The sequence below is a fragment of the Rhopalosiphum padi genome, chromosome 1 (assembly GCF_020882245.1).
Source record: "Rhopalosiphum padi isolate XX-2018 chromosome 1, ASM2088224v1, whole genome shotgun sequence".
NCBI lineage: Eukaryota > Metazoa > Arthropoda > Insecta > Hemiptera > Aphididae > Rhopalosiphum > Rhopalosiphum padi.
The window spans coordinates 87,202,230-87,346,408 of NC_083597.1; the positions used below are offsets into that span (position 1 = coordinate 87,202,230).

Consider the following 144,179-nt stretch of genomic DNA (forward strand, 5'->3'; position numbering starts at 1 on the left):
GTTTTATTACTTTTTGGTATAATAAACTAATAAAAGAAATAATAATTGAGAAGCCAGTAAAAAAGAAATAAGTAATCAAATTAAGAGATTACCATTTTTATCTAAAAACACCTACCATAATTATTTCAATTTGGTTTTTATTTTATTAGATAACAAGGTTAAGCTTATTGAAGTTTCCTATCGCTAAATAAATCAATATTGTTATTATATATTTACCTAAACTACATCGTTAGTATCGTAATCTATTCTTAGAAGTTAGCTTGGAAAATAAACTGGGACTTATCGATTCCGTCGGTGTAGTATCAATTCTGCCAGTATGGACTCCACCAGTACAGGTAGTCTAAAAACAACTTATCGATTCCGCCACCTACCCAATTTTTATCTCAACCTGGCACCGGCTGAAGTCAGCAGTCAGCAGTTACTGATCATTTAAAAATAAAAATAAAATTAATATAATCAATATAATAAAATACAATACAATATATCTAAAAAATAATACAAACATGTGTATTAGACTATAGGTATTATTAAGATGTAAATAAGAACCACCCTAATATATATCACACACAAATAAATAATAATATTGTTCAACTTTTTAAATTTTACGATATCCTATATGTATATTATATTATTATGTATACATAATAAAAATGTTTATAAAATTTAATTTTTGATATATTATATATTATTGTATTCATTATATACATTTTTATCATATGATTATATGCATATACGAATACGATATCGTTAGATGCACGCCATAAGTTGTACAATATTATTATTTATTTGTATGCAATACACATTAGGGTGGTTCTTATTTACACCTTAATAACTCCTATTTCAAAATACAGTATACATAGTTGCACAATACTATTTTTTTTTATAATGAGAAGATGTTAAACTAATGAAATGTTAATGATTATTTTTTTCAGTTTCATAATATTTTAATAAATCTTCGATGTTATAAGGAAGATTATTTTTTCCTTGGTGAAATTGATATACCTTATCCCCTAGTATAAAAAGGTCTGGTAAAATAGACAAAACCCCAATAAACGAAAAAAATAACGAATAGTTTTAAAAATATAAATCTGTTATTGAACCAATAATTAATATCATACTATTCGATATTAAATCTTATAAAAATATAACATATTTATGATTTTTTGCACTTTAATTGTATACATATTCTTTACATAATAAATTTATTTCACCCGTTATTTCATTTTATTTTAATAGAGATTGTTAGTGGAATCGATGAAATTAAAATATTTTAACAAGTGTGTATACTGTATATACACTATAAACATTAAAGAATATTAATCTGCCTGTTATTGTATTTTATTTTTTTTTTAAATATTGGTGCTGACTATTGAACATCATTTGACTATCTATCTTGAGCCGGTACATAGGCGTGAAATGTCGCTATAATTCTTTGAAATCCACTAGAAAAACAAAACATGACACTAAAATATACATATAAATGTAAACCAGTATATACTATATAATATGAAATTATGAAAAGCACCCAAAAGCCATTTAAAATAACGACCATAATAAATATGAAAAACAATTATTTACTTTATTCGGTGTGCGTTATTCTGAAACAGGAAATTTTTGTCGACACCTTTCCGAACGTTCGCGGCGGGTGGTAGCTGCAACGTATATATAAACTACGACAAAACTCGACGATTTTTAATAATTAAAACTCATTTTTTTTCTTCTGATAATATACTTACGTGTCTTTGTGCTGTTTGTTTTTTTATTTTATACTTTACCATCGCTTCAGAAACTCGGATTGGGTCACTGGTCGGTGTTAAAGAAACCCCACTAGCGTAGCTCACCGTCGTCGTAGTTTATTGACGAGTCAGACTGAGAAACGGACGTACTAAAATTATACAACACATAATGTCGTCCCAGGGCGTCCGCGCTTCAGTCAGCATCACACGAATAATAATAATAATATTATAATGACATGCGGTCTGTAAGCTTATTATTACAATTTTGTTTATGATTTTATACATAACCACTGCTGTGATAAATACGAAACTAACACGACTTAATTTTGCCAAATTCATAATATATTACACTCGGCTGGCCATCTCGAATTAAATAATTTAATTGATGTAGACAGAGGTGCTTGTACACCATACTTGTCAGTTTGGTATTCTTATTTTTTGGTAGCAATCCAAAATACACAAAGGAACATTCAACTATATGGGTACTGCAAAAATACAACATATACCTATTCTATTATAATATATTAATATATATTATGGTACGATTGATTACGTATATTTAGTATTTATAATTTTATATAATATATTACTATTCATTTTAATTTAATGTATTAAGAGAAAAAAATCTATGATTGATTGCAAATTTATTTAGTTTTGATTTGACTTACCATATTTTTTGTTTTCGCTTCAACTAAAACTCGCTAGACCTCTAAATATATTAAACATACGTTATAAACGTGAAATTCGAAGCAGAAATTCGAGAAAATATGAATTTTAAGTTTTTTATCAATAAATTATTTGTAAATATATTAATATCTATGTAATAATAAAATCATTATGAAGTACTTAACAAAGACACCAAAATTATCACATTTATTTAAATTTTAAAATGAATAGTAGGTATATTTTTTTTTTTTATATAAATAATAGTATTAATTTAAATTTAAAATAAACTAACTGTTCATGTACACCAGGGGTGTTATTTATTATTTGTCTGCGGGCCGGATAAAATGTGTTTGTGGGCCGCTATTTGGTGACCCATGATATACAGTATACACTATAGTGTAAGCTAACAACTTCAAATATTAAAGCCTTAAAAAAATTAATATTGCTTGGAGTTTTATAGTATCACAAGTTGATGAAAAATGAATTTACATTGCAGTTAAATCAGATCTGTAAATAATTAAAATCAAAGTTAAATAGTAAAGTTTGAGACACATCGATTTAAACATTAAAAAGTCAAAGTTTAAACTTTAATGATAAAAATGTAAAGCTTTTGGTATTTTTTTTAAATTAAAATCAAAAATCATAATATCGATTAAATATTTAAATCTATTGCATTAAGTTACAATGATATATAATTTATTGTAAATCCAACAACATATTTTATATTAATTAAAAGAAAATCTAATCGCTAAAAATAAGAAACCCGTTATTCTGATTACGATCCAATTACTATTTTTAACGATTAAAGAGTCTATTATTTCATATCATTTGGGCAGTGTTTTTATTACTAAAGGCGAAATAGCGTGTAATTAAAAATTAAATTCTCGTCAGGGCTGATAGAAACGTACTAAAATATAATAATGATGATAATATGACCACGGACCTTTTCCGCTAAAAAACCGGTTTCCACAATTAGGTAGCCATAGCTCGTTCCGCCAAACATAAAAAATTCCGTTTCCGTTTTCGTCAAAATGAATTTTTTTTTAAAGGCGTTTCCGCTAAATATTGTTTGCGGGAAATATGATATAGGTAGCTAAAAAATGTACCAATATGTTATGTATACATAATAATAAAAAATAATTGTTTGTCATAAACTCATAACATTCATAACTATAAGAAATATATTTTATTCCCATTGAATTTATTAAAAAATATATTTATCACGCCATTATTAGGATAGATATTAGTTGTCACTCATCAGTACAAATATTAATTGTTAAAGAAGGCATATGGCTGTATTTCATTAAAATAAAAGATATTATACGAAAGTAATTATTGTTTTTAAAGATATTGAAATATTTTTAAATGCTATAGTAAAAATATACATAAATCAAATAAATTTTGATTCTAAAAAAAAATTTCTAACTAAAATAAACTGTTTTAACAATAAAAGATAACTTACCAATTGCATTACTCATCATAAATCATAATATTTTTTAATTAATTGTTTTTTTATTCGATTTTTTTACTTGGAATTACTTAAGAATTTAAATTGTTTGTTTCCAAACTGTTTTAGCATAAATTGGAATCGAACATTTTTAATTTTCGGTGGAACGGACTGCGACATAAACAGTCAATATTATTTTAGAGGAAACGGGAATCATGATAATACGTGTTTATGGAGGGTATAATATTAGACTGCAGCAGGTAAACGACTGTACCATATAATAATTCAGAGACGGAACACCGTATAGTGAAAAAAATAACCTAAACAAAACTCATCGTCGTGCGGAATGATGTCATACGCTTCATAAAGTATATAATATATAACCAAGTAAATGCATATATTATATCGTTTTTACGCACCACGCGCGTATAACCGTAGGTACCTACTATATTATATATATCGCAGTAGCCGCCGCGTATCTGCAGCAGTGCGCCTAAAACACGAGTAATAGGTACACACCCATCTCGTAAACACGGCTAATTAAAATAACCGCAGTACTGCCGCAGACCTATGCACATATAATACGTCTGTATATAACATATACCTATACATATAATGACGTATATGCACGCATCGGTCGACGACATACCTAAAATGTATTTGGTCGTCTGGCGCGGCGGTGTATACGGTATACGCGACTGCAGCAGTGCAACTGTACGGGCACTACCGTGCAAGAAAATCGAGTTCGTTATAATAATAATATAAATGCGTGCACAATAATATATATTTAGAGACCGGTAGGCAGCGGCTACTTCTCTCGGGTACGTGACATGAAAAAAAAAACCAAGCGTAGTTATACGAACTCTCTTTCTCTTTATATATATATAAGTATGTATGTATGTATAAACACACACGTACACGTCATATACGCACGCACACTCGGGCGCGCGGCTTACCCACAGCACGGTATATACGGCTAAACTACCCGAAAAGAATGATGAAAAAAAAAAAAAAACAAACGGCCGGGCTACAAATTATTGTCGTCGAGTCCCGTGTGCAGTAAACCCGGTGGCGGCGTCGGGGTCTCGGCGGAGACGGAAAGGAGATGAAGAAAAAAAAAATAAAATGACTACATACATGTTCTACACGATTATTTAAGCGCAGCCCGGCGTACCACTATTCGTGAGAGAGGAGCTGTTTAATTCAGAGCCCGTTATCTGCTTTTATCTCCCGAGCAGCATCGCGGACCGCCGCCGCCACCGCCGGTCGTTGAGCGTACACACACACACACACACATATCTGTGTAGACTATGATACGACTTTAATAATAATATAGACGACCGTAATACGACGACGACGACGACGATATTCCTTGGGTACCGGCCAATAACACATCGAAGGCACACACAAACGTATAAGGCACCTACATAATAATACGTCAGTATACACGCGCAAAGACATATCATATATATATATACGTACCGTATAGTAATAATAATAATAATATGCGACGTCTCGTGTGTGTGTGTGTGTGTGTGTGTGTAACGCGCGCGGTCTCCTGTATAAACAATAATAATATTATATGTATGTATACCGTAAATGCGTTTACGAGCGCCGCGCCGCGCGAGGAATCCGTAAAAAAAATAAAAATAAAAAAACAAACGAAATACTTATACTTAAAGTTATAAAATGCGATTTTATTTGAGTGGAAACCAGTTTTGTTTTCGTCTCCCTCTGTCCTCGCCGTACACACACACACACACACGCACTATTATGTATGACGTGTTATATAGCGCTGCTTACACCGCATATATATATATATACGCAACGAAAACGACCGTGGTTAATCTTATTGTGTATAATATGATATCATGTATTTGTGGGTGCTCGTCGTGGTCCGGCGATCAAAAGATCGGCAGACGAAAAGCGTGTACCTACCCATTTATTTATATATAGATAATATATAGATATACGTTTTGAGGTCCGGACATGATATTCGACGATTAATAGTTTCAATAACGCGAGAATGTTTACCGACGTCGATTTTATTTATTTATTTATTTTTTTTAATCCTTTCTCTGACGACGATAACACGAAATGTCACTAGTGCCTTATACCATAAATCATAATATATTATATAGGTGTCTATATATATTATTTTAACGATAAAATCGCAAACGTCAATCGATACGTCTTATTGTTCAACTGCTACCAAGACATCTGCAGCGCGTCGCTCAGACTCGATACAACAATAAAATAATTATATATATATATATATTTCAATATCCGATAATACTCGTACATAGTTCTTATATTCTTATATAATAGGCATGTTCTATACATACATACCTAAACATTGTATTATGTAATAATAAACATTTTACTGTTTCGTTTTTATGGACCGAAATTCCACTACACGGGTGCTTCTGTAATATTAATTATACTATATGTACATTTTTTTTGTCATTATAATATATATATATTTATACCTTTTTACAACTCGAATTTTTAATAAAACTATGATTGTTAATATTATAATTTATAATTAACATTTAGCGTTCGAGTTGTATTCGTAGTGCATTAGTATTACACACTTGACTACAAGTGTATACAATAATATAAATTATATGATAATTAATACATATAACAATATGCGCAAAATATATTTAATTATGTTTTAACCCAGACAATACAAGCAATAGCCGATACACGATGACAATCAAATTGTATAAAATAGATATAATAAATAATTTACAAAATTAACACATTATTGACATTACATTCAGTTATATTATATTGTACAGTAAATAAATACTACACTTAGGTACTATATTATATCATTGAAGAATACTTTTACCGAATTGTAATCATATTCATAATACTAGTGTATATAGTATATACGTATAATATAAAGATACGAAATATTTTTTAAGTATAATGTATACCGGCTACCGTTTAAAAACCAACGGATGATAAACAACTACTGATCAGTTGTTAGGTATTGTTTTTTTTATTGTCCTACACAAATTATTATTTTTATTCTTAATTGTTTATTATATATATATTTCGCCTAAAGTAAAAAATATGCATTTAATTTTAGTCCGTCTGAATCATTAAAATACAAAAGAGCGCTATTGGTATTTTTTTAAGCTTTAAATATACACCTAATTATAAATTTAGCATAATACGGGTAAAATAGAAAAATACTAATTATTTGCAGTAAACTTAAAAATATATATTTTATGCATAACGCAATTGGACTAGGAACACTTGAGGCGTTCTTACTGATCCCTCCCTCGCGGTCACGTCACTGTACCAGGGAAGGTACGTTTACATAATACCGTATATATAGGTAGTAACCATCAGTAATCCAGTAGGTTGTAACTTTACGCGACGGGCGCCGAAAAAGCGAATATCGTGTGCGTTTATAATAATAATAATAATTGACGCCCTGCACGTGCGTCACCGCCGTCGAAGAGTGTAAGTTTTCCGAGACGCTGTAAGCTATATATACCTATATAATATTATTATGTATACGCGCGGCTATATTAAATATTATGTATAATATCATCGTCGTGTAAGTCGTTTTCTTTACAGCACGGGGTTGTAATAATAATATAATATATACCATATATACGATTATATACGAACAATGTGCTATGTGTATACAAACGCATTTTCGTGAAGAAGCTCAGTTAACCGTTTTGCCGCTTTTCTTTCTTTTTTTTCTTTTTTTTTGTTCTTTCCTCGTATTAATTTTTTTTTTATGCCGACATCGTTCCACGCGCTTGTCGTGTTGTACGAATAATACTACTATATCATATATAATATTATATATATGTGCGTGTGTGTGTGTGTGTGTGTGTATAATATGATGTAATATACGCACAAACGACATATTATTATGCACGCGATCCCCGAAAACCGTTTATTAAATATTTCAATTTTATGGTGCCTGATTTTCGTATCCTTTCCGTGTGCACGTATAATATTATATAAGCGTCTGTGTGTGTGTGAGTACCCACGTTTATTTTTGGTTATTTTCGCCTGAACCGTATATATACGTTTTTTTCAGTCGTCCTTATAACTACGGTTATTAAAGTCGTAAAAACTTATATAATTAATACCGTATCGTTTCCGTTCCGAGCGTATAACTACGTTATACGACCGCGTATTAGGTACTGTATCGTTTTCGTCCGCCCTCTTTTAATTCCGGTTCGCACGCGATCCATCGAGCGAGCGCGTGGTGACATCTTCTGCGATCTCCTCGGAATATTGTCGCCTGTTCCCCTTGGGTGCACGGTCCGCGCACACGCGATCGTTAATGTAGACGTTGGCGTACGTATATTATGCAACGCAAAAAAAAAAATGACTGCGAAGTAGTAAAAACAGAAAAAATTAAAACCATCGAGGTAAATGTAACAAAAAAAAAAAAAATGCATTGCGAAGGGGCTCGTACAACGCCACTTTATAAAATACATTATAATATTAGTTATTACGATAGTGCATACTGCATAGTATTATAGCGTGAGTGTACGATACTGCAGATTGTTATAACTATTATAACATAAATAATAATATTATATATTTGTTGCAGCAAAACAAGTGATTCGCGCGGAGACACGGAAATTTTACGAATCGCCCTTCAGTGTTTTCGGGCAATTTGCTCTGACGGCGGCGACTTAAATATTTTATTGCTTCCGATCGATACGCGCATCCCTTCTATTTCCGCGCGCGCGTTAAAAATAACGACGAAAAAGAATAGTCGCTAATCGGATATACGCGTTTTGTGCGCGGGCCGGACCCCGAAAATAACAGAAATTCTCAATCTGCCACACTTCCGATGACAATTTATAGAAATTAAACGTCACCCCCATCTCACATATTATACACATATACGGCGCGCACGCATAGCATACGCCGAGCACCGGATCTGATAAGTTTTTACAGCCAACAACCCCTGATAAGCAATAGCGAGATACGAAACCATCCCATTGTTGTCGTTTATACCAAGTACGAGCGTATGTGTGTGTTTTGTGCACACATTCGCATATTATTCGATATATAATCATATATCGACGGTCATCTTGTGGTTTGGCTTCCTTATTTTTACGTTCTAATGTGTATCTTTCTCTCTGCAGCAGTCTGTCCATCTCTCCCTTTTTGACTTGCAAACCATCACTAAACCTACCCCCATTACTTACTTCCCCTCAGGGCTTGACCCGATAATGTACACTTCATAATATTATATACTATATATATACATGTAGTTTTGACCTATGAAAACTCGTATAATATATACATAATATTACTATCGTCTGCTTATGCGAATATATATATATGTACGTATAATATCGCAAAACGATTGCCGCCGTCGCTGTTGACCCTGGCCCGAGGGTAAATGTTTTTTAGGACCACGACTATGACAACTCTTACGATATAAAATGCGATGGTGATACGATCGGGGCGACCGCTGGTGACCTTTTTCCGGAATACGTAGCTAAAAAATGACAAATCGAAAATTCAAAAACGATCGTCCGTGTATACAGATGTAGATATACATAAACATAACATAAAGCACCATCCTCCGGCAAAAACAAATATGATTTGATGTACACAAAATATTCATAGAATATTTTAAATATACATATACAATGTATATAGGAGGTATATATGTATGTATATATTATTAAAGTTATTTTTTTATTTTTCTATATGGAATACATTTTTTTGGGGATTTTGTATTGAATACATGTAGCATTATATATATATTATATACATGTTTTCGATGTATATAATATATAGACGAATAAAGATATATACGTTAAACGCGGGGCTTTGGGATATTTCGAAGCAATATTGTACTCTTGTTACATAAATAAAATACAATATATTAATATTCTGCGATCGCAAACTAATGCATTTCAAGTTTAAAATAAAATTTACATATTTCGTTGAAATTAAAGTTAAAAAATTGTCTTCGCGAACGTAACTCATTAAAAGTTTTTAATTTAAAATCAACAGCAAACTTTCTATTATTTTTTTATTTATAAAATGTTTATTTTAAATTACGAAGTATTTTCAGAAAACTTATATAGATTGTTATATTATAATTGTATATGATAATTGATAATGATGTAGTCGTATAGGTGACTACTTTGTTACTCATATATTTTAATAGCGATATTAAGGGGCAGTTTAAGACTCTTTGGAATGTAAATAAGTAAATAATAAGCGGTACGGCTTATTATGGAAAAATAAAGGACAAGCGAGCAAATTATTATTATACAGCAGCTCACTTAATCTATATACTGCATGGTCTAGTCACAGTCTACAGAGGTAATTTAAAAATTATACAATAAATTAATATAATAATACTCGAGTTAGTGGTTTAATAATAATACATACTTACATAGCGTGAATGTCGACTAGGTCGTAACTCTACTCTGAACAGAGTTTTACGCGCTTCGCCAAATGGATGATTTTAACAACCTCACTCGACACAATTAGACGAGTGTGTACAGAGATTATTATAATTATTATTATGACGCGTGTGTACCTAAACTTCTCTTTGAAGTTTTGAGTGTTTGAAGAAGCTAACACAATACGTTATAATACACGCATGCATGTAGTAAATACATTATATATAATATCGTTAGTCGTTACACATTACCGTATACCCAGAGTAATGGTATATGTCATATATTATGAAGTGTACACAATATATAATATATTCGTATACATTCGTCGGAGAGCAAATTCTCAAACATATAGATATAGAAGTAAAACGAAAATCCAAATTTAATATACGAATATTAATTAACGCCGACAAGGTTTTTGATTAGGATTTTGGGTGCGAAAATGAGCGGAATGATTCCTCGCCGAAGGACCGAAACACATCGTTGTTGTTCCTTAAATTTATTTGTCTATTAATTTATTTTTGTATCTATCCTTAATACAAAGCTATGGCTGTGGTATGCAAGTATACCTTTCACGAAAGTTCTATAGTGTATAATTTATTATACAAGAATAAATACAAACTTTTTAATCAATTAATGTTTTTTACATTTATTTTTGCCTTTTTTATTTTTATTTATTATTTAACTAAACTGGGAACTTGATCTGTATATTTTAAATTAAAATCCAATGATAAATTATTCTTACCTGTAGGAAACCACGATTTTGAGAAAAGAGACAGATAGACCAATATTTATTTGTATAGATATAAGTATATAACTTATATTATATATTATCATATTCATATTACCATTAGTATTTTCTTAATTTGGTAAGTTGGACTTAATCTTTCCAAAATGTTCGCATATAATTTATAAGACACTACCAACGTACCGAAAAATAGTTTAAAATGTTTAAGTATAAGTTGTACCCAATACTTTTTAGATGATTCACTAAGACCTAAGCCTGAAAACAACCTAAACATATTTTAATTCTTAAGGCAAACCAAATTAAACAATGTAATCAATAAAAAAAAAGTTATAAGTACAATACATTAATTAATGCTTTTTTCTATATGTAAACTGTAAAGTATAACTTAATAATTAGCATATTATACTGTATCATGTTATTTTTGACTCAGTATTTATAAAGATATTCTTGATTTAATAAAATATAAGAGCTGAATAAATAAGTTATATGCGTGTCAAACTATAATGAATGTATTATTGAAATACCATGAATCGTGGTGGATCTAAAACAGCTAAAACGTTTCAAACAGTAAAATAAAAATATTATGTTGAACTTTGCTCCCTCACCAAATCCAATGAAGTATTTATGGAGGTGTGTAAAGGATTTCAACCCACAAAAAACGTATTATTTTCCTATATAATATTATCTTAAACTTTTATTATAAGAAAAAAACAAAATATTGATGATACATTTTTTTTTTAATGAAAAGAATATTTGTAACTTATCGTGACACCAACGATATAGATTAAGTGTGATACAAAAAATATATGGTAAATGTATTATAAAAAAACAAAAAAAAAATAGTCTAAAATCTGTCGTTTTCGATATTATTTTCAATTTATCTTAAATACGAGTGATTTTATATGAACGTTATGTATTAAAATATTAAATGTGTATTCATATTCGCAGTAATCATCAAATTATTTTTTAGAATTTTAAAGAGATTTAAACAAAGTTATATTCACTATAAATTAAACCTTAAATGCCCTTCCTTTATTTAAAAATAATAATAATAATAACTGTCTTTATATTATATAAATTATATAATTCCGAACCATCGCCGTGACCTACTTCGAGTGAATATAAATAATTAAAGTTCATCGTATTCAGATTAGACATAATCGATCGAAACTATTATGAGAATATTGAATAATTATTAATTATGTATTATAGTTTATATTATATTTGATCGTAAAAAATTACTTAAAAGCATAATAAATAGTGCTGCAGTTTTTCAACCAATTTTGAACCGAACAATTATTTTTATTTTTACTATTATAATATTATCTGCACGTCTTATTCTATACCAGTGTACTATATTAAACATTTATAACATATTCGAATATTCAAATATTTATAATGACACTGGACACTAGCTGGTACAATACAGATATAGTTATTTTTTTATATGAAATATTTACTGTTTGAAATGTGTAAGTAGTGGTTAAGTTCATACTTATAGATGTTAGACTTAAATTATACGCATTACGTTCTAGGTCGCATGTTCATCATGTCGAAAACGGTTTTAAAACGCGTTTTGCGTCATACGCTCGTCGTAGTATTACGCCATCATCATCATATACATCTGATGGATCTGTAAGTCAATGTATAATATTATAATATACACGTCTAAATGATATTTTTTGTTTTTGTTTTTCGTTGATATAATCGTGTATATATATCCTGTTTCAAAACGTTTATTATAGCGGTTTTTCCCCACACAAAAAACTCCATCGCATGGTCTTTGGGGTTTTTTTCGTACGTGATGTGCTGCAGTTTGTACTACGACGACCTTATTATTTGGACAAAAGGCGATTTTTCACTCGACCGCGCACGACAGTGACCGTTACACCGTTATATTATTGTCCAACATTTTGCGGCGACCGCGGCGATTTGTCGCCGGCAAGGGAGTTAAATGAGGTACGGCGGCGGCGGCGGCCTGTAAACGAAAATGACCGATGCCCCGGAAAAACCGCCACCGCCACCGCACAAAGGGTCAATTTGTTTCCAGATTTATTATATATTATTATACTGCATACACACGCATTCATATGACTGAGCGTATGTACATATAATATATTATATAATGTGTATATACGAAATTGGTCCGCGGGCATTAGTATTCGGACCGCATCCATCACCCGAGGCGGCCCTTGGCCGTCAGCTGTATATACACGGCAACGGCGCGGTGTCTCGGACACGAACCGTGCGAATGGGGGGTAAAAAAAAAAAAAAAAAAAAGGCCGAAGGAAAAAAAAATATCCAGAAAGTTACTAGTAGTAGTAGTAGTGTAGGAAAAAAAATGCCGGGAGAGAAATAATATCGATTACGACGGATTACAAGAACTTATGCGTCTGTACGTATGTACACGCGTGGGGGAGAAAAATCGGTATATATACGCGTGCGTATATATATATATTTCTGCGGGTCGCGCGTATAGGGTGTGTGCAGAATACGTGTGTGTGTGTGCGACGCGGCGGTGGACATGGCACGCGAACAACTACGCGTCCTGTATAGTATATAGCCAGCACCGGGTCGGGAGTGCGCCGCGGCGGTGGTAATTGCGATGAGAAAAATCCGCACCCTAATTGGAGGCCCTCGTTTTCGCCGTGACGATCATGGCAATTCATTATATTATTATATATATATAAAAACTCGTGTCCGTGTCCGCCGCCGCCGCCGCCACGTTTGCGCGTGTGCGTTTGAATGCGAATGAGTGTGTGTGTGTGTATATGTGTGTGTGTTAGTGTGATTGTGAATATTGTGTTTTTTTATACGCATTTATATATGTCGGAGGGTCGTGTGTATAGAATCGTTGTCGTATGTTTAGAAATCAATTCGACATGGTTTCCCATCATCTGATCGCTATAATACGCGTATACATATATATATATATATGATATGATATATCCACCAAACAGCCAAAAACCATAATATTATGTTATATGTACATCTATACGCATTAGGTACGCGTATTATTATACGTACAGTCAGACGTCGGGAAAACGAAGGAATAAAACCGGAATAATCTTCGTCCTGAACGAAAAAATACTTTTGCACCCTCGATTTTTGCAACCCTAACGTTTTCAATATGTTTTCATATATACATTGCTATTTCAGTCATATAGCTTTTATTTGGATAATTTCCATCAGTCTCTCTCTCTCTCTCTCTCTTTCTCACACACACACACACACACACACACACACGCACTCACTTTATCACCGCCTATAGATACTATAAAATACACATTATTTAATCGGCTATAAAATATGAACTTTTCGTTGGCTTTTCAATTTTTATTTGAACTATACTAATTAAACACATATAATATGCCTGATATATACTCTATACTAGTAGATATAAACATACTACATATAGTAATGTACATAATAATTAAAACTACACACTAATATACACCTACTTGCATTATTAAAACTTTCAATAATACAAAAAGTTCGATCGCTTATAGATATTATGTGATAACATAACATAATATTATAAGATTACGTATATTATATCATTAAGCTGCAGAGTTATACAAACTGTAAGTATATGTAATAACTTTCAGCCAAGTTCGTGTCAATTATAAATTCTAATACACGAACAGATGTATTTAAATTTACAAACATATATGTAATATCCAATAAACACTGCAATGTGGCTGAAGTACTAAATGATTGATTAATAATAAATCAAATTATCAAGGATTTAAAAAAATATACAGTATCGTAACAATATCATATATAATATATTATGTATATATATTATTACAAAAATGATATTTATAATAAATATTAAGACAGACGACTATAATAATACGTTCCATTATTCATTAGCTATATAAACATACAGTGCGTCCCGGCGTTCGTATATGCATTATTCTGTTTATACGTATAATGATATGTGAAGTGCTGTCCGGAGATCCGTGACGTTAAGCCATTTTAAAATGATTAAAAAAAAAAAAAAAAAATTGCTGTTCTTTCCTCCCAAGTGTCTAACTGCTATACCGTGAAAATTATGTCCGAAGCCAAGTCGATCTGACAACACTATATAGGATTCGCAATTGCTTATATTAACGATTTATATAAGTGTATATAGCGTTGTTTGTTATATTGTTTTAAAGACGTCTTATTATTTTTTTTTCTCTAAACACCGCCAGGCGTATATAATATTATATATATGGCACAAAAACGTTTGTTTACCGAAAATAAATTGGACGTGACAAGCATTACACGGCGCAAGTACGCAATGTATACACGAACACATGTACAACTATATAGGTATAAACACAGTACACACTTTATATTAATATATTATACTTATATTTATGCGTATACGTATATAGTTACTTGTATATTAAACTTTCTCTTCGCGCGTTTAATCGTTTTAATCGGTCAATAGACTGTTGTGTATATATATATATATATAACATAAGAGTTACTTAACTCGCACGATTTATGTACATCGAGTTTATTACCGTCCAAACGTTTAAGTGCAGGACCCGTCAGTAGAGGATTTTTATGAAATTCGTCGGAGGTACATGTGCGATTCATACCCAGCTGGGTTGCAGGTCACACGTGTACGATGCGCGCACACAATATACGTTTCAATTTCGTGTGTACCTATCCTCTATACACTATCACTATATAATAGTGTCTGTATATATATAGATATATGTGTGTGTGCGTGCGTGTGTGTGTGTTGGTCACTTGATGTATGTGAAACACGCAGGGATATAACAAGCGTTGCAGAATTTCATTATACCCGATAAGGTCGTTGCTTGCACGTCGACTGCAAAAACGTTAAAACTATTTATAAGCCATATAGTCAACATCGTCCGTCCAAAGATCCAACCATACATAATATATATACACTATACAGTATACAGTATATAATATATATATCGTACCTATACGGAATTTAATTTCGAGAAAAATTTCTCAAGTGAATCACTTCCCTTTCGCCGGACCAGACTTATGTGATGTCTATCGATTCGTGCCAAAGTATTTACTTATAAATAATAAATAATAATGTAAATCTATTATTACACAGGCAATAATAATATTATCAATACAACAGAATAATAAAAATGGTGAACAGATCTCCGATTATAAATAAAATGTAATGTTTTATAATATTATAATAGCTTGCAGACTTCAGTTATAGGTTATATTAATATGAATAGCTTCTTTATCCGTGTAATTCGTAGATGTAATTAAATATGTAAAACAAATTATCAAATGAAATTTTGATTTTTAGGATGATTCACCTATAACACGCTCACCCTTACTTACTTTAATAATGCATTTAAACAAAAGGTTTAATTACTCAATTCTACTATAAAAGAACATATTTTAAAATACGTACTTAGATTTTTCATATTTTTTTAAGGAGTGTCTTGAGCGATACAAACTTTTTTTCGAATTAAAATCACCCTTTTTTTCTATAAATTATTAACCATATGATTTTTTTTAAAACTGTTATGTACCTAAATCAAAATTTGACTGAAAGTACTCGTAGTTTTTGAATTATGAAAAGTATACATAGTATTAAAAATAATAGTCCTTAAAATTGGTTTTAGAAAATATATGTAAAATTAGACTTAGCATTTATAATCCCCTAAGAATTCCTAATTAGTTTTTTGTGTAATCCTAAATTTAACAACACTATTATTATACTATACACAATATACATAATATATAGGACATAGGTGTACGATAATATATTAATATTATTACAATATATACTTGAACCGTTATAATCCACATTATTCAACTACGTAAAACAAATAAAACAATTATGATACAAATCGAGTTTTGGATTTTATATTCCATACATATACCTAAACAAAATATATCGAATATTGTATTATATCAAAGTTATTTATACTTTCGTGTTTAACAGATAGGGTATATTACTATAAATCATATGGATACACCTATATATTTGAAAAGCGCCGTACAGTGAATTAATGTCAAATGATGCCCGAACACATAATATTTTGGACATGCGATGTAGCAATGTAAATAACAATAATAACAATAAAATATAGGTAACAATAGTATAATATAAGGACGAAGAGTGAAAACTGATCGATTTTGCGATAGGTATAGGCACGTTAAGTAACACATTATACAACCCACGATATATTATTATAACGTATACTGCAGGCAACCGGAAATATATTATTATATTATTATAGCATTATCAACACACAACGCAAAAAAGTTATAATCTATAACAACGTTATTACAATATAGTGTTACCGAATGTTATGTGAATACTGCGCGATAATGTTAATACTATAATATTTATTTTACAAAATTTCAGACGTACCTATATTATACATATATGCGAGATATTCGATTAAAACAACTCGCGAGCGTATAACAATAATAATATTGTACTAATAATAATACCGTAGCGGAATGTGCGCTGACCCGCCGCAAAAAGGAGGATACACCTCCCCTCATCTACAGTTGTGTATAGGTTTTACCACCGGAATTATACACAATATATATATATATATAAATGGTATATCTACACAATAATATATGCACACGTTTGCCCTTTATCCCGCGCGACTACGCAATCTTACCCTCGTAATATATATTATTATATTGGGTATATATATATACGCACGCGACAGCAGCCACCCTCGAGCGTACACAGACATTTTAAGAATCGCAGAAATGTTATTATTCATATTAAAACATCACGTCAGAGGTCAAATTCTGCACGACCTGTTATTATAATGTATAGGTATATGTATAATACTTCCCATATACGTATGAGAAGTATATTTTTTTTATATTTCCGTTTTCGGGTCGTTTTCGTCGTGCTACGATATATACGCGTTCGGCTGCAGTAAAAAATAATTCCTTCTTTTCTCTTTCTATACACTTACTTTATTAACTTAATAATATGATACTAGCCACGGTTTGTACGCACATTGCATAAAATGTATTCGTGAAATATAATTTAATTAATACTTATATTATATGCGCTGCACCGTAGGCAAAGGTACCTATAGGTACGCCGCATTAAAGTAACTCTACCGCGATCGCAATTATTATGATATAGGTACGGTATTACAGGAGATAATGTGCAGTACATTCGAATACGACTTGTTGTGATGCTGTTCCAGTGACAGTTAATAATAATTATCGCACGAGCGATTTATATATGCCTCGAGATAACCGTATTATCGATACATATACATATTTTCAAGACCATAATATTATAATATTATATATAAGCTCGAGCTTGAACGCCCGACTGTCCGAGTAATAAAATAATTTAATACTGGTGTCATTATATATATATACCTACTACAGGTACCCGTCGTAAGATTATACATAAACTTGCAGATGCGATTATTGAACATTACTGCAGTAATTGCCATGACGCAGTGCTTATAATATGGTGTAATAAACAGGTACCATTATAAATTATATTGAATTAAAAATAAGCGCTGCAGGCATGTGAATTAATATGTCACAGTCTTAAGTGAAAGCCATTATAAAATATAGGTATAGGTAAATCTGCGGCAAATGCAGATTGCACATTTTCATATCATCCGTGCATTTCAGTTTTCTTGCTGTCTTCTCGGTGTTTCGTTTGGTTTATGAAAAACGCACTAGAATACTGGATTATAGCCGTTTGTAATAAATTAATTTAATTAAATAGAACAGTATGATTTAAAAATAATACAGTTTTAAATGTTTCCAATGTTTATGCAATTTTTAATATTTATGTTATTTCAAACGATTTGCCAAGCTGTTCACTATATTATTATGTTTTGATTTTAAAATTCCGGCCATAAATACAATTCAAATATTTTTCCAGATACCTTGTAGCAACTAAATTTTTATTTCTAATTTTAAAATGTTCATACTATATTGTTACTCCTATTTTCAACCGAACACTTATTTTAATTTATCTACAATTATTTACTTTATATAATATATTATATTCTATGTTTCTTGAAGCTATTATTGTGATTATACAACCACGTGTACCTACAATCGTTAGCACTTAGCATTTTTTTTCTTTGAGCCATGGAGCAATCGTCTGATCTAATAAAAAACTTTTTGCCCCGACTTAAAAGTTTTAAATACTTCAAAGTACCAATTTTTAAGTATCATAAGTTATAACTTCAAAGTATTTTGGTATTCAACATTTTATCAATAAAATTGTTGATTTTTCATATGACCATTTTCGAGCAATTGATTTTTAAGGGTAGTATACAATAAACAAATGTATTTACACTCGACCAGACGCCTAATAATAAAAAACCAAAATTTATTAAACAACATTCATAAAAGTTTTATAAAATTAATTGTTTTAGTTTATGTGATAGTCGATATAAATATTGACTATTATATAACAAACGACTAATTAATAAAAAATATCTATAGTAGTAATATTGTGATATATTATTTATTATTCAATTATTCCTATAAAGATAAACGATAATATACAAGCTAAAAAACGAAATAAAGTAATTTTACGAAAGTAAAAATTTTACAAAATGTCATTAGTTACTTTGGTAAGATTAATTGAAACTTAAATCAAAAAACAATGTCAAATTTTAATAAAATAATAAATTTTTTACTTCAGAAAAATGATTCAAATGCTGATATAGTCAAATCTCGAATAGAACGTTTTATATTCCAGTAGCGATGTAGTCAATTTATTCAGTGAATTTTAGCAAAGTTTTAAATTTGTATTCAATCTATACGTACTTAAAAAGAAAATATTCTGGATCCATTCGATAACAGAGAAGACTGTTTCAAAAAAAAAATTTCAATTTTCAATTTTAATTACAACATCGAAATATTTCAACATTTGACTCGCTCAATTGGTTTGTGATTTCAAAATTTTACGCAATTATGCGAAGTTCATTTCATAGATGATAATTATATATATACATTCTATAGAAACAACAATTAAACAATACAATACGCGTAGTAAACGCGAATCATTTTAAAACAATACCCGTCTACACCACGATAAAATAAAAAATAAAAGCTATGTACGCAGAGTACGCAATAAAATAAAAACCATAATGATCGGTTATTAAATCCAGTGAAATTTTAATCGATTAGAATGATTAGATGCACGGTAGGTATATAGTCCGATATTGTACGATATAATAACATAGTTTATTCATAATTGATTTTACGGATTCGAATGCGTGACTCAGATGTCCCGAACCGATATAGTATATATAATAACACATGCTAAACATATATTATTATCATCGGCGGCGGCGGCGGCGCATAACTACTTAACCGTAACATTATGTTATGTATATATTATTATATTCCGGAGAAAGACAGAACAGTACATGCACACAGTCAGACAGACGCACACAGTATTATAATAAACAGAAAGGGTTAAAACACGTGTAACGCCTCATTAGCATAAATACCATTTAAACAATGAAGAGTATATTATATTTTCACGATAAAAATACCTTAAACAAACAAATCACCGATATAACGCATATTACTATATATTTGTATGTACACGGCTCGGCTGTGTACGCGTATTTCGATGATTTGTATAATAATAACAATATTATGCGTTTAGTATATTATATACTCACATTATATATGATTGTTTTACAAAAGGTATAATATCTGGCGCGGGACGGGCGATCTACACGATGATGATGACGACGATGATGGCACATTATCATCATCTGTGCGTGTGTATAATATGTATGGCCGAGAAAGAGGGTAATAACTATTAATAACAACCGCTACACCCTGCGCCTTGACACATTCCACGGGCTGTATACCTTCGCTCCTAAAACAACGACAGGACAAGATGGATAGTCGTACTCCGGAGAACCGGGAGAGAGAAGAAAAAAAAACGAAAAAATTCAACAAACGGTCGACTTAAAACCATTCGCGGATTTATTCTTTTTGTTCCATGTCAGTATTGGCGTTCAATTTTTTTTTTTTTTCGTAACAAGTATTTTTTTTTTGAAAAAAATATATATTCCGTAGGTATACCGTATACATAATATGTAAGAGACACGTGTATCGTATTATAATCGATCACTCGGCGTGGCGCACCGACACGACTATTTTAATGACGAACAGTAACATTATAATATTGACTGTCGTTTAAATAACGCAGAGTAATAACCGGACAATTAACCTTGGCCGTTTAAACTATTACTATTATTATTTGTCCACCCATAATGATATTGTACGGACTAATGAATATTTACACCAAAAACGATTAAGGTACACCTGTAGTGTCAGAAAAATTACAAACCAAAAAAAAAATCTCAAGAGGACAGACACCGTTTTTATAAGTAGAAAACGAAAAGTATTTCATAGTTTTTAGTTTCTGAACACATATGAACGTACTCGTTTTATTTGTTTTAAAATGTTTTTTGTCTGTATACCTGTAGACACTATAATAAAAAAATCTCCTATATTCAATTTTGAGACATCGCGGTTAGGATGGTTAGACATCATTTTCAAAATATTTTGTCTCTAGTCTTCTGTGCTATCAAGCGACTATTTTACTATAATCTGGATTAGACCTCTGCGGCACACATTTTAAACAAAAACGATAAACTTAGTGATTAAAATAAAAATAAATAATCTAGGCATAAGAGTTATTTAAAAAAATACATAATATTCTGGGTTAGAATATTTTTTATGTTTTAAATAACTCACCCAACTCACTCACAAATCCATTTATAATAAACTGACAAAGTGATAGATGTTGATTTACGATTGTTATAACGAGCGCCATTAATCCTCGACTTAGTCTTTATAGAAAAGAGACGGAAACATATTATAATTCAATAATTATCGAGGGTTGAGTAGATATGTTTTCGGTCAAAATTATTTTTATTATTAATCGCTGATGGCCTATTTTTTTTAAATGATATTATCACTTAGTTGTTTTTTTACAGCCTACATAATATAGCGTCTCACTTAGTAGACGGGAGTCTATATTTTAACAGAATATTATTAATATTCTTAGTGCGTTTGGAATTTTACAATAGATTTTGTGTTATTTTATTTTAATTAAACTATCAGTTTTAATCATCAACGATCTATAATATTAAATAGTATACCAATACCGTATAATACTGTAAAATATCCAGCTGGCAATCAAACCATGGGTTTGGGTGCACCTAAAACATCATCAATAAAATTATTATTTACACGGCAGACGTAAATAGTCAACAGGAAGCAAACGAGTTAATCGAACACATACACGAGTACCTATATAGACGACAATTTAAAAAAGACAAAAAATCACTGGTAGAATCTAAGTTTTTATTATTTATATTATACATTATCAAAATTACTTCTCGAGTTTTTAAGATTATTTAACTCTTAAAAAGACTTGTAATATTTCATACACACAAACAATTATTATTAATAAATTATACACTTCCAATAATAATGATAACTATATTATTCTACGACACTCTTCTGACTATATTTTAATATTATATAATTATGTATATGTGTGAGTGTATCGGAGACTAAATAAAACATTGTATGCAGGCTTACTAAATGCTAATATAATTTAAAAATTGTTCCATTAACGATTAATGACCCAAACTAATTTAGATCAAAAACACATATTTTCAATAAATAATAATTATACTAAATTATAGTATGTTTCGATATATTTTCTAAAGGTTTCGTTGAGAGTTAATGGCTTTCATTATCGACAACTATATTACTCTGTTAATTACAATGGATGTGTTAGTTGGGCGAATTATTAAAAACGTAAAATATATCTTAATCGGGAATATTATGTGTCATTCAAATAATTTTTATGACTACCTATACTATTTTTATATTATTATATACGTGTGCAGCTGTAGTGTATTAGGAGAGCCTGCGATTCTAGAATCGGTATCTTTTTACTACGGTTATTATAGATTAAAATTGAACACATTTATTACAGTGATTTGTACAGCTCCTCTCCATACCGAGATTTCTTATTCTATTACAGATTTAGTTATAAAAAATATGTATTTTTTAACCAGTAAACATTTAAAAATGGTTCTGCTATACAAAGAGCATATAATTCATGTAATTTTAAATTTAATCCTGAGATATAAATATTCCACGATGTATGTGTTGATCGAATGTATATAACGCCTAAATATTTTGTATTATTAATTTTGTGTACGGCTGAGTATTATTAGTTTGGATTTTAATAGTCATGGTCTTTCAAAATAGAAATATTCGAAGATATTCTTATTGGAATTGAAAATGTAAAAGACAATTAACAGTAGCATTATTAATTATTATACAATGTTAAGTTATTGATTTGAACTACTTTTTAAGGTTTCTGGTATTTGTGTTACTGAATCCCATGTATCACCAGTCGCAATCAAATTCTTTATCGTCTAAGTAGAAATATAGACCATCACTTTAAAGATTGATGAATACTGTTTAATTAAATGGATTAGGTTAAATGTACTCTCGAAATCAGAACAATATGACTATAATTAACATATTACTGTATTATTTAAGTAATGACATATTATCACACGAAGTTTAACAATAAAAAAAAAATAATTAACTTTAAAAAAATTTCGTACCTTGTTGCACCAGTTGTAATATAATTTACGTTGTTTAATTTATATAATTAATAAAAATAAAACAATTGAGTATGTACACATAGTTTGTATAACAAAGTATACAGGCTAATATAGTTTTTGATAGAGATTTTTATTAAAAATTATTATGCGCGATATCTCTTTTTAATAAAATTTATTGATACAACTCAATTTATCCAATTTACATTGTTTATTCAACTGTGTAATATAATAAACATATTTTATGATTTTGTGTAAGCTTAGTAGTTATATAATGCTGTATCAAAAATTAAAATTAAAATTTATTAAATTAAAATAAGTTTGAAACTTTTTATAACGTTTTCAAGATTTAAAATAATTATGTTAAATATTTATAATGAAGTCAGCCTCGTTTACAAACAATCAAAAAGTGTTTATAATGTTTACGTTAAGCACAAATAACATTTCAAGATTATAGATTAAAACAATATTTTTGTTTAATTTTAAACGCTTTTAAAGGAAATTATAAATACTCATGCCATCGGATGCTTAGAAATAAAAATTTTATGTTTGGATAAATACAAATTGTTATAGACAGATATATTATAATATGATTATTTGACTTATATTTACTATAAATCAACTTATATATTACATAAGACATAGATGATGGGTAGGTTTCTTATTGAGTTTTTGGATTAGTTTATAAATCATCTTTCATTTCTTTTATTATAAAACCGTTCTAAAGGGTAACAATTACGTATTATTTTTAAACAATTTTAAAATTTTAAACTAACCAATTATTAACAAAAACTCTACCCCGGTTACTAAACATTAAATATAATTTTCAGTAACTTAATGCACATTTATATACTTAAATTAAGAGTTAAGATTATAATATCCTATTATAACTCTATGTATATGAATCTTGCAGATATATTTTTTTTAAATGCGTATTTTCTGCACTACAAAAAAAAAAATCATTTCACACGTCGTAAAATTTAATCTTTCGAAAATGTAAAAATGTATTACCGACAGTCGGACAAGTTTTAAAATCAAATGGTATGCTTATCGCATGTATGTTTGCTCAAGTGCAATGTAGTATGTCTTATACACTGTAAATACATGACACATCATAAAATATAGTATGACTTTACTGGCCACGTGATGCAAGGCCTGAGCGATTAATTAACACTGTTGTCCAAACGTTACTTACGAGCGGATCCATTCGCAGATCACTTATACTCAAAACCCGTAGCGGTAAATTGTTTTCTCTATTTTGTTTGTTCACAAAAATGTCTTTAAATACCGATATACCATAATTCGGTTGGTTTTTCAACTGATTTAATATGATCTTATGGACAACTTTCAAAAGATGTTTTATATGGACCAAACATATATTTTTAGATTTGGAATTTAAAGAATAAATCGGAATTCGGAATATAAGACAAGACGTGTCTTAAATATTTTGGAGTTTTCCTTCCTTAAACATAAAGTTGAATTAGATCCAAACCATCACTTTTGCCCCCTTTCACCACAACTTTTTTGTACAAACTCAACGTATAGCGACGGGACCAATGCCAAACGACCTGTAAAATCGTTTTATTTTCCATAATTTTATTCTTGGGGTTTAGAATATTTTGGAATATTAGTCTTTTGATCTTATTAAGAGTTTCAGCCTACCCCTCCCCCCGTTTTGTGTTTTAAAGCTGGATATGATTTATGTTTCGGTGAATTATGCACTTTATACTTTATGTATGTATATTATATTAATCGAAAATTATGGTTTTTTAAGTGTCAAATTTTATAATATTACATAATTTAAATATTTAATAATACCTATTGGTTATTATGATAACATCCATCTCTATAAATTTGATTGATTAACATTACCGATTTTCCAGAATTTTACAATTTCTAAAACCCATGAAATGTGAATAAATGTACGAGTTAATATGGTAATAGTGCGATTATACACAATATGATAATTTCATACAATTTACCATTGAGTTACGGACACGCATAACATAAGTATAATATAATTTATTTAAATTTTAAATTACCTTACTGCATATTATTTCGGTGAGATAGATGTTTTCGAAACTTAGGTATTTGTAATGAGCTGGTACCTAAACGTCTATATATCCGGCCCAAAAAATATAGGTAGGTATAGGTACACCGTGATATACATATTATAGACTATTCATAGTATATATTTATGTAAAAACAAAAATCGCGGATATGGGTACCAGTACACGGGAGTAGGTAAGTATAATAAATATATATATACATATATATATATAAGTGCGTATAAAAACTCGTATGCGTATGCTTTAATATACATAGAACGAATGCGGCGTGCGTGTGCGTAAAAAAAGGGTCGAAGGAAAATATATCCCGAAAAGAAAAAAAAAATAAAGAGAAAAAAGTGAAAGAATGAAACGAACGAAAAGCCCGAACGATTTGTCCGGGAGAGCGAGGTGAAATGGACCGTGAACCTTATACTGGCGGCGGCGGGCTGATTCCGGCGGGACCCTCGACAATCAAAAGCTGCATGATTTATCTGCAGCCCCTTTTCAATTGCAACGGCGGCCGGTAAGAACACACGCACACACACACACGCGCACACGTATATACTAAATATATATATACGATGTGTGTAGTCTCGGTCTTTCCCTCTCCGATCCCGACGCACCACCAAAGAATCGCCGAGGAGAACTGTCCGTTCCAACGGGTCTTTCTGCATGTCTTCATCTCGGCCACTTTTGTTTATCTTCCACCCTCCACCCACACCTCGTCACTTACAGCTAGTTCTTACCACCCTCTTTCCGCGAGCCGTCTCTGTCACACTCGCGCGACCCGTCTTCGTCTTCGCCAAACCAACCCCCTCCCCCGCAAATACCCCCCCAACCGTTTTCGCCGAACCCACCGCTGCCACGCGATGGGCAATCAATTGCACGCGCAGCGCGGCCGTCGGACGGATTACGACAAACCCCCTCCCCTAACCGCCACGCGATCCCCGCGAAAGGTCAACCATATACTGATTAACTACCGTGCAGTGTCGGGGGTGGGAGGTGAACTCGTAGCCGCGGCGTAAGCAGTGGTGCGGGCACGATGATCGGACGACGGTTCTTCCCCTATATATGCATGTGTGTGTGTGTGTGTACATGTTGTTTGACTAGTATCAGTATCTGAGCGGTGGCAGTGTTATCCGCTATTAAATCTTCCGCGAAAACGTGTGATAGGAAAAACGACGGAGGGTAAAAAAAAAAATTAATCTAACGGTTGTTATTAGATTATTGTCCGTTCGCGATATGCTCTCTCTATTTATATATATACTATACGTCTATACGGTATACCGCACTTTTCCTGAAGCGTAATCCGTACGACTTAGGCTCACCAACATTTATTATATATATATATACACACACACACACACACACACACACACACACACACACGCGCGCACGCGCACATATATCTATATATATACGCCAACTGTTTACGATTTAGTGTTATACGTGTGGCATTAAACTAGGGCACCTACCTATACGGTTATTTTTTTATTAAATTTTTGGGATTACGTTTCGGGATTCCTCGGCGCAACGACGCAGGATGATGTAGCCTAGGTGGCTAAATTATGGTTATTTTGGTTCTTACTTCCACCGTAAGTACGATAATCCTCTCAAAGTTATATTTTCTGTTTGAAACCCAACTAGAGAAAAGAAAATAGTATATATCAATAAGATACCTAATAGATATGATAAATAATGTCCGATGGAAACTTGGATTTATTTGGATGGTAAAATCAAAATAAAATAAAATGTTAAGAGTGTGTATGACTTTTTATTGTCATTTAATATTTGTTAAATAACATGTAGTGTATGCCTACAAAAAAGCTTCCCATATAATGGACATTTTTATTTTTTTTCAAATTCACATTTTCATAGTTGTATTGTAACATCAGTGTTTGAAAAAAAAAAAACGATGTCAATTTCGGTTTTTAAGCTCATGGATTATGTAATTATGTACAAATAATTTGGTCAAATGTCAAGTATCGTTTTGATGATCGCTTTAATACAGTATATACCTATTTGATTTGTGCGCAGTAAGCGTAGTCATATATTTATTAAATGTGAGTATGTGATATTATATAATATTATTACTATTATGACGTGAGCGTATAAAATGACTTGCTGCATGTTAGTGGTTTTCTCGTTATACACGTCAGCGCCAGCAAGTATGTACTTATAAAATATTAATACAGTTGTCGGATTATTGATACGCCGAGAAAACATTTATTATGACTAATAAAAATCGCATATAAATATAATATCTACTTACGATTTAATATAATAATTTATATTAAATTCTCACCGACTCCGGTGCATAATATATTGTTATATTATCATTACTGCAGCGGCACAAGTATAATACCAGCTATAACCCACTGGCTACTTGTGCAGCTTAGCGACTATACGACGGCGATGATAATAATAATAATAATAATATGACGTACAACATCTCATAATACGACCGCTGCAGCACACTCACAATTCATCAAGATGTATAGAGCTTGTATGATACAGGTAGGTACATAATGATCTTATAATATTATTATTATTAACGAGTATAGACTACTGCTATATAACATCATTGCACATAAAATATAAATAATACATATTTTCACATTCACATTGAGTTAGTTTTATGATGTATACGCGCGCGCGCACGTTATACAACATCGCCTATATAATATATATAATATATTAATATACACGATAATAGTGATTAAAAGCGATATAAATCTATATTATACATATAATTATCAACCGTAGTTTTACTTGTGTCTTATTAACACTTGACGTATATATTATAACGATTAACGGGAGACAGCTGCAGCGCGCCAGCACCGGTTGGATGCATATAGGAAACTGCAAAACATAATATTTCAGTACATTATTGCATAGCACAGACCGTAAAACGCATTTTCTATTTTTAATTCCGTTAATACGGCGAAATCGATTCATTTTTTTAAATGTCTATGTAATAATTGAAAATCAGATTTAATTGAACCGAAAAAATTCAGACATTGCAGTGCCAAAACTAGCAGCGGGATAATGCAAACAATCGAGGCCTCCACATTTTTAGAAGTCTAAAGAATAAATTTGAGACAACTATAATTAGGAAATTTCCACTTTTTTTAAATTATCTAAATGAAATTGTACTATTGCCCTGAAAAATACTCGCAAATTAATCAAATTTGCATGCAATATACAAACAAATTATTATCATGACCGTGTAGATATAAGATATTTAAAACATGTACTTGAAAATAGATTCCAAAACACTTATGGAAAAAACAACAAGAATACAGAGATTTATTTTTAGATTATTGTATAGATGTGTGGGAGATGGGGTGAAATTGTTCATTTCGTAATCCATGATCTTGTGATTAACTGGAAAAGGGAGAATTCAGCACATCCAGTGTTTTTATAGAAATTCGTCCGGAGACCTATTTCAATTTCGTAGCATTCAAGACTCAATTTGTAAAAAATCATGGAAAATGTATCTCTGATGAGAGTTTTCCAACAATTTATAATACAGTATTTTTTATCATTCTACTTAAATTTACTTATTGTAGTAGGGTACAGTAGTAAGCTATATAGATAGATGGTAAATATTCAATGAATGCTTTTTTTTTTTTTAAATAAAAAACCATTTAATTTTTCTTCTATTATTTGAATAAAAAATTACGGTTTCAAAACCTGGAATACCAGACACATGGTAAACACTTTGAGGTGCAATATATTATTTTCCAAAAACAAATAAAACGTTAGCCTAAATTATTTTCTATCTTCAACTTAAGGTCATTATTTTTTTGCATTCATCGAGGATTTATATAATACTTCATTTTAATAATGAAACTCTCTATAGTCACTGTAAATAATAAAACTTTTAACCGTGTGAGCGTAATATTATTTTTGTACACATAATACATTTAGTAAATAATATGCGACAACATATTAAGAGAGACGTTTTAAAAATCACATGCAGCAAATGTGTGTTTTTGCAAAAACATACATAATCGGGGATCCAAATTAAGATTTAGAGGGTGGCATACATTTGAATAAATATAAATATTTATATTGTACATTTTTAAAATATTATATGACATGTATAAAATTCATCACTTGAGCTTAAGTATGCTGATATAGTGGTATATATATTTATATATATGAATAACTAATGTCTTAATCATTTTTAAATTTATTTCATTACCAATATATGCAAACATTTTTAGTTTTAAATATTTTAACTTACTAACAAATGTAAATAATTCTATCAACTATTTATAATTTATGTTGGGCAGCTGTCCATGTCCGTCTAAATAAATAAATACGTTAGTATCGACAATGCGCTGTAATACCGAATTCCTATCATTATGATTGTATCATATATAGATATTTTAATTAGCGCATTAGCGCATACCGTACATTTATGACGAAGTACAAGAGCGTATCATAAGTATGAAAGTTTTTATAATATAAATAATATTGTTGCAAACGGATAGGTATATAATTTAGGTATTGGTATTCTACACATTTATACGCGGTAACCGTCGAAAACTCACATTTGCTTAGATGAGAGGGCACAACCGCACACCACATGCTTTCATTATATAAATTCCATGTAGGTAGTATAGGTAATAATACATATAAAATATAATAAATGCTGTCCAGTTATTATGCGCCGCGCGGAGTGATTATAATATAACGTATATGTGCGTGAGTAATATTTGCGCGATTACGATTTCCTCGATAGATATATTCGCGTTCTCCTCACGTAAAATTATATACAACACCTGCACAATCTCCTTAATATCATCCAATCTTCTTTCTTCTTTGATAAAAACTAAATTATTGCAGTGTTTCTGACATCTTACATTTGTTATACTTATGAGTGCGCGTCTAATATTTAATAACTTATTAAATATTAGACGCGCACTCACTTTCGTAATTGTCGGGCTACCTACGACATAAAAAGCGAAATTCTGCGAGTTGACGACTTTATTATTTGTTATCGTCAAAGATGATTGGTATAAATATTATATACTATTCATAACGCGGACATCAGATGTACAATGACGGTGTACACAAATGTTGGAATGTGGTACGTTTAATACTCATATAATGGTGTCAAAAGGTAAATATAGGAGGTAGTTATAATAGGTATGTGGTTTTAGTTAAACCGGAGTTACCATACAAATTAAAGTGCTGCAGAAAAATTTGTCAGTACCTGATAAAATATTGAGTGACATTACTTTTACTAGAAAATAGGTATTAAATTACCTTTTTTTTTTAAAAAAAAAGAAAACAATTATTGTTTAAATATTGTCTAATTTATATAGGCTAATAGTGGATAAGATAAGATCTATATTTTACAGAATCGCTTACATTTTTGTTCACCTAGTTATAAATAAATTCAATTTATTATAAAAACAAAAATAAACATTTTCCAAGTCCGTAAAAGTTTTTATCAAAAACTAATTAATTGAATTATTTTCAATGAACTTTTCTGACTTAACTTATTTCAGTAGGTAAATCTAGTTTTTCCATAATATATACTCATGTATTTTGAAGTTTGATTTACATTCAATAGTCTCCGCATTTATCTAATTTTTTTTCTAAATTCATTCTTATAAATTATAAATTGCAAAATAAAAGTATTAATTTTAAGTTTTTTAATGTATGAAACTATAATTATATGCTTGGAAAATAATGTTTTGGAACAATCCTAAAAATGCAATATGCATTTAAGTCCACAACTTAGTATTTGTATAGTACAAAGCTTTATTTTTTATAATTAAATTTTAATATATATGTTCGTATGTTTTATTTGATTTTTGATTATTTTAAAAAGTATTGAGAATTTTCAATTTTGATCTCCTAAAAGTACAAACTAGCCCCAATTTCATATCAGAAACCTTCTTGGAAGTTGATGATAAGAATATTTTTCTACAAGAAAATGTCTTATTCTATAACATTAAAGATAAAAACAAAATTATAATTGTAAAAATAATAATCAATGAACTTAGTAATAATATGATACATGCTAATAGGTATGTAAAAAAAAAAATTGATTTTGTATATATTCAAAATAGTTATCCGTTAAAAACAAAGATAAAAATGTATTGTAGGTACGCCTGGGGCATCAATAATGTATTCGGCGAAGGTATAGGTATTAAGATCGATAAGATCTGTTTATATTTGAATAGTTAATTGTTACTAATAATGTATCGTTTGGTTTGAAATCCTTGTTAAAGTAACATAAATTTGTTTGGGCGAGAAAAAAAATTATCGGTATGAGCATCATGCAGGATATCGAACATTCACACAAATTTGGATGGTGGGTTGTTTCGATTATAATGACTTCTGCCAGAGAGACCAACTTGATACTAGTTCGTCGACACTTCCTACTCATACTATTATAAATAATAAATATATACGCTCTCGACGTAACTAAGTGTGCGTATACGTCGACTCGCTGTGACGGGGCCGCCCGCCGACGCGTCGGTCCTAGTGTAATTATTTGTCAGTTTTTTTTTTTTTTTAAGTGATACCGGTTTTATTATCGTTTTAACACGGTTATAATAATAGTTCTCGTCGCGACTCGGCCTTATAATCATAACGCGCTTCTGTATAACTGTATGTACATGTTATTATACTGTACAAGCAGTGGTTTGGACGTTTCGCTGTACTGCCATACACAGATTTAGAGAGACGGGTTATCGAAATTGTTGTTACTGAATTTGTATGTTATACCTACGCACGTCGAGTATTATTTAGATGGAAATTAACTCCAACATTTTCGGTGTAGGTATAAGCTAATTTGGCAAATGGGTATTTTAAACCGTGTAAACGAGTTAACTCTCGCTCTCTTTTCAAGATTATAAAATATAGTTTAATTTGTATGTATTTTTAATAGTTGGTAATCCGAAGCAATTTGGAAATAGTGGAAGAGGCTAGTCTGAAATTGGCAGGGGGGCTTTTACAGTTGATTTTGCAGCTAGGACATACCTTTGAATCAACGTGAACTTACAAATCTCAAAAATTAACTTACTGCAAATTACTGAAAATTAAGCTCTACGACTTAATATTTGTAATTTGAACAAAGTGGCGGAAGGAGAAGGCTAACTTTTTACACATTAATTAAAATGTTCAAGATACGGGTAGGTACGCTCGTCACATGGTTACCTCGCACTACGGTTAAATGAAAAACATATATTTTTAATTATATATTAAATACATAAAACCATATCAGACCTAAATATATATCTCTCGGAAAATTAAAAGAGTAATATAGTATACTAAAATAAGCTGCAGCATATACACACAGTCGACAACTCTATATATAATAACGAATGAGTTCCAGCTCCAAAGCCGCAACAGTGGTCTTACGAAATAACCATATATATTATACAGCTTCCGCAATCACATGTCTGCAGTGGCGTACGGCCGAAACTGCAGAGGATACACGAGAATTCCGTGCAGTTTGCGGGCAATGGAAATCATTTGCGATCATATATAGGTATATCAGTTACAATCCGAAACCGGCGGAAGTGGTAAAACGTTGCTTTCAATCGTACATGCATTCCAAAACCGGTGGCGCAGATGTACGTTGGTGAATCGCGTCCGACGGAATTTTCCTAACCGCGTGTATTCCGTGGTAACCCGATATATATTTTATTCTATATAGGTAACCGGTAGCTGTATAAGGTACGCTGCCGACACGGGACGACAGCTATATGACTCGCAGAGACGATACGATCATTGGTCGATCGCGATCGACGACCATTGCGGAGTGCCGCGGTGGTGAACAAAACCTAACCGAACAAAAAAAAAAAACAAAACAAAACAAAACGAACAATACACATCCTCCTCCTATATAACCAATAATAATAACGATAAAAAAAAAATATAAAAATAAACGATTTCCATTTATATGTGGGTAGGTTACCGCAGTCTCCTTCGGTGCACTATATATATACCTCGCAATACGATCGGCTTATAATAATAATAATAATACAATTGCAGTATAATATAAGTACCCTCCGAACGAGATACATTTCAGTGCATAGGTAGTATACACGTATATATATATCATATTATCATACCTGCGAACATCATCCGCCGCCGCCGCAATTCAACGATTTCTCCGACAATTTCACCGAGACACGATGCATAATAATATGAAATATATTATTTACAGTAGGTATATTATATTATACGTCTTGTATAGTCGAGTGTGTGTATGTGTATGCGTCTAACGACGCGCGGGTACACATTTCGTATTCAACAGGTATTACGAAAACTGCAACGGTCTGCGATTATTATTGTTTCCCAGTATTTCTTCTTCTACTCGCGCGTATTGTCGAATATTCGCGCATCGATGATATTATGGGGTTTTCCTCGAAATCAAAAACGTACACGCTAACCCATCATAGGCGTAGAAATCGAGTACAACTATTTAGTTGTGAGATGTGGCTTCACTGGAACTGCCATAGTTGAAATTTCGTTATACATAATCAAACCCCGAAAATTCTCAAATAATGATGGGTTTAAAATCTTCGTTCAGTTTTCAAAAAAAAAATACCTAAGTTTTGAAAATGTGATACAATGTACCGTTTATATTGTTTTCACAGCAATTAAAAATCGTTTTGAGTTGAAAATAAAGTCTATCTCCTTAATCAATTAGAATTGATTTTTATATACTTTCCTATACTATACACAACGACGTACTGACTTCAAACCGACTATGCAGCAGAAGTAAACGTTATGGTTTTTATAAATTTCGAATTGCCGTTTGTTAACAAAGCACTTTCGCGAGGAAAATAAATAATTTTATTCACTCAAAATATTTGTCAATAATACTAAGAAAATATTGTTTTAACATTATATTTTCTATAGAAATCATAATTATATATTATAATAATGTATAAATTAATAATTGTTATATTATTTTTAAATTTGTTTTTAGTTGAAAGCCTTTTTTAAGTTGGCAAGGCTCCCTGATTTCCATCAATGTCGCCAAAATAATGTATTATATACGTGCGATTGAAAGTTCATTATTATTATTATAAAAAAAAGTGTGAATAATACACATTGTGTTTTCCGTCATTCACCTGCTGCGATACCGCGGCCGTATGTAAAATATAATTAATTACAAATATAGTCACTAGTCTGTGGATGTATGTTTAAAACCTGATGTACACCTGTACGGATTTTGAACTAGACAACAACTATCCAAAACGCATGTGGTAAATATCTTACAAAACAATAGCATATGTATTATAATGTTTAGTATGATGTAAAGGATACAAGCACATGTCTTAATAACTAATAATATTCGATGTCAAACAATTATTAATATATAGTTAATAAAAGTGATTTTGAATCTTGTATATGCAATGAGCCGTCGGATCGTGAATTTAAAAAAAAGGTTAAGAAAATTTAATTTATAGATATATGTTATTAATGTTATTATTTAATAACGAACTGGCAACGTTGCTCATTTATTCAAGGACAGACGCGACTCGTAATCACACAAGGGATCCTAATTATTCGTTCTATTCGTCCGTTGAAAAATAGCACAATCATATTACAAAAAAGTAAAATTGCACACGGTTGATTTATATTGAATTAAAATCAGCATACTTACATTTCTGTGGATGAAAAACATAAAAGTCGACATATATTTTCTTTTAAATTGACAATAATTTTAGTATTTGTTTTTTTGATGGTGATGACGTCATGATTTCTACACGACTGTTAAGGAGTTACTTGAAAGGATTTTCGTTACATAGATGAAAAAAAAAAAATTACGCTCATAATATTATCATGTTTTTGTATTTATGTTTAAATTTTACTTTATCTTTATACATAAGAAAAATATTAAGTAGCACACAACAAATATAATTATATTACATTAAAAAAAACATCGGTCGTCACCGACTTCGCCAATTTTGCGGTTCAAAAATTTACAATAAGAAGTCGGTAATATAATAATAATCACTAACAAAAAGGATATGTACATGTAAATTTTTTCGAAATTTTCTTCAAAACGTGAGCAGATTTTTTTTCTCATAAAAAGTCCGTTATTAGCACCAGTTTTGAAAAAAGAAACCGCATAGGAACAGTTTTGCATTAAAACACGTTTTGTTTTTGGCGAAATATAAAATTTTTGTACTGGAATTATTTTTTTTTTATCAAATTTTACTTTAAAGACGATACAATTAATATATTTTCTTTTCAAATATTTTACTTTTAGGAACATATTTTTTCGTCTTGAATGCCAGGGTCGGGTACAATATATAATTTATAATATGTATTTATATATTATATTATATAATAATAGATTGATATTATTGTCTATTACTATCTGGGAAAACCAATACAATCTACAATCTTTCCGCTAAAACTAATGAAAAAAAAAAAAAATCGCTATTTACTCGTTTAAATAATTAAATATTTATAAGTTAAATAATATTATTATACTATTGCACGTTTCGTATTATAGTTTCTCTATAATATATAATATATTATTATTTTATACATTCCCTAATCAATAAATATAATATGTATATCATTATTAATCTATTCATAGTTATTAAATACACTAAAAATGCCTTATTTATATAATATATATAAATGTAAAATAATTTTCTACAATAACAAAGTCAAATATATTATATATTATATATAGATTCTTATATATATATTATATATCATATATATACAACATAGTAGAAACGCGTGTATGTGAGTGTAATACGTATGTGTGATGAGTGTATGTGTAAGTGTTCAAAGGGGCGGTGGGGATGATTGGTAGAGGTGGGCGGGAGGGGAGGGTCATGCGCGGTTTACTTGACTATCGCCACTACTTGTTGTTCGTCGGCCGCGGACGCCGCTGCCGACGCCGAGTCCAGTCCGTTGACCATTTTCTCGATGGACTTCAGTTCGCTGCTGGTCGGCGACGGCTGGTTGGCGGCCGCCGTCCGGTGGTGTTGGTGGTGATGGTGTTGTCGTTGCGACGGCGACACGGACGACTGTCGCGGCGGCGGTTGCAGCTGTGCCGCGGCCGGTGACAACTGTGCCGGTGGTGGTGGTGGTGGCGGCAGCGGTGGCTGCTGCGGAGGCGACGTCTGTCGACCGCCGCCGTTGGTCGGCGACTGCAGGTCGAGCGGCGCGGGCGGCGGCGTGCTGCCGGCCGACGAGCACCGGCCCGGCGTCACGGTTTCGAACGCCGAGCCGACGGACGACGGGTGGAGCGGGTGGTGGAGCCCGAGGTGGTACGGGTGAAACCGGCCCAGGCCAGCGGCCGCGGCCAGGCCACTGGTCATCTTGAACGGGTGACTGCCGCCGCCCGTACCGCCGCCGGCCGCGGCGCCCTGCAGGTACGCCTGGGTGAACAGCGACCCTGGGTGGTGAGCGGCCAGCGCCAGCTGAGCGTTGAACAGCAGGTTGGTGGTAGGGCTGAGCGCCGACGGGCAGAGCGGACCGCCCAGGCCAGGGCCCCCGGGGTACATGCCGGGATATAAGTACGGCAACAGGTGCGGCGACGGGGGGATTGGTGGTCCGAACGACACGTTCGGTGACGGGTAGTCGCTAGGGCTGTGTCCGGGTCCTGTGGGAACACAAAAACGCATAGCATGAATATTTTGGTTTGTTTAGGTATAGTGTATATTGTACAGATGGGAAGACCTCGGTAAATTAACGTGCATTTTACGGACATTTTTTTTTACCGTTCATTAAATTGAGGTGATGATATCTGAATAACATTTAGTAAAGTTACAAGTAAAGGTAGACGTGTAACTTAATATTATTATAAAAGTAAAGTAAGATAAAAAGCTTCGATAATTTCAAGTTCAGATAGTTTATAAATTATATTGATACATAAACATACCTAAAATACTCGGGGGTAAGGTTTGGTACAATGTTATTGGCTTATGAATTAGTGGTATCGATATTATTGAATTTGTGATAAATTTAACAAAAATATTATACATTACTATATCACCTACAAAAAAATATACATAAAATTTACCAAAACATATTTTTACAGTAAAATGCCTATCTCTCTTAATATGTGAAGCTTTACAAGTGTTACTAAATAGTGGAAATACGATAAGTTTCGGGAGAAATCAATGGATTTATTAAAATAAAAGATTTCTTAAGGTTCTCAGAAAACATGTTATTTTTTTCATGTGTTTACTAATAATAATTTGAGAATATTCTTTAACAATCTTTCACCTAAATCACTCGTATAAGTGTCATTTATTTATGTTATCTTTTTTATATTCGTCTATCTTACGAAAGATCCAATAATATAATAATTAATAGTCAGGTAATGTTTGCTTCAAATATAATTTAATTCAAGGTTGCAAAAAAAAATGTAATTTTCAACAAGAACTACCCTAACACAATTTGTTTAATTAAATAAATATTTATCTTAGTCATGTTTTTTTCTATTAAATTCTTTATTTTCAAAAATAAATGAGAACATGGTTAAAGAGGGTTAAGCTAAAATCGTGCACTGGACCGATTTTATACGGGCACCCTCTTAAATATTTTATGCTGTATACATTTTGTACAGTAGGATGTTATTATTCTCATGAAATTGTTTGCTTACGGTTGAAGTTCTCTAAATCTAATCCATCTACACAGGATAGTGAATATATTGTAAACACATACACATTTGATAAATATTATATATAATTATTATACTTATCAGTCCTTAATTAACCTATACAATTGGCGATTAAAGCATTGAATCCAAAAACTGCATAATTTATAATTGTATTAAAAATGTAGGTATATATTTTTAAATGTAAAATGTATTATTTATATATTTGTTTAAACAAAAAAATATAAAAGAAATTACCGTCAGCTAAATATACTCATTACATTTTAATTTAATGTTTATTTTACTTGTAACAATAACAATTTCATCTTCTATGTATTCATAGGTCATTTTGGGTAGTAATTCTTAAGAATATTACATTTTTTAATAAATTTAAACAAACTTGTTGATAACTAAGTAAAAATGTTTGAGGTGCATAATACATCTGGTCTAAAGATTAAAAATAGTTTGTGGCAAAGAACTGATAATTATACGATTTGACTTTTTTTGGAGTCGAAATTAGAAGTGTGCAGTTTTTGAAGCAATTGAAGTCTAGTAAAATAATTCAATGTCAGTGTTTCTTACCAGAAGGACCAGCAGACTCTTTGTCAGACGGTGAATTCATTCTGTCTCGGCCCGATTCGGAACAACTGCTTTCTTGTTCACTATCAATTTCCTGCTGGTGAGCTTGTTGGTGATGGTGGTGTTGCAGGAATGCTGCGTGATGAAGGGCCGGGTGACCTGCCAGGCGCCTCCTCATGGCGTCCTCCAGGAGCAAACTACCATCAGCCAATCCCGAAAACCACGAACCTATAGATTGAAAAAAAACACTCATTTTAGTAAAATCAAAATTAAAATCTTACGATTGTAAGGTGTTTGTGATTAAAACTTACCGGGTTGGTGGGGTTGATGGTGATGATGGTGATGATGGGGAGAAATTGGCGAGTCGGGGTCTCCTCCACCAACAACGTCCAGTGGTTTATCATCTTCGTGATCTGAACCCGAGGGCTTTTCGTCTTGGTTTTGAACTGTTTGGCCACCGTGTCGTTGCGCCGTCAACATTGCTTGCCTGAAAACACCATTACGTTGTACACATCTGCAGATTGACAGAAAAACAAAAATAAGCTAGCAAAAGTCTCTTCGCAATGACTGTAAAACTTTTCATGTCTATTCGTACATACATAATAATATACGATCAAAGAACCATGCGGTAAAAGTTATTTATCTCATTTCACACGAACGATAACGGGTAATCGATATTTTTTTAACGGAGTAATATATTTAATCCAGTGGTTGGAAGTAGCACAATACTGCTATTTTCGGTAGTAGCGCTATTCGCGAGGGAAAAAATAACATTTATCTGCTTCGTAATAATATAAGTATACACCTCCTAAACTCGACCGAAACTCATTTACTCGACGGAGCAACGTACTGGTCTGTCGTGATAAAACCAAAACGAGTAACGACAAATCGCATTATCACGTTTACCAAATTCCCGTGTATATAATCATACAATATATTATTATAGTTTTTTTTTTTCACAGTAATAAGGAAACGCGCGAAAAGGAAATCAAACAGACGAAACTAGGCAGTCTCGACGGCAGCGATGACGACGATGATGGTTTCTTTACCATTTTCGTCTGGAGATATAAAACACCATGTAGGTTCGCTAATGGATTCGGATTGACACTTGATTACGGTTGGGCGCTACAAAAAATAATAATCGTTTCACGGGTCCGTATATGGCATTCCACTGTCTCGCCTGGCGCCATCGCCAGCTATATAATATACCTATATGATATTATTAATATTACAGACGATACAATTGTTATTTGTAAAAAAGTCCATGTAAATAAACAACCCAAAAGCGAAATGGTAAAATAATTTTGTGAATTATTGTAGAAATCATAAATTCATAATAGATACATATTGTAAGAAACTAAGGGGAAAAATGTATGCGAAAAAACTATACATATGCTATACCGTACTATAATATAATCGTCATCTCAAACTGGGGTAATATTGCAAATGATTGTCAAAAAAACGGTGTATACTACTAAACCCACCTTTCTTCCAATGATAATGATATTACAATGGCAATCGTCGTGGAGCACGGTAATTATTAAAACAAATTCTTGAGGTATTGACTAATGGCTTGTGTGCTAGTTAATATCAGAGAACACCATACCAACAATATAAATCACACGATGTGTGTGTGTATCTTCTGTTATTGCTTTATTCTTAGTCCTACTTAAAAAAATATACTATTGTTTTTGAAAGTCCGCTCGATACGCATTTCGATTTATTTTATGATTATAATATTCTGACCGGGATTGGAAAAAGTACAAGGCCGTGTCGATTATTTTAGGTGTCGGACAAATAATAACATTCGTGTTGGTTCCGGCGAGTGAAAACAATGTTTTTATACACCACAACAAAGCACATTGCACAGTAATCATCATAATTATTAATATTATTTTTTTTTGGTGGAATTCGGAACACGGATGTACTCATACATTAAGATGACACAAATATGATTTAATAAAACAATGTTAGCGAGTTTCACCGTCGACAACGATGGTGGCAGTCGATCGAACATCTAGAATATCATAATTGTATATGATGATTTACGAGTATAATATAACCGATTTAGGAAACGCAATTACGATTGCTTAGTTAAACTTTTTTTTAGCAAAAATATTATGTTAAATAGCACGATACCCTACCCTATGGTATTATTAGTAATACTATGTTATTATGATTTGTGTACTAATCGAGCGTGAAGTGTTTAACAGACTAGGAAAAAACAACGAAATTAAAGAAAAAAAAACGAAAAGATTAATATTTTTTTTTTTTTTATCAATGAATATCAACAACGGCGCATCAGCAGCCACCCGAACAAAAAACAAACAAACCGAGTGGCTCTGCCGGCGGCGGCGGAGGTAATTTATTATTACAATATTTCTGTCAGCCGCCTCCTCGGCACCTAACCTATTACTACTACTACTTGCTACGTACATGCATTATTATTAAATTGTATACGAGAATGTATACACACACACACACACAGACACAGACACACACACACGTACCGTCTCACTGCTATATACCTGCTGCCGAGTCGTAGTTGCTATGCGCCGTTTATACCTATTACTGCACACACGCGCTTCTTTTAATAATAATATGTACCGGTCGAGGTGTGTATAACAACGACGACGACGACACGATATAATATAGTTAATAGTTACGAAGTCGGGTGCGCGTGCACGTCATGTCCCGGACGTCAAACGAATTAAACGAGACGGTGTCTATGTATGTAAATTGTATACCTGTGATAATACGAATACGTGTGCATTGAAATGTATAAGGGTAACAATACTGCACGCGAAACCGGACTTGACCCGACCTGAAGAACCAACCAAACTGGGCCGATTGCTTATCCATCGTCCAGCGGATTTTAACAGTGCGCAAAAAACGGGGGTGAAGCCATTTGCGTTGGGAAATGTTTCAGGGGAGGTGAGGTGAATGTTAGAACTACCTAGTCCAAGTTAATACTTATTAAGACTAAATACGTTTAAAATCATCCGCAGCAAATATTTATACTACCATAACTTAACTTTCGCCCGTTTGGTCTACTTGCAATTCTCTGTTCTGAAATATTTGTGACAGTGATTTTTTGTTTTTTTTTTTTTAAGAAAATCATATGCCGATGAAATAGAACAACGATATAACTGATATACGTTTTGAGATATTAAGATAGGCGTTTTATTAATATTTTTTGAAACGCGTAATTAAGAATTTGCGAAAAATGAACGTTTACGGTGAAAAGTTCACAAAATGTTATTTACATTTTTTACGTAGTCGTTTAAACGTAACCCGGTCTTTAGTGTAAACGATAGAACTCGTGTGCGGGTCACGGCACGACGGCCAAGTATACAATTAAAATGTTCGCGGAGGGTCACGGCGAAATTATACGCGGGCCACTGCAGTAATATCCCCGGGGAACGTTTAAAATGTTTCGAGTTATGCGGTTATATTTTTTTTTATCAAAGCCCACTACCACCCCACACCACTCACTCAACTTACCAACTGGGGATTTTCAAACGCGGCGTCAGTAGTATATTCGTATATAGCCTTTTGCACGGAATTAAATGGGCCGCGAACAGCACCACCCCACCTCTATCCCTATAACCCACGATAATAGCCGTCGCATTATTATTAGATATATCTGGTGGGCGTCGACTTTTTAAATTAAAAGGCATTTCGCGACGACTCTATATACGCTTGCGACCTTTGCGGTGTCATTAGTGGGATCTCCTCTCTTTTTTTTAGTGTACGCGCGCGCGCGTGTGTGAGTATATATATGTTTCTTTTCGTCCTTTCCTTTCAACCCTCCCCTTCACCAATATGAACTATCCGTTCGCCCTCTCGCCTCTTTATACCTAACTAACATAAAGGCTAAACTATACATAATATAAAAAAAAAATACAAATGCACCGTCCGTATAGTAATTCGTGCGACGCGCGCCCGAAACCGTTTCACTCACTTTGACCTTTATCCTGTGACGAAAACGCCTCGCATATCATTAAGTCGTATTGTGTGTATATAGATTATATATAAATATAAGCCAAACCAAACAGACCAACTAATACTAAACTAACTACTGAATAAAAGGGTGAACGGCGGCGACAATTGTCAGCGAAAAATCGATAGACGACTAATATACAACGATAATAATATAATATTGCTTTTGAAGCCTTCCCAGTACTGTTATTTTAAGAGTATATTGTGTGTGTTTGTAACCTTTTGTGGTTTTTAATAAAAAAAATTCATTGCGTTTTTTTAATTTTTTATACGTGTGTGGAATTAACTACATTATACTACGTATTATATAATGTAACATAATATTATAATAAGTGAAGAGTTGTGTTGTACGCGGACGAGCGGCAATAATCACGCGACGGTCTCCGCATAGAAATCCACTGATAATAATATAATAATATGTGTTCAAATATTTTATGTATTATTATTTATATTGTATATATACCTACTATAGGTCTATAGATACCTACTGATTTATCATCTCGATTGTGCGCGTCACACTTTGAAAAGGCTATTAAGCGGCGGGTTCATTATTGCACACACGCGACGTGGCAGAATAAAATCGTATCGCGTAAAAATATATGTGTGCGTTTGTGTTTAAATATTATAACAATAATCGCACTTCCGACCGGTAAAAAAAAATAATCATAATAATAATAACAACTATGGAAAAAAAATAAAAATGTAAATCGTTTCGTTCTGTACACGTTGTTTTTTGTGTTTTTATCGGACGATCGTTTGCACGATTTGTGTATGCATGTGCATAATAATATTATAGTAAACGTGTGCGCTCGTCATAAATATCAATTGGAGGTAATTTTTACGGTGAACAAAGGGGAAACGATTTTGGTTTTCAAACCACTAATGATAATACTGCGTATAGATATTGTCGTCAACAATGATTTTATGAAATATAATATTCATTATAATATCTGTAGTATTATTATATATGTATCGAGATAGCCTATGTATAAGAATCAAGGCACAGTGTCATAATAATTCTAAATGTGCGTAATAAAAAATAATATTTGTACTCACTTTTTTTCTCGTTTACCGGCACCGGTGTCTCGGAACCCTTTGGCGAACGGGTTGTTGTCGATTTTCAACTGAGTTATCTGAAAGTAGAAAACACACGTGTAGTGGGTTAACATGTCAATTAATCCCTCGGATATACGCAGGTTAATATACAATGAGAAATGAGTTATTACCTTTTCGTTTTGATATGCCGTAACAGCGATGAACTCAGTTTCCTTGAACACGTAGGTACGGAAAGTTGAGTACGGTAACTTGATGATGTCGTTGGCTCTGACTAGATGGAAACGAGGCTGGTATTTGTGCATCGAGTTCAATATGGTCTAGAGAAAGAGAAAAGATCTAATATAGATAATTTATTATTTTTGAAACGCGCGACACGAGGTGAACGCGAAGGGGCCGTTTGATATATACGTGCAAGGCACCTGATGTGTCGGGACACAGGTGCCGATTGGCCGGCGATAAAAGGCTGTTTGAATTATTAAAAACCCTCGTATAATACGAACACGACACATTAACAAAATGCGGAACGACACATCCGGCGAATTTTTTTTCACCCCGAAAAACGGTTGTTACGACAATACACACAATGCATAATATATATATATAGGTCAGTCTATAATTCGGTTTTACTAAAATATATACCTACATTATAATATACACAGTTGCCGGAGCGACACGATTCGGCTGTATTTGTGGTTCTATGTATACAGTAACTAGCTATAGCCCTAATTAAATACCGTGAAAAAAAAACACGAAATTCCCCTACGCACAGTACAAATTATTACTATTACTATCACTATATAATTAATTTTTAAAATACGATTTTTAAATAATTAACAACCGTTGGCGTTATTATTTTTTTTTTAGCTTTTATTCAAATAGTGTCATGTAGTAATATATATTCGTGACAAATATAATATATGAAACGATTAAATATAACTGAAAATTAAATGTTAAACGAATAAAATTAATTACCCGTTCGTATCATATTATTTGATAAACGTAATTACGGGTTTCCAGAGTATACGAATTAGGTTTGTCGACCAGCCGACGATGGCTATATAACATACGACACACGTATATCCGCAGCACATATTATTATATTATTATACAAGAAAGCCTATAAACACGAACGTAATGCTAATATTATGTATAATTTATTTATAAAACTGTATAACATAACAAGCGGTCGGAAATCGATAATAGTTTTCCGATTGCGATCGATCACAGCGGCATAATATATAAGTGATCTCCCACGCCAAATATTAACGACGATAAAACAACGTGTAAACGTGCAGCCGTACCACCACCTTCGTATAACCTCCGAATACTACAAGGTAGAATCGAAAAAGACAATTTTTTTTTAATTCAGGGTCACACGTGTGTCGTTTTTCGCGCCATTCCGCTTTTTATAATATACGAGCATGTATTAATATTATACGAACACACCACCATCGGACGTTGGTGGCGACGGCGGCGCCACAAAAGACGCCGGCTCCGACGATGTGTGTGTGCGCGCATACGGGTCGTGCTGGCGGTTGCCGGACCGGAGAAGAGAGGAGATCTAACGATATAAAATATACGTGTAAACACGAGCGTCGTGTGTGTGTATGTGTGTGAAGATAGACGGAGAGGACAAGTCTCGAGAAAAGGACTATACGGTGGAATTGAACAAATCGAACGACATACGCGCTAGTGGAAGGTGGAAGGGAACTGGTCGTGACGGTCCATTCGCTCTCTCACTCACTCTCTCTCACTCTCTCATCTCTACGTCTCTCTGCCTGACCACAGTGTGTGTGTGTGTGTGTGTGTGTGTAAAAGGACTAGACGCCGGTCGTGTCCAATTATCCTTGTATGTGCGTTCCGTTTGACCGGAGACACATGATATCCGTTAACTCCTCTCGCCACCCCTGCCATGCAATGTTCCTAAACCGGGACAGCAAGAGCTTTCGCGCGGGTCCGAGCAAATGTATATATATATATATATATATATATATATATACGCGATTTAAAAGTTTCTCTCGTTTCCGTATCCATACGGGCGCCCTAGTGCCACATGGTGTAAGGAAACCGAAATTTACGAAATAAAATCGGTCCCTTTAACGCACACAAATGCATCGAAAAGTATAAAACAGCAGAAATAGGTCTCCGGAAGTCGTAAGAGTAGGTATATAGTATTATATATATATATATTATTTACTTATACTTGTATAAACAAGGAATAAGACCCGAACAAAAGAAAACCCCTCTCGTCGCATTGTTTCCGTGAGGTAATATTATTCGGTATAGACAGTCGTGCGAAACCCAACCCGTATACGACGACGATACGTTACGCGCCATGTTATATGGCTCGTACCTACATATAGCTGGTGTACAGAGGAGGCGAAAAAAAACCTAAGACCGTGAATAATAAAAACAGCAAAACGTATCGGTCGCAACAGTCAAGCATAAGTAGGTATAATATCGTATAATGTATTATACACCAGCGGATGAGCGGGACGGACGATAGCAGTATAATAATATATAATATTATAATATATACAATATATTATGTTTATAATATACCTATTTAATACAAAATAATTGATATGGCCGACGACAATCGTCTCGGCCGTCGTCGCGTTTATTATATTCAAATCGGACGCGCACGCGGACAGACATCATTTGGCGCCACCGCCGCCGCCGCATCGTGTTTTTCATTCAACAAGACCTCCGCCGCGTCCGGCACGTTCTCACGAATCTCTCACGGCTGCAGCGGCGGCGCTCACCTAATCACTCGGGTCCGCCACCCACCTCCCCGCTGTGGACCCAACAGTGGCCCCCGAGGCATTTATCTCGTTAAAACAAAAAGATAATAATATCATGTGTATACAATATATGCGCGCTAGAGTGTGTTTGTGTGTGTGTGTACACTAACTGCTGTATTTTAACCACGCGAGATTGGAGAGAGAGAGAGTTATAGAGCGATAGAAAGAAATAGTTAGAGATAGGTAGATAGCTGATAGATAGAGAAAGAGTGACGGAAAGAGATGACGATAAACTCGTTCCGCGTTTTATGCTTGTTTTATATTGCACTATATATATGTGATACTCGAGAGAAATATTATATATTATTATTACTATATTGGTGTAGTGTAATATTTTACGTACCTCTGGAAATCTGTGGAAACGGTTGATAGGTCTGTTTATGGTCTGAAGCGAAAACTGATTTAAACCCTAATAAACAATAACGGATTCAAGCAATATAATCATTTTGGTATTGGTATTAATTATAGGTGTTTTTTCTGTTTATGGTATGTGTGTGATGGCTGTATATTAATCATTGTGACGGGGGGTGAAAATATGCATAAACATTATTTGATTTGTTATTTTTATCAATTTGAGTAAAGATGCGATATGAAATACGAAGTTTAGATTGCGCGCGCGACCGTCAGTTGTCTAACCACAGTCACGTACCTATGAATATTTAACAGAATATTGTTTAAGTCTTAATACAAACTACTAAAAGCTATTGACTTTTCGTTTTCGAGTTTCTGACCTCGCCAGATTTTGTATTTGCATGTTATGATAAATTATTATAATTCGTTCTATTCACGACTTTGATTAAAAAATCATGTTTACTATACAATAATAACAGTAAAAATAAATACCTACAATACGTTATACCTAATTATCCCAGTCGATAAAAATCTGCACACAAGTACAAAAGTTAAGTGATAAAACATATATTCAGCAGTCGGTAGAAAAAGGTGTTAACTGACATTTTTTTTAATATTGTACAAAAACGCTTCTCTTGTGACTAAGTATTAAAAAACTATAGAATTTTTTGATATTTAATACATGATGTTACTTACACGAGGGTAAGGTCTATAGATTCTCTATAATATGGTGTTAAAATTATCATCCCACTAATGATGAGATCTTCTGAAGACACTTTTGCCAATTTATTATTTCGGCAATTGGATTAAAGTCTTTTCGGACTTTGTTATAATACCATTACGCCAAGTACAACACTTTTATTCGTGCAATATAAAATTCTTTTTCGGAAAAATGTCAATTTTAACCTTTATATCCATGCATTGACCCTTCGCTTGTATCAAACATTACACGCACTGACGGCGGGTGTAAAGGGTAGGCCGAAAACGAAGAACGTTATATTATCGCGCGACGTACGCAACTAAATCACATATTCGAAAACGGTTTGATAGTTTTTTTTTTTTCATTCCGTCTTGCGGCGGCGGTTGACGCGCACATTGGGGCCGTGTATGGGGTATTTAATCTATTCTGTGGTATTAGCGCGGGGCGGCGGCGGCGGTGACGGTTGGCGTACTTTCACACCCAACGCACGTAATCCGCCGCCGCCGTCGGTTTCTCATCGTTTTGTCTCTGCGTTTGACCGTTGTCCGTCGTGTAACGCAACAAAACATATATATATATATATATATTACGGCGGCGGCAGCAGACGTCGTCTGATTAGTGTGCTGTCGTCGTCGTCGTCGTCATCGCTGCCGTCACCGTATATACTTCTATACCGCTGCTATATATAATAATAATAATAATAATATACACGACCGATTGCGTGTGTTGCTATACGACCAGTGCGTTCGTCGCATTCGTTTTCGGCCCCGACACTCGGACAAGACACGTCTCCGAGTGTCCCCTTCCCCCGCAGGCCGTATGACATCACGTACTTATGTGTGCAATATTATTGCGGCGAAACATAACATAATATATATATATATAGGTACACGCATATAATAATGATATCGTACACTACGCCGATATCGTATTATATTGTTATATATGCGTTATATATAAGTATACGCCGACGGAATACGAAAAGAACGAACACGTGAATAGATTTCGCAGCGGCGAAGACGCGTCGCAGGCGGAATAGATATCGTCGTATTATTATCATCATTAATATATACGTATATATAGTTATGTGACGTGCTCTTTATTTTAGGGCCCAAGGGGGGAGGAGGGGAAGAGAGATTTTGCTATATACTGCACACGTGCAGGTTTCGAGAGACGCGGGCGGCGGCGGCGGCGGCGGCACGACGGACGAAAAACAAAAGGACCGATCCCAATTATAAAAACAAAATAAAATAACGTGTATATACGAAAAATAAAACGACCGAGACGACGACGGCGACCGGGTAAATATATGCGTGTGAACATTAAGGGGCCGCACCTCGGACGAAAGAACAACAACGATCGCCGCCACCGCCGCCGCCCGGTTGTTATCACACGACTAATGACACCTACTGCTGAGGTAGCAGAGCTGCGTCGTCGTCGTCGTCGTCGTCCGCACACACATACACACAGATATCATATATATATATATATTATACGCGAGAGTACTAAAAAACAATAAGAGGGTCCCGTGTCCATTAACACTGGCGTTATTTATTGGCCGCATAAATATCGTTCGGGTGGCCTTTATCTCCGTCGTGCGCGTGTGTTGCAGCGCCAGTGCACGAGGCCTCGTTTCGTTTTATTGTTATTAACGCGCGCGCGCGGGTCCGGTGTACTGCGATGCGCACGAAGACGACGGGACGTCGTGCCCCGCTCGCCACACACTCTTTTCTCCGCCGGTCGTTTCCCCAAAAAATACAATAATAATAATAATAATAATAATGTGTATATACTATAAAATAATAAAAAATAAAAAAACTCGGGTAGAAACACGGGCGACAAGTCTCCGTCGGACCGCTGAACCGGCGAGAGGCAGAAAGAGAGAGGCAAAGAGAGAGAGAGAGTGAGAGACCTACCCGGACGGACGGCGATCGAGAGAGATAAACGACACACACGTATATTATCGGCCGACGACATCGCGCGCCAGAGGACCGGGTGCAGCGCCAGTAGCCGCGCCGGTGTTGTGTACCGGCAAGTATAACACGTGTACACGTTTCGGTCGTTATATTAATTTGAATAATATTCCGGTAACACGGAAAACGTTTTCCGCCGACCGTTTTAAACGACGAGTCTTCCGACCAAATATTGTTACTATACGATGTACACACGACTCGTCGTTCGTTCGTCGTCGTGTGATATTCTTTGTCGTCGCGACGTTTCCGCCGTGAAAAAAATAAATAATATCTTCTACGACGCGATTTAAACACAACAATATTAATAATATAATAATATGTAACCCACTCGGCATCGCGTTTTTACACTCGTTTTCGTATTACCATTATTATCATTATTATTGTTTAGTGGTCCGTGAGAAACACGTCTCTCGCGGCCCGTTTTCGGCGCTCGTTAGAGGTACTATATACAATATTATATATTCGTGTGTCGTCGTCGTCGTCGTGGCCGAGCATAATTGGCGGCGGCGGTGTCGTAAAACAACGACGGTGTTGTACTATACGATGATATACCACGACCGCGGTACGCTCGGCCATATAGGTGTAAGTACCTAAATATTAAACACAACATAATATATAATATAATATTATACTATACTATGTATATGTACCGCCGTCGTTCGGACCCGGCGGACGTGATACACCTTTTTTACGTATCATTATTATTACTATCATATTATATATATCGTCGTCCGGGCGCGCGTCGAGGCGCCAAAAGAATTAACGACGCACGTACGTGTAATAATAATTGGACGTGTACAGTATCGCCCCGCAGTCGTTTTGCCGTTGTGCACACCATTCAATTAGTGCGCGCTTGTGTGTGCAACTGCACCGACCGACCGACCGACCGAAAACAACACCGCGAGTCCGACTCGGTCCGGTTCGCGCGAGATTTATTTATCGTATTTTTTTTTACCCCTTCCCGCCCCGACCACGACTACTACCACCACCACCACCACCACCACCTCCTCCTATTCCTCGATCGACGACGGTTCGCCAGTCGCGCCGCCGTCGTCGTCCCGTCATCGGGCGCCACGATATATTTTCTCCGTCTACGCCGCAACGAGTACGCGTTTGTTATATATTATAATATGCGTGGCGTACAGGTATACACACACACACACACACACACAGATGGGTTGACGTGCGTTTTTCGAATCATTTTTTTTTTCGTTTCGTTTCGTTTCGTTTTTTATATAATACACGTATACGTAATAATATATACGTTCGTTTCGTTACTACGCCGAGGGGAAAAAATCAATTTTATTCCGTTAAAACGCGCGACCGGCGAGGTCTTCATTTAAATACAATGGGGGTAAAAACAGATCTCGTTCTGCGAGACGGACAGACGATTTATTTTTATTATCCGTTTATTTTAATTTCAGCGCATTAACATTTTTACCCGCACACGGCACACCACACGGAGACAGACAACACACACACACACACACGCGCTAGCACGCGTAGATGTCTATCTCCGGCGCGGCCGATGGCTGCTGCTGCAATATAAAGAAGCCAGCGGCACCGACGACAATATTTTTATCCAACGCAAAAAATCATTCGGTGTGAATGAGTCCTTCGCCTATATGGCACAGCAGCAGCAGAAACGGCGATATTCCGGTTTTTCCTGGTTTTTTTTTTATTTTTTTTAATTAACCAGAATACGCTTCGTGTTTTTATTATATTATGGTAGCCGTGGACAATTAACCTGAAATTCTTCATTGTTGGCCCCTAGATATATATTATATATATATATACCTATGATGGTTTTACGACCGTTTCTAGCTGTTGTTTTATTTTCCGGCGAGTTCGTTTGTGTGTGTTTTTTTTATTTTGGAAATAAATGTACACATTCTTCATTTTTGTCCGCGTTCGTATTTTTTCATGTTAGTTTTATTTCTCCTATATTATATCTAGCATGCAGTGGTACACGTCAATATGATCCGGAAATATTTTTGGTTACGAATTTTCGTCCGGCGACCGCAATAGTGGTGCAGGACGGACGGACGCCGACAAAAGGACGACTCTGGGCTTATCTACTGCGGCCATCGAATACCGCGCGCACCCGGTTCTTGGCCGTATATATATACCGTATATACACTGAGTGCACGGCCGACGACAAAACAGTAAAAATAATAATAATAATAATAATAATATGATGGCAGTTGTGCGTGTATGACGATTTCCCTTGAAAGTCGATCGATACTGATAATAAATAATATACCGTGTTGTTAATTTTCTTTGGATAGACATGAACTTAGATAATCCTAACCTAGTTCGAGTTTTACGTGAATCGATACCAAACTCTGTCACATTCGTTTCGATCAACATTATATTGATATACGCTGCACGCGGGAACGATGACGTCAGTGACGGAAACAGTTATGTGATCCCGATGTTTTTATCAGTCGTGTGAAAAAAATTGCGCGTCTATATTATTGCTTAACATGGGTACATCGTTCAATTATAATATATAGGTTCGCGGGAAGTGTTCATTTTATTTTTTTTTAATCTCGGGGAGGGCATTGCACGAACCCTAGCCGCATAAACGCGACTAGGTGGTGTGAAAACAAACACGCTTTTAAAACGCCCGCGAATGACCATTCGACGACGGAGGGTGTGGCCCGGATAATCCCCCTTTGGGCGTCCCGGCTTGCGCGCAGTATTACCCCCACCGTCGGCGGCGGCGGCGTATGACACTATAATAATACGCTGGAAAACACGTAGCTTATGTGCCGGTGTTACAACACTGAAGATAATAGACAAGGTGGCTTTTTTCCGTTTCTATATGACGCCATGACGGTTATTGTTCTCCGAAAAAGATAAATCCGATCGAAAACAGTAAAATGACAGGAGAGGAGACAACAGCCAGGATTAGACGTTTTACATTGTTTAACGTAATCGGGGAAAAAACCCGATGATATTAAATAGGTATGATACAAAACATTGATAGCTTATAAACATTTATTACAACTATTCGTTATAGGTACAATTATAAAAAAATCTTAACACACCGAATCACAGGACTACTGTTAAAATTGAATGCCGTAAAATTGTTTTTGATTTTTATGTATTATGTTTCTATAAAAAAATCTATTTTATTTAAACTGAAGTAAAAGTTGAATCTATCAATTATTATGATCTAATCTTTTTCTTATCTTCGCAATTATATGGATACAAACAAGATATAGAAATAGATATTAATGGAATTTTATTGATCCATAAACCCAAACTAACACTCAAACTATTCATCGTGAAAAATAATCATATTACACTTTGCTATTAAAGTCAGTGAAGATAATTGTCATTTACATGTTACATCTGAATAAAGAATCCATTTTATTAAGAATACCTGGTAGGTATAAAATCAGTATTTATTTTGAAAAAATGACGGATTTTTACAGAGTTAATAAGGTAATTTGATTTATGTATGTATGCATATTATATAAATTATATTCACTAAAAACAATTTTAGTTGGCGGGTAAGTCATATTATATTGAATGTGTCTCGATCACGTTGATGTACCTATCTATAAATGCATGTTCGACGTTTCGCGACCTACGATTTCTTTGGCCCAAAACACAACGCTTCGTACACAGAAGTAATATATATATATATATATAAGTAATACACGCAGTGCAGTGTCTCGTGATTCGCGGCACTTTGAATCTCCCTCGCCGCCACCACGGCCGAGTAAATTTTCTCTCTCGGCCAGGGCTGTTATGGATATATATATACATATAGTATATATGCACACTGATTTCCCAGTGGGATCTCGTGTCTTCATGCAACAGTTACTTATGTGTGCGGTGGTCTAATAACATTATATACCGGGGATGGGTTTTTATACTTTATACATTTACTATCGTGTGCGTGCGGTGTTATGTATACCGCCCGTAGTATTCCCATGGGGGTGTGTGCGCGAGGCGCGTACATTATATTATGCGTACACTGTGGAAAGAGAGTCGATTACAGAAATCCGGTGGCCCGCGATTAATCCTACCCGAAAAATGTTATCTCTTTTTTTTTATTTTCATTATTATTTATATTTTTTTCCCCATTTGACGGACGCCGCCGACAACGCGACGACGACGATCACACACAATATGATCATCTCTGCCCCGTTCGGTAGCCGCCAAGCCATTGTCGGCGTCCCGCTGCAAGAAAGTCCAGTAGAGCGGAAAACGGGAGCTCATCGCAATATATATATAATATGTTTATTATAATAGTTGGTACACTGCATGTGTTCGGGTGTGTGTGTGTGTGTATATATATACATATCGTATCATCGGCGGTATTATAGATATGGGTTATTGTTACTGCCTACGCGAATGAAACATGCCGTTTTTAAGCGGACGATTTTCGAGTAGGGTAGACGATAACGGTCTTCTCTTTACGGCCGACTAATAGGCGCACAATGCACTACTTCTTCTTTTATTTCGATTTTTTAAGCCGTCACCGGGTTATCTATAATAATCGGTAAATTCCTCGGTATGTTGAGAATTTCAAAACAAGATTTCTTCTAAAGTTGTTATGTATTAAGTGTGATTTATTATAAAATTATGGATATACATCTCTGTTAAAACGTTAAGTATAGTTACACCATGGCCTGGCGAATAGATCGAAATTATAAGCAAATTCGGATAAACGGAACTAAATAATAATATTTTGTACCATTGAACGGTTATTCACCAAACACTTATGTTCCAAAAACGCGCTCGTTGAACAACAAAATTATACACGACGTGTAAGGTATACTAATTGTATTCATCTCTCATAATATAACACGAACTCGAGTGTTGTGTACACAAACACCATTTATCTACCTGCAGCTAGAACAGTATAATTTTAAAATATTTATCATCTTCTATAGAAGACGTAGAAGTGTACCTAACCGTAAGAAGTGTATACACTTTGTTTCAATCTTAATTATTATTAGAATTTTATTATAAGACATATTATTTTAATGTGATGATGTTACATTAAATTATAGGTTAATACGACTTTATCAAAAATATTTCGTACATTTTTAAAAAAAACAAACTAATTAGATATTACGAACATTTTTTTAATGTCGAGGAATTTTAATGAAACAATTAATTCCAAAATTATGTGTAGGCGAGCGATTATACATCACCTATTTATAATCGACATAGCTTTTCGATGTACGCACACCAATTTCCATAAATTAAATAATATGTAAGTTAATAAAAATGTTGGTTTTGGTAATTTTAAAACCAGTTTCTTCCTTAAACCTACATATGTTTCGCCGTAGTGTGTATTATAATTTATAATAATAACAACAATTTACGCATACACTGTTGTATTGGTTTTCCGCTGGTGCGAGAGCATATATTATTATAATATTATAAATTACAATGTCGCCGATTTCTGTAAAAATTGTCCAGTGTGCTGTATCTCGACAAGTATGATGTGTGTGGGAAGGAGATGTGCTCGCGGCGAGAACAAATACGCACATGTACAAGTGCACAACAAAAATAAATGTACGGAACGACAAGACGCGGTGAATTAATGTAAATCAAAAATCGCTGAGGTCCGTGTTTGCGCGTCGTTACTTACTATAATCCAAGTTTATAAGTATACACGAATAGCCAATGGATAGTATTGATATTGGCATCGTCTAGCCTTCTTTTTTTCGATGCGCACGCGTGCGTATATGCTCCAGTAGTACATAAAATATAGCGATTTTTTCACGTGTAGTGTACCGGATAGGTATCGCGTCCACCCCAACAACACTATATAGTCTAATTAATGTCGGTGCGCAAACAAATGTTTTTATTATTAATATCATGTACGCGCACGCGTTAGGTGCACGCTACCGAATATAATAATATTATAATATACGAAATTACGAAACACTGCGAAATCTTGAAGTGCACCATACCATGAGTGTTCCACGAGTTCGGTTTACACGTTAAAACTTAATAAATTCTGCACGGCGCGCCAGAAATCCGGTACGTCGCCGGACTTCCTCGTCTCGAGAAACGGCATCTGCAGCATGCAGTCGCGTCGCGCATTTAGGCGCCAAGTCAAATTTCCGTTACGACGAAATACTATTTATTTAGTACATATATATAAGTGTATATGCCTATGTGTATCTGCAGCGTTTTAAATACGTAATGTGTTAAATAGAATATTAGACATTATCACACGATGTGCGTATACACGGGCAGAAGGACGGAGTATAATAATGTACATAATATATAGCGTGTACGACGACGGTGGAGGTGACATACCCACTTGAGTCGCAGGCAGGCGCCACCGGCAGTGGCGGCACGGTGTCAGGTACATACGACCCAATAATTCACATTATTACCACCGACGGGACTACGGTCCTGTGTGTATTTGTGTGTGTGTGTGTGTTATTCGTTTAGGATAAGAGTAAAAAGGATACCGCCGTCGCCAGTGATGTTTTGCTCACCGAAAACTATATGTGTCGACTTTCCGGTCAAACGGTCATCCACCAAAGTGTACCGCCGCCACCGCCGCAAAGGGTATATAGGTAATATTATATTATCATCTACGTATATCTCGGTCGACCGCAACTGTTATATATAAAATACAAAAACTGCTCCACATCACAATATACTATATTGTATTTGTGTGTATATATTTTCCATTATTATTTCTCGTCGTTTGTCGGACGTGACAATAACATTTGTCCGACAGGTTAGGAATTTTTTTTTTGAGGAAATTGCGTGGCGATCCGCGTCCGATATGATATAATAGAATAAATCATTATACAAATACGTCATGATGTATATATATATAAATACAACACAGATATAGGCGGCAGGTACTATATATTATATTATACAATATATACCCTGACACAGGACTTGATATATTATATACAACGCGCGGTATTTATATATATAATCACAGGACTGCCGATTTCTTTAGAGTGAATAAAAATTCGAATACGCTTTTGACCAAAGACGACATCAAAGGGCACGTTGTAATATAGAATGCGATATAATATTATGTACAATATTATAGTTGCCGTTACAAGCTCGCACTAGTAGGCACAGAACAACGGGTTTTTGGTCTAGCATTGGTCACGGTGACTTTACTGCAGGCGAAACGAAAAACGAAACGACAATAAAATTAAGTGACACCTATATATATATATTTCAGGTATAAATAAAATATACGACCTATAACCATTGACATACATATATTATATTATATTATTATTATTGTAACTGCTGTTCGCTCATTGTCCGGGGTGTGATTCACATCAGGTAAATCGACGTGTACACGAAAATAATACGTTTACGATAAATGCCGAAAGAGAAGAACCAGAGTTTGAATCTACGGCGGCGATGGCGGCGAGTGCGTCTTATCTTTTTCATTTTTACACGGGTATTACACACCGTCGGCGGGGGCCCCATAAATCGAAGATTTTAGCGCTTGTCTAGTAGTACGCGCGCGGAGGGGTGGCGGATGGGGTTGTTTTAAAACACAAAAACGTTATACGAAACACTCACACACACTACACACGTAGGTACACATAAATATAAAAGAATCGTCTTAAAAAGGTGTCGGAAGGCGACGGGCGACGGCGACGACGACGACGACGACAACGATGATGACGACGGAGGAGGCGGCGGCGGCGGCGCTGTGGCGACTAGGCACTCAACCGGACCCGTCTGGCGGCAGTTATACACACGTATATTATATTATTATTATTATTATATGTTATATATATATAAACCCTCGTGCGCCGCCACTGTTTAATGACTATTGGCGACAGCACCCTAATTAATAGAAAAAGTCTGGTTCTCAGCGGGAACCCGTGTTAATTGAACATCTATAAAAATCTCGTATCACGTCGAATCTCCGCGTGTATAATATATATGTGTATGTATGTATATGTATGTACAGTATATTATATAATATATATAATACGTGTGCGTACACGAAATGTATATAAATTGTTTTAACCGGAGAGAAGCGCACACGAACTGCAGCAACCGTTGGCGGTACACATACGTATACAAACATCACGCTATATACGGAGTGACATCAGATTTACACACACACACAGACAGCCGCTTAAATCGACCCTTTTAAGTATTTCGAACGAGCAAATATTTGGTGTCAACCCCCCCGGACGGGCGGAAAAAAAATCTGAAATAAAACAACGACCGGAATGTTTTCCCGCACTCACCGAAACCCTTGTGAAACACTTAACGACACTATGTATCGATGCCGCCGCCGCCGCGTGTATATACAAGCCGACGCCCCCGAGAAAACGGTATATTATTATATGCGTATATAGTAGACACGTATATTATATACATGTATATAGTAGCGGCGCTACTGCCAGAGGCGCAGCTGAAATACGCCACCGCCGCCGCCGTCGCACACCCCGATCTAAGTTTGTGCCAACTGCGCAAAGTCGGCGTCGGCCGACGAGTGTATATATTTGCTCGCGTCCGAGGGTGTCGCGCGAGTCCGCCCGCCCACCTTTTTTTCGCCTATATTTTAGAAATGCAGAACAAATAAATAAATCGTAGCCTCGCTTCCCGTCCGTTCACAAATCGTTCTCACGGGCATCAGAAATCTATATAATATATTATATAATGGTATACTAAATTATGATGTAGGTACGCGTTGATGTTTTATTATCGTTTTCGATATCAGTGGCTTGTTTAGAATTTTTACTATATGGATAACCTGGTGGTGGGGGATAGATATGAGAAAGTTGAGTGTGTTGGGGGTCGTTAGAGGGAAAAACACTTTTTTTATTCATAAATAATACATTATTTTTTAAAAATGTCATGCTTTTATATTAAAAGATAAAAACAAGGATGAGAAAGGATCTACCATACATGTCCACCACACCCTCTGCTTGCAAATACACTATATCGACTGATCGGAATACCCGCTGCGTATTGAATGTTTGCAACAGCAGCACGTATATAATAAACATAATTGCATAAACATATAAATCATATAAAGTGAAACATTCAAACAACAGTTGTAAATGTATACAACAGCTAGGACATTTAATATAGTATAATTACAATACTAAATAGTAAGTAGCTTATTTACCGAATGCCTGCGTGACCAAACTGGGTCATTAGTGTCATAAAGTAATATCACTGATATCGTATAATTTATACATGATCGAAATCGTAGTGATAAATCTTACCACATGTAGTATGGACAATACTTCATTATTCATATATCTTCGCTATAAGAACCGCGTATTTATATGGAAAATTATACGAAAATAACACAAACAGAAATGCGTACATTTATTCTTTACAATTTATTTTACTCCCGAATAAAAGTTTTCGTCCACAGAGGATTCAGTGTGTATTAATTGAAAACGAACATTTAGTTTTGATTATTCTAGTCCAAAATTTAATTAACGTCTACCTACTTATGCCTATTGCATATATAATATATATAATATAATAAATTACTAAACTTTACATCGAATGCATGTAAAATGAGGGGAAACATCATTTCATGCTTTTTAAATGGTTATGGAGAAAACATATAAATAAGAGGAGTTTAATAATATATTACACAGTATTATATATAAATAAATGGTTTGTACTTACAAATCCGTGTTTGTCAGATATATTGTTGGTGAGTTTTAGCTTGTGAAACGACACGACTTTTTGCATCCACTGTTCGCCAGTCGACGGGGAATCGGGATGTATGTACATTCGTTTGGGCATTTCCGGATCAGCTTTTCCGGCCACCATCCATCGGCTAAATAACGATTAATATACACACAAATGTTATTAACAGGGTCATTGTATAAATCGGGTGTCGAGAATAAAATAATGCATGATTTATTAATGCAATAAAACAAACAGAATAACTTTAAAATACAAAAAGCAAAATTAAAAGCAAAAAAATAAATCGGCGTATAACGTTGTTAAATGTTTAAAACATGATAATTACAATTATTTAATAGCGGAATATGTACGTGTGTAAGTATATAATTTTATTGTTTTTAATAAACGTTAAACGCCAATTTTAATAAGCAAATATACATAATGTATAATATTATAAATGGCAGATTTGTAAACAAGGAAAATATTGAATATTAATAAACAGAGCGTTTGAAAATTATTTTGTTGAAACGTTAGAAGAAAGAAAAAAATGATCATGCTGTGAGTTAATAAAAATATGTATAGTACATAATATTATTTTATATTTGAGCCGAATCAACCCACACACGGTTTTTCTTTTTAAATGTTGAGATTTATAACTAATGAAATTAAATACAATAACAATGACCGAATAAACTTAACAAAAAGGCCATGGAATCATACAAGTATTTATGTATTTTGTAAAGAGAAATTATAATCTAAAATAATAAATTCTAATGATTATTATGTACTAAATTCGTGTCACTGCACGTTCATTTTTTTTAAATATGGATAACTATACCTAATAAAAAGCATAAATAGTTAAATGTAATGTCATTTTGAAGATAAATATATAAATTCAAAAATAACCAAATTTTTATTATATATAATATTGTTATGCATTTACCACTGATGATCCCATATACATACATATTGTTTACAACATTATATATTATCTAAAAAATTAGTCATTTGATTGAAATTTGTTTACTTTTTGTACCTGTTGTGGAACTTATAGCGACAGTCGTCGGCGGCCACGATGTCCATTAGCAGTATGTATTTGGCCTTTTTGTCAAGTCCCATTACTCGAACTTTGTAAGCGGGGAACATCCGCCTAATCGAACAAAACAAAAAAAAAAAGAAACTAAAAAACAGGAAAAAAACAATACGGGTTTATCATACAAAATATAAAAACAGAACCAAATAATAATAATAAAATATAAAAGTCGGGTTATGTGTAAATATATTACAGTGTACGTATAATATAAGTTTGACCGCGGGGGGGTTGGACTGCGCCTCGGCAGTCGGCTCACATATAATATACTAACGATGACAACGTTACTAGGTACATAATGTAATATATTATTAATATACACAGCAGTCGTATGTATTTATTCTATACCTGTTGTGGAACTTATACCGGTAGTCGTCTGACGCCACAATGTCCTGCAACAAGATGTACTTGGTTTTTGCGTTCAGACCGCTCACCCGAAACCTCATCTGGGGAAACATTTGCCTGCAGACAGTTTTTTCGAATATTTGGTTTTTTCCCCAATACACAATATAATATAAAACAAAATCACGCGCACTCTACATATTATTATTTAAACCATATTGTACTTATTATACATAGCTCCAACCACACTAATGTGAATATTATAATCGCAGTAAAATTGTCTAAGTAATGAATGTAGTATATCAGCTACACTCGTGGCAGGCTGTCTATTTTAACTTATAAGTAACTATATAAAGCGATTACGAGAAGGTAATAATAGGAATTAACAAATACACGTTAAATTTACTACTATATACCCGATTAAAAAAATAACTGGAGGTAAACATACAGTATACAGTGGTGCGCTGCACCCGCATTACAATATGTATAAAATATATTAGAAAATAGCACGAAGTATCTTTTATATAGAAAGCTATAATATGTATAATATTTTATATACGATATTATATCTATTAGATCGTGTTTGTAATACTATACATTTACTATTCTCTATCAAAAACAAGTACACAACTTATGTTTAAACACAAAATATACATAGGTAAACGTGTTTAAAAACTAATTTCTAGCTGCAGAGCTCGTATGATATATATGATGTCACATAAATATATATATAACAATATGTCTCTATATAATATCCCTCGTAACAACATCATATTCGGAAATCCTTCTCTCGCTGCTTCTGCTGTTGTTACCACTGTTCTTCCTCGTCCGAAAAATATATAAAAACCATCTGCTACACACGCTGCCCCCATCCCCCTCTCAGCTAAACTCCCTATTAAATGGTGGCAGCCATCTTTAATCGTCACAATAGGATGAGTGCATGATATCTCGCACTTTATTATTACGGTAAGTACGCTTCATCGCTCGCCCTTTTTCACACCACCCCCTGCACACATACACGCAGGATCCATTATTCGCGAGCGCCCGTTCCATTATACGTATACCATGCGGTATATTTTATAAATTTCAACCCTTATATAATAAATATTATATACGTGTGCGTGCGCGTGTGTGTGTGTTAATACGAGCTGAGAAAACCGGCGGTGGTGCGTTATCAATGGCGGGGTACAGGGGTGCGAGCGAGTGCTCGCTCACGACAGAGTAGGGCGTGTTTGTGGGCGAAATCCAAAGTCCGGAAGTGAACTTAACCGAATTCGATCGGTCGCAGGGGTGGCTGTTTCTCCCTGGAAACACATATATTGTATTCGAAACGAAATAATACATATATGTGTGTGTGAGCGTTTATTTGGGAGTTGCTGTAGCAGAGGGAAACATGATATAGGTTTTAAGTATTTTTTTCCTATTACTATATTATACATATATTTTATATTATTTTTTTAACCGATAACATGTTATCGCGCATTGTTGAAAAATGTCCGATCGGACAATAAAAACACGTATGCGGTTTTCGTGTGGGCGAAAAAAATAAAAGAATAATATATAATTTGTTCCCATTATTTTGCTGTCGATCCATTGTGTACGCACGTGGATTTCAAAGCCATCCAATATCGTTCGAAAATCGTTTTACCCATATGTACATCGATATCATAATATATTATATAATCCTATATGTATAACTACACTGTACACGCTAGTATATGTGTATATAAATTAATGTACCCTCCCCGTCTTTGTTCTGTTCGTGACAGTTCTTTTAAATGAAAAAAAAATAGTTTTCCACCATAATACATCTAGCTCTGAACGATGACAAATCGTATGGTAAAATTTTTTATCGTCCATGCATTTATAATATATGTTGTATTAATAATTTAACGACTACAAACGCGCAAGGACAGTTCAAAGGATAAACACGCACGAGCGTATACAAAATACATTAACGTACATCACATACTGTGTAGTACCTATATACCTGCCAAACATATATAATAATCTGCACACTGTCAAAATCATAAAATAAATACATGATGTGTACTTTAGACTCCAAATCACTGGTTTTTATTTGTATACATAATTGAATGAAATCGGCGTATTATATTTCTGTTTTTTTTTTTTAAGGCGAACAGTATTTATTCATTTTGTATATTTTATAAATTTCGATTAAGAATTTCGAATTATTTTTCGCCTAATATTAACTTACTGCAGTTCCAGAGTCTGATTTTACTTAAATTTTAAATATAATAACTAGTTTTATTAGTTTATTACGCTGTTACTTATGTAAAATAAATATTATGAACAGCATGTAATTGAATAAATAAGTACTTTTTAAAGTCTTACAAAATATTAATAATAATACAATGTTAGCTAATACGTCAAATAACATTATTATGCTGTACATCCAATAGCCACGGATGCCACAAGTAAAAAATAAAAAATAAATATTATACTATAAATTATGTTTCATATCGGAATAATTACATAAATCAAAAAACTAAATTAAACTTTACTATTGTAGCTCCTGTATTCAAAACAACAACCAATAAAATGGTGTTTGTTAACACAGATTTCGTTAAAATCAAATTAATTTTTATTGATTTCTTCAGAAATCCCTAAGTCGTGCGACAAAAAGACCGAAAGACAGAAACAACGCGCTCAACACTGAACCAATTAGGTTTTAGATACAGTTACGCTATAACCACCGTTCTAGGCAAACAAGAAATCTGTTAATGAGACTTATTTTAAATTCTATAACCGACAACTGTGTAAGCAAAACGCCAAACGAATTTAAACGCTGTGATTGTGATGCATTATTTTTCTGATAAAAAAAAAAAAAAAGGGTTGTCTCGGGATTATGCGATTATTCTCATTTTCTCGTGTCTCTTACACATACCGCGGTCGTCGGAAAAAAAAGGACGCTTGAACGCGCGTTTTTGATAAACGTTCACACGGCGCCTAAAAAAAAAAACCCATAGACCGTACGTAAGAGTATAAAGGGCGGCGCGAGCGAAGAAAGTGTTATTTTGTGTGTTAAGAGACATTATACACAGGTATATAATATTGTACACATTATGTTATTATGTATAATAATATGTACCTACAAAGAGCGCGTCACATTGTGCGGCGACGGCGGCGTGTGCATATTATAATATAGTGTACCTATATATACATAATACTGTGGCGCGAGGAGACGACGACGCGACACGGTCGATTGGACAGGGAATAATGAACGAAGGAGAAGAAGGTGTTTCTCTTCCTATTGTGCGTAATGGGTCGCCGCTACCTATATACATACGTATACAAATACAAATATAATACATATACACATAGTATAAATACGCGTATATATATATAGGTATAAAATATAATATGTATAGGCGGGTACCTACGCGAACATAATATATAAAATATAAGAGCGTTTATATACATAAAACCCGAATACAATAAGGAGCGGAGGCGGCGGCGGCGGCGGCGGTGTATGTGTTTGTGTGCGGTTGTGCTTTCGTCAACGCCGACGACTTAATGTACCGTGTAAACACACGACGAAGACGCGCGCACCCGAAAAAAAACACTCTGCGCGTAGCACATTTGGCGTTTTACGATATCGTCGTCGCCGCCGCCGCTTCACGCCCACGGAAGTATTAGCGACGACGATCGTTTTTATTTTCCACCCGTTTATAAATCATAGTAAATAATAATATAAAACGGCGGGGAGAGGCTATGTGTTCTACCTATAATATAGAGCCGTACGTCGATTTCCGATACACACGCGCACACACACTATACACGTCTCATGGACGGTATTTATTTCGTCCATATAATATTATATTGTATTATGCCTACTATATAACTGCTGCAGTACCTACGACACGTACTTATTATATTCCATCGCGTATATCATTCCGAATCGTAAATGCACGCAGCAGCATATCCGTTTACGTCATGTCACCCCGTGCCCGGAGATTATAGAGGAGAAAAAATACAATCGTCCGGTTAATGTTAATAATAATAATCGAAACACTATTACACCGTCGACGAGTACCTATAAAAAAATGATTTTAGTAAGACGACGCGACTCAACTCGACGCGCGCGCGCGCGTGTGTGTATGTAATATGTATATAACGTTATATATGAAATAGGTATAGGTAGGTAGAGGTACGCGCGTACGGATGGTTAGCGATATGATTGATAGTGGTGAGCCCGGGCAGCGGGTGGTGGCGCCAGCAGTAAAAACAAACATACCCCGCGGGTCGAAAAAAATCCCGTGTCCGCCCATCACCGTATAGTCATAGTCGTCGTCGTCGTCGTCGTAAAATTTAATAATAATAAATATATATATATATACATACATACACACACACATACGTACGTACGCGTGTGTATATCTGTATGTGTGAGCGTGTGTGTATAAAATAGAGACGCGCGCGCGGCAGACCCGAAAAAAATATTCCAGTTAATTTTTTACCTTCTCTCGTCACTTTTTGATTTATAAACGCTTTGTTGGTTTTTTTTTTTTATTTATTATTATTATTATTATAGTCGTCAACCGGTCGACCCGGTCGGTAACGACGACGCGCCGAATTTTTAATACGGCGTTTGTATCTACCTCGTTATGTTTATATATATTAGGTATATACATATAAACGGTACACCGAAATATCATACACTCGTAAATAGATGACGGTTTTCCATACATTACACGTGTACGATTAGTATTATTATTTTCATGTGATTTATGATAATAATACGTCCATATAATATTATAATAGGGTGAGCGAATAACGCGTGCAAGTAGTTTTAATATTTTAGGTAAATAGTTTGGTGAAATGCAGCAGCGTATATTTATTATTAATTTCATTTATCGAAATGAACGCGAGGTACTTATTCGAGTACCATTGTATTATATGCATTATAATATAATAATGCATTAACAAACAAAAGATAATATTTTAGCATTAGGAAATTTTTCGATGGAGTGCATGGTTTATATTATAATATAGATAAAAAAATTAATTTTTCATGATTTTAATTACTATTAGGTATTTATAGATTTTATAGCTAATGTGAATGCACAAATAACCCGATCAAAGAACTCCGCACAAATCACCACCCCCATAAAACACCGATATTATAATACAGGGTAATCGCCAACCATGTTAAGTGTTGACATTTATTTTTGAGTTTATTCATTTTCTGATTTCATACATATTTTAATGATCTTTTTTTCAAATACTTAGTATGTCATTTAAGGAGTACCTATCGTGTTACAATACCAACTCCAATTTTCATATAAAAATCACCCTTTTTTCTGTTAATTACTAAGTAGATGATTTTTTTGATAATGTTAATGGATCCAAATCAAATGAGTGGTTATTGAGTTATTCAAATTTATATATTAAGGATAATATATGTCTATAATAATAGATTTGGAGGATGAAGGGACTATACTGATATGAAAATTAAACTATTTAAAAATAAGAGAATTTTTCTCTGGCATAGACATTATGCATTCATGCAAGTTGATCTTCTTTTAAATTTTAGAATAATAACCCATTGCAAAAATGATAGAGAATAATATTTTTGAGGGTTGACTAATCAATTAGTCTATTAATAATGTTTCAAAACTATTCATATAAAGGTAAAAAGGTTGATAAAGTATACTTAAAAATTCCAAAAATCTGGATTTGAATAAATTCATAACTATTGACTAATGAGTTATGAGTGTGCGCATGCTTAGTAAATCACTCTGTGTATTGTAGACCTGGCACAGTGCAGCAATGAGTACCTATACTGATGTGTGTATTCGCATTAGTATAATGTAGGCTATAAACGGTACCGTTAACGTTCCATTATATTTGACCATACACAATAGGCATTTAGTCGGTATTTATTTAAGTACTACACAGTAGTGGTATAGGTATAAGAGGTAATAATTCGAATTTTTTTTATTACTGCACACTATATACACATGAAATCATAGACCAGGGATGAAAATTATTGTTTTTTACGTCGTTGACAAACGAATGGGCACGTCGGTTTACGACATCGGTTATCCTGCGTAAAAAAAAAAGATAAAATATAATTACTTGTGTCAGTCGTATTATTTTATAATATAGTAGCATATTGCATGTACGTTTCAATAATATGATATATCTAGAAACGATTAGATGCGTACAGTGATACACGTGACACGGTTTTTCGGTAAAATATAATTATTATTTTAAAATTCTACATAATTACTATGTAGTAGTACACAATAATACCTAACAATAATCAACAATAATATAATAATGATATGCGCTGATTAAAAAAAAACCGTCTGTGACTTATTACGCATATAACCGCGAATAAGTTTATTTTCTTTGATATTATACGCAAATTATAAAATATACATTGTACATGTATTTATATAAATACATATATATATATTCGCCACTTCGCCAGACAACATTTTCATACGTCTTTGCAGAGTTCTCTGCCGACTTTTGGCGCCTGTAAACCCGTGTCCGTATCGTAATTCTAAAATAATGTCAATCACGTTCTCGGAACATAATATTATAATTGTAGTGATATAAAATTTGTATAGATTACTCAGTGCAGCCACGCGCTGTTTGTGGGGATTCGTACTTCAATAAATTCATCGGAATATTATAATCATGGTGAAAGATTGGGATTTCGACCAATTTAATGTTTCATACATTATATTATATACGTATATTACACATATGTATAATGCAAAATATCTGAGAAACAATTTCGCGCGAGACGTATATCATTTAAAGCGATAATTAGTACGCAGAAATAGCAAATAAAAAAATTATAATAATACAAAATTGATTTTGTTCTCGTAATATTACTTAATTACGACGACGATAATTAAAGGTCAACCTGACGACGATAAGAAAAATAGTTTAAAATATAACATCATAATCAATAACAATAGAATCAGTGGATATCGGTTCTAATATTAACAATATTTTATATATTTATAGGCATATGGCTACCTGTACATGCTTTTTTAATTTAAAAAAATTGCATTTTATTTAATAAGTATTTTTACACTTTTTTATTATTTTATTTCATTTTTTTTTTAATGTTAATTATTCAAGATTACAATATCAGTTTCACTCAAACTGTCTTGGAGAACTTCCTGGGATTGAAAGCATAAGTTTGGATTAGCAGATTATAGTAAGAAGCTAATATGTAGTGTGTTGTGAAATCTTTAGTCAAAGAGCTTTCGCCTCTTCGTGTACGACTTTGAGGAAAAGCTTAGAGTATATAATATTATACACTTACTGTATGAGAAATGCCAAATTCTGGTAAGTGATTTTATGAAATAACCGTCTTGTATTAAGCTGTTGATGTGGTTAATTTTTTTAAAAGGTTTTAATATTTTTCTAATGGTGTTCATAACATCCGGAATCTTTTGTTTATCGTTGATATTGTGGTGTATCCAAAATTAACGCAGTACGATTTTACAATGTGGTGTTTTATACACTCGTGCGTATTTAAGTTGCCTATATATACAATCATGTCCTATATTATAAGCGTGCCATTAGCGCAATGCTTATTGTACAGAGAATACGATAATTATATCATGAGAAATATTCGACAGAAAGAAACACGTTGGGCAGAAGAATAAGAACGATGCTTGGAATGAATTTGGTGAAAGAAAAAGGGAAAAGGGGTGTAGGAGTAAAATGACGACGTTATGAAAAGTCGGTAGAGGGGGTTCATTGTGGAAAAAATTGCGAGGAGAAAAAATAAAATAAAAACAATACGAGAAAAATCTGTTGTCCTTTTACGTTTTAACAGTGCAGTCTTTTGAGGTGTCGACCGAAAACGCCGGGGTGAAGTGAGACAACAAGTATACACATATATATTATACGCACGCGGAAAACACACTGCTACATCGTGTTGTATACAGAGAGAGATGCGAAAAAATATTTATAATTGTGCGCAGAGAAAAAGGGCGAAAGCTCTATACCACCGCCACTGTATATAATCACTACTGAACTCGACAGTGTACATAATACACGTCAAAAGGATATTATTATTATTATACAACGCGGGGTCGTCCTGCTCATAGCGGTGTGGCGTATTATTATTATTATTATGTGTATATAATATATACGGGACTCGAAAATTAGCCTGGTGTGAACATTTTCTAAAGGACACTCGCGGGATGATCGAGTAGGGAGGGGTGTGGGGAAAAGGAGTCGTAGGACGACAAACGGATGCGACGCGACGGCGAGAAACTCTTCCGGAAAAACGAGCACTTTTCCATATTTTCTCCTTGTCGACGTTAAAGAGCTCCGACCCCGATAAGCGTGAGGTGAGGTAGTAGCGGAAAGCGCCTTTGTACTCGGCTTATTACGGTCCGGCGAACAAACTCTCAAGGCGAATGCTGATTTTCACCGTATATACGTGTCCATGTGTATGTGTATACGCGCGCGATACAAGAGAGAATCATTACCTACGACGTACGGTCGAATATAACTTTATATTTTAAATGCATAAACCGCATTTTATTCTTTTACGCCACGCGTTTTTCCTATAGCAAGAAACGGATTTTGTATGAGATCGCAAATTAAACACGCATGTAATATTATTATTTATTAATATTTATGATTAATAATAAAAACGATGTAATGACGTAAATCTCTATATTATAGTACATGTCGTATAAGTGTATAAAAAATATACAGTGATTATAATAAAGGATACTTATTATGATCATGTCGCTACCAACCTCGCAAGAAATGCACGAAAATCAATTTAGAGTGGAAAATAAGTTATTATATACGTTATTATTATTATTAGGTATACAATTATTTTATTACGTGCCTCGAAAATCGCCTGACCCGGCCGGTGCGTGGTGATCTCGTCGACGCCCCCTATGGCGTATAATATGTTTAACGCTATTACATATAAATAGTTATCGTTTGACAATTTTAACAACACCTATATGAAATAAATATTGGGACGGCGATGAGTACTAGAAAATACAAACTATAGCAAAAAAAGAGGGAACTCGTATTGAAACTTTTAAGTGCACATCGTAAGTATGTATGTGTATACAATATGTATGTGTGTGTATAAATACAAATAATACAGATGAAGCAAAAAAAAAAACAATAATAAGATTTTTTTTTTATAAAAGTGATAAATCTTTAAAATATATAATAATATTATCCTAAGTTTTATGAAATTATTTTTGTATATTATATTATACTCTTGCCACAAGCCTGAGGTTCCTTTTCCGCAATTAAAATATGTACAAAAGTATAGAAACAAACATATTTTTTGAGATTTCTATATATATATATATATGAATAAGTATGAACAAGATTTGGGAATATAAGAGAGTGAAGAGAGTGAAGATTGGGAAGAATATGGAAGAAAAAAAGAGGCAGCAAAGGTATTAAATAGACCACAGAAAATTTAAAAAAAGAATGTAGAAATATGTGATACACTTCTAACTTTAGATATTAGCGTAAATATTTGATTATTTAATCCATAATCTCCTTATATTAGGTATAAATTATAATACTAACGATTAATAAACAAATAATATAGTGTTTTTTATGAACATATGTACTAAATACCAATATAATATATTATAGTAGGTATATGGGCGAGTGAGCTTCACACATATTTTTATATTTTCGTTTCACACTCAGTATGGGAAAACTCATGAGAGAGTTGTTGAACTTTCGATTAATTAGTCGGGGATAAGAACATCTCAAATTCTCAAGCAGTCGTTGAGATTTTGAATATTTTTTTAACTCTTCAAAGTAATTTTATGACACCAGAGCCGGTACTTTTCAATTTTCTCAAAGCATTTCGCTATAATATTAGTGTAGCAGTACAATATTATAAAATATAAGGTACGTATACTAAATACAATATACTAGCTGTATTACCCAGCATCGACCAGGTTAAAATCTTATCATTTTTTGTTTTGCTTCCGTTGAAATATAGAATACAAACACAATTACAATGATTTATTTTATTATTTTCCACTACTTTATTCAGGACATATTTTTGATGTAAACGCAAAAAACTGAAGAAAGATTCGACTAAATCTACTCAAACAGTCAAACCGAATACAACAAATAAACAAAACAAACAAATACAAGAGTACAAAACTTTATTACAGAACTACACTTCACGTCACTTGACATACGTTATCTCTTGGGTGCGTAACACATTGCATAACGGGTCGGATACCTGATGATAAATAAATTAATAATAATTTTGTTTTACAGGTCAAACTCATACCCGGTTATTATAATAATATATGTGTGGGTGTGTCAATATAGTGACAAAGTTCGCAGATTTAAATGAACAGGCAAAAGATATATTTTTGGGTTTGCTAGAGTACATCTAACTACTAAATTATATACTGTGTACAAAAATGTATACGAACGAATTTGTTAAATATATACGCGGGATATTCCTATCAGCGATAACACACGCATATTGATTGGGTTTATGCAAATTGCAATCGTATTATTTAGATACTCCAACACGCGTATACCAAATCGACCATCGTAGTCCCGCGATTTCACGCGTGTGATTTTTGCACCTAGTGTACCGAATCATTTGTCGGAAGAATACATGTAGGGAATAGAGAATTAAAAAATAATAATAAATCGATAAAACCGTCACGACTCTCGTATATAATAATAATTTAATGTTACGGTGTTTCGTATATATACCTAAACATAATATACATTTTGTACACTCAATTTACAACGCGAACGTCAATAACAACAACATTTTATTGGCAGTGGTGTTAATCAGAATAAATCAACAATATTGAAACTCGTTATAATTCGTTTAACACGTATCACACTATACGGAACTAAACGAATGCGCGAAAACCTAAGCGTGATTAAAATTTAAAATATTTATCAAATCGTCGACTAAATACAAGTTGTATAATATACTCAATAATTCGGTGTATTACATATTGCCGAATTATAAATATTAATAAATAGAATTATACCTATCTTCACTCCCAATCAAAATAATATATATTCCCCGAATTGACTAAATATAGGCTAATCAGCCCATTTATTTCTGGTGCTATTTTTAAAACGACTAATATTTGGTGTCGAATACGCAGATTGTGTATGTAGGCACATTGCACATCCGATAAATATAATTATTAATATTATATAATATACAGACGTTGCAAATCACAGCTACACCGTTTTCGTTTTAAAATCAACTGAAGACTTAATAAATACTCAAACTATCATAACGCAAAAATACAGAATGTGAGGAATTGTGAAGGTGAAATTAAGTTATAAACTTATAACCAACTACAGGCTACAAAAATATAATCAAAAACCCTAGGAAAATAAAGATGACGATGAGCTAGCTAACGGAGGCGCGGTACACTCGGATATTATAGTTTAAGTTTTTCTTCAATATGATTTATATCATATTGTTTATTTTCGCACAACTACAATTACACACACACACATACATACACATACACACAAACAAACATACAATACCATCCTAGCCACGCCCCTTCGACGTGGGTCCGTTGATGGAATAATTAAGCCCTCCCATGTAGAGCCGATACCGGAATGGCCGGGGAGGGCGGGCGGCGAGCGGGAGGGCGACGGCCACCAAAGACTATACGATCGTCGTGGTGTGTTCGTGTGTAAGTGTGCTCGGCACGAAGGAGTGAGTGAGAGAGACGACAAAAATAATAATAATAATAATAATAATAAAAAATATAATAAGTGCACGGCGACCGCGGTAAACTGGTTGCGATACGTGCATGCTCCAGTGGTGGGCAAAAAGCGCACCGGGCCGGCGGAAGTGACGGGCGCGCGCACACTACGCGATCGGTTGAGAACCACTGCCGTCGAACACAACTGAATAGTGTTATTACGTGCACACGACGTATACTTATAGTTATGTACATATTACATATATATATATATATATATATATATATATATATATAATACACCAAGTGGTCGTGGTACGCGTACGTCTCGACGGCGCACTATTTACTCTGTACCGTCAACGACGGGATAACGAGCTACGATCGCCCGCCCGGCCGCGGATATATACTACGGTGGTACCCTATCATTAGCGTTTTATTTTTTTCATCTTTTTATTTTATATTTTTTGATGGATGTTATAATTACCGGGTCTCTCGCCTTCGCCCTGTTTGTTTTTGGTTTACACCATCCAACACACACACACACACACACACACACTAACAAGACACGTCTCGATTTTCTCTCTCTCTCACACTCTCTCTCTCTCTTACTCTGGCCAACGTATACTCATATTGGAACACCGTGGATCGCGGGCGCGCGTCCGCACACACGCACATGCCCAACACGGAGGTATTATTTATATTTTATGATTATTATTATTATTACACGATTATAAAATAACGATAAAAAAAAATTCCACGAGACCAAATAATATTAAAAGCGCGTCGTCGTCGTCGTCGTCGTCGTTATAATAATATTATAGACGCGAGAACGCGGTTTGAAGACTGCACTACCACGCGGGCCGAGGTGTGCGCCGCGCGTACGGGTTAAGGCTGGAGGAGAAGAGAGGGGAAAAAATCACTTTTACCGATCGATACGCGCGATAGTCGTCGCCTCACGAACAACGAGAGGCGCCTGACCGCCGCCGGTCGGCCGACCGACCATATTATATATTATGAGGCGTGTGTGTTTATCATCATGATATACATTATATTATTACAATATATTACACACGGCCTGGTCGCGGTTTTTTATTTTTCGATTTCAAAACGTATCAGTTTTTCTCGATTAAACTTTATTTTCATACGCCTACATTTTACTTGTATAGTACTAATTTTATGTAACGTGTACACGCCACTTATTGCGCGTCTGCATATATATGTTCTGCAGTTCTACACTTCTACACATAAATTAAATCGTTATATTATGTGTATCGATGACGAATTGATCGCGAAGTAGGTATATAAGAACCTGCAACGCCAGTTCACACTCATCGTTTTGTATTACGTCTCTCCTCGTCGTATAGTTGGTCAGATATTAAATTACGTGCAATAAATTTGCACACGAGATTCACGCAGAAGAACTCCTTAAGCCGAATTGAGAATTAAAATTAAATTAGGCGCCTCATGTCTTCATCGCCCCGTAGGCATAGCGAACCATCGCTACTGACAGTATTTTGAATACCATTCACCGGAAGATATTAGGACTACAGGAGTAATAATACCTACATGGTGCCCATATACTTATATACATTATATATATACGGTATACAACGAAAACGAAAATCAAGGACTATTATTGTTGGTTTTCGTTATCGGGGGCGGAACTATACAGTCCGAGGGAAGTGTACACGCGCGCATATAATACAAACTATATAACTACACAGAGTATTACAGGAAAAAACATGACCATCGCGTTTCACCCCAAATCGTTACAACTACAAACTACAGTGTTTGCCCCTTGAAATGAGTCTTTCTTACTCTATATATATGTATATATGTATACACATAACATTATACTTCCTATATATAAAAGCTTTACGCGCAATCAGATTTTTACAATGACCTATATAATACAACACAGCTATAACAGTGAGTTTGTAGTTCAGTATACATGATATACAATATACAATATACATATACATAAGAGAGAGAGGAAGGACAAATACATTTTTTTTTTAAATATTTTTGTCGAAAGATATTACATACCTAATATTAATAATGGTTTAATATATATATATATATATATATATACCGGTACGACGATATTAAAGTAATATAAAAAACACGAGTGTGACGAGTTTTGGCGTGCGGCGGTGTATACGTGACGCGCACAACACACAGAATAATATAATAGTAATCGTCACATCCGACCTCTAACTATAGTCTACCAATATAAAATTATAATATAATAATATAATATTTCATGCCTCCTACTCGTAAATAACAATAACGCACACCGCGTAACATTCGGTTCAAATTTGATTTTTGTCGACGAGAGTCGCACGTCGCATAATACATCAAACACGCTTCGTCCGAAGTCATATTATATACCGTGTGTGTATAATAATACCGATTTCAATCTAGTCAATTGCTCTAATTGCGCGCGACCACACAAACGCTGCCGCTCACGCAATTATTTAATCACGTCCAATTTTCCCGTTTCCCTTCAGCCCGCCACCGCCACGAGCTTCGTGGCCGGCGGCAAACATCAACTTTATAATACAACATCACTACCGCCCCGTTGTTACTATATACTACAATACAGTACTGCAATACTACACTCGCTCTGAATTTGCTCTTATCACAGACACGTCCATAACTCAACGTCGTAACAATAGATAAATATTGTTAAGCTACAGCCATCATCTTCTTCTCGTCCATGTTTTCTATCTCACTTTTAGTTATTTTTATTATTATCATACTATTGTCAGACGCAGTACCGCTGTAAGGTAGAGTGAGGTGATGCAAGTACTTAGTGCTGTATTATATATCACTCAGTACTCACTTACATATTATGCATATCTATTGTACTTAGAAACTTCTAGACCATCTAGACAAAAGCCGCCGCATCCACCGCCGCCGGGTAACGAACGAAAAATATAATTTTAAAATAAAAAAAAACCTCGAGAAATAGGGTAATAATATAATTTGCTTACCTACGACAGCGGAAGCCCAACGAAAAAAAATTGACGAGTCGTCGCGCTTAAGTGGTTATCCCAACTGTAGGTTTTCATTGCAGTACATATCCGCTCAAGTATATACCCCCGCGATACATCGGCAGCGTTGAAACGATCAAGTTTTAAATAAAATATTTGAAAAAAATCGTTTACCCCCATGGCTTGGAATGAATTAAAGGCTGCGAGTAGGTATGAATGGTATGATTACAAAATTTTATGTAGTGTGCGTTATAATATATGGTAATGAATGTATATGTATATCCCTGACCGGAAACGAAAATATTACTGTTTTTGAAAACGCGACCAATTTAAATATTTTAAGGTATAGATACATGCTTAAGACATATTTGTCCATAATTAATAACTTTGATCATTTTGATTGATCACTTTTTTTATTTAATATAAAATTAATTGCATTAAAACTGTCACCGAATACGGTGCTAATAACCGGAACAGATTTTTTTTTAAAATCGGGATTTTAGGTTATTGTTATTAAAAACCATACATCAAAATTAGAAACGAAATTGTTGTTATTCTTCTAAAACTGAACTGAACGAAATCATATCAGAAAGGTTGCAGTCAATATGTGTTATTGTAGCCGTTTTCTTTCAGACATTGGTAAATATATACATATTATAATGGTACGATATTATACGCTCCGTGCAGGCATCGTCGCGTGTTCGTCGTTTCACGCACGAAATTCTTACGTGGCACACTCAAGACAATATAGGTAATGATAATGTACGACGGCCGAGACGCGGTACACGCACCCTGCCCGAGGGCAGCTTCGACCAGCTCGCGCGATAATAGTCTACTTAATAGCTATCCACACGAGACAAATTATCATCATCGCACACATATTATATAATATGTAACAAACGTGAATGAAACAATTTTCCCAATACACTGTATGTTATCTATATAGGTTAGGCGCTTCATACATATAGTATATATGGTAATAAGTACTTACAAGTTTACAACTCAATACTTCTATATATAGTACAAATGAATTCATAAAATGTTGATGAAAATTTTCTCGATTAAATTCAACAAATTTTATATATATTCCCTATTGATTGAAATGTCTAACAAGAATAATGCGAGGATTTGAATCCCCGCAGCCCTTTACGTAGGTTTAAAACTCACTCTCCTTATAAAATTAGATATAAACGCACTGCAGATATTATATTAGTGCAGTACATACAGCGTAAACACACCGTAATGAATGACTTAGGTCTTAGATGACATTAAGAGACGTAGACATGACCACAAAAAATATCGTGTATACTCGGTCTATATATATATATTAAAAAATGTACACGAGACCCGATCAGAAAAGCACAGACCAGTACATGCATATATATATCACGGTACAATCCAAGTCTGGTATCTTATTATATACCGTGGTTGGACGATATTATAATATACGTCGGGTACACCCTACGGTAGTATATACCTATTATACATATACCTATTATGCGGTTCTGCCGGAGTGTATCGCTTATTCTGTCGGTCGGACTGCGCGGCGCCAACGCGGCGGCTGATATTCTAGAACGAAAAGCGTTGCGGGATCAAACGACGCCTTTGACGGGGAAGTCGGTAACGTGTACACTTGACCGACGGTATAAAACAAATTCGAACACGGTATTAAATTTCCAATCGACACCCGAACAGGATATTTTTCGTTATAATATCTGTAACGAACAACTATATAATAATAATATACCTACACATCATACGCTTCGCCGATAAAATATATTGTATACATTAAAAATAATAACATCGGGTACCTATGTTTGTCTACACATACCCGTGGTGTTTGTATGCACGGAAACTGTAATACAAACAGGAAAATAATATCTTTCGTCGGTGTGTGGAACGCGGACCGTTCCTCGTCCTCTATACTGCGGCGGCAATGGGGCTAATTAGGCGGAATGCAGCACACGGCGTGGACTTGGCGACTTGCTCGCTCACCCCACGCGTACAGTATTCGGAAAGAAGAATATCGGACGGCAGACGACGATTACAACCTACACCACCGTAGTCAGTAGTATAGGTTACCTATAGGTGTACCGAAAATACCGTCGTGCACATTACGTACATAATATTATGAACCGTAACGATATTATTATCGCGGTCCGCGCGGGCGGGATTTTCCCGGCGGTGGCGGCGGCGGCCGGCGAGGCGCCTCGTCGTGGTTGACGTTGACCTCGGCGCGTTATATTATTATTGACCGGTTGGCCGCCGCCGCGGTGGTAATTACGCGCAGAGTGTGTATAGTAGTCGTATTATATATATACCCAGTACGTGTATTACGTGTATAATAAATGTACGGTATATATAGTAAAGTGAAGTGAGGTTATGCACACACGCACGCACGCACGCACCCGTCAGTCGCACACGCAGACTCCCACTTTTGGCCGCCGTTACCCGCGCGCATATCGCATATGTGATGTATAGGTACAATAATAAAATATTAAAATAATATTACTGAATTGGCGCATAATGCGCGATGCACACGGATATGACCGACGGGCGAGACGCTACAACTCTGAGAGAAATAATAAAAAAAAAAAACCAAAACAAATATCGACACCGACGACAACACACGCGCTTTAAGCGGTTGAAGGTAGGCGCACGGATGATGATGATGATGATGATGATGACGATGTAGATAATATCTGATGGTTTGTACCCGTAACAAGACGACGACGACGACGACGACGACGACGATCGTGCGCGAGTACTAAACACCATTATCGTGTTCTGATATATTATATTATTATATAGGTGTTAATAACGCGACGCCTAGAATCATGATAATTTATTATTATATATACGACGGGACATGCGCGAGACCGGTCCCTGGCCGACACGCGAGCGCCGTCTCCTCTCTTCGTTCTCGTTCGAAACACGGTTTTGATAATATTTCCCATTTTTTTTCTCTCCTTTCCTTTCTTCGCATTTGAATAACGTTTTCCGAACGACACGAATACACCGAGCACTAGCCGCGGCCTACGCACACACACACGTCGATCGATAAAATAATAAAACAACGCGTCGTCGCGAATAGAACAAAAGAGAGCGGATATAGAGGAGAAACGCCGTGCGTGCGTGCGTGCGTCGCGCGCGCCTATATAACGCGTTGCAGCAAACCATGCGCGCACGTAGATTCGTTTTTTACTATTATTATTTTACATCGTATACCTACACACACACGCATAGACTTACGACGACGACGACGACAACGACAACGACAACGACAACGACGACTATTACCGGGAGAGAACTCACGCACGCACACTTTTATAATATATATATATTGTCAAGGAGCCACCGCCGCCGCCTTCTCCTATATTATAGTCCGCCGACAGTAACGTACGGCGGACGATAGGAGGGAAAGTCCATTGTTGCCGTTGAAAAAAAACGCCGTTCGCCCACCCCCACCTACCCTACTGCCGTTGTACCACCCCGGGTAACATGGTGTGTGTATATATTATACGCGTATGCAAGCGTAAGTACGTGTTAGTGCGTGTGTGTGTGTGTGTGTGTGTGGATGTATGCCCCCATTCACTCAGCCACCGCCGCCGCCGCCGCTACCGGTCTCTACCCCTTGTTGTAACACTAGACGCACACAGGAACACACGCACTACACATACGCGCGTACACACACACACACACACACACAAACTATAATACGACTCGCACACACATTGCGATGAAACGCAGGCAAACTCGCGAGAACCAATTAATCCGTTTAAAATATTATACAAGTCGTGTATTTTCCAATAATTAATAGTAAACCGAACGTAAATAATAATATAATAATATTACGATATAGGTACGTGTAACATATGTGTTGATTATTATTTTATCCGTTCACGCGCGCCGTGTACCCTCTGTCTTCATAATATTATTATGACTAAAATTGTCGTACGTATAAATATTATTATTATTATTATGTCTATTAACCTATATAATATTATACATCGTTATTATGATCATCGTCACATATTATAATTAACTATATTAATATTATTATTATTGTTATTTCCTAAACCCTACATAAGCGATAAGCCTTAAGGAAAAACGTAGATTAAAATGGAAAAAAATATAGGTGTGTATAGTGTAACGCGTATAGGTTTATTGTTGTATATATAAATGCAGACTGCAATAATGCGCGTATTACCGCTGCACACATAAGTATATGAAGCTGATTCTATTAACGCATATAATTATCAACAGTTTTAGGGTATCTGCAATTTTATACGTGACGGATAATATAACTACTGCTGAACGACAGACAACGCACTCAACAACAGCCATTCGTTTTAAAAATAAAATAATATTAAATGATTTAAATGTACCACTGACGGCAACGGTGTATATTTGACTTTGTTATGTTCTTATTTGGGATTACTTTTATTGTACACACTACACTTTATAATCATTAGGTATTAATGTTTAAAATGCTACTTGATAGTTAATATATATACACCACGCGAGAGAAAAAAAGATTCATGCATTTCTATAGATGATTTTTAACATTAAAATTATATAATGATGTTGTGCAGTGTTTCACGAGCGATACGGTAATTGTAAACATACTTTAATCGTTTCCGTAGAAATAATATAAAACCAAAATACAATATTATACGTATACGATTCTGCGAATAATACGCGTGGTCGGTAGTGAAAAAAATTATACTTCAAAAAGCGTACGATATAAAAGTGCGAGATGAACAGGCAAATATTTTTTTAATTCCAAAATCAGAATAAGAGGTATTTTAAGAAAAATTACCATTCATGAGTATCTTCTACACGATTGAAATGCTAAATACTAAAAAACCATTGATTTTTTTATCAACACTTGATCAGTATATTATCGACATCCAACGTAATTTTATGGCAATTAATTCTGTGTTTTATTTTAAGAATACAAATTACTGTTTATGCAAATTTTATGCTAAAAAATATACCGAGGCATTAATTTATACAATTTTGTATTCTTATATGTTTATATATATTATAACATTGTTCATAACGCCAATGACCGCTGCGCGAGCGACAAAACCAATTATATTTGATTACTTATCAATTATCATTATTACAATATTATTAGTAAAGAATAGGTATTTCATATTAAGTACCCCGCATCTATGATCGTCATGATAGCTTTTATGTATAAAACTACATACTTAACGATTTTTCATTTATTCTTATAAACATTTAGTTTTGTATAGAATGTTATTTTAAGTTATCATTAAAGTAACTAGTTAATTAATTAAATTGATATTTCAGCTGCAGTCACATATTTAGTAGATATTATAATAGTATTAAGTATATTTAGTGATTTTGATAATAAAACATTTAATATAAAACCTTTGACATTATTTAATTATAACTTATAACTCACAAACTATTAAATGTATAGCTATATAAAAACTACCTAGGTTTCTTTAGAATATTGATTTTAATATGATGAGAGGTAATTCATTATTTCATTACATATTTTAGATACATTTTCAACACTTCAATGATAATTTTATGTTAATATTATAGATATCTGTATTATCTTTATACAATTATTTTTATACAATAAAATTACTATACAACTGATTGTCTAAATAAATAGGAAATCTTCTAAAATTAAACAAACAAAACTACAATACCTATCGATTGTTGAAGCAATTAATATTAAAGTTTCAGAATAATAGTATACATTTAGGTTATACATATTATAAGCTAAGGTTTATTTTTAGTTATATTTTGATTCAAATCAATAAATAAGCGAATTTTGTTAGAGATATGTACTACTATAGTAGTGGTAGATTTTAATAAATAGAGAACCCAGTTTTATCAATAGAAAAGGTAAATAAGGTAATAAATACTTGATCATAATAATAGCAGAATATGAATATATATAATTTGTAGAATCGTTGGCATTAAACTTAATATTATAACATTTATTAATTATAATGTAAGAATGTAACCCATACTTATATAAGTACCTTTACATTTATTTTTATTATTTTTCAAAGTTATATACAAATACAATTGTATATTTGTATGCAATATCTAATTAAGTACAATAAGCGTGTAGATGATTAGAGTTATGTTAGTTGCTCATAACACGTGAAAGGAGACATTCATTAGATATTTTTAAGCGTGGGAGAGGGGATTTATGAAATTTAACTAATAAATAAATAAAATGAAAAAGAAAATTTAGAATATCTGTTTGTTGAATTTGTAACAAATTTACATTAGTGCTTACATTGTAAAACTGAAGGTTAGATACCTAATGTAAAATATTCTTTGCAAAAACATATGCAGAAAAAATAAAATTTATTAAAATCTGTGTTATAAATAATAAGCACTTTAAACATAAAAGCAAACCATTCAAGTGCTATTCTTGCATATTTAATAAAAGTTTATGCAGAACACTATTATATATAGATATAGTATAACTGGACTCTAGAAATATCCATCGTTTACACTATATGAATCATGTAACTTAATAAATAATTGGTTTTATAACCTTGTCAACCTAATCGTTGAATGGTGTCAACACTGTCAACATTGTCAACAACTTAGTTGCTTATTGAAGTAAATAATACAAGGTACAGCTAATTCTAGAAACAGAAATATTCACAACCGTCTTATTTTTAGTTGTAAATTATATTTTGCATTTATTGTGTTATATTTATCACGGTCAACATGAAAATTTATATAAATATATCATTAAGTATACCTACGTGTATACAATTATTGTGCAATGAAATATGTACCCATCCATCTATTACTAAATATTAAACATACCAATATGCCAAGTATATAAACAAATATGTGAACACAGTATTATATATAAGGTATTACCTACATATTATAAATAACAAATAGGTACATCCCAATTTACCAATGTATAATATTTTAATTTTACAAGCGAACAATTTTCAATCGATTGATTCAACAGATCAAAATATTGAAGAAATACTATAAATTAGTTAAAATACTGAATTTTCAAAGACAAAATAACCGTTGTTGGTATCATCTCCACCCGGCGTTGTATACCAAGTTAATTTATTCTGTTATACGGTCGGATAAAATACATTTGCATCTAAATCGAGTATAACTAAACGAAAACGATTATTGTTTGTTGAGAAAGCAGGTAGCAAATAACAATAATAATAATGAAACTGTAAATATAAAATATTACTGTTATATATATCATAACATTTTTGAATTTATAGTTAGATAGATACGTGCATAAATATAAAAATAACATTTTTCCGAATAATTAACACATACCGTCAAAAACAATAATAATAAATTATATTTAATGTTTAAATATCGCAAGCGCAATTACATATCCGTCAACGTAAATGATGTGAATTAAAATCCAAAAATATTATTATACCTACCCCATCATTTCAAACGGAAAGAATGATGGATGATATTTACGGAATGATCACATTCGCCTAGATCATTCCTACTTATATTTATTAATAAAGTTAAATAAAATACATTTTCCGTTTGTGATTCGCGTGTTGGTACAATAATAATTTATAGAAATCGCCAAAACAATTTATAACTATTTATTTTTTTACGCGGTGTTACTACTACTACTACGCTATTACTGCAGCAGTTAAAAAACAGTAGCGACGACGTGATTAGGCACATCGTCGTCGTACTCATCATCATCATCATCATAATGGAAACGCGTCCATAATGTTGGGTTTAATTGTCGTCTGGCGCCAAAGATCGTATACACACACACACACACTGCACATAAATATATATTGTAATGTTTAAGGCGATTTGGTCGTGTGGGCTGCGCGACAGCTTTTCCTTATAGCCCCAAGGTGACGTTTATTGTTTACCAATATAACATTATAAAAACTATGATATAATTACAATATCTTACATTATATACCTACTTGACAACTATTCTAAAGTGCGATGGCATGAAGAGATTATATAGCTAATAGTCATTGAAAAAAATCACACTTTTATACATTTTTGTACCTATATATACTTTTTTTCAAATAATAATTTTATTAGGTTTGTGTCTTGTGTATATAATTTAATTTGATTGATGGATGAAAATTATTATTATGAAATAAAAATTTTAAATGCAAGAAACAATAATTTTACGTATACTTATATTGTTACTATATTAACCAACCTATTTCACTTTCAATATAATATTGTAGACACGAATTGACCACATTTATAAAAATAAAGCGAGTTAATCATTAATAATGGAAATAATAGAATAGATTAATATTATAATAGAGTAATTTTAAACATTTCGATCATAACAAAATTCAATAAAATTAATATTTTGAGCTATAATATGAAATTTCCATTTATTTAACCTGTGTTGGCTATTTATAATAAAATTATTATTATTGTTATTATAAATTTATAAATTATTACTACTGCGAATCCTATGAATACATATAAATCGTACAGGTTATAGAGCCATCGTTAATGGGTTGCGATAATAAGTTCTTATTATTATCAAAATAATATATTATGGGTACTCGTGATAAAAAAAAAAATTGCCCAAAGTGGTATAGGTATATTACTATTTTCAAAAAGAGAAAATCAGCATAATATGTTTATCGGATATACTAATAGTACCTACCCTACTGCTTTAATCGATAACAGAACGCCTATACGCGTCATATAAGATAATAATATATGATTATTTATTTCCTATGTCACCTACTTACTTATATGCGATTAATACGTAAATATATATTTTAAATATTATGATTAAATATATAAAAATTAAATTATATTTTGTTGAGACCGACCTGCCAGACTTGGTGATGACCATTTCGGTGCCGAGTTTGTGGAACTTTTCCCAGAGATCCTTGCCTTCCAACGTGACCTTGGGATCGTCGACCACGCCGTCATCCTCGGGCCTGACGACGGAACGGGGTAGCGCGGCCGCCGGGTGTGGATGGTGTACGCCGTGCGCGACGGCCGCGGCCAACGCGAGCATCTCTTCGGCCGGATAGCTACCGGCGCCCGGGTGATGCGGGGCGTGGTGCATCTTCGGCATGGGTATCATGGTGCCCGGGTAACAGGCGCCCATGGCGTACGCCGCGGCCGCTGCGGCCGACAGACCGGGTGGCGGTGGTGGCGGCGGCGGATACTGCTGTTGCTGGCCACCGGCCTGCTGCTGGACCGTGGACGGCGGCGCACCGCCACTGCTGTTGTTGTTGTTGTTCGTCAGCAGCGAACTGACGGAGAAGTCAGTGGACGACGCACGCGCCGCCGTGTACGATGTGTCCGGTGAACGTTGGCCGCCGGTCATAGCGGCAGCGGTCTGCGGGGTGTCCGGTGCCCCACGGGGTGACCGGCACCTGAGGTCCGCTTGCTCGAACCGCATAACAGCCACGCCGTCCACGCCGTTACCGTTTGACCCAGCCACTACGGTGGACCAGACTCCTGTACGAGCATTCACAAATGTTTACCGCGAGTGATTGCGACGGAGTACGGTGAAGAAAAAAAAATTCAATGCAAACCGAAATTTTTTATTTTCTTTGCGATGTCGAATTCGATTGCTGTCGACGGTATAGTTCGGAAAAAATTTTATTTCAACGTTAATCACACGCGAGACGGTCGACCGTTGTTGTTCGCACGCGGTGTTTCGACGAGTGTTTTCGAGCGTCGTCGAACGCGAAAAAGTTTAAAAAAATATTAATCGCGACGATTATTAATATTGTTATATAATATATATATTATATATATGTTTTAACGTAAAAAAAACTATGACACGGTGGTTGTGTACACGCGAATAATATGCAAACACGGGGGGGCCGAGTAGAGACGACTCGCCGCCAACACTATTACTACGACCACAACAAAAACAACAACGACGACGACGACGACGACAACGGTTAGCGCGCTCGGTGCCGACTGACTGTGTGGCGGCGGCGGCGATGTGACAACACCGACGCCCCGGTCCGAGTGTTAATGAGAGTCGCGTCCGGATTGGTCGAGACCGGCCCGGCCAATCGGCAAGCGTCGACGGTTTCACGCAACGGCGTCAACACACACACACACACACACCTACAGAGCTCGCGTCGACGTACTGTGCGGGCGCGCCGCGTGTGTGTGCGTGTGCATTCGTGTTTGTGTGTACGTCACGCGCTTGCGAGTGTGCGTGTGCGTGTTGGACGCGACGCGGTTGCGGCGGCGTTGGTGGGGGACGCCGTCGCCGGTCAACGCTTGTTCAGGCGGCGGCGGCGGCGGCGGTGGCGACGACGACGACGCCGGTGTTAAAATACGGCGCCCACCACCGCCGCCGCCGCCGCCGCCGCCACCACCCTACGTGTATGTGTCCGACGTAACGACCGGAGGACTTTTGGCGCCCCTTCCTCGCCGCCCTCGCTATAGCCGCGCTATACCGCAAAACGCCGTCGACGCCGCCACCGCCACCACCGCCGCCGCCGACGGCCCCCTTCGACGTTCACGCGCACGCATCCTCCTACGCGACCGTTCGGCATAATATTATATCGTACTGTCGTATATAGTGCCGTTGTACATACGCCGTGCGCCCGCGAGTTTCACGTGCGTATACAGTGTGCGCGCGCGCGCCCGCCTTTCCTCCGCGGCCCGTTTTTTTTATTTCTTATACTCCACACACGCCGCGGCCGATCTCTCGCCTACGATTTCAAATGAGATTATAGAACTGCAGCCGATGTTTTACTATAGGGTGCACTTTTTGTCCGGATGTGCCCTCCCACCGCGGCGCACAACACGTTTTCGCCTTTTTTGCACAGTCTATCCGATTGGTTTCAGACTTTTGCGGATAAAGCGATTTATCTATTTTTTTTTCAAAATAAATCGTTTAAAATTTAATTTAGTTTTTACATTAATTGTCGTCCGACGCGCCCTCAAAAATATAGTATGAAATGTTTTTTGCAGTGTTTTAGATATTAAGTGCGTCGTCTTCGTGGCTATACACTTATAATATATTATTATTAAATATATATACTTATTAAAATAATATCCTACAGCCTGTCTGTGTACACGTCGATAATCTACAATAATATAATATGATTTACAGTATATTTTGTTAATCACATAATTTCCTATACACTTATAATTATATTCCTCAGCTATACGTGAAAAAAAAAACGGCGAGTAATAATATAATTATATACATTTTATTATTATTTCACGATAATAATTTTATAGCACCTCTTGCAAATCACCGTTGGCCATTCTTCATCTAAACTCATTATATTTTATATTAATACTATTTATAGTAATAAGAATAATAATAATGCAATAAGATTATAATGAATTCGGTGTGTATAATTATAATATACTATATAGTTATATGCGTTTTGTAATCAAAACATACGCCGGTAAGTTATTTTAATAAACCATCATGTATAGCGCGGGCACCAGTTGTCCAGTACTCCAGTTATAATACACAAATTAAATTTAGTTTAAATAAATTAAAAATTATAACTGTTTTACACATACATGTATTTTATTGATAATCATTTTTATTGTTATTCCATTCGATTCCCTGTTTTTTAATTCAAATATAATTATCAATTTATTTATTTTATTTGCGGTTTTTACATTTAAATAAAGTATCCATCTGTTATTAACATAACTACAACAATTTAATATTATCTAATATTAACTACATATTTTTGTATATAGTGGGTATAGCACACTCAAACTGTGTGCTACACACTTAACAAGTGACAAATAGACAAACATTTATGTTTATTAGTTAAAACTCTTAAAAGATGTTTGTTTAGATATATTTAAAAAAAAAATGATGGTAAGGTGTGTAGTACTGTATAGTAGCAAAATTTACAAAAAATAGAGACTGATATCAAGCAGACGGTATATTATGTAAGGCATACTTTATTTATTTTATCACGCATTCATAAAGTACATAAGTATAATAATTATATTATATTATTTGTTTTTATTATTATTATATTCAATATATTATTTGTACACCGAATATTTCGTTTTTTTAAATATTACATTTGGGTATAGTGGATCTCTGAAAACTCAAACATTTACCTAATATTATTGATATCCCTTAACGTTGTTAAAAAATAATTTATTTTTGAAAAACTAATTTTACATGAGGGATAAGTATATATTCTTATTTTTTTATTATACCTGCTATATATTTTTTATATTCCAGAATTTTATTTAAAAAATCGCAGCACGATGTTGTTAGGGCATTAGACATTTGATTTGTTTAAGTCACAACACATCGAATGTTATGATATTATTTAAGATCACGGGCTATGATGATACACGACTTACGAATAGGACCTATATAGACTACGATCTAAATATACAATAATATTATATTATATTATAAAATATAATATTGACTATAAATAGTATACCTAAGCAACAACTACCTACGCTTGCAGGTTGCGACAGAAACCGAGTGTGTTTATATTTAGTACAGGTAATAATAATACAATATTATTAAATTGTGTTATTTTAACCTTACATATTATAGTGCATTTCTTAACATTTATAAATAAAAACGCGTAGGTATATATTATTGTTGGTGACTATATTACATACACCCGTAGACCACGATACAAATAGTATTCAAAGATATTTCATTCATGTACCAAAATAATCCGAGTCCGAGTCGACATCATAAACACGGTTATATAGCCGTATAGGTGTACCACCTATATAATATTATATTAATTTTACAGGTCCACCGCCGCTGACGTTCACGGCTACTTTGCGTCTGTCGCGTCGCGTGGCTTTTATCGTTGCACATGACGTGTAATCACACGGTATCGCATTCACTGACCGTCACGATCTACCGGGAGATTATTATACGGAGACGAGTCGAATTTTCGGACACGATGACGCGACAGACGACGTATATAGCTCATCTGCTGCGCAGTGAACCTCCTGGCTATTATATAAAATACACGACTTGCATAACACACAGCTATAGGCGAGATGAGTGTGTTACGTCGACTGTCGAGTTGTTGATAAATAATATATTTCGGAATACATATAATAGCGCCATTCGTGTGGTATATTATTATAGATATTTTATTATACCGCGATGAGTAAAAGCCCGAATCCGTCAGCGCGTTGTCGTTGACGACGACATGCAGCAGTTTGTTCGAATATAATGATATATTATTTTTATATTTTTACAGCGCGCGGAGTCGCATACCGAACCTACAAAAACCCATATTATTATAATATTATATGTTATGCGATTCCGTAACTATATTACAATATTATGATGGTATATATACCTATAACCGTATTACTATCGTGTGCTACTCGGCGTGAACTGCGCGCAGAAGGGGTTCAAAAATCGGTGAAAATAACACGCATTACGAGATTACGAAATAATCGTTTCCGTAACATCGGCTAAACGTCATAGATATGGATAATAACATAATACTGCTGCAGCGATTTACCTATATTACGGTAATAATAATGAACGCGCGTATTTGTTACGCGATGTACAATAACGGAATATATATAACACTACCTATATATATTAATATTATTATCGTAAAATATAATAATAAAACCGAATTTAATTTCTTTGGGTAATCAATAGACTGGATAATCGTACATATCATACACACGCGTACCTGCGGAACACGAATTTAATATTTTGTAAAACTGCAGATATTATATTATATTATTGTCTATTGTATCGTGTATACATTATATTATACGATAATGGTCCTGTTCAGGCACCCACCATAAATGGTTTTGTTATTATCGTTTCACGCGTAAACGAATATCGTGTTTTTAGCAAAATCCCATATAATATAGGGCATATATAGGCGATGATAATGTATAGACGATCTCCATAACACTAACATAATAATAATAATATTATTCAGATCAGGATATGTATTATATAGATAGGTACGTATCAGTGACGTAAATTATTATATACCGTTTTGTGGGGGGTGATATGTTTATTTCGTATATTATTGCGTCGATTGTCATAACTCACGAGGAGTAAAAAAACAAACATTTTATAATATCTTATGTAATATTTATAATAATGCATACCTACATATTTATTATTTTTATAATGATATGCATAAATATCATTGATATTTAGATATCATGTGTTACATATATTAGAATATTACATGGGTAATACCAGAGTTAACTGGATAACTGGCGACCCCAAATAAGTTTAAAGGATGTACCAGTGGCGGCTTGAGTCTTCATAACTCAATAGGAGCAAGTAAGCAAGTTTTAAAACAACCAACCCATCACCCACCAACTAAATTTTAAGAACCAATATTGTAATATTTTTAGGTTCTTTTTTAGTTAAATTTGTCATTCACTTTTAAAATGTATGATATAAATACACTCATTTTTTACTAGGAATTATCAATCTTATTAATTATGATTAAACCTGTTAAACATTTTTTTTCCATTTCCAGGGCAGGAGCAGTCGCGCTTAATAGTATTCTTATAACAAGCCGCCCCTGAGACATACACCAATTATATTAATAAGCAGTACCAAAATTATAAATATAAATTAAAAACAATAGGTTAACAGTAAAAAAAATATAAAGTTTCATATAATTGATAAATCATCCGTATATTACACCTCATAGTTGTGCCACAGATACAATATATCATATTAAAGCACAATTTTAAAATTACAAATTACATGAATTTATTATTCTCTCGGTATAAGCAAGCTTTTTGTGAAACTGAGAATTTTAATTACAGCTATACTTGATCATAATACACTTACAATAAATAATGATAAGAATGATAAGATAACTATTATAATAATGTACAAAAGTCAATAATTGAATAATAATAAAAAAAATAACTTATATATTCATAAAATCATAATTAATTTACTTTAATTATTATTAACTATGTCTCCAATAAGCACCTGTTTTTATTTTGGAACTAAATGCTTTCTATTAATATAAATGAATTTAATATCTAAATATAAGGCTTTATACTTTTAATAATTATTTTGATTATTATTCTTAGACGACGGATAATATAATAATTATAGGTATTAAAAATACATATTATACAATCCAAATTATAATTTATAACCGGGGTGGTAGTTATAGTAGGTAATGGTATCAATGCGCACAACACGGTAAGTCGAAAACATTTGTAAATAATAATAATGATGATGATGATGATGATGATGATAATAATAAATCGGGTTTTTGCTGCACGGCGGCGGCCGAGAGGAAACCGCGTGCGTCCGTTCGATCGTCGCGCGTCTCATCCGGTCCTCGTCGACCGGTTTGGCCGTCGTCGCGGTCGTCGTCGTCGTCTTCGTCGCCGTCGCCGTCGCCGGACTCGACGAAGGTCGTACTACTACACGGCCGTATATAATTGGTTTATTATTAATTTGTTGTTTTATTTTTTTTTTTTTTTATCGTCCGTGTTCGTCGCGCCATGTGCGTACATATACCTTACTATCTTCTGGACACCGTCCGCGCGTAAGGTACTAAGGTATATAATATAATAACATTATATGATATTGTTCGTAGCCATAATAGTTTTATCACTTCGATATAATAATATAATAATAATGTTAGACCTGCAACACTAACACCGTTTAAACGACTGTAACATCAATGCAGCTGCTGCGTCTGAGGGTCCGACTATGTTATGGTTGAAGGGGGTCTCGGAACACATAGGTATACATAAAATATATTAATATGATGATGTCCGCGATGGCGTTGGTTATTTTATGCGTTTTTTTCCTAAATTTATATATTATGTCGTGAATTAGTAGCAAGCCGACCGGCGCGACCACGGTCATAAAATTGGTGTAAATATGAAAGTTTGGTATATTATTATTATGTTAAAAAAGGACCCCTTCTACAGCTACAGTAATGTTTGTTATTCATCGAATTATAGAAGCGTTACGCGTTTAAATACTAAACAGACACATTTTCACTACGATTCCGAATAGTATACGACATTTAATTACGTAATACAAAATAGTCAAATTATTTAATTACCAAAAATGATATTTTGTCGTCGAAGTATTATTGAGTTCAATAATTATCCGTCGGATAACGAAGAACGGCTCGATAACAGATGTCGGGGAATTAACCGAGAACGTAATAATTGTTTCGAAGCAAAACACAATAATATAATATAACAGTTAATTCTCATTATTATAATGATAAATGATAATAAATTAATTTTAATAATTTTTATATTTTTTGCGATATTGAAATCCCTAAAACCACGTTGATGATAAGGAATCTATTGTGATTTCCTCTATATATTATATAATACAATATTAACTCTTTCGTTCTGTACGTAAATGCGGTTAGATTATTCTTAGCGTTACTAACTAATCATTTTGTTAATTAACGATAATATAGTTTATAGTATTATTATCAATATTAGTGATTATAGTTCATTATTATTAAAAGTTAAAACTGAATAATCGCAATATACAAACGTAGGAAATTTGACCGTTTAACACCCTCTGATAGGTTAGAACGATGGTCAGATTATATTCATAATATGTAAAAATTTAAAATGTAATGTTTGATATAACAAATAAATGACATAATACTTAAAAAACAATTTTTCAGAATTTGTATTAAGCTGCAATATTTTACTTAAACATATTTTCAATATTTTGTAAGTTGTCCAACTTTCTTTTATTTATTGAGCTACCATAGTTTTATACTTATTGCTAAATAATGAAAAAAATATATATTTCCGAGTCTACCTCTTGAATTTTAAAATTTATTGGTATATCTATGTTTTTAATATTACTTCGATAAAAAATCATTTTACTATATAATACTATATCAGTCTTATAAAGTTATAAGTTTAATTATCAAAATAAGAATAAACTAACCCGCGACGGTGACATACTTTTAAAGCCATAACACTACCCGCAATCAACATCGATACTCAACAATATTGTCCGTGTTCTTTAAATAACGAGCGCGGAATGTCCGATATCAACACAGTGTGCCGGTTGTCAAAAGTCCGAATACCATAATGAACAACGTAAGTGCTCACCACTCGGTCGTGTGTACTCAATAATAATTGCAGATAATAGTACAATATCATAACAATAGTGTAACACCGAATAATCATTAGAATATTAAAATATTTTGTTATCGACATTATATTTTCACATTATTATACTATAGCTAATACATATAACGGCTGGCACTATCACCGCGGTAGGTATAGTGTAAAATATTGTAACATGCATTATACGCATACTAATATATTATTATACTATATTATACAGGGACAATATTATCATAGCAATATATTATTATATGTTAATAAGCATAATAAAAGTATTATAATATATTATACACTATACCTATATAATATGTGATATGTTACAACAGTTGACAGTATATTGTGTTAGCGCGTTTTAGTCAAATGTTTTACATCCATCACTATCTATATAATATACACCACGACTGTAAAATAAAACTAAATTCCAATACACACACACATATATATATAAATATATTATTATTATTATACACTCGTTCTCCGCACTGCGAGCACAGAACGCGTTGACCGAGAGAGAATAATATAACGCCGGTTCGTACTACACCGTTTAGGTACGCGTATACTACAGATAGGTAGGTATAAATAGGTATAATCACTATAATATAAAATACCTACCACGCAGTGTTCGGTCGTTTAGCGCGCACAATAAAATCTCAAATTAAATACACGACATGATGTTCAGATGTTATATAGTCCACACGCGCTATAGCTGCAGGTACGAACACACGTCTCCACAGAAATTATTTATTGTTTGAAACGCACAGGCGTATATAATAATAATATTGGAATACTAACCGTAAACGCATTTATATATATATACATAGGTAGGTATACCGGACGATCCGTTTTTAACGTGACACTCATTATTTCAAAAACTATTAAAGTTTTTGAAAATATTTTTTTTACATAGTTTTTAAGTCGTTACAAAACAACAATTTATTTTCACTATCTTTTATCTTTATTGTTTTTATTAAATCGTAGTTCTACGCTTTTGAACGACAACATGTGTTTTTAATTAATTATTTAGGTTATGATGCTAAATTAGAATATTTTTCGAAGTACTTTTTTACATGATACAAATCCAGTTTCGGACGAACATGTTTATGAGCCATAATTATTTATTAAGTTTATGTGAGTGATAGTGTTGAGTGGTGTACATTGGCTAGGTTGGGTGCTAGTTAAATGTTGGTTCACTTTTCCGCTCGTCTAAACTTTAAATGCTATAAACGAATGAATTGTTTTAATTTGATTTACATATTGATCGATAAATATCCCGAATGATATTCTGTTCAGGACAAAACCAGTGGTAAAAATATAATTTTTCCAATAAATGTCTTCATACGACTTTTTATTGTATATAAGAAATATTTTAAAAAACATAATCGTTCTCTTTAATAATGAGTGGTTTACGTCTAATAGATCACTACGTATAATATAGGTAATATTAATTATAATAATATGATGCTATCGATTTGAACAGATCGGCGGGTTTTCAAATGTAGGCAGTGCGTTATTATTAGGATTCTGTAATGATAACCGTTGTACGCTGCGGACACTTACGGAAAACGGTATTTTCGATTATATTATAATAATTTTGTTGTGTGGCATTTGCTGGACGTTTGTGCATACACACACACACACATATTGTTGACGAAAAAGTTTTCCGCTCTGTGGTCAAAGGCGGCTACATTTTTCGATTCGTACATGTGTATGCCTATATATTTACAATTATTCACCTTGTGTGGTCTTCCCTACGAAACCACAGCAATATTATTTAAATTACACGCACAGTATATGTATACGCACGCGGAGGAGGCACCTACGCCACGTATACATATACAATGTGTATACATTTTAACCGCATACTCAAGACCAACACCCTTGGGGAAAACGTTAAATATTTTAAAGCCAGTTTTCACGGTTTATTTTTTTTTCATCATATTATACCAATAATATCGTAATATATTATAACTTATTACTTATTAGTTTCATTATCGCGGTACCTATACTTCTACAAATATATTAAATGAAAAGAGGTTTAACGAGTAATTTTTTTTTTCTACCAACAACAAACGTTTGGTAATCTGTACACTTTTTTTTTATCATTCAAAGTAAATATTACTAATATTAGACGAAAATTCGATATCACAGATTTATTACAACTTCAAAATTAAAAGTATATAAGTTTAATTGCATGACTATCGTATTACTATTTTAATAATGTGAACTTAAGACTTCGTCGATTACCATAGGATACAATCATTTAATCATTAGAATATTGGATTAACAATATTTTAGTTTACACCATCATGTCCAGAAGAATATGATCAAAAATACGTGGCTCGAACAATAAATTCAAACACATTGTCATCGTTGATTTCATTCGATCCATACGGAACTCCTGCTATTTTTGTGACAACAATTTCTGGTTATTCGGTATCATGACGGGAGTTAATAAAATGAGTTATATTTAACTATATGAAAATAGTATTCCAAACTTATTACGGGAACTTATAAGAATCACTAGTGTGTGAACACAATATGATATACCTATTAAGTTAAAAACGGAATACTATGTTACTTCCACGAATACTTAACATTTAAATTAATAATATATAATATACCGAAATTCCCTATATATAAGTAATTCACTATAATATACAATATATAAACATATTATAATATACTGTTTTAAAATAATTTGTAAAATACGAAAATATTTTCTACAAACAACACGCTATTATTTTCCAGAAATAAACTAAAAATTATAAGTAAAGCGTTGATTGTTTCTACGAATTAAAAATATTTTGAATAACATGTATTTCTTGTTTCGTGGTGTTTTGGGTAATATATAATTACTAATAATCATTATAGAAATTAAAAATACGCTAGTGTTTTTTTTTATGAATTTTAATTTATTTTTTATAATTATTCGTACACTACCATCATTCCAGTATACGCATACAAATCAAGTATTTAAAAAGCAATTAGCTAAATATTGTTATTACTTTTCTTATTTAATGATAATATGTTATTTAATAACAGCAATTATTACCAAGTGCTATAATTGAGGAGTACTGGCTGCTGTTTAGAGATATTTCGCATAATATGGATAAATGAAATAATAATAGGAAATTACATTTCGTTTAATGCCAATGAAATATCAAAAAAATATATTGTTAACCTCAAAGCAACTCGTTCGTTTTAAAGACACGCCATGTCATAATTTTGTATTCCGCGTAATGTACGAATGTATCTATATCCCGAATTCCGAGGTAAAAGATCTTGGGAGTAATAAAACTCGAGATGAAAATTAGAAACCTGTTACCTGTTCGCATTTCGACGGGTAATGAAACCGTGAACGGATAATTAATTATTATTATATACTTATAATTATTATACGCGCACGAGCCGTCCGTCGGTTTCTTCAACAAGATTTTGCTGTGTATCAATATAATATCATCTTTACCTGACGATACACAAGTTATGGTATACAATATAACTTACTAGAATCACTGAAATAACCGTATAATATTTTAGAATTGTACTAGTACATGAAATAATTATATAGGTATAGTTGATACGTGTAGATTCATTATCTTTTTTGTTGTCTGTAAATATCAATATGACGTACCTATTAATTATTATATATATAGTGTACATTCGGAGGATTTGACAATATTTCTCATTTGTCAATTTTCTAAATAATACGTAACAGCCTGCTCAGACGCTCAGTACACGGTCTGTCATGATGATATTTGATAACGACTGAACAACATGTCACGTTCCTATAGAATATTTGAATATTATAAAAATACGAAAAGGTTAAATACTTAAATGTAAAATTGTGAGAACGCCTACTATACATACTATCAATTAAACTTAAAACGCGAACCCTACTTTCCTAGTGAAAACCTTTGAATTACGTAATTCATCTTTCTTTAAAAATATCATATTACATTTTGAAAGAATAAAATTATACTTATAATATTATAATTTCAAAAAAAAATATCATGTGATGATGTATATCACTTATCGCAGAAAAAAAATATTAACCGTGAACGGAAGTGGAGTGCAGAATAACTGATTATGATAATCTCGAAGGATTCATTTGGACAATTTATCATAACTCTTTGTCAAACTATGGGGTCCCAAATCGTGATGTATATTGTATATATAATAAATATTATGTAGGTAGGTAGGTATTTTATGCCAGACGTATAAATCGTTTAAAACAAAACTGGAGAGAGACCACCCTGTAGACGACGATCTGTATAATAATATATACGATACTTTTATAATAATAAGTTGGAGTATGGGTATACGACTTAAGTATATATACATATATATTTATATATGTATAAATATAGTATTATACTGGTGGCCGAGTTCAGTTTTTCAAAAATTATATATATATCAGTTTGAATAAAAATTTTGTATAATATCCTTATTACAACATGTTCCTTTATTTTTCTTATAAGTTACAACAAAACAAAAAATCAGGATGTTTTGTGATATAATAATTGTTTACTGCGTCTATTTTTTAATTATTTATTTTATTTATACATTGCAACTGTTACGGCATTACGGCAATACCTCGTAACGAACGTTATTTGCATAATCAACATTTTTATACAAGAACACGTTTCGAATAATTTATATTTTTTTGTAATAACCGAATAATATCGATATTTCATATTTGTAAATTTTTCAAAATGTCTAGCATAACTCATCTCATAAGTCATCTTATCAATAAACCCTCAGACGGAACCCGGTCCGGTAAAAAAAAATTTTAAAAAAAGACAGACGCACACGCAATTATTACGTATTATTGCTCAGTCAAATAGTACAGTAGACGATCGAATGGACGCACATAACGAGGCATGACATACGGTGCTATTTGGGCAAAATAATATTCGATTGATCGTTAGCGGCGACGACGACGACCAGCGTTATTCGGCCGGCGCAAACGGCGATGTAACACAATAATAATGATTTAATATTATTAAATACAAACACGAATGTCTCGTCGGGTATACCACCGACTGTAACCTATACACACCATTATCGTCATGACGTCGTTTAACGAGCACGACGCGGACGAGAGAACACACATAAACGATCGCCGTTTACAATATAATATATTATTATTATTATATTCGCGTGGGGGGACCTGATATATTATATATTGTATATACCATCGTACACTACCTACTTCACGAACGCGCGTATTATTATTATTATTGTTGTTGTTGTTGTTATATATTATAAATGGCATAATATGTATGTAATAGAGAGACGGTCGCCGAGGTAGATATTTCGAGAGGTATTTTGTCGTCGTCGTCGTCGTCGTCGTCTCCGTTCCGCCATGGGATTCTGTGCGGTGGACCGGTCCGCGCTGGTGTGGGGAAGGTGGGTTTGGCCTCGGCGGCCGGACAACCGGTCCCCGGCACACCGGTGGGCGGACTTACGGTCCGCCGGTATACGTTATTGGATTTACTGCGACGGCACGGCGTTCTCCTCTCGGGCCGCCGCGGTACGTGCGTATTTCGTTCGCGCATCTCTCGTTCTTTTCCTCTCTTTATTTCCTCTCCGTTTTCTTTGCCTACTATACGACGTATACGTTTTCTTATAGACAGGCATGTGCATAAATGTTATGCGTCGTCTCGCCTGAGCGTTATAATATACGTATATATATATATATACATTTATGATGTAGGTACATACAGAATAACATATACGTGGTATACACGGTCATCACTGTATAATACACGCGCTCGTCTATAACATAATAGGTATATGCGTATAAATATTGTGCGTTCTGCGCACGCGGTGTATATACCGACAATTTGGTCGGAATCGCATCGGTTGCGTCTCACTGGGAGGCTCTTCGCCCGCCAACCGTAAGTAGGTATAACTAATATACGATATATGTTTGGGATTTTTCGGACATCGACCACGATCCAGCCGTTTGGTTCTCCGCTTTATAGGCAGATATTGTACTGTGTTTGTGCTATGGACAACGATACAACATAATACTATTATTATATAATAACAAACAAGACTGATCAAATATTGTGTTGCGAATCTATCGCGTTTTATTATTTGACGATCAGGATGAAACCAGGTACGACGATTCACGAGGTTATGCAGCAAGTTGAAGATAATAATTTTCGAATTTCTCGAGTGCCAAATGGCTTGCAGCTTTATTTTAGTAACTCGTTGGTCCTGATTTGTAGAAGTATTGCAAAAGTGACCATCATCACGATCGCGTATAATACGATAAGTCAATAAAGTATAAATAAAATATAAATATAATACATACAACGAGCGAGTGATGTATTTAACGTAAGACGCTTATTATTTTAAAATCTATTAAACTTTATGAAAATATCTTTTTTACATAGGCTGTTTCATCACAACATAATAGTTAGCTATATAAGCGATACGTTATTAGTATATTCTGAAATAATAAGTGTCTCACGTCAAATGAATAATCCCGTACTATATACGATTATTAGTTGTATATGTATTATAGTGTTGTTAATAACATGGTGTACTTACAATTTAAATATGCACTATATACTTCGTAGATAGATGTGATTCAACGTGAGTAGGAAAATCTATAATCTAGTCGACATATATTTCTTGAATCACCGACGTCAATGTCTAATGAGTATACATAAACTATATATATATAAAATATGATTTTTATTGTATATATACACTGACCTAACTATATATATACATATATACGTAACCACTAACGGCTGATACTGTAATTAGAATTATGGCTAAGAAGAATATCTCAAAGTGGAAATAAAAACATTTAGGTCGTTTAAATTGTATGATAATATATATATCATATTTAATACATAATATAGTCCATATATCACACGTCACTTCATCACTCGACTTCGGTATTATTATTTCTCTAACTGAAAAAAACGATGATTAATTTTGTTGCAATGCAGTAGGTACACACATAAAACTGTGGAGTTGTTTTAACCACCAAATAAGTCAATTCCGTGCACATTCGAGCGTTAGATTTCGCCTAAGGATGAAGGAGTGTTAATTTGACTACGCTATGTAGTTAATAGTAACCACTTGGTTTAATTCATCTATGTTAGTTAATACAACGCCAGTTTCAGTTCTAATTTACTTCATAAAAAGTATCGGTATAACTACATCAATAATGTTATCTCAACTATTTTAAGGAGTTAAAATTAATATTACTTTTATCCATCTATTGCAAAAAATTTTTAGAACTGTCAGAGATTTGAACTTCGATTGGGGAAATTTTCTAAGTTTTCCTAACCTAACGCCTAACCTACTGAGCCACTACCTATCTTAATATTTGTTGTGGAAACACTGTTATCTAAATAAAGTCATATCTACAATTTACCTATGTAATTATAAGATATTATAAAAAAAATTGTTGTAGATAATTAACTAATGAACATACGCAGATATTTGATCACATTTTGGGGGGGGGGGCTTAACATGTTTGTCTGATCCATGTAAACATATATTTTTAAACTCTTCAACCTTGCGGTGTGGCTTGATTACATTTTGAGAAGGATTAAGCCCCCAATATTCACCTATGCTAATAAAGCAAAATTAAACGAATACGAATTGCCTCTCAATATATAATAGGTACCTTAAATTGTATCGTTAAAAAATAAATGCAGATAAAAAATTTAATTTAATGTTACAAATTAAGTTAAATAACAAATAACAAGCCTAATATAATATAACAGGTATCTTTCATTGCATACTTTTTTATGCGATTAGATTCAAATAAAACAAACATTGAGAACAACTTAAATTAGTGCAATATCAATTATCATATCAACTAGGCTAGTCACAACAACGTGCATCGATGTTTATTTTAAGAGTAAAAATAATTCAGAATAACTCATTAACTTGTAGTCATTTTAATCCTCAAAACATCTTAAATTAAATAACCTGGATTCTCAAAATAACAATTTTTACGAGTTATTTCAATACCTTCAAATAGTTGAAATATTATATTTAGATTAACGCTCTATTGCAGTTGATTTAACCTACAAATGCAGTTTACTTCAATTATAATGCTTGACAACATAGTATGTAGTTAAAACAACTGTCCCATTTCTATGTGTGTACGCTACATGAAATTATAAAATATAAAATATTATATGTCCCGAGCCTCCAAAAGAATAAGAACTTTCAGATTTTAATGTCCTCTGCAGTAAAATTCGTAAACACTCGAAAACCATTTTTCTACATTTGTAAATTTTGTAATGTTATTGGTACCTAATAAATGAAAATCTTTCTAAACGCACCAAAACGACGTTTAGCAAAGGCAAGTTGGTCAGAGCAATAGCATAAACCTATACTGTTATAAAAGATATATAAAGTCCTGTTCACAATCCCGATATAATACTGGTATTCCATATATTACTATATTATAATAATAAAAAATATATACACCTATATATACCCTATACGTGCGCATATATACGTAACATATTATAAAAAAGCTCTAGCTGAAAACGAGCTTGATTTTATTCACGTGCAACGTGCACCTATTTATGTACAATATATATATAGTATTTATGGGAGGGCTGTTACGCATTATATTAAATCGACGTGTAACTTCCTATCATATTTCCATTAAAACAAAAGCGTTCGAAACACCGCTCCCCATACGCACATAATAATATAATATCTCGTGTATATTTACATTTGCACTCGGCCATAGCTATGCAGACACTATAATACTATTATATTATATACCTACACGCGTGCACTCCATTGATTTTTGATACCTCTGCTTTAACATACATACTCGAAAGTCGTTTAAAAACCAAATTTGAATTGCAAAACTTGTGCGGTGCCATTTTTACATAAATTATTATATTTTTATATTTTATATTCTATTATCGCTATAATTACATTGACAGCTGTTTTATTACAATGTCCTCATCGTTTCCCTATATATATATATATATATTTCAAGATTATATTTATAAAAGCCTATCCAATAAACACATAAATATATTATAGGAATATATTATATATTTTATATACGTACATACACGTAAAGTAGACGCGTAAACGCGTTTATGATGATGTAACGTAACGTAATGTAAATGAAAAAATGTATCGGTAGGTAATAAACATAATTAAATAGTGTAAGAATATCACAAGTTTTATATTCTCATTATTACTTGTATAAAGAAAAAGGGAGTTTAATTTTAAAAATTTGATGAGAAAATTTTCTTTAAAATATATTTTATTCCTCAAGCTAAACTTAAAGTCCGATCTATATGATGGAAAACCAGTAAATGACCTAATGATAAGACCATAAACTAAAGTACTGCTACACTCAAAATATAATTTCAAAATAATAGATCTGAAAGTTTAAAACTCATTTGGAAATATTTATCACTGTGGTAATTGTTTCCTATGGAAAATGTGCAAAAAACTAATAGCCCCACGCTGGGTGATTCAACACATCTGCCTTTCTTCTACCTTCCTACCTGCCATGGTGTTTATCATGCCCATCATACGTAAGTACGCCATTGTAATTATCAGTACCTATATTGTACATTTTTATGTCCCAAAATATAAAAATGATAATAATCGTAGATACATATTTACTATGTATATATTTTATTGGGTTCATCATAACCCTAATAAATTGGTCTATGCTCCATATATGGTCACTCTACAACGATACTACTGATTTTGGATAGCTATTACATAATGACAAATTAGTGTATCATTAAAACACGAACCTTCGTGATTTTTTATTTTATTTGAATGGTTTATCGGATTATCAATTTGTTTGACGTTAATTTAATATAATACGCGTCTATATGTAATGTTATGGTCGTGTATACGTGCCACGTATAGAGATTAGATTATTTCTAGAGTTTCTCAATTCTGTAACGAAGCCAATGATATGTCATCAGTAGACAATGGTTATCGCGATTGTCTGAATTAATTTCAAATGCTTGACAAGTTTATACAATTTAAAGGGACATATATATATATATATATATTATATACTTATTAGATATTTGTTAATAAACATATATTATATTTATAATTATTTAATACAGAATATATTATTACTATATTATATTTTATATAAATCACCACGTAAGTGATAGAGTCAATAGAGATATATTATGATATTATATAATTCACGTATAAATAAATAATGTACCATATTTTAGTATGTAGTATAGGTATATTACGGTATTTACAACTTAGCGAGCGTGCACTCTGCTGGTTAGGTTAGATATTACACACACTTATTTAGTATTAGTATTCATAGCAAATTTAATTTTCAAGTCGAACGACTGTATGCACATAAATGGAACGTACTGATATTATATTATATATAGTCTAAGTGAACATTGTTAATTATTGTTCATATGGCATTGCAGTCTATGTAATCAAATATCAATTTGCATGTATTATTATATGTTTTCGGAAGTTAATATGCCAAAACTGTAGACTACAGGTACATTATAATTTCTTCAAATATACATATATCAAATTAACATTGATGGAGTAGTGTGTCCTCAAAAATACATGCAATAATTCAAAAACTATTCATTAAACAAACAAAAAAACGTCAAAAATGAAATCTACGGGTCTTAATAGTGAAAACGATAATATTACAGAATTTTCATATGATTTACCAAGTTTATTCTTACCAGGTGTAGGGTTAAATCAAACCATTAAAAATATTATTTACTGTATTTTTTGTCAGAATTGATTTCACGCTAATATATTGCTCAAAAATTAATATAACATTTGTTTTGTCTATATTGTGCGTGGCTTATGGAAAGAAAAGAGCACTGATGCCTGATATATTTTAAGGTGCAATTTTAAATTATAAACAATTCATATTATGATGAGTATAATGGAAGTTTTATGTAAAATTGTAGATATAAGAATTTACCATTAAGTTTCGTAGAAGTATGTAAAGGTTATAATATCTTATATGATTAAAATAATATGAGCTGATCACAAAACTAATATTTATCAGTTTATCAAAAAATAATAAAAGTTTAAAACAACATATTATTTGTTTATATTTAGAGTATCGTATACATAATATTTATTCGGTATATTAGCTGTGGTAGGGGGGACTAAAGTTTAAACACATAATAAATACGTTTTCCTAACACTCATAAAAAGAGCGTAATGAGTGCTTAAATGTTTCAAGTATTGTTATTTATTGAAGCCATCTATTAACGTTTAAACAATATTATATACTGATAATAGGTACGCCATATTATTGTAAATGTACGAATAATAATAATATTGCTAATATCGCTTAAATTGTAATAACAATCAACAATAAATGAAGATACGAAACAAAAATAGCTGCTTTTTCATAGAAATTTATGATTATATATAAAAAATATTCTTTTACTGTTTAGTAATTTTATTTTGACAGGATGGTTTAGAAGAGAGCAATAGATGATGCAATTTTGATCGAAGTTAATTAGCCATTATCACGCACAAAAATATGCATTCATTTATATCGATATTTTATAGTTTTTACGAGAAAAGTGAATTGTATAATTATTTAATTGTTTTAACTAATCAGTTCATAACAATTTGCTTTTCTATGGTGTACTAAAAAATAACTTTTTACACAGTTCATATTTAACAAGAATTTAAATTTCAAATTGTGGTCTAACATTTTTAATGTGCCCATTATTATCTTGAATAATAAATAAGAAAAAAATGTGTATAAAATAATAAAATAAATAATATTATAGGTACCTATATCACGTGTGTAGTTATTAAGGACGAACGAAACTATTCAATAATTGATTTAGTTCTATCATGTGACAAATACATCATAGGTCAATTTACCAATGAAAACAAAGAAGATACAAATAGGAAACTATAAAATAAAAAGGTTTTAAAAAATAACGTATCCTATGTATTACAATAAGGGTCTCTAAATCTATTATTTTTTTATTTCTTAAACTTTTTAAAATATAATTTTTTATGAATATAAATTGTAGATATTGGATACAAAATAACTCTAGCCAAATTGTTTAATCTTTGTTTGACCTCCATGTAGCTGGTTAATGATAAAACCCGCTATTATTGGCCGAGATATTTCAGACCGGTATAAAGTGTTTAATTGAAAATTAATTTTAGAATTTTCTGAAAAGAAAGAGAATAATACTATGCTATTTTTATCGTGTGTTCATTTTTAAAATAATGTATTAATAATTTTACAAAGAGTTCTAGAAATATACCTAATTATGTAGAAAACAAAGCCATGAAAGAGAACTCACAACAATATAAAACATAAATTACGGAACAATAATAAGGGAAATATTTAATATATATTTTTATACTACTAATTATTAAAATATTCATAACAAATATTAAATTAATATTAATATTCTATTGTTAATTCTATAATTTATACAATTTAGTATGATATATTTCTACTAAAAATTTATATTTACATATTAATTAATTATTCATATTTTCTACTTTTTTTTAAAAAAAAATTTTCAAATAATACTTAATAATTTAAATGGAAGTAAATATTTGAAATTATTAGATTATGAACATAGAACGAGGTAGTCTATGGTTAAAGAAAAGTCTTAATTTAAATTTGTAGACTATGAAAAAATAAAGGTTAGAAGTCAAAAATACTGTAAAAGTTTTAATTTATTCTTAAAATATAATTTCGATATGACATTATGAAATGCTATAATTTTTAAATGTGTGTTGGTTTTCAAACATCAGTATATACTTAATGACGTGACTGTGACATTTATATATGTATATAAAATAAAAAATTAATGTGCATATGAAAGTTTATTATTAACTCGGCTGTAGTTTTGTATAGATTAGTTATTCTTATTTCTAGGAGTTATTACTAACGTTGTAACGTCTATAATCTTAATTTTTTATTTAGAACGTTTTATCATGATCCATAAACTTTCTGTAAATCGTTGTTTAAGTTCAATATGTATTCATGACTTTATAAGTGTTGTTTTTAATAATATAGAATTATAAACAGTTAGTTATATTAAGGGTTAAGATTATAGGTGACGATGCTTTTTTCAGTTGAAGATAGCTTAAAATCAAATCACCTTATAATTCAAAGATCTAATTAAAAATTTACCTAAATGTGTAAAGTGTACTATGGGCAGATAAAAATAAAACACATTCTTGCCATGTTAATATTATATAATTCCATTACTTATTAAATAATTATATTTTATACACAAATAAAAATACCAGTACATTTATTCGTACTGTTTTTATTATTATCTTGTATATATAAGATGTAGCCATAAAGATGTATATATTATACTTTTAAATTGTTTTAACAATAATAATAAGCCAAAAATAGTTACTTTTACAACAAAAACAAGTTATATGAAGCATATCCTAAAAGCTACGTTTTTGTTATGTTTATACTCGATCGGGCTATTGGAGAATCTGAATGAAATATTTTCCAATAATAGTTCAAATGACTCGCTCCATTACATATCAATATAATATTATATGACTGTTTAGTGTTCCTAATATAGACATCAGCACATCATCAAAAGTATAAAATTTTATAAACATAAATACATAACGTTTAGCGTTTTTATTTCATAAAAAAGCAATTTATATAGTTTTTGATTAAAGTGTTAGTAACAATAAAAACATCCTAACTTATATAATTTTTCACGTTTCAATGGCTGGTTGGCATGTACCTATACATATTATTCAAATCCGCTTTAGCACAATATTTTTTTATAATTTTATTTGCTTTGGTTTGTGCGTCGTATATGGTTAATTTATGATTATATTATAAACTTTAGTCGCTATGGAACGAATTATTATAAACAAAGTACAAGTAATACAAGATTACGATAGTGTACATAATATCGAAAAATCGGCCGTGGGAACATGGCGACGATCAAAATGATGTTATTTCGAAAACAGTTATACCATCATCGTTATTATTATTATCATCATCATAGACGCGCGCTTTTCACAAATACGTGTGTATTATATAATAAATAATAATGTTGTATAGGTAAAACATAATATTATATATATATATATATATCATGTTTTTATGATCGTGCACTACGCAAATTACCGAGTTCGGGCCGTAATGGCAGTTGATTTTTATGTCCACAACACAGAAATATACACGAAACTAGAATTTGATTTAATATGTCGTTAATTTAATTTTAAATTGTTTCTTTAACCGCGGTATGAATGTATACACATCCTGTGGTCTAGTCTCTATACCCGCTATTCCGTAATCACTGTGGTAGGTACTTGGTAGTGGTTGGTACTTGAATATTTAATATACCTACGATATAATATAATATATATATAGTGTTGTAGGTAAATTAGGTCTCGAGGACATTATTTTCATCATGATATCAAGCTCAATAATAAATAATAAAAAAAAAACCATTTGATTTTTAGCCCCATGGGCCATGACGTACGACCTCTGTGTAGCTTCGGTAAATACATTATGTCCGTTGTTGGAATATTAATATTGCTTTATTTGCATATGATTTGTGAGGACGAGCATAATTTATATATTCGCAATGACGTACGTATATTGTCTGCAACGAAAGTTTGTCGCATGATCTGCAGTATGCAGTATATACATATCAAAATAGTATCAATAATATAAATAATATCATTTTTTAATGGTTTTAATTTGTACCTATTTTATTTAATATATTGTACACGCATGTTGCACGAACCTATATTATATACTCATTTATAGTGATAATAAGACTTTAACGCCCCGAGTGGTACGATAGTGTAACTCAGCTAAATCGCTATAATATGGTATTATAAACCGTAGTATATCCTATTTATATGTACACACTACACATATAATAGTAACACACATATTTGACGTACCAACGATGAATAACATACATATTATACTGTACATAATATGTCGATTTCGATAGTTCAAACTTTGGATAATTCAAAACTCATGGTAATTCATCGTAAACGGTCGTCCCTTTGAGAACCTTCCTTTGAGTACACTTAGTAATTCGAAGTAAAATGTAAGTAAGATGGATCATCCTCCAACATGTTATAATTCGAAGTTGTTTCATAATTATTGTGAGTTCAAAATGAACATTGATTACCCTTCCCCACCAAATTTTTAGTCTGTTGTGAAAAAAATAGATGATACAAAAATATAATTTTTTTAAATTAAGCATTTTCTGGGAAATTTTTCAGCACGGGTTTATTATAACCCGTTATTATATATGTAATTATATATACATATATTATATGGTATAAGTTAATAAGTTGTATAAATAAAACGTTACTACATTGTATACGGTGCATGAGAACGGCTTCGCTTTGAATATAATTTGTTAGTTTAATTCAAACTTTAACGGGTTCGACACTTTAAATGCGTATCACCTAAACATTTTTCTAAGAATTGAACACAGATTATGGTTTAAGAAAGTAATTTAATAATATTCTCATTTTCACAGTTTTGAAAAATAAATTTAGTATCGTAATATTATATAAATATAGTCATATAATAAGTAATAACTTACATTTTATAGAGTAATAAAATGGAAAAAATATCCATTTATTGTAAATTGTAACCAAATTATATTATAGAACATAACCATATATTTTTAACTTTCATAAAAATAATGTGTTATTAAAGTAAATAAATGAAAATGAATATTTACACTGTTCTTAGCACCATTAATTTTAAGTTAAAACTGATAACTATTATTATACTTATGACTTTATATACATAATATAATACATATCCCATTACTTTATAGTATAGTTTTCCTGATTATTAATTCAATTAATTTTTGAATTTCAAAATATAATATATATATAATATCATATCTCGTGTACGGTGTACCTACTACCCATAATAAACAATAAATATAATGAAATGCGTAGTTGTGCATTTGATAATTTTTACGAAACTAAATTATACGACAGAAAACGCTGCGAATAAAAAAAATATAGATACCTAATATATTTGCAGTGGCTATAATAATATATGTACAAATCCGGTCGACTATATAAAACCGTATATATATACATCGCATAGGCAAGTAGAATGGAATATGATATATAATGTAGCGCCGCTGTTCATCGTTACACTAGGACGTTTTTATATCCTATATATAACCTAACGCATATATTTATAGATTATTTTCTTTTCGTTCACTTATATTGTGTAATACGAATTTCCGTATGTATACAATTCGATTTTTAGGGGGAGTAAAGAAGGAAAAACACCCCAAACACGATTTCATGTCGAGAGGAAGTGTGACGGGGTTTGGCTCTTTCCTATATATATATATATACGTATATATATGGTCGAAATTCGGACGATAAAATAGTGTGCATGTACATGCGTGCGCGCACACACATGATAATAATATAATATTATAATGTATATATTTTACACAATATATACGTCTTGTATACAAATAAAATATATCATTTTCTCGTCCTCGCGCTCCGCGTACAGGCTTACAATAATAAGTTATGTATATGAGTTCTGCAGATATGTACATGCTGTAACGGCGACGAAGCTCTCGCTGTATACGTCCCAACCTCGTGTCGTATCGCGAATGCACACACACACACAATAATAATAATATACATCTCATAATATACCACACGACCGCCGTCGAAATAATATTATAAACTCGTACTGTTGAATAATCGCCGGTTGAACTTGGGCGGTGCCGCCACCACGCGGCGCGCGCGTTATATATTTATTATTATGCGACCGGTGCGTGACGTCTTGCCCGTAGTAGTAGTATAGCCCCTTTACAATAATGTGATACTGTATACATATATATATATATATAATGTATAAAAAAAAAACCGTCTAACCTATAAAAACGTAAATCGCGTGCACGAACTTTAAAGACGGCGGACAATGTTCGTATAAATATGTGTGTGTGAGAGAGAGACAGTGTATAACATGCAGCGAATACGCAACCGCCGCCGTTACCCGTTTTCAAAATTATACGGTCCGAAGGGGCGAAGAATAAAGAGTGGAGCGGAGTGGGACAATACCTACATCATGGTTAGATATACGAAAGGTGTAAAGAGTACATTATTAATATACACGTTGGAAAGTTTAATTTCTATCGACGTCATTATATACGTATGTCGTATAATATGTATACACGACTATGCGCCCGGATGACCCACGACCGTCGACCGGACCGCGTGACTAATAGGTACAATATAATATTATATTATATATACACGCAGTGGAACCTCTGTTTAACAAACTCGAAGGTTCATTGAAACGAATTCGATGAATAGAAATTTCGTTAGAAAGAAGTAACATTTTTTTCACTTAAACTGGGTATATCAAGTACACGAGTAAATAATGTTTTTATTGTTTGTCGTCGAAGAGCTTTCTGCTGTCCCGTTGACACAAACAGCTTTTGTTACAACTTTTGTATCATTTTGACTGTAAAAATGTTCGCACTTATTTTAAATACTTAAACATATCATTTGGTTAATTTCACATCGCTGTGCTGATTTTGTATATGATTGTGTGTATTACTCTCATTTAGGTATATAATTTACAAGTGCGTGTAACTTATTAAATAATAGTAATTTTTAAATTCGTTGTAGAAAATAAGAAAAATAACACAAAATTAATTCGTCGAATAGAAATAACGTTTTTAATTATAGTCATAGTTCAAATAGAATATTAATTCGTTACATAAGAGTTTCAAGACGACTTTTAAGTACTATTTATAATATTATATTACACTGCAGCAGATTGGCGACTGCAGTCTGCGTGTAGTTCGGTGTCACGTTTTATTTCCTGTGCGTATTAATAAGGTATACATATTACATATATACTACGTGTACCTACATATGTATTATCATATATATATGCGTATAATATGTTATATGTCGTGTAGGCGGCGCGTGCGTGCGGACAAGAGCTTTGGAATATTTGGAGGTATAGCAAAAAATTCGATTTGCAAAAAACAATATTCACCTTTTCCCGGTACGTATAGTAAACGCCGTGACATTGCAGTGTATCGGCGAAGAATTCCAAAATGGGCGCCACCGAAAACGCCGTCGTTATAATTCTTACGACTGCCTAGTTTTTTTTAGTCCGTATTTTGTCTCTCGTCGTCGCCGCTGCTGCTGTTGCTGCTCCTGCGCGGTGTGTGTGTGTGTGTGTGTATATAATATAATAATAATATACGCGACGACCGACTACTCGTTTGGCGACTACGTACGTCATTCCTGTTTTCGGCACACATCATACGGACGATTTCTCGGAATTCCAGTCGTCAACGGCTTTTTTTTTTCTTCGCGCAGATAATAATGTAATGTGTGCAGCACATATACTATCGTTCGTACGTATAGCTGCCGCACTACGCGTCTACGGACACCGACTCCATCATCGCGCACGTATATTAGATATGAATAGTAAACGGAAGACGATTGTCGCCGCGGACTATATCGCTGCAGCGGCGCACTTGGTGCAGTCGTCGTCGCGGACGAAGTGTTTCCGCTGCAGACGCTGTGCAAAAGCTCACATTATATTATCATACCGTCGACGACCGTTATAATGTAGCACATAACTGTGGCATTTTCACGGTCATCGAATCCTATTGATATAATGTGTCTATATATGATGTATGATGCAAGCGAAGTTTCACGACGTACATCCTTGACCAGTGATATACGCGCGGTCTCATCATCGCGTATAAAATCGTTTTGCATCGTATCGCGGCCTTTATTTCTCGTTTGATTCTAAAATATAATATTATATTATAATGGTATATAATGCGACACTGTAAAATATATCGTGGTTCTTATATAGGCATAACTAGTCCTTTAAGTTAGGAGAGGGGGCTAAATTCCTGAAAATGTTTTATAGCAATTTTGTTTTAATTTGATTATTATTTATTGTTTCTATTGGTGTTTACAACTGGTTTAAATGATTATTCGTTTATACGAAACATTATATTTTGTTATATTGTAATTTGTAGGCAAAAATAAAGTTAATGAATACTAATATGTTTATATGCACATTAGCACATTGCGCATACATTTACCCAAAAATTCTGGGGGAGCTGAAGTCCACTCGCCCCCCCCCCCCCACTAGTTACGCCTATGATGGTACTCGTTTTTTATCGCATTGCCACCACGTCGTATGTTTGCAATGCGTATCACTCTTGCAGACACTATAATATAAGAGTTACAACTACGGATGACCGTCCGTCAATCGTTATACATGGTATTTTTTACACGAATTTATAAAAATTGAAAATAAAATAAAATATAACAGAATCAGATAATATAGTAGTAACGTAGTAAATAATTAATATTTCATAAATAAACGTAAAGAAGTCAAGACTGCAATTTTCCGAAGACCCTTAAATGTCACACATTTTATTTATTTTAATGACATGTTTTTGTTGGAAAAATTACATTACATTTTCGTTTACAGTTCATATCACTTGGACATCACATCGCAAACACCGGAACACATATATATATATATATTCTTTTTTCAGTTTAATAAGGATTTAACGACAATGGTTTTTAGGTTACGTATAATTATATTTGAGGCATATCATTATAAATATATAATAACAATAATATAATGGTTAGAAATTTTACAGCAGTTTTGCGTTCGATTTATCTCATGGAAAAATGTACAGATTCATACGGTGTTCTCTTTATTAAGGGTTGGATATAGTGAAACTAGAGATTGTTCAGAATGTTGTGAACTTCGACGTATTTGGGTTAGTTGATCATTATATTATTTTCTATTGTAAAGTCGGGTTCACAGCTACGTCGTCTGTCGTGTGTCTTGTTCTTTGTATTATATTCTGATTGGCTGTTGTTGTAATCATGATGGTATCATGCACCATTATCCCTCGTGAGTCGGGTTGACCTCAACTTTTGGACACGACACAACACACAACGTAGCTGAGACCCGGATTATGCGTTACATTGAATGTATCACAGACACACTTTGCACTGTCACATAGAAATAATACGCGTAGTTAGACAGTTATTTAAACTATTTTAGGTATAGTAATAACAACATTGAATACGACGAACAGTTTGTACTATTCGGGTAGAAAAACATTTATTTATCTAATTATCACTTTACATGGGTAATTATAAATTTAAATAATTCGTTTTCAAATTGTTCATCATATAGAGTTAGTGTATGAATAGCTCTTAAATGTCGTCACACTATAAATAATACTGATTGAGACCGAGAGAGTTGCAGATCTAAAGTCTCGAGTAATCTAATCTTATTATCTCGTCTTTATTTGCATCGCCCTGCACGGTCAACTATTATCAGTAAAAAGTGTTCATTTACTATCACTTATTATAATGGTGAAGCATGTCATATTTAATATATACTGACGAAATAGGCGTGAGTTAGGTGGGTGTGACCTATATACTTGACCGACTGCAGGTGATTACTTAAACAAATATTATACGAGTACTTACTGATTTACTGTACGTTTTATATACGCGCACCGGGCTACTTACGATTGTCTATAATTCTGTATAATATGTGTACGTCCATTTTTCGTATAATACAATGCGAGAGAATTGTTCGCCCTTAAACTGTTTTCGCCCTGTCCTATTTAGGGCTTATCACATAATAAGCTGCGTCTCTCTCTCTTTCTATATATATATACATAATAGGTATATATTATAATTGTTGTGGCTATTTCATCTACCGCCCAACAGCGTACCTACCCCACAGGTCCTCAATCCGCTGACAAACATAATAATAATAATAATAATAATAATAATAATAATAATAATAATAATTATAATAATAATACACGTATAGAAACGAGATGAGACGGAGGCGGCGGAAACGGTATAGCTACTAAGAGACGAGGGAGAAATTTTCCGTTTTCTTCCGAACCCGTCGCGCGCCGTACACCGCACAATGGATCCCTGCGGTTTAGTTCCGTCCGTTTGTGTAAAACAACACCCAAACAGCCAATAAAACATCACGTACCACATGCTGCTGTCCGAACACATCCTCCTTTATTATGCTCCGTGTGCTGTTTTATGCCGTATATATATACTCTCAAAAGACCTCTTTACACAACTCTTTTATTACACACACACATATACATATATATTTAATAATAATATAATGTATACCTAATTTAATATATATACCGACTACAGCCACAGACTCGCGCGCGCACACACACACACACACACACACACACACACACACACACACACACACGTACACACAATATAGTACGAGTATAACGGAATATTAATTATTATACATATACACACACACACACACACATGCACGAGGTACCCTTTCATTCAGATTTTTTGGTCGTTGTCCGTTTTTTTCCTATATACTACTCGTTCTTTCTTTGGATTGCAATATAATATTATTATTACCTATTATAAACGGGACCGCGCGCGTGTGTGTGCGTCTCGTTTATATTGAATTCGCCGCGGCATAAGGTAAACGGCGACCGTTTATAATACACACACCACATTATGTGTGCCCGCGGTATATACTGCAGTGTACGGGATCGAGTTTTCCGTAATTTTTTTTTTTTTTTTTCTATTCGCCGCCCCGCGCTTAAATGTACTCATATTCACATATATATTATATATATATCTATATCGATATACCTCTACACACTACGTATGTATTATAATATTTAAATTGCGGTTCGAGTGTCCTTTTATAATACCTACTTATATACAATATATATTATTATTATATTAAACGCTCGTACTAAATATCATATGAAGCCGGCCGCCTCTCCCATCCTCCTCCTCCCCATCTGACAACCAACCGACGTCAAACTACGCTATATTTTCTTTGATCTCTTTGACACGCAGATATTGTTGTTTTTATTATTATTATTATTATTATTACATACCCACAATATCGATACGAGAACAATAATAATAATATCATATCTATATATATATACCTATATATATATATACGTATACACCATTTAGATTAAATACACAATATATACATATATTATAGTCTATATAGACTTCTTGTTATTGCGGTTCTTCACCCCTCCGGTGTGGTATAGCGTCATATTATTATATATTTTATTATTATTGTTATAGTAACGAATTGTATATTATTTATGTTGCTGTCACGTAATGCCGTCGTATATTATGGCCGTTGCTGTAGTTGTGCATTAGCAAATTAACCGTATCACATCGTCCGCCGCACCCCGCCGACACGAGTGTACACACACACACACACGTCGATATCTTCTGTTCGTCGAGATGAAATATATTTTATACGCGCGTTTATTATATACAAATAATATAAATGGCAATCGAGCGGTGACCATTATAAATAATTGCAACGCATATTATAATATTATACTTTTTCGGTCTATTCGCGTATCGTCTCCAGACGTGGGCGCTATTACGTTTTCGCCGAACAGTGATCGATATAAAAAAATAAACGCAAAATCAAACGGTCCCGCAAACTCGTTCGTAAATCGTTCGTTCGCCGCAGCGGCCCACTCGCGTTCGGAACGACTAATTAAAATTTCCGTTTAAGAAACACATGTTCAGCGAGAGTTTGTGTACATATTTTACACGTTTAATGACACTGCAGTATATCGGTAAATGAGCTTTTCCGCGCGCCGTCTGCCCGAGTCGTATTCGCCGCCGCGTTTATCCTTTTATACGGGTGTATAGGGCGCTGCGTTGTAGGCGTATACCTCGATTTTATTCTCGAGTCTCTTTGAACCCAAGACTGCAATTTATTCCCGCCTGCAGTGTGTGGGCTCGCGTGACGACTGTTTATTTATCACTGCTGTGGGCCTGTAGATATTTGTTAAAGTTTCGAAGTGTACTTTACAACTATTTCGGCGAATTTCTGCTTTACAGTGATTTCGTTTACAAGCGTCAACAGTTTTACTGTGCGTATAATAATAATTACAATATTCAATTGAGTAAATGGGGATTAGTTTCTAAAACTATAAACTAATATAGGTACTCTGAATAGTCAAGTTGACTACTATTATAGTTTACCAAATTATCAATTACGTTTTATTGGTTTATTATAATTGTTAACAATGAATTTTTATCGCTTAATCCGCATAAAAACGCAAAATAAAAATATCTAAAATCTAACCACACATGTAAAGAAAAGATAATAGTATTTTTTTTAAATTGATAATCGTGTAAACAAACTTCAAAGATTATTCTCGATGAGATTAAAAAGTTTAATCTCATATTCATAGTTTAAACCAAATTTAGAAAAATTATACTTTGGAAAATATAATGTAATTCTATATTTATTATCAATCGGAAAAACGTCATTCCCCATTCTGACGGTATTTTATTGAACCTCAGTTCTCAATACCAAATACCTCATAACCGATTGAAAAAGTTTAACGATATAATATGAGGAAAACTAAACAATCTCAAAATATCCGTAAAAAGAATTTTCATGTAACATATTAAATTTTTTTTTATCTGTTGTCTACCAATCTGTCTTGTATAACCGTACAACAAATTTTACATTTAACTCATCTGTTACTTCATATTTGTAATAAATGTTTACTTATATTTTTAATATCAAAGTGAATTTTCATTTATAGAATTTAAGATAAGACAATAATTACGTAGAACTGTTTCAATTTTAAAGCAAGTTAATGAGTATTATTTAAAACGAATGTAACTTGGTTCAAAATTAAAATAACAAAACAACGTATGTATAGGGTCCGGGATAATGTACTTACTTTTTAAAGTAAGATTTAAGACAGTCTAATCTATAAAAAAACTCGATTATGAGGTGTCTTTAAAGTCGTATTAAAATATATATATATATATATAATAATAATAACGTCTCTCCCGCAATCACGTGTCACGCATAAGTTAATTCAACATTATATACTCTTAATTCATGTAATATACCTATCTGACATCAAAACATTTCAATATAGCGAGACGAAAAACACAAAATCATTCTTATTTGACTACATTATATATATATAAAAAAAAAACAAAATCAATTCGAAAAGACAGACGGGGTTATTCGTCCGTATGGTGATACTGCACATGGTTTTACATTGATATTTTCTTGTACGAGTTTGATTCGTGTGCTACACGCACGAGATCGATGTTATGAGGTATTTTTACGACAATATCGGTAAACAAAAACGAGTTTCGTCGCAATATTATCTAAAGTAAAATCTAATCAAGGATCCAATTACAATTTCATAAGACTATATAATATAATATTATGTACCTACCTATACCTACACCGTAATATCGGTAAGTACATATCGTATTTTTTGTATACTCGCGTATAGTAATATACTATTGCGCCGTTCATCGCGACGAATACATCGTCGCGTACACACTCATCTGTTCCTCGTTTTCCGAATGACTCTATGTAATTACATATAATACTACCTATACTACACACACATATGTACATATCATACGTGATGGCGATGTATCGCTGTGTGTAACTCTCGCAGATACATCTACTTATGTATGCATTTGGAACGTTTTCAAAGCGGATGTAATGTATATTATATAATAATTATTTAGTGTTTCACGGGTATATCTGTGATGTATATTATACGACGTATAGTGTGGATATACCGCGGTATACACACAACCGTAAAACGTATATATATACCCTGCAATCCATACGTGCATAATAAATACGTGTATGTATGTACATATTATGTGTATTATATGTACACGTCACCGAGGTGCTCTTATCCGCGTAAATCGTCAGTTATATTTTACGTAGTACGTATATTACACACGTACCTATATATACTTACGCGAACGGGCCGTTATTAATTATAGCGTTCAACGCTCGCGACGTGATAATCAACACGAATGTGCGCGTGATAGAGTGTAGGTATATATACTATAAGGGGATTAGGAAATCCCGAGTAAATTTTCGTGTTTCGCAAAACCGTCGCCGCGGTCTTATACGGCGTACGACGATGTTTTTCACACGGCCATTACGGACGTTTATTGCGCGCACGTCGTCCCCCTGTCGAGCGCCCTTCCACACACACGGCACTATAATATATATGTATACCCATACGCATAACCAAAGTATATACATATATATATATTTTGCGCGAAGCAAGAAAAAGGGGTCGTGTTTTTGGCGTACACAGGTATCGGGGGACTCCGCCCCTCCATTCGCGGCGCGCGACCAAACACCTCTCATAGGTTGGCACGATTAAATATAATGTATAATATATATATATATTATAATAATATCGTATACTTTATTGTACAGACTTTTGCAGAGTTTTCCGTCGAACGGTTTTTCCTCTGCTCGTGTATCATCTATATAAGCAAATTGTTTTTATGCACCTACGCGCGCAGAGTGCATTGTGCATAATATTATTATGTTTATTTCTCATCGATGTTTATACACGTGGACATTCGCGTAAATGCGCGGACGTTCAGAAAGATCTCTCTTTGTCGTGACGTCTGAAATTTCGAAGGACTTTTCGGCCGAATATATATATATATATATAGTATATACTTGTGTATACTGCGGGATAAAGGCGATCGCGGCGGAGGAGCGCGCTACGGTATATAGTATAATCGGGTCGCAGAGGGGGTAGGATTTAATCCTGGAAATGGAAACTGGCCAACGCGGTGGAAGATTCGGCACGGAAAAGCTCGGGGTGTATATATACATATACATATAATCGTGCTATGGGGTTTGGTGTGTGTGTATAGCGATGGTTTGTGAAAGGTCGACGGGAATCGCGGGAGTTTGGCGAGGAGGGAGTGGAATAATAGTAAAAGGACCTCCAGTGTGTGTATGAAAATGCTAGATACTCGGGGACACGAGCGTGCAGAGGAACAGAGAGAAAGGTGGAAAGACGTAAAGAGAGGAAATGTGTGTGAGTGTGTGTGTGTATGTGTGTGTGAGAGAGAGAGATAGGGAGAAAGACAGAATGAGAGAGACCGCAGCAGATCAATAAAAGTTTTACCCTTCGAGGAAATTTCTCGGCGACGTGGCCCTTTCCGTATTCTGTATATATATACACATATATTACACACACACACTCACACATGTACCTACCTCTATATATGTATAGACGTGTGTATTAAAAGTATATATCATATATGTATATGTGTGCAGCGCGTATATGTGTGTGTATGTTATATATATATATTATGTAGTAATTCCCGTGGATACTATATACATATAGATATATTAAGTGTGTGTATTGAACAACACGATTTTGTATCCGTATATATACGATATATATATGTATGTGAGAGGGGTGTTGTGATGCGTGCAGTGTTTTTTTCCGGAATTAAAAAATATATATATCCAAGCAATCTATGTACCTAACGTTTCGACTCTTGTACGTCGAATATTGTTTAGGTTAGGTACTTTTACGTACAACGTACCTAAATATTATAAATGCGAGGACGTATTCTTCGATATATAGTGCGTCGCGGCGTCTATGTACGTATAATATAATATCTTACTAATATCATTTCGTTTCAAGTTTTTTTTATAAACAGTATGTATATTATATTGAGTCCACGAGGATCGCGGTATTATATTTCCTTATTTAACATTTAACCATCAAACAACACACAAGTTGCCATCATATTCGATAATATATGTGTATTGTGTATCGTCGTAACTATAAACAATTAGGATTAGCACAAGCTTTCTAGACGAAATTAAGCTGGAATTATCCAGGAAATAAAAGTTACTATTACTGACGACAGGGAGGTGTACATATATATATATACGTAAACTATGTGTAAAATCAACCATACTGCGGCCAGTTTATACATAATTATTATAACTTTGGGATTCCAACTCAAAAATTACGCGATGATTAAAATATGCTATCGCCGATTTGTTTCATTGTAATAATTTTAAGACTTAAGTATCTTATATACATTTTGAATTGTAGTTACTTTTTTTTCAAATTGATTAGTATATACATCAACTTGTGGAGTATTTATTTATTCATGTTTTCACGAAAAAATAAAAATACTGTTGATTCTCGATATTTCAAACATTCGATAATTTACGAGTTATAACTATATTATCTGCAGTAATTCGATTTTGTTTCCCTCTCGGAGTTTCGAACCTCTTATCAACGTAAACACTTTATTATTGTTTGAAATGTTCATAAGCCCTTCCAACTTTCAATTAAAATGTTATGAATATAAATGAAATATATACTCACTAAATATTTGTTTTTTGAAACTCATTTTACCGGTGGAATTTATTTATTATAATATATTCCTTATTTTTCGTTATTTACCTATAAATATATACATACACGTCATACAACATTTTATACGAGTATATATTATGCCGAAATTGTATCACCTTATTATGAATCGTTGAGATTAACATGTACTTTTTTGGTTGCATGACAAAATATAGTTACATAATATGTTGGTTGATAAATTTATATATGTCATAAAAATTAAAATAATACAATATTGACGCCAAGAAAGATCACAAATGAGAAAAAAATTACAGTATACCTAATATTTTGTTATTACATTATGTTTTTAAGTTTGAAACGTATTATTTTATAAATATACACTATGCGTATATACTTTATATAAACAATAAACATATTATATATACCTGCTAAAAAAATTACTAAAAATTTAATTTAAATCAACTCATCAAGATAAGCGATAATTTGTCATAAAATTATTCTGATTAAGAATATTACGAAGATTATTAAAATCTTATTAAAAGTAGAAAAAATTGTATTTATAATGCATCAAATATTTGATTAATATGATCAAATGATAAGTCAATATTTTTAATGATTAGGTACGCATAAATAGTACGAGATCGAGTATATTTTAGTTTCAACTATAGGTATACCTATTTAATGTTAAACTTAATTTTAAAACAAAAAAACCAATTTTTATAAACATTAAGTAATATACTAGTTTTTAACTTAATACATTTTTAAAACTCTGTTATCCAAAAATAATGAACAAATTTTGTAATTACCATTGCAGCTGAATTGTTTATTTATATTTATATACAACATGTGTATCTGTCGTTTATTTTTATGGTAATGCCGAAAAGTGACTTTCACTTTAAATTGACGTATGATTAACTGACTATTATGACTATTAAGTACTTAAAATTAATACACACGAATTTCGACCAATAATTTAATAAAGTTATAAAATGCGTATGTAATTATTACCTTCACATAAATACTACAGGTACAATTATCACATAATTTTAAACATATGTGTAGACTAATACCTGTATATACTTAACAAGTCTTAACAAATTAACATTTATATTAATATTTTACCCGTGAAATGTGTTAAAAGTTCTTGCATAAAGATAGGTCCAGCGATTACTGTGTAATACCTGTATGTGTATAATCCCAGATTATATATAGATGTATGTCCTTAAAAAATTGATTAAGTCAGAGTAAGTTGAAATTTACGAATAAACTATAACGATAAATGTTTTTAAAATTTTTTTCATTTACAATTTACTCCAATTACACTTGTTATTTAATTTACTTTTTTTATATTATTATATAGGTTGTGAATTGTCTTTGTTTTGAATGAAAAAAAAAAATTAAGATATTCTAACTGCTCAAAATATAATATAAATAGATTAAAATAATTGTCAAGTATATTATTAATTTGCCATTTGTCGTATAATTACTGAAAGCATGTAATTATATATATATTTAATAATAAAAAAAAACTTTAAATTGAATATTTGAACTTCTGTTAGAATAATTGCTTATTAATTTTCACTTTTGAAGTTATTTCTTTTTTTAAATATACCTCTTATTTCTTATTTCTTAATTTGTTTACATTGATTATGTCTTACATTGTTATTAATATTACTACTAAACCCGAGAGATGTTCGTACATTCGTTCATAACATATTTTTCACACATATTTCATTTATATATAAAAAAAAAAACAATGTTTACAATAAGTTTGAGAACCTAAAGCCTATTAATGTAGATTACAATATACCTATTAAATCATTACTGAAAAAAGATTATGGCTTTTGTGATTTTTTTTCACTATTTTTATATCGTTTGCAATTACAAAAACTTGTTAAACATCGACTTATGACACGACAATAACACGATAAAAATATATACTATTTACAGTATTTACACTTATCAACATATAGAGTACATTAAGGTTTTTAAGTATTTACTTATAGGGTCTTGGAAAAGTATAATTTTTAAATTTAAATATATTTTTATAACATTAATCTATTTATTATTTATTCAGACACCCGATGCCCGACGGTGAAAACATAATAGTAAATTATATTTTATGGTAAATACCGTATGTATGTATATTGCGTGTTGGTATTAATTTTAAGTTGCGATAAATCAAATTCGTGTCAATTAATTCTTTAAGTAGAAATATAACGTTTGGATAGTATACGATTTCAATAAAGTTGTACTGCTTCAAAGTTGACTTAATACCATCTGGTATCAAATTTCAGACAAACGTGAGTATTTACGGACGTGTGGTCTCTGTACAGCGAGAAATACATGTTAAGTACTTATAATTAATATTATGTATTATAATACAATGTGTACCACGGATATGATAGTGTGAACATATACTACCTATATCGAATGCGTTTGTTATAAACCATGTTTAACTGAATAACACGACAACGATATAGAAGAAATTTCCTAATAACATCTTAAGTGTCTTTTTTTGATAAAAATAATAAATTGCTTATTGTTTTTTTAGGTATTATTTTAAAATATTATTTACATTAAAAAAATTACGTATTTAAAGTGTAATATAATAAACAGGGTTAATCACACATACTCGGTCTTTTCATTATTTTTAATTCTTTAATAACGCATTTATATTCAGATATTAATTTTTCTTAATTATTTAGTTAAGTTTGAATACCAATTAAAGATATCAAGAAACTTCCGGAATGTATAATATAAATTAATTTTCATGGTTAAAAAATGGTACATTTCTAAAAATTTCAAACGATAACGATGAGATTTCAATAGAATAAATGCTAAAATCAGATATTCCTATTTTTACCCACTCATACGATTAAACCTAATCAACAATGATTCTCCATTCGGATACACTAAGTCAATACATGTAAATTCAACTTAATCACATAAAACATAAATGGCATAATCCAAAATTGCTCTAACCACACTACCACAGAGTATCAAAATGTTTATACGAATATATATTATCAAATCATTTATGTATAGACGAAGATGGCTTTTGCTAACCAACGCTGCATCAGATTTAATCGAAGAAAAATAGCAATAAAAGTGATGTAGACTTTCTAACAAAAATCTAAAATTCTAAAATTCCATTGCACCAATTTATTTAATGAAATATATTGTATATTATATTTTGTGAATAGTTGAAAAAAATGTAATTGCGTATCGTTATGATTTATCTAATAATCTATATTTTGTAATTGAATAAAAAATAATACATTTAACAATGTATGATTGATGGATACTCGGAAAAAACGACATTAAATATGATTTAGTGACACACGTGTTATAAATTATAATCACGCCAAATAAATATGTCGTATATGTGGTGGTTATTTAGTAAGCGTCATTTCAAATGCTCTGCAATCTTTAACAATAGTTTTAAAAAATTCCCAGTAGGAGCAATGGCCCTTTTGTCCCCCCTCCCCTGCGGGCTCCCTTGTCTACAATTGTTGCGTTGTATAATTACTTGTAAGTCATAAGGTTTTACAAATATATATATACATATATATAATATATACAAAATAGGTGCAATTATTATATTATACACCGTTGTTCGGATTTACCAATGATTTAATTGTTTATTTTTTTTTATGGATTTCAAAATGCCAGCAACTAAATGCTGTGATGACTAGACGCCAAGATCTAGACTTCCGTAGTTCCATGTCTAGTATTGTACCAAAATATAATATGATGTAAAGTATAAACTCGTTTGGTCGTTGCAGATAGCCAACGCTTATGTAGTGTATTACATATTACTTTAAAAGTGTTCGACAATAATATGAACGTTTGTCTAAAAGTTTATCGATAGTCGATCGACTATTTGAACTTTGAAAACTGTATTAGCTTTGATCGATCTTAAAATGAAACTACCGAAATAATGACCTTTAGATACGAGTGATGTATTTACTGATGTCTGACCGGTTGATTTTCGAAACATTCATAAATACATAAGTCTAATAACAAAGTAGAGTTCAGAATCGGGTGGAAATAAAGTATTTTATAAAATATTAAGCTTATGTTTAGACACTTATATGTATATGATTATAATGTCTCATAAATTAAAAATATTTAGATTTTTCATTTATTTTCACATCAAAGATAGGTAGATACGTGAATTAAATATAACAATACAATTTTAGCGATTTGTAAGACCTTGCACGAACTCTATATTTAAATGTATACAAAATTGATTTTAAACTTTAAACGCAAAAACGTCTGTTCAAACAAATCTGATCATTAAATTGTCCATATCAAAATACAATAAATCTGTGTATTTATCGAGAAATGCGACCCGTCCAACAAATATTTATCGACGCAGCGCGTTGTTAGCCAACACGTCAAGTTTTATATAAAATAGAACTGAACATCTGACTCGGGTATTATATAATTATAATTTTAACGATTTCCCACAGAAATATTATACAACACAAGGTATCATAAAGAGACCGTAAAACAGTTTTTTATTGGGATTCACTGTCACACGCCATATCGAAATAACTATAAATCACGTACACGAAAAAAAAATGTATCTATAAGGCCCTTCGATATTGTGTCGGTATCGTAAAAATTGATAGTGTAAATAAAATCAAAAACACTTCGCGTTCGCACGTTATCGTTGCATTAAACCGTATACGCACAAAATCGATTATTATACAATATATAATATAATATAATATTAAATGTGTACCGCGGCCACTCGTGGGAAGGGGGGGGGGGGCTACCGGTAGTGTACCTTCTATATATAATATATTATATATTTATATATGATATTAACGAAAGTCGGTACTGCGGGTACATATTATATATTATTCTCCCCGAGTCACATCTCACAATAAGGATCGGCGAGGTCAAAATCGGTTTCGTTGATTGACGACTGTCTTGGACCGTCGGGCAGACCATCGTATACACAACAGAGACGCACTCGCGTAGCCGGCGACCACACACGAATCGCGCGCGTAGTTCTTGATTAACACTGATTGGTGTGCTCGTTTAAATTGGTCCGTACGCTGCGGTTATTATCATTTTGTACGTGCGCGTATGTGTACGCTGTAGACGGCGGTGTTCTATTTTTCGTGTGCACGCGGGCGCGCGATGACGGAGAGAGAAAAAAAACAAATAAATTTACGAGACCGGGTCGACTCGTAAGCGACAAAAACACACGCGCGCCAGCCGGTGACATATAGGCGTAAAGCTATATAGAATCAAACAATGTTAAGCGGACCCCGATAGCCTCGTCGATAAAAAATCGATTCAAAACCAAATCATAAAACCGCCTAATAATGTTTACGAATTTATTTCCCTTTCACTTTTTGCAAAAATATATTTTAAAACAGTATTATTGTCCCATATCGATATCTCGTTTGCGATATCGTTTTACTATACCTATATGATGACCGATACAAGTGAAAACCGATGTGTAACAACCATATGGTTAGAGGTATACACGTGGTTACAAAATAGATAACCCGTTGGACGGTACTTCTATGTTGTTAAACGATCGTGTTGAGATTTGAAAAATGGTACTAAATAGTGGATGAAAAAAATATCTTTATGATCAGACCGCGCGTATCAAATACTGCACAGATTATCAAAACTCAAAAGATACATTTTGTCAATTATTTCGATAATTTCTTTTGAGAACATAATATTTTTGTATTAGTATTTTGTAATATTATTTAATTGCACATTTTTTGTATAACAATAATGATAGGAAATTAACGGGTTTCTCTTTAATAAATCATTTTCGGGATTCGCTTAGATACCCACCACCTATGTGTACGAGCTCTTGAGTGTCGAACAAATCGGCATTTATGATTCATCGCATCTACAATCGCACGTCATATTATTATTATTATTATTATTCGTATTTATGTCGTGTAAACGACGTATCAGACTATATAGGTACGTTTAAGTCGTCCGCGTGCAGTTCGTTTTCGTTTGTTTTATTTATTTTTTTTTTTATCCGCTCGCACCAGTCGCGTCGTCTCACAGCGCGCAAATCATATATACATCACTTATACCGCGTTACGTATATACCTATACCGTTTGGTTTATGTATATAGGTACGTCCTATATGTCGGCAAAGTATTTTTGATCGACAATAATACGCTCGGACGACGACAGTATATATAGGTACATGTATACCGCCGCGCCGTCGCGTCGTTCCATAAGTCTCCTACTCGTTTAACCCTTTCTACGTATAAGTAATTCTTTTTTTTCACTGCCGACGCTGCAGTACCGGTTGATCGTCTGGACGTCGTGCGCAAAATAAGTAAAATAAGTATTACCTGCTGCTGCTGCAGTTAGCTGCTCTCTGTGTACATTTGGCGGCGGTGGCCTCGCGCACGTACAATATTATATATGTATATATTATATATATAATAATAATAATAGACTTGCGTATATTTATATGACCGTGCGTATACCTACATATATATATATATATATTCAGGAGCCGGCGGTGTGTATATATGGTGACGGAGAGACACACATACACACTGTATATATGCTCGGAGAGAGACAGCGACCATTGTTTGAGGCCGTTTGGTAACCCTTTGCTATCTCTTTCTCTCTCTCTCTCTCTCTCTCTCTCTCTCTCTCTGTATATTTCTTTTTTCCTTTTTTTCCTCCGGTTTTCTTCTTCGGCACAGTTCACTCAGCAGGCCGCCCACTGCTATATACATACATAATATATATGTAATATAATACAAGCAGCTATTAGCCGCTATTACTTATACTTAATACTTTTGCCGGCGGTTCTGGCGCTGTTGTGTCGCGAGTTGTTTTTTAGGGGAACTCGCACAAACGATAGTGGTAATAATATAATAATAAAATATAATGGTTCTTTGTGATATTGTCGACGATGCCGCCACCGCCGCCGTTGCCTTTGATAGAGCAGTCGCCATTGACCGTTGTTCCGCGCGTTGTTTGCTAGAGCGCACCCTTTTGCTGTCGTTGTCGCCAAAACGCGTTTTTTCGCGCACGAAACGGACGAGAATCGTATCGCTTTGCACACTGCAGACTATTTGATATTATTATGATTCCTGATACCGTGTAAACATCGAATATACGTGACATTGTTGATAATAGGAGAGAGCACGAAAAAACAACCCTGTTATGTACTTATGTCCAATATCATATAATATTCTTAAAGTCGTTTGTCAGACATATTCGTTGGTTTTATATATAATAATATTGCTCCAGTTCAGCAAGTTTTTGGATACTGCAGGTAGCTTATTATTGCTTACCCATTGATGTGTTTACTTTTTCTTCGTATCGGGACCGCGATATGTGAGATTTAAGAGCGTACAAATTGTGTTTATCTACGTATTGTCTACAGAACGAAGGATTGGTGTCAAAAATCCACTGCCTCCCCAGTGTGCACTACGTATTCCTATGTCGATGTTGTTACGTTAATAGAAGTGCCAAATAATTATCGAAGCAGTTATCAAATCGAATGGCGGAAACCGCGATTTAATCCTGAAAATATCGATACCGACAATTAAACATATTTTTAGTTGTAAGTATTTAAACTTTAGATAAGTGGAGAAATGAAATAATGTTATACGAAGTACTCTGTACTATAAAGTACAATACTTAAATGCATATATGTTTTGAGAAGTACTTATAATCTGCTGTGAAAAATAAAAAAAATGTCGTTCTGCTTTGACTTAAAATGATGTAAAAAAACTTCTAAAAACGTTAATACTTATCGAGAAAACGCGTGTATACTGTTAAAAGAAAAATCACACTTTCGCGATTTAAATATACTTATATAAAATATATAACTGGCTGAGCATTATATCTTTTTTTATACTTTGCTATATAATATCAATGCCTCTGATAACTGATAACGTCTTCCAATAAATATAATATATATTATATACTATTATGATAAAATATAATACTGTGTATAGAATATATATAATAGGGGAAAAAAATTATATATAAATAGGTATACACGATATCCTGTAACGATGTTTATGTATATATATATTATATATACACATAGTTCGTGGGCGATTCACATGACTCGAGTCGTAAAAAGAATAATATAAGGGAGAGAAAATGCTTACCGAACAATCATGTACTAGCACTTTGTTACACAATATGATAATAAAAACGTAACGCTCGCGCGTGTCCCTCGGTCATATATAATATATATATATATATATATAAACACACTCGCACAAATACATATATGATATTATATGTGTATATATATATATATGCGTTATATACGTAAGCGGCCATAAATTTTGGCCGACCGCTTTCCGGGGCCTTCCAGAAATTTGTCATCGACGAGAGGGTCGCAAAAAGGGACACCCGCGGCGACCGTGTGTGTGTGTATCCGAATCTGCCGATAAATCCCTGCGTGACATCCTGTGCCACCGCCGGTCCCACATAAATATACACATATATCTATATACCTCGTATATGCGCGACATTGTTGTCGGTTTAATGAATCACTCGGTGTTGTGTGTGTGTGTAGCCTTTGCTGTCTCTTTGGCTCTCCTCCCGCCGTCCACGCACACATAACCGCTATAGCAATTACCAAACATTATCTTGTCCTTTCCGACACACACACACACACACACACACACACACATGCCGTTGCCGTCGTCCCTTTTGGCTTTTACCGCGCGCCGACAACGTCACCGGAAGAATGTCCTGCAGCGAGCGCCCGTCGCCCAACACATAAATATTTAATATAATTGCGTGAGAGAAAATCGGCCTTTTAGACTGGAAACGGAATAATAATTGCGCATACATTATCGCGATACATATTAGGGATTTCACGCTTAGTTGGAAATATATGTATATTATATGACCAAATAACACTATCCGCCTTTAAATGGCCGAGTGATTGATTGGTTATAATATTGTTGTACATATTCCGGATGTCGAAGATTGAAATAAACAGATTGGTTATATAATAACAACTACATTATATAATATGTTAGTGCGTACCTATATAATAAATATATGAATTGTATTTATTGACAGAAAAATGCATCAATACGAGTGTATTATAATATAATTTAAAGGACATACATTTCTATATTATTCTCTCCTAACAATAATATATGTAAAAATAATCGGATAAATATTAAATTCGTTGCTTAAAAATAAAAAATAAAATATGAAGTGTCATTATGGCACCAAACTCGAAACGGGTACAATACTCGTACATACGTTTATTAGATGATTTATGAGTTGTGACCAACGAGCTCTCTATAGCGAATGTGCAAGACGCGTACTACTGTTTGTGGGATATGAATAAGAACCTAAGAAATCGTATAGGTATGATTTTCACGGCGATCCGTCGAAACGCTCAAAACCACATCGTTTTCCACTTTTTCAATCGCGGTTACTGTTTTAAAGTAGTTTAAATAAAAGTTGATTATAGAAACATATATAACTGTATAAGAAGTGATTTTCAGTATTATATTATTGTTGAAATATTTTCCCACGCTATTATTTGGTCATTTCTAGAGGGCCCGTTAACGCGTCTTTAACGACACATTGTACATATATATTGTATGTATTTGTATATATATTATATATTATGTATCATGTATAAATAATATCATATACGAAGTATATCATTTGACATAATATACATACGTCATATATACATATATACACCACACATAAACATACCTACACATTGTATCCTCGTTAATAATTCAACTATTAACAGTATTAACATATTCTGGGGAATGAAAGACTGCGATAATAGATTGTATTGTGGACAACTATTAAACTATCAAAACCGTCTTCGATAAATTTAATTTTATGGATCAGATATTTGAATCGCCATAGTATATAATGCTGATAAAATACTGTTTCGAGTACTTTTTTAAATTGTTTTTTTTTTAAAGCGTAATGGCAACACTGTTCATTATAAATTATAAGAATTATAGATATACCTATATTATATATTCCATAATGACTATATATAGTATAGATACTTTTATTTTTGCGTTTAACATAACGTTGTGTATCGCGTGGAAACGTCGTCATCGTTTGTCGTGAAAACCAAATCTAATATTTTCCTGTAATGGGCAACGTTTTATGTCCAATATCTACTGAAATATGTTGTTCATCAAGGATTAACGAAATTTATTTTTTATGTTTTTATGACCCAACGATATCCAGAGTATAGACATTCCATATTGTTAACAGCGATTGACCCCAATATGCTGGACGCCGTGGTGCTATACCTAAATTTATTGTTATTATATATGTTACGTTGTATATTCGTATGCACTATTATACAGATGGCATGGAAATTATTGAAGTCATCTTTGTTTTATGACTTGAAAGTTATCGTCAGACTCGTAAATTTAAAATGTTTTCATGTTAAAGTTTTATAGGAAAATTCTAGTCACGAATGAGTTATAGTTACGTTTACCCGACTAAATAACACGAGGACACGAGACCATCTATACGAATTTGCAGTGCACGAAAGATAGCAGCTGTATATAGCCTATCCCCCGCATATCGGCTGTTACATAGAGCTTATAAGTTATCGCGCTTAACCAAATCGAACATAAAACGCGTCGTGTGGTATAGCAACGTAAAGGTGATTTTTTGTTACTGTGTTAGATTTACGCTATGAAAATATGGCGATAATGTAAGTGAATCACGTTAAGATAATGTCTGACTTAAAAATTATTGTATCGTTTTTTTATTATTATTATGTTATGTTACATTATTGTTCGCGTTCTTTAAATTGTCAACAAGAGTATTAGATAAACAAAAAACCAAGGACTCCTTACCAGTTTTCTCTTTCAAGAAGTCTTTTCCTTTTTATTACAAGTTACACTAGCATATATCATAATGCGAGTATAAAATAATATACTTTTATGTTAATAATACCGAATAATTGCATGTACCTACGTGGCTATTGAACCGCAATGACAGCGCAAGCGCAACGGGTCTCCATCTAAGCCAATGATATAGGAGGTACTGATCAATGATCATTATTAAATTGTACATTTAAGCTACCTACTAAAAAATACAACAGTTTAATTTCAGTGCTAAGTTTAACTATAAACGCATCACCTAGCGATTTCTTAATTGAATACCATTCAAATTGTTTGCATACATGATTTCAATTTCAAATATTAAACTTATCATTTATTTATGTCAACACTGCGTTATTCTACAATTAATCGCTTTTATACAGTGCAATTTAATATCGTATTTACGGAGTATAAAACTACAACAAACCCGCACAGAAAGAAAACATTTGTACCTTGATTTCGTTTAAATTTATTCGAATTAAATAATATTATAAAAACACTTTGTATACAGGCATCAATTATTCATAATAGCGTCGTTTTGGCGATAATTTACAAACTACAAAGCGAATTTATCCGGAAACTTGATGCGTATGCATACGCCATGTACCTATTGCATACCCATTACCCACTCACCACGATTTTCATTAGAATTGGTTTTAGTATATATATTTTATATTTAAACCTAATCACGTAAAGTGCAATTCAACTACCATTGTATATCCGCAAAGCCACATTATAAAAGCATTGTAAACGGTGATATGCCGACATGACGTTATTGCTTCTACACAATAAAGTTCTAAAACAACTGGAAAGAATGTTTATGTTAAATTAATATTAATATTTGCTTATGTAATTATAACAAACAATAAATACGTAAAATATATATTATATATATATATATATTATAAAAGCTTTATAACTTTATATATTAATCTTTTTATTATTGAAGTTAAAATTTTGACAAAATTTGTAAAAATCAAACAGATTTACAAACTATTTTGTAGTTAAAAATTTATAATAAAATGTTCAATTTTTATAGCTAAAGCTTAATAATTTAATTTAAGGTTCCTCATAAGTAGTTCATAAGTCACAATGAAACCAAAAGTAAAAAAATATATAGACATAATTTTAAGTTATGTTTTAAATTTAAATTTGGATGAAATTATAAATAATAATAAGAATTAACTTACAACTAATATTATTATATTATACATATACAAACCAGACATTTTTAAAACATTTTTATTAATTTTAATCGTTTACCTATTTTATACAAGACCTATTCACGACGTTCTATTTTAAGCCGATAACTGCAGATAACAATAATATAACCGATAACAATGATATACATATAAATATGTATTTATATGGTCCGATGCAAGAACTGGCTATCTCTCTTTTCCCTTTTTTTTGCAAAGCGTGTTTTTTATATTTTCTGGTAAAGAATAATTTTGTCTGTTTTTCGATACAATAACCGAATATCCTTCTGTTAGATAAACTAATGTCATATAAATGGAGATGTCTGATATACAGAGTTTGGGGCAATATTATCCTTGTACTTTTTTATGCCCTCTAAACAATTTCAAAATATTGAAATGGCCAGTTCTGCTTGTACCGGATCCTTCTATTAAAATAATTAAATACTAACAATAAAATGAATGTGATGTTTCAAAAAAAAAAAAAATATATATATTGAAAATATACCATAAAATATACTTAGTATTGTAGTCTTCGTTTAGAATCGTTTTTCGTATACAATGATTTTTCTTCGAACTCAAATCTAACGCATACGTTACAGTAGCTTACTCAATGTCGAGCTATACACTTGATACCTATCTACTTTACAGCAAGCGGTTACTCATTATACTTTCTCCCTTTTTTATTTTTCATTTTATTTTATAGTTTATGAAAACAGTTTTCCTAGATATACTATTTTTCTATCAATAACAATGACTATATACAAATGCAAATGCTAATGGAGAAGATAACAATAAACGATTTTTTTTTAAAATTATACTCACTATGTATACTTGTACACAGTTATTTTGTATATATGTTGAACGTTTTTATTTTAACGAGTATTTTTTATAAACTTCTAAGATTGCCATAAAGGTCAATATAAATAAATGTCGTCACAAAACCTTAAAATTGTATAGATGAATTGAACAAATTCCCGTTAAAAACAATAATTATGTTAATGGATTTTAAATACGTTGGTCCTAAATTAAAACATAATAAAATTAAAGTTCACGGTCTGTGGACAGAATGTGGTCTGTCTGCAGCATGGTTTTAATAACTCTGCCACGATTTAAAATCAAAATAATCTACATTTTAAACATTTAAGATTTATTTAAAGTCTTCAATTTAACATTTTTCTTCAAAATTATTTTATTTGCAAATATCATAGGCCCATATAATTTCGTTATTTTAAAAGTGCACGGTAAAGTTAAATTACTGTAATATGCCCATATTTTTTCCACACTTTCCATATACTTACGTCTGATTAAACATACAATTTATAAAATTATTATTAGGTTGGTATTGTTTATAGACTATATTTAGTTGTACACTTTTAATGTTAAAAATTAAAATTTGTTGTACGAAATCTTGACATAGCTGTGTGCTTGTGTATAATATAATTATAACTTATTTTACAATTTATAAAAATACATTGGTATTATATGTATCGCGTTTTTTATCGGGACTAATCGTACACTATACGACACATTATTGTACGCAATACGAAATTATATACTTATATTCGATAGGTAATAATTGATATTTTTTATTACTATCGCGTACCAAGAGACAGTATTTTGCTATAAAAAAAAAAAGGTATATAATATACTTATTATAATGTATAATGTGTGTGTATTTTTTATGGCGATAGTCGACCGAATTACCGATTCTGTGGTAATCGGTAGCAATATAAATAATTATTATTATTGACATCCGATAAAACAGCAGTTGGCGATTGCACGGCCACCGAGGATCCGTAGACCGACATGTCCTGTTTGTCGCATTTAAAATTAATTTTCTCCTATCTTCGTTCTCTAATAAAAGATAACTGAGAAGCAACGATATTACGATTTACGACCGGTCGATTGTAGCAGATTGTTTTTATTAGTCGGATTTAAACGAGCGTACAATTTGTATCTGTCAACCGGACAGTCGTAATTATTATTATTGTCGTTATAACTTATATTACACTCGCGTTTAATAAAGTTGTAGACAAATCTACGGGCTATACGGTCATATCGTATAAATGTATAGTACTAATAAATACCTATAAGGTATCTGCGTGTGTCTATAATATATAGGTATATATGTATACGTTTTACACGCGTGATCACTCAGACACTAAAAAACTCGTCAATGATCGTTAAAAAAAGGTATATAGGTACGTGAAGCCAATGTAGTTTGTATAATATACTACAAACTTATGACACCTATATAATGACTACTTATAGGTACTCACCCGAGTTCTACTTTAAATTTACAATAAAATGTAACGATTATAATTTATAATATAGGAACATCGTTTTTGCGAAAATAATATTATGTATAGTATACCTAATTCGTTACTATATTACTAGTTTCCTACAAAAAATATATATTAGCGTACGTACGATGGGACTCGGGACTTCTGCAGAGTATGTTTTATGATTAAAGCTATAAAAGTACTTGAAATACCTGCAGGTTGCAGATATATGAAATGAATCGAGATGTTTGTATTTAACGAAATACTATATTTAAGTCACGAGAAGAACAAAATAAATTAATAATTAATCACAAGAATGGTACAAACTGCAGTGAAGTATATACTAATTATACTATATATATTATACCCAATAACGATGCGATTTGCGAATTTTATTAGTAAAGTACTTCACTGCTCGAAATACTACAATACCCATAGCAAAACATTAACTACCTATTAGATAATAATATGTACTTCAGGCTTTAAATTATATATAAACTAAAAAAAGGTATGATTTCGTTCGATTTTTTTTCACATAATATACAAGCCTATATATATATATATATATATATATATGTGTATTCAGAAAGACAGAAACTAATAGCTTCGCAGTAAAGTGATGTTTCAAAACGATCGTTCATTACGCTTTAAAAACTAATAGGTATATTATATATAGGCAATCGCCGCATCCAATTTAGTTGTCGATAGTACAAAATAAAAATTCATAAATTATATACCGTCAGCTGCAGTGCATTGTGCGTGTATAAGTGTGATATTTATTTTGTTCTTTGTGTATAATATACGTATAATACACAGGGCTTAAAGTGGGAAAAATCCCAGGGGAGACTATAATGTCTCCATATAGTTTTAAGCGTTCCATATATCGTTTTATGTATGATTTCTAATGCATATAGTACCTATACGTCATGTAAAATATTATGTAATGTATAAACAGTGATTGTGTAACACATTCATCCCACTTTTAACTCAGAATAATGTTCAAATTTGTAATTTATTTCATGAACAATTTAAATCACAAATAATACTACATTTTATACAAATTTAATATTTTGAAAAAAAATATTTTTTCTCATAATAAAAAATTATAAGTATATAGTGGTTGTCTTTTAATAACACTATTGAAATCATCCAGACAAAAAATATGCATATCATAAAAAGCTCTAATATTCATTAAAGATAATTTTACATAAATACGATTTAATTTACCTGTTGACCGTAACTCATTTTAAACAAATTATAACTAAATACGAGTATATATATACCTAATACTAAAAAGTGTATACATAACATAACAACTATTTTTACACACATATTAGATAGTCCATAGTTTGTATTAAATAGATTCGATAAAAGTAAAGTAGCAATAATTGATAATAATAAATAAATAAAAACCAACATTTAATCTCAACAGAATTCTGAACTATACACTGACTAATGTTTGGTTATAATTGGAGCGTTCCGGCGTACGCGCGTGCCTTACGAATAATTTGTTGAAGGGGACGCTTTTTAACCACTATTAGAGGTAGGGGGCTGGGTCCCTCTGCGTCCCCCCTCGCTGTAACCCCTGTGCGTTCATAATACAAGGTCCATTAAAATTATCCGTTTCGAATTTATACGAGTACACTATTTAATTTGATTGTTTGTTTTTACTTTTTATATTAACAAAGTATGTCGGAATCAGAGAAATAATAATGGACGGCATTGGCGGAAAAGAGAGCGAAAAAAATCCAAAAGCGCGATGAAAATAATTAAAATCGTGAAAGAATAATGGAACGGATTTATATTCATGTTTATGAAGTAATTAATAAATACTTTATGCAACATTCTACGTACGAAGTGGCTACTTTACATTCATGAATTTAAAATAATGGTGTAATTTTCAGTTTGGAATTTTATATGTCTGATTTAAAAAACAAAAGGAATGAGTGAAATTACTGTAATATCCGCTGCAGGTATCCGTAAAAATGGGCATTTTTTCAAATGATTAGTCGGTAATAAATAATATAATCCGTTATTGTTTGCAAAGCATTGAAAAACCGCACTTTCTACAATTACGAAAATATTATCTTTCATTGCTCTCTGCCGAATTGCATATTTTATTTGTTCCTCGTTTTTAGTTCGGTTCATTATATTATATTAATAATAACGAAGAAACTCCACTGCACAACAGCGAGTATACTGACGAGAAGTATAACTATCTTATTATTTATATACAATTATTAATACAACATCATAATTTGTAATGAATATGTGAAATATAATTTTTTCGCCGACATCGTTCCGTCCTGGCATAATATATACCTATATAGGAATTTAACGAGGAATTTGTTTGATATCAGAGTTTTAGCCATCTCTCTATCTCCTCCGCTTATTTACAACCACTCCGGACCATCACCGTTTACACACGGTAAAACGAAATTTAACAAAGTTATAATAGGTATGCGTATATACGTAGTTATGGGCGTTCTGGTACCCGAGTCCGGAGCAGCAATTACCGCTGCCTTTGCACATCGTGCAAACGCCTAACTACACGACACACGTATGCACACACGGGGTAATAATTCACATCCACTCGTCAGTCCTCGGAACTGCGCGTCAGTGTTTCGTCAATACCAAACACTTCGGCACTCGAGTCGTCGTTTCTCTCAAGTTATGCGCATAAATTATATTTTTATTCTCGCGGTATATCACTGCTGTGTTCGCCACTTGTCCATAAATATTTTCATTGGCACCCGTACGACGAAGTACAAAGTCGCACTCATTTCAACGTAATAATAATAATATATGATGTATTCGCGCGTATAACAACCAATGACAACACTGCGTTGGGTGTGTGTGTGCGTAATAAATATTTGCAAAAGTATAATATACGGCGTGTGCCAAAGTCGCACGCACCGCACGGACAGTATTTCACAACGATTTATCGGTCATCCGGTATTGGTTTTGGTCAAATAACGATAGTGATAATAACCTTTTTTTTTTTTTTTTCGTTTCATTCCACCACGTGTCCTCTGCAGCTCTCCCCGACTCGACGGCGACGACGGTAGCGTCTATTAAACGCCGTTGTAAATCAAACCGATACACTAATAAATAACGCACACACACACACACAGTTTCGATTTCTGTCTGTGAGCTCCAGAATATCACATATACATATATACGCACATATATACGCACATATATACCTATATATATATATATGCCTCCACGCCCGCGCCGTTACCCGTTTGACAAGTCTCCTCTGGCGTCTAAGTAACTAAATATATGTATATGTATGTATATATATATTATACACGCATGACTACTCGCCTGTGTGTGTGTGTGTGTGTGTGTAGTGCCGCAGGGTTGGGCGCCACACAGCCGTTCGGCGGCGGCGACGCACGGCCAAGGTGGTTGCGCGGGAAGCGCCGCCGTGTGCGTACCTACACACACACACACACACACACACACATATATAATGTGTATACGAAAAAAAAATATTAATAACAACCATATTCTTTGTCTTAATACCTACCACGGTAAAAACTCTCGACCCAATGCGGGCATAAAAAAAAAAAAACAAAAAAATAAATTCGAATATTACGGAATTCGGATCGTTAAAACGCGCGCCGAGATATTATATATAACGAGTATATTTATATATTATATTATATCGTACGCGTGTGCGTCTCGCGATCCGCGCGTTAGCAATATTCCGACGAACGTATATGGTATATTATATACCCATGAAATACGCGCATAGATGATATTGTTATATATATATATATATACCTATAATGCGTATATGCGCGTGCAAATGTCAACGCCGCACTATTTTATTCTGATGTAAATGTGATACGCGAAAAAAATGACTTTCGCGCAAAAATTACCGTCAAGTCTCTATTATATATAATATAATATTATTTACGAGTTTATTATAATGTGCGATGTAATAGATTCGTGTAATAGTAATATATAGAGTCGAGTGTACCTACTTGTCATATAATCGACGTGTAATTCAAAACAATCTCGACAGCGCGGCCATGTCGACAATTTTTATTTTTTTAAATTTGCTCGTAATCATCGTCCTACTATATATATATATATATGTGTGTGTGTTTTGCAGGAAAATGCGTTATTGTCGAAAAAAAAAGTATAGGTACGTGATACCGTTTTGGTGTCTAATATATGATTTACCTACTTTGTACGTGTAAATCTGGTTTTATAAATGTTGTTTAACAAATTGTTATTATCTTCGGTACGTTATTGTATACGGTTAAAATTTACTCGACGTATTACGCGTAATACAACACGATATTATAAATTATGTGCAATGACCCAGTATAGAAACTTTAGCTTAAAAACCTCAGTTACTCGTAGCCATTGTCGAAAGAAATTATTATAAAGTGTTTATAACAACAATAGCCTTTTAAGAACTAACTTACGCACCAAAATATAACTTACAAGAGCGTTAAAAAAGTCAAATCTACAAGACGTTAATTTGAGAATGAGTACTTTAGTACTTATTAAAGTTTTACATGATGTTTTTTTTTCATTTTTATGTTTAAAATGGCTTTTTACAGTAGAAAAATGATTCGATCTTCAACTTCGAAGAAGATATCTGCAGGTAGTAAATTGAATCTAGTTGATAGTTTAGTTACACGATTTTCAGTGTTTTTCTTAGCTATTAGTAATTTGTTTTCGCAATAATACAATTGGAAATGTATGATAAAATCAATTATAATAGATTTTATTCCAATATTACATTAATGTCAATACTTGACATGTTTATAAAATATTTTTACTATAATTTTATAGACAGTAATATTTGGGTTTTTATCGAAATATTTATAAATATTTTTTATATTCAGATTTTTAAAATTTGATTTATATCTGTTTAATTTTTTTTGTTCGTCAAAAATTGTACAAGGTTCCTTATAAGGCGTTCCATTATAAGTTATAGTGATTGAATTATATATATTTTTTTATAGATATTTCATGTTTAAATTTTTACATAATTGGATATTTAAATAGAAAAAAAACGATTTCATTATTATTATTATTTTTTTTTTTTTTGTAATTCTTCTTCCGGTAATTCAACTCAATAAGGTTGATTTTGCAGTTGTCTGCATTCTCTTCACTTGCCTCTATTGCTAGCAGCTACGTATTCTTTGTAGTATACCTCTCATTACAAATCATCTTTTTGATAATATATTATGTTTTTGACCGTCCTCAGTCTCTTTTGTCATTTATATTATTGAAACTAAAAAATATATAATTTGTTGGGACTTGAATCTTTTCCTCATTACATATATTATCATTTACTATACCTACCCAGTTCATTTTTCAAAATATTTGGATTTATTTAATTTATTTATGTCACAAATGTATCTACAATACGTTGGTATAGACTTATAATATAATCTGATAATGGACCATTCATAGCTTCATATACATAGATTGTTTATTGGGACGTTAAATTAATTTCTGGTTTTGGTGTAATTTGAATAGTAGACGATGATGTGTTTGGTAGAGTTGTTTAAATTGCATGTTTGCATTTTTTTCATATTAGTTTTCCATGTCAGAATTTAGTGTGACTAATTCTTAATCGACTGAGAACTACCTATTATTTTCGATTTAAATTTATGTATTCGGGCAAGGGTTAAGAAATATTATAATTATTATTATACGGGTAATGCATGAGATTAGTTTTTGAAAAAATAAGTTCAATTTACCGTATTTATTACAAATAAAAAATAAATTACTAGTAGCAATATATTTATGTTATGAAATATCCTTAGAAATGTAGGAAATATCTGACAAACGGTTTCCGCTCAGAATCGTTTTTCATCGTGTACAATGATTTACCGTTAAATTCAAATTTAACACTTCCGTCACAGTGACCAACTCAATAATGGAGAATAATCGTCGACAGCCCTGCTTCACCGATTTTTGTTGTAACATTAATCATTAATATACAATAATAAATAACCAATATTTAACGTGATTTAATTTATACACAAATAAAATGTTAGTAATAGTTGGTGTGTGTCATTAACTATACGACTTGTAAGCATAATATTAATATATCATGTATGGATTGTAACAAGTGCCTTAGAGGTTATATTATCATCGATTCTCTCGGTGAGTAAATTATCAATAAAGTTAGTATAAGTATAATATTTTAAATAGTGTATAACCATATTGTCATTACTGTTATAGACTATAGGTAATTGTTCATTGAACATTGTAATTATCTAAACGAAATGAGCTATTATGTTAACATATTTTGTATTCTGTAATTTAAAAAGATAATGATTTATTAAGTGCATTTTAACCTAATTGTAAACCCCTTTAGAGTATAAATATTATTTTAACTCAAAATCATCTTTGACCCCTCGGGGAAATATGACTGGATATTGTTAGACAAAACATGTACAAAGGAAATACGTCGAAATCCGTTTAAAAGCAAAATACGTAATCATTGTTTTCAATGAATGAGAAATAAGAGAAATTAACAATAATTGCACATACGTTCACACGGTTATAAACAATTAATGCGTTATTAATTATCGAACTTCCTTTAACCTAATTACCGAACAACGTTTCCTGCAAATATAAATGCGTTGCGTTTATTAACAATTAATAGTGTGTTTCATATAATATTAGACTGTGTTAATCTATTTTCTATTGTAATAGTATTTGTGCAGTTAATATAGTTATAATATAGTGTGTGAATTATTATTTATGGTGAGTGACAACTGACAAGTACATAAGAATAACATTTTGAATAACTACAGTAGGTACCTATAGTAACCGTATGTTATAATTTATTATTTAAAAAAAATTCTTAGTATTATATTATAAAAGAAAACGAATAACAAATTTAAACTTAAAATTAATAGAAATAAATAAATGCGTAAGGTAATCAAGTAATTAAAACTTAAACGTTGTCATATTATTTCAACCAGTACAATTACTTGAGTCGTAGTAATAAGAACGTAAATAGCGAGCCTACTTTATCATAACATATATATAAAAATAGCCATTAAAAATTAATTAATTAGGTAATTTTTCATAATTTATTATGAATTAAATAATAATTTGTAGCGAGAATTTATATTAATAAAGCGTTATCAATACATTTTATCTGATATAATTTTTTAAACGTTTAATTGTGTTTGTATTAGTTATTTTTTTTATCAAACCAATAATGACGACTGCATACGGTTACCTAAATACTCGAGGGCTCCAACATTAAATATTCATAAATAATACATAACAAATATTAAATAAATAAATATATTAACACTGTTAAATAAAATACGGTAAATTAAATAAAAATCTTAAAATAAAAACCATTAATTATAATTAATAATATACAGACAAGTGAATATTATTATTTAAAAAATCCACAGTATTTATACATCCTTTATCATGCTTAAATGCAATATATATTTTACTCGGATAAAAATAAAGTTTGTTTTGCAGTCTCGCAGTGTTTACTTATGCGAACTGATTTATACATTTTTAATGAATTTTAATGAGCAAATACCTAAAATATTTTTTTTTTATTTAAACGGTTCTCAATACAAAAAAATCAAACGAAGCGTTTGTCGCGTAGCACAAGGCGTTTGTGCGAATAAAAATATAAATACGTAGCGATATTGTTGATATCTATAGGCAAAATATAGAAAACGCAGAATAATAATGAATAGACGAAAAATATACGGTCTCTTTAAAATAGGAACAAAAATGTATTCAGAAATTTAACACTTTCGTCTCAATAGTATCCTTTTATCATCTTAGATCGTCGTATAATTGTAGACTTTATAATATTTTAATGTTTACATACAGGGTGTATAAAGTATTCTCAACATATTTTTTTTTACTTTAATAATGAATTTATTCAAATTCTGATTGAGGAGTGTCCTGCTATAGCGATACAAACTTTTGTTTTTCAGTTATTAAAATATTTATATTCCAAAGATAAAATTTTAAGGTTTTATAAAAATATAAAATATATTTAAAATTGCAGGATATAGTGTTTATTATACTCGGACCAATTTATAAATTCTAAATGTCGATGGATTAATATTAACCATCTACTAAAATGTTCAAACCACCACTTATTTCGTAAACTCATAATCCTTAGTATATTAAATTAAACAACTTTAGAGACTACCTATATATTATATTATGCTCGTTTAAATTTCTATTTTGACACTTAAAAGTTTTAACATTTAAAAAATAGAAGTTTTTGTCTCTTCGAGCAGTACAAAAAAATTTCAAGAATTTAGAACGTGCAGGTCTTTTAGCAGAGATATATTTGCAAATTTTAAAATTCAGATTTTAAACAACCGGATCATCTCCGCGGTAGAGTGGCGAGCGATTATCCATGTAATATACGCGCAGGTAGATGATGGTCTGTGCTCAGACTATATAATGTACATATATTATCGTATATATTTTATATACGCGTATTTTGTCTAGGCGCGCGCGAACCCACCCCGCAGCGGGTCGCGGATCTATAGGCGGCGTCGGTGCGGGCGAGTAGGCGACGGACGACGACGACGACGGCGACCGCGACCGCGACGTCCGCTTTCTACTCGTCGGCCGCGCGGCGTCGTCAGCCAGCAGATGGAACCGTTCCAGAGGTCTCGGCCGCCGCCCGTGCGCCAACCAACCCTTGTCCGCCGCGCGGGCAATCGATAAGCTCGCGCGCGAGTCCAACGCCGCCGCCGCCGACACCGCGCGCACCTCCCGCGCTCATCCCCCGCCGCCGGAGTGGGCGTGCAGTGATTGCTGGCTGCTGCTGCTGCTGCTATGGTCGCGGCGTACACGTCTATACGCGTAAAATGCGTGTGTACGATATAAACGCACGTGTGTATGTGTGTGTATGTAGTTCGCAAATAGTGTATGCAAATCACAGCTGAAAACCCTGCAGAAAGGTATACATATATATCAGGGACAGTGTGACAGATAGTGTGTGTGTGTGTGAAGAGAGAGAGAGAAGTTGAGAGTATATGAGACGCGATGAAATAATTAAACGGAGCTGCAGCGCACCGCCGCCGTTGAATAGCAAACACTACTAACCGTATACATGTATATTATTATATATGCGCGATACCGTCCCCGCGCGCTATATTCACACCAACACGGCGTGGAGGGGTGTGCCCCGCCGCCGCCGCCGTCGAGGGGGTGTCGACGGAAAGCCGCGAGTCGGAAGCGAGCGAGTGGGGATGGGGGTGGAGAGGTTTAATTTATTCGTCCGAGTGCCACACGAAAACCGTGTTCGCTTTAAAACGTTAATTTTTCGGTCCTGCCCACGCGCTTTTTGCACCCTTTACGTGATTTGCACGCTAAAGTTTCGGTTTGTATATATTAATATACCGTAGACTTGTCGTCGTTGTTAGTGTTTTCGTTTAATTTTTTTTTTTTCACGTACAATACGGGACGATGAGAGGGATAATAATAAAGTACACATCACAAATAACATTATAATTTATGCGGTTCGCAGTGGTGGTGGTGGTGGTGGTGGTGTTCGCACCGATGCGTATATACCGCACTATACGTCGCACATACCGATATTTTTTTTTAAAACAAACGCTGCACAGACAATCCGCGGAGCCGCGGGGCTCGTACGACGACGGCCGATTTTGATTAATCGCGCGGGTCGTCTGACACCGCGGTTTTTCTATTATGCATATATATATATATATATATATATATATACGCATCGCACGCCTCCCGCCCCCGTCTCTTTTGGTCTATTATTTATTTCCATCTTGATATATATATACGGCGTATTATCATCGCTTATTTAGATTAACGATACCGTTGTCGTGTCGTCAGAAATGTGAAATCATTCGTGTACACCTACTTATACATTCATACACATCA

The 144,179-nt window shown here is 33.0% G+C and overlaps 1 protein-coding gene and 1 long non-coding RNA gene across 12 annotated transcripts; one reads left to right on the plus strand and one right to left on the minus strand.

Moving 5' to 3' along the window:
* Positions 1 to 35,523: 35,523 nt before the first annotated feature.
* Positions 35,524 to 85,651, minus strand: LOC132916909 (optomotor-blind protein-like). 11 transcript variants are annotated; one of them, XM_060977351.1, is made up of 10 exons: positions 84,408 to 85,651; positions 60,864 to 60,977; positions 60,453 to 60,575; positions 59,423 to 59,576; positions 47,103 to 47,168; positions 44,126 to 44,272; positions 43,956 to 44,032; positions 39,209 to 39,411; positions 38,901 to 39,125; positions 35,524 to 37,319 (listed from the first exon to the last, which is right to left on the minus strand). In XM_060977351.1, the coding sequence occupies exons 1-10, from the start codon at positions 84,986 to 84,988 to the stop codon at positions 36,556 to 36,558; spliced, it is 2,454 nt and encodes an 817-aa protein (XP_060833334.1). In that variant the 5' UTR covers positions 84,989 to 85,651; the 3' UTR covers positions 35,524 to 36,555. The 11 variants fall into 11 exon arrangements, with proteins under 11 accessions (XP_060833334.1, XP_060833336.1, XP_060833335.1 ...); XM_060977353.1 differs by having other exon boundaries at positions 39,209 to 39,384; positions 84,408 to 85,643; XM_060977352.1 differs by having other exon boundaries at positions 60,462 to 60,575; positions 84,408 to 85,640.
* On the plus strand, positions 50,546 to 51,685 carry LOC132916911 (uncharacterized). Its single transcript, XR_009660223.1, has 2 exons — positions 50,546 to 51,137; positions 51,208 to 51,685. It is a non-coding gene; the product is annotated as an uncharacterized LOC132916911 (long non-coding RNA).
* Positions 85,652 to 144,179: the final 58,528 nt, after the last annotated feature.

Coding starts and splice junctions, on each gene's coding strand:
- LOC132916909 (XM_060977351.1), bottom strand. CDS start 84,988: ATGCGGTTCGAGCAAGCGGACCTCAGGTGCCGGTCACCCCGTGGGGCA. Junction 60,978..84,407: donor GTCATCACCAAGTCTGGCAG/GTCGGTCTCAAC, acceptor AACTGTCTGCAG/GCAAATGTTTCCCCAGATGA. Junction 39,412..43,955: donor GCCGGTAAACGAGAAAAAAA/GTGAGTACAAAT, acceptor GTCAATCTGCAG/ATGTGTACAACGTAATGGTG.